Raw genomic sequence first — 138797 nt, forward strand, 5'->3', positions numbered from 1 at the left:
CTGTTGCAGTGTATGTAAATAACATCAGCTGACAGGAAGTAAACATGGACCCAAGCTGTTGCTTAGCAACGCAATTCCGTTGCAATTCCGTTGAAATCTACTAAAACGGAGCGTTTCAGACAGAGGGTTAATACAGGTATATTTAAGGAAGACAGTATGAGGAAAATAACGTTTTTTTTAAACATTACAGCATGTAAACATGTTCTAGTAGAAACACAAAATACAAGTACGAACCTGAAAATGAGCATGATATAGGACCTTTAATTACCACCAGTACCTGACCCTTTAAGTCAACATGTGAAGGCAGCATCTCATTAAGAAGTTGAACCTATCTTTTGTTAAGACAGTCATTTATTGAGGCACTTGACACAAGCCATGGAATGTTCAAATCAAATACAACATTTTTTAAGGTATTTTTCACATTCTTGCATCTGTAAACATGGTAAAGATAATACATTCTGACAGTTAATTCACATTTTACTGTTTTTCCCTCCCCGCCAACGGAGAGATAAATATCAACACCTCGCTCAGAGTAGTGCACAGTATACAACAGCTACAAAACAGCAGTGGAGCTAAATACAAAACCCCCCATTCAGCAAGAAAAGCAACATGCAGACGAGCTGTTCATGTGCTCTCGTTTTACCTGAACTGCATCTATTCAGTCATTTTCACATAGTGTGTGTAAGAGGTAAGAAGTAAATTGCGGATGAGGCATCTAAGTCTATTTAGCAGCACAAGAACACTTCGCTACTCCAGAAAACTGATCATTATTCAATAAATATATAAATACATTATCTATATTCTTTAGCAGGCATGTGCACAGGTCCAAAGTGTCCGTCTGCTTTGGCTCATCACTCTCCTTGATGTAAACATTAATGTATAATAACTTTTATTAACGCTTTCTTGGCAATCACAAAAATAATTCTTTTAATGTATAGTTTTTTTTTATCTTGTGGCCCTGAATGTCTGTGTACATGCCTGCTTTGTAGAAACATCTGAGGCCAAAACAAATTTAATATTTCAGGTGTGTGAAGGTGGATAAGGCTGCTGTTGGGCTACTTGTTTGTTAAGAAATACAGAATGAAGTTTGAATGTGAAGCTACACCTCAAGTTTCCAAAGCGCTTGGATGTTCGTATATATATATATACTGTATATATACCCTGTTGCTGCGCCTCACAAAAACTAAACATCCAACATAAACAGCTGGCTCAGCTGGTGCTCACATCAGTAAGGTTTAGTGTCAATAAGGCTGTAGTTAAAGGAATACTCCGCCGAAAAAACATATGTTTTGAGGGTCAAACACTTAACTGCCTGTTGGCTTGTAAGATGCATGTTTACATTACATACAAATTACTAACGGTGGGAGTTTTCTACCAGAAGTATGTCCCCGGATGTCCAAAGAACGCCTTGAAACAGCAAAAAACAAACACAATGTAAAAAAAAAAAATAAGTTAAAGGGTACATATCATGAAAAACTCACTTTTTCAGTGCTTGTGTACACACATTTGGGTATCTGGAATACCAACCAACCCAAAAACTGTGAATTAAGACAACCCAGTCAGTTTTTTGTGGGCTACCTGAAAACATGTGATTCAACAAGCCGTTCCGTTTGGCTCACCTTCCTATGTCACATGCAGGCTCATTAGCATATACCGCTCATCTGAGTATCCAACACGTTCTCATCACAACTTTGTCACACTCCTTTTAGGTTTAGGCAACAAAACCACTTAGTTAGGTTTAGGAAAAAACAACAAGGTTGGGCTAAAAATTACTACGTTTGTAAAGTGAAAGTGTCTAAAAATTATTTGACGTTGTGACACGAACAACAGTCTCCTGGATAAAAGCCTTGTGTCTGTTGGACCCATCCACCTCCGCTACCGTCCGCCCTTAGTGTGACTTTTCGCTCTTTAATCTACGTCACCACAGTCACTCCCGACACTCTTTCGCTGAGCGTTTACTGTTGCCACGGATGGGTTTACATTGTAGTTAACGGAAAGCCTGGTGCGTCTCATGCTGGTGCTAGAGGGTGCCTCGTGCGGTGGTATCACACGCCGACAGCCGTGACAAAGCGTCGGTATTTGACGCCCTGGGAATAAGAACGGGCTGGAGTATATCCAACCACAGCTTGAGAACTATCGTTGCAAAGATGCACCGTATTTTGCACACAAGCCAATCAGAGCAGACTGGGCTTCTTAAAGACACAGGTGCTAAAACGGAGGGTGAATACAGGTATATTCAGACAGACAATGTCAGAAAAATAATAACATTAAAGGGTGTAAACATGTTCTAGTAGAAACCTCAAATACAAGTAAGAACCTGAAAATGAGCACGATATGTCCCCTTTAAATGTATAAACAATAAAATACAAAAAACCTTTTACAGCTTTTTTTGGTGGCTGATGAAACATTTCTTCTCGTAAACAGCTGTGAAAAACACTATATTTAGCGATATTTTGGAGAAACTGTGATTGTCTTGAAAATATACTGAGCGTGGACGGTGAAAAAGAGGATTATACTGCAGCAGACATGAAACTGGGTCCTCTCAGGCCTACGGGGCAGCATGTGTTTGACGCTCTAAACATACAGCAGGTTTCCTTTAAGGAGTTAAAACTTACACAAGTTGATGCTCAGTCTAAACAGTCATCTCTAGAGTGTCCCAGATTGACTGTTTCGTGTCGTGTTGTTTGGTATTTATGTTGTATTTTGTGGCCTGGTGGTGAGAATGTGGCCACGTTTACACTGGGATTTTACCCCCTTTATGCTCCGTATGAGATCTTTTATCTCTGTCAGAACATGGGGGGAAATCTGCCTGCTCAGACAGACACAGAGTTAAAAAACCCTTTTTATTTTTTTATACCTCTGTAAATGTGTAAAAGCAGCCGATTAGCCCGTCCCGTTCTGTGGCGTGAGGCTCTCCCAGGGGCAGATGATCTCTTTGGCTCCCACTCCTCCTCGAGAGGCGGCCCTGCTCTCCTCCTCCTCGTCCTCAGACTCTATGGGGTAGATACGGCACTCTGGAGGAATATCCACTTTAATCTGGAAAAAACTGGGCAGGGTTGCAGGAAGGACTTAGTGAGACACACTCTGATATCCATATTCTGTTAAAATACATCAGCTCTACTCCATAATATTGGATTTGAAATGTAAAAATGACCTTAAAGTGCCAACTTCCAGCTTTAATGAGTGTTAACATTCACATTAGATAAACTGTGGGTCCTTTTTATACATACTCCCCCATTTTAAAGGAACAGTGTGTAGCATTTAGGGCGATCTATTGGCAGAAATTTAATATAATATTAATAAGTACATTTTAATTTGTGTATAATCACCTGAAAATAAGATTTGTTGTTTTTGTTAGCTTAGAATGAGACATTTATATCAACCGGGTCTCGCTCTCATACTGCAGATTTGTCAGCGCCCCTCGGCATCAGATACTGACGCACGGAGGCGCCCTTTAGCGACAGTATGTGACGTTAGCTTTCAACTAACTCCAATGTAAACCCACCTGCAGCGTTAATACTCACTTGCCAATCCGTCTGGGTGGAGCCTGACTAGGTTGATCCGGGCTGATCGGCTGAATGCGGCTACTCGTCCCGGCAGCTGAGTGGCATTTGGGCGACAAGCTGGCGAACATGGAGGCCGGGGGGCAGCCGCGCTTCAGCAGACGACGCAGGGACAGAGCCATGCGAGACCTGGGCACATTTCCACCCAGCGGCGCTCGAGCCGCCGGGTTCCCGTCGCCGTCTCCTTCGCCGGCATCCGCTCGCCGCTCGGAGGCCGAGGTGCTGTCCAAGGCCACGCTGATGGGGGACGGACACGCCGGGGTGTGGGCCAGGAAGGGGAGAGAGGGCGAGGTGTTGGCGATGGGGAAGTCGCTGATGCCAGAGTAGACGGCGAGGTGGGGGACGGGAGTGGTGAAGCGGCACAGCTGTGAGGTCAAAGGGCAACACACACAAGTCAGATACATGTGTGCATTTTGGAAGCAGACGTTCATTTAAAATGTTATACTTACTGAAATGCCACGAGGTTTAGGCTTCACCTAACTATTTTAGGACTACATGACAATGAAAGTACATGAAAACAGTGAATGAATGATGAACTCAAGACAAACAGATAAACATGAGGTGGTTTGTGGATGTTTTATTAACTCATGACTGATGACAAAGAAAATACAGAACACTGTATGAGTGAAGATGGACAGTACAACACGTGTATTATGAGAAACAACATGACAAACAGTTACAGCTTGTATGGACAGAAATGGAACAGATGGCTGGTTGTGTTATGCCCGTAGTCAGTTCTCAACGTGTCACAGACATGTGAGTAATTTAGTTTGTGTTTAAAGTCTCAGTTCACCCAATTCACAGACCTCTCATAGCGGTTTTATGTGACATTTTCCAGGTAAATACATTTAAAATGTGGTGGAAAAACACCCCGAAAGTCTCACATGTGCAGGGCTAGATAACATGACAGGTAAGTGGAGAAATGTTGGGTGAGCTGACCCTTTAAAATAGTCTCATATTAGTTAATGTGCATATTTAACACTGGCTTTAATACCATGTAACTAAATTGCAAAAGCATTTTCAGTATTGCACGTAACTTTTTAGTTAATAGTTAATAATATGACAGCGGTTTCAGGGTTCAATGTTAATGAGTTTCATTAATCAACTTGCCCAAATAAAATTTTTACTTGCCCCTATTCAAGTTGTTTTATTTATTAGCGGTTATCAAATAACAATCGGTACTGCACATGTGCAACTCACAACAAACATGAGAAGGAAGTGAGATGGCTCACTCCGTAGCTACTTCCATCATCAGTTCCATGTTTAATTATTTTTTACTACTTTGTGCATGGTTGCAAACCGGTTTCCCCTTTGGGGATTAATAAAGTTCATCCTATCCTACTTGCTTGCCCAATCGGGCAAGTGAGCTGCTAGATGTACTAGCATGAAGTGGCATTTTACTTGCCCTTGGCAATCCTTATAGTTGAGCCCTGGGTTTTCAGGGTCAGTGTTTGGATAATGTAGATCCATTTTTGTGGCATTTTGAGGCTGAAACAACCACCATCTAAGAGTTTCTCCACACTGAACGTCACATTGGGAATAGATCTGATCTGTGATTCTTTGACATTAGTCAGTGGATGTTTGAATATCATGAAACCCGCAGTTTTTCGCCTCTTATGGGGGCAACGGAAACAAGCTGAACACAACATATTATCATCCTTTGAAGTTGATATGATGAACTTGTTGGCAAGCAAGTTGCTTATTTACACATCCAGCAGACACGAAGCAACACTAGCTTTCATTTGGAGTTGTTTTTCTGAACGTAGCTCCAATATTCACTCTCCTTTTAGCTCTGTTTTTGGTCTCCACCAACTTAATATCTGGCTCTTTTACTGCTAAAAGCTCCATTATGTTCACCAGATAACTGCTAACTGTATCTGTCCACAGTTTGGTGCTGAGCTGGTAGTGTACAGGGGATTTTTAGTCGCCAAATACTACGCTATAAGAGCGATGAGAGTGAACCAAAACAGTAAAGTTGTGGGCTGTAAAACCAAAACAACGAGCTGAACTATAAAGCTCCCTGCAGTGAGGTTATAATTCCCCCTTCACATTAAACATTTGATCCATTGTTATCATAAAAATATTGATTATAGCAGCTTTAAACTTAAATTAAAATTGCATTAAAATGTAAACATTATCATAAAGAAATAACCTGCAGCGTCTATTTAAATGATTCCACTAAATAATTTTCACTAAAAACCCTGTTTGTGTTCATTTCTTAGTAGGACGAGGAGGAGGAGGAGGAGGGGGCGCCTCCTTGCCCTGCTTGCTGAGTTTGCTCATGACCTGTGTGATGTCGACGTTGGCTGCCATCTTGGCCTTCTGCTCCTGCTCCATCTGCCGGAGGATGATGGGGCTGAGGCTGGGCCGCCGCTTCTTTGCATTCTGCTCCAACTGGGCATCACTGGGAGGGAAAAAAGAGAGAGAGAGAGCAGCAAAGAGAAGAGGTGGGAGGGAAAGACGAGGTGAAAATTAAGTTCTGTAGAGTGATGGATGTGCTTGATTCATGAAGCTACAGGGACATTAATATCAGCCAGACAGATTGGAGACGTAAACTTTGCTTTTCCAGACCAATGTCACTCCTAAGTCATCCTTTGCAGTGAATATTCAATGCTTTCTTTTTCCTCATTTGACCCACTTGTTCTTTATCAGGCTGGTTGCGATGATCAAATCAAAAGACTGACTAGACAGAGATTTAAAGGGACTGTTTGCAACTTTTTAAGCGTATAAATGTACCGGGTCGGGACACATGCTCGCTCGCATGTGCGCGCTCGCGTGTTGCCGGCATCTCTCCTCCGCAGCCTGCTTGTCTTCACTCCACACTGCAGAAGAGTTAGTTTAGCTCTGAGAATATCTAGTGAATGTACAGTGGACGTTTGTGCAGAAATAAATGCTGCAGCTCCTCCAGACCAACAGAGGTTTCCCGTGTCTTGTGAAGTGACGGGGCTCCGCAGCGAGAAACGTTATCGTCTCCGACCGGGTGCCGGTGTCTCCCCTGTTCCCTCCGGCTGCGGTTGGAGACGGTAACGTTACTCGCTGCGAAGCCCCGCTGCCTTAGCCGGGGTTGAAGCGGCGGGGCTAAGGCAGGAAAAGCCAACACTAGGATCAGCATTGATTCATGGAGAGACCTTCGTCTGGTCAGCTAACATTACTGCCAAGCAGCTGAAATATAGAGTGATATTGTGGTTTTAGCTGACGTGTGTCGCCTCACTGTGTTGAGCGATGGTCGTTCAGGTGTATTTAGAGCGAGCACAAGCGCGAGCCCGACGCTGACTTTCGTCGACTTAACGGCCACAGGTGTTGCTGTTAACAAGCATTTCTGAAAGTTACAAATAGTCCCTTTAAGCTCAGCATCATCTGAAAACATGCAACTAATTAAATGTGTGAATTAAAAGCTGTCACTCACCTGAAACGGTGCTCATCAGGAGAGATGGCCTTCTTCACCGTATCCTTAAACACCGGGGATTTCTGGTACCGGCCGTACGAGTCCTGCAAAATACAGATAAACTCATCATGAATCGGTGCTTGTTTGATGATGGTGAGGATAGGCTTGTGGGAATTATAACGTCACCATTATTTTGTGTTTACAACCCCACCTCCTGGTGTGTTTACTGACCTTCTTCATGAGCATGTAGATGTGAGTTTGGGCTGGGTCCAGGACGTATCTGTGCGGGTGCTTCAGGCCCTTCACAGTGACTTCCATCGTCTTTCCGTCGATGTTGATCCACCGCGGTGCGCCGCGCGCCAGGAATGTCCTGTGATCAGGAAAGTGGAAGAAACAGACAGAAGTGCTGCACTTAAATACTAATTTGTGGTACTTTTACTTGACATGATTATGATCTTTTCATGCCACTCAAATATATTTCAGAGGGAAATGTTGTACTTTTTACTCCACTACAAATATCTGATGGCTATAGTTTAGAGCTGCAACGATTAATATTCAGTTATCAACTATTAAATTAATTAATTAAAGAAAAAACACCCCTAGTTTTTATCTATCGATCAGAAAGAATATTTAATAGATATTCTTTAAAAAACTAACAAAATATGCAAACTTATAAACATAAGTATGAAGTATTATTATTAAAGTATATCTATTAAATATTTTTCTGATCAATAGATAAAAACAATATCAACAATATATATAAAATGTCACATAATTTTATATATATTTTGTATCTATCGTTCAGAAAAAATATTTAAGATATACTTTAATTTTACATTTACATTTACATTTTTCGTCATTTTCTGACATTTTATAGACCAAACAACTAATCGATTAATCGAGAAAATAATCGACAGATTAATCGAAAATGAAAATAATAGTTAGTTGCAGCCTTAATCTAAATTGTAATAATATAAAACACAGAGAGCCAGCAAATATTTAGTATTGGTGCTTCATAAATTACTAAATTATTGATTTATTATCACTATCTCTATTCATTTTCTGTCAATGGACTAATTGATTAATAAAAAAAAAAAATGTTTTATGCATTAATATAAATTATGAGTAACATCCCTGGTGAGATTTTGAAAGAACAGTGCATGCAAATTGACAAATTGTCATTTTTCAAGCAATGATAATCAATTAATCGGGAAAATAATCGACAGATTAATCAATAATGAAACTAATTGTTAGTTGCAGCCCTACTATAGCTACTAGTTTGTCTACTAAAATGTCTTGTTTTGTCTGAATAACAATCCAAATCACAAAAATATTCAGGTTATGATGATATAAAACAGAGAAAGTCAGCAAATCCTCACATTGGAGAAACTGCTACCAGCGAATATTTGGCTTGATTCACTGAAATCATTAATCAACATCCATCAGAGAAGACTAATATATTCTACCCAGAGAATACATGAAGACATTACTTGTAGATGTGCTCAGCTTTCTCTCTCATCGTCGCAGCTTCACCCCACTTCAGATCTTCACAACCCTCCCAGAATGCCAAGTTCTCACCTTCAGGATAGAAAATAATAGAAACGGAAACTATTTTTAGCCTCCTCTAATGGCTGAAAAGGGAACATTGTACTCAGTAACACTTCTGCAATCAGTGCTGTGATCTAATTAAAATAACGAGCATCGTACCGCTGAACTCTTTCTTCAGGAAGAGTCTGAAATCATCTCGTCCTCGAGGGTCTGAGAGCAGCTCCGCGAAGCTGAACGTCCACCTCTCCACGCGCATCTTAGTTGGTATTTCCACACTGTTACACACACACACGAATAAAATGAACAAGTTATTCTAAATTATTCTCTGAATATAGATTATGCATATCGTCGTCAGCTGACTCACGTGGGCATGTTCAAGGTCCAGTACGTGATGTCATCGGTGACCCAGGGGTTGCTGGGAAGACACCCGGCGAGGAACGGGTCGTGGCTGTGATAGGTGGCGCTGTACTTCACCAACCTGCAAGAACAGGGAGAAAGATTTTATGGCTGCAACTAACGATTATTTTCATTGTTGATTAATCTGTTGATTATTTTCTCGATTAATCGATTAGTTAGTTGTTTGGTCTATAAAATGGATGTTGATTAATGATTTCGGTGAGTTTTCAAGCCAAATATTCTCTGGTAGCAGATTTTCCAATGTGAGGATTTGCTGACTTTCTCTGTTTTGTATCATCATAAACTGAATATTTTTGTGTTTTGGATTGTTATTCAGACAAAACAAGACATTTTAGAAGTTTTTTCACAATTTTTTTTTTTACATTTCGTAGACAAACTAGTAACTACAGTAGGGCTGCAACTAACAATTAGTTTCATTGTTGATTAATCTGTAGATTATTTTCCCGATTAATTGATTATTATTGCTTGAAAAATGACTTATCTCTCAATATGCATGCGCTGCTCCTTCAAAACCTCATCAGGGATGTTACTCATAATTTATATTAATGCATAAAACATTTTTTTTTGTAGTCCATTGACAGAAAATTAATAGAGATAGTGATAATAAATCAATAATTTAGTAATTTATGAAGCTCAAATACCAAATATTTGCTGGCTTTCTGTGTTTTATATTTTTATAATTTAGATTAAGGCTGCAACTAACTATTATTTTCATTTTTGATTAATCTGTTGATTATTTTCTCAGTTAATCGATTAGTTGTTTGGTCTATAAAATGTCAGAAAATGGTGAAAAATGTCGATCCGTGTTTCCCAAAGCACAAGATGACGTCCTCAAATGACTTGTTTTGGTGGTTGGTTGTGCTTAGCTCCACCAATGGGTGATGTCATACGTTCACTTCTTATATACAGTCTATGTGATAACAGGATAACAAGTCACTGAACCGGTCCTGCATTTGCCATCAGTCAGTGGAGATGCTATTTTGAGACACTTTATGATGTAACCAATCTAAAGTGACTGTTTGTCACAGATACAAGCAGACTGGGAATACGATGGACCAGCTTACGCGCCAATGGACACCGATGACTTCACTCTGGGCCTCATGATGGACTGCTGGGTGAAGATCATCTACAGGGAGGCAGAAGAGAGATGGCTGCTATAAAAATATGTCAGGAAAACAGATCTGTCTCTATGGATCAGTGATGGTTAACACAACTGTTAGTGGGGAAAAGTCATAGAAAGAGTGGACGATAAATTCTAACTCACGATTCTCTCGTAGAAGTCGGGTGTATTGGCCTGGGGAAGAAAACATATTAAATGTTACATTACAGATTACGTGTCATATCACAAAATAATCTACATCTAAATCTCCACAGACAAAGAGGGTTATTGTGGTTATTTGTTTGTGTACGTGTGTTTTCTAACCACCATTGTGAGGTTTGGACCCTTGAGACTGAGGACATTTTGGATCATCAAAGGGCTTTTTTGAGGATTAAGACTTGGTTTTGTGGCTAAAAGACTACTGCCTCGATTTAGCACTGCACTCCTATAACAATGACTACGCTTACATGCAATCTAATGTTCCACTATTATTCTGAATATGACAATATTCTGAATTTGATACGGGTCATGTAAACATCATATTCTGTTTGGATATTCTGAATTATTCCAAATGGAGCATTTTCCAATTAAAACATGTGGGATATGCTGATATTATTCAGGTTTTAGGAGCATTCTTTAGACATGAATACAGCACATTCAGAATATGCATCTCAATTGGGGTTTTCACATCAGTTTGAGACGCACGGCCTCTTGCCTGTTTACGTCTAGCTCTGTGCGTTGAACACAAACCAACTAGCCGACAGTTTGCAGAGATGCACGCCCAAAAGAAAAGCTCACATTTCTGGTCGAAAAGAGAAACACACCTACTTTTTAAACATTATGAAAGACTTGGATATCAACAGGTTTTTGGATATGCACAAATATCACAACGTTTTCAAGAAGGTGGTTGAAGGAATGAAAGAGGGAGGCTGTGTTTGCACGGTTGAATAAGTCCTCCACTGGTTACGTTACTCGCAGTATGAACGGCTGCATGGGAACAGGAATATTAGTGCCATTAACCATATAAACAGCTTAGTAGGGATATTGTCTATTTTGGAATAGATGCAAAAAACAGAATATTTTGTGCATGTAAATGTAGTCATTGTTAGATTCACGATGGACAGTTTTAAAAAAGTTCAACATTGATGCTGCAGAACTACATTACCCACAATGCAACTCTATTAGCCAATATAGCCTCTAGCCTCTAGGCTCAAGCACAGATGAGGAGCGGGCTCCAGAGGTCGTGTAAACTCTTTTCTTTCTAACCCCACACCTCCAGAATTATTTCATTTTCAAACTTGTCATCTTCAACCACAACCCCACGCTGACTCATCACATCTCATTTATCAAACTTCACACAGCTCCCTCTCTGGAGCTACTAAAAGGCTTTACGCAACCTTTTTCATACATGCAGCAGTTCTCCCTATAAGACCTGTAAACTGGTTTTGATGTGTGAAATGGTCAAGGTTAGAGAGAGGACGTAGGGAATGCATTGTGTCAAGTACAAACATGAGGGTTGTGTGTTTATGTGTGTGTAGGTGCTCATAACCAGTTTAAAAAGAGAGCCATGGGAAAGGCCTGCAGAAGAGAAGAGAAGAAAAAGAAAAGAGAAGTTAGTTTTAGTAAAAGAGAAGTGAAATGATTGAAACAGCAGACAGGGAAAGGGAAAGGGAAAGGGAAAGGGAAGCACCTGGCTCCATGCATTAAAGCCTCTTATTGAATATAAGCTGATTATGTTCATACAGGTCACACAGAGACTCACCTGTTACCTCGTCTTCGTTAGGATCTATTAGTCGATCCAGTCCGTAGTCCATGGCGCTCACTGTCCCTGGCTACACACACACACACACACACACACACACACATCAACAATTATTTCACAATGTGTGTTCACCAAAGGACCCATTAATTAAAGCAGATGGCTGTTTTATAATGCTAATCACAGGCTGTTTATGTGTCACACTTCTCTCAACCATCTCAGGCAACAAGAGGCCGGTCACGTGTAAAATGTGATTTTGTGGATTCACTGTTCGACATTAATGTGTTTGTTTCCAGCAGAAATGTATTGACTTGAAACCACATTTACCAGCAGGATAAATCTGTCCTTTGATTATATTATCTTAGATAGAAAACTGACTTTGACTTTAAGGACTAAAAGGATGAGTCAGTGTACAGTATGTCAAGACAAAAGAAAGTTATAGAAAGAAAAATAATGCATCTCAAGAAAAAGTGTAAACATTTTCTGCCAGAGGAAGATCTTTACAGATCGAAACGTTGCCTTAAAAGAGAAATAAACAGTTTATTTGGAGCTAGTGTGCAGACCTCCTTTGTGCCAAACATTTTCTGTGGAGGAAAAAGTGAAGCACTTAAAAGCAAGTTTCTGTAATATTTGGGGAAATACGCTTCTTCACTTTCTTGCTGAGCGTTAAATACGAAGATCGATACCACTCTCATGTCTGTATGTTTGTTACAGAGAAAGAGCCACAAGGTGATTATCCTATCTTAGCATAAAGACTTGAAGGGAGGGGAAACAGCTAGCCTCGTTGTCTGCCAAGTATTAAAAACAATACAAGAATTCACATACAACTATTTCTTTAAGTGTTCGCTCTATATTTAAAGTGGTGCTTCTGTTTTATTTGATGCTTCCTCCGGCTCTCTAAGCATTTCAAAATTAGACAATGTGACTCTTGAAAAACAACAACACAATCTTCCTCTTGAAACAAATGAAAGTTTAATTTTTAAGCAATAAAAAAGCATAATTTTTCAGGGTTTTGCTGCTACAGCTTTAATTGGTCTGGTATGACCAGTTAGCTTAAAGGAAGCACACTTTAGATAGATGTTGCTGTATAACTGATCAGGCTGTTCTCCGTTTGTAGCTATAACTACGAAAAAGTAATGCACTGTAATTTATATATATTCCACAAAATCAATTTGTATGTAATCCAAGTAATTGTGAAACAGGAAGTATTAAGAGCGGCGAACGTTGTGGGTCCAAAAACATCGGACTTCCGCCCAGGAGAACGTTGTTAGTACCCCGTGTGAAACCACAAGTCAACGTTGATTTATTTGTCACGTAACTTTCGTACTTAATTTACACCACTTCTGGAGTTATTTTAATCCAAACCTAACTAAGTAGTTTGTTGCCTAAACCTAACCAAGTTGTTTCCTGTGAAGACAGACATTTTCTTTGAAAAGACTGTGTGCTTGTAACGAGCTGAAATTGAGACGTGTTGCTGGACATTCATAAGAAAACGCACAAAAAATTAGGAATCATTTTTCGTAAGATATCATACGAGCTGTTGTAAGAGGATACGTTGAACTGATCAGCTGAGTCGGGTCACTGACTTTATGACTCTTCTCTACTTGTGCTTCTGTTATGTTTTCAGTAATTGTCACTTAATGTCTTGAACTTTTGCAGTTCAGCAAAAGTTGCATTTAAAAGTTAATTAAAAGGCTCGCTTTAAGTGCCCATTAAGTACAGTGCAAACAACAGACTACTCATGGCAGCTTCATTTTATTTTGCTTACAGTAGTAGAAACCAACAAGTACACCAGCTGAGCTGTTAATAGGCTCCAAGTCACACAATTTGACCTGAAATAATAAACATCTGGGCCTCGTGGGCAATTAAATCACCACAAACCCACTGATTCATGGTGAACCTTCAGTCTATCAGGGACCCTGGGAGGTGGGGAGGTTAGCCTCCAAGCCCGGTCAGTAAACAGTCTGAAACTCAAGACTCACAATGCCGCCCGCAAGCACGAGGTGCAAACCGCTGCGCCTCATTCTCCTACGCAGTGTGAAATATTAATCAGCGGTGCCCTTTTCCTCTGACTGGACATGATCACATAATGAGGCATCATGGGTAGAGATAATGAGATACCCCGGGAAGTATTGAGGTGGAGTGCAATTTATTTTCAGACGTCTCTGTCTGCTGGTTATCCACTGATATACATTAAGCTGTTTCCTGTGTGTGCATGATAGCTATCTGTGTGTGTGTGTGTGTGTGTGTGTGTGTGTGTGTGTTCTCACCGGAGGTCTGTGAACCACCCAGTACGCTCTCTCCTGGCAGTCAAACACCACACGGTCCGGTTTCTTCCGCTCCTTCGCAGCCCTAAAAGTCACACACAAACACGGAGCATCGTAACGTCATCTTGGCCTTACACCTGAGCGACGTCCTTGAGTTTCTCAAACACCTACCTGTACTGTTCTTTAGCCTGCATCACTATGAAATCCCATTTATGATTCATCCACTTGTGAAGACGGTTATAATGCTCCTGAGGACATAAAATAAACACCTCAGTAAACGCCGGGAGACAAAATGAATCACACTCATTTACCGTCTCGTTCTCACCTGCTCGTGCATCTCCAGGATTCCTTTCTTGCGTATGTTTCTCTTCGCCAGGTAGATTGCTTCAATAATGAAACAGGAAGTGTGAGTGTTGGTGACACAGGATGTGAGATAAAAAATGTGTACGACTCAAGTCACACTCACCATAATCTGTATCCTCAACAGGCCACTGCTGTGTGGGCCAGAAGTACGGCGTCTTGGAAGGACAAAAGTTACAAATGTTATTTGTGATTTATTTGTTACAGACCAGAAAATTTGCTCAGGAACCAAAAGCAAAACAATTTGAGGTTTTACATCAGAGAAAATAATAGTGACCAGCGAACACTTTTCTCTTTGTGTCTGCCTTTTTTCTCTCTATCCTCTGACGGTAAACAATTTTACAAGCAGAGCAGTTACGCAGAAATGTGCGTAAAGAAAATGTGATTTTAAAAGCTGGAATGACCTCAGTTCCTCAGTGAAGCTTCATTTAGCTCCCTAATTGTCAGGTCAATATGATTATAGCATAATTAAAGCCAGCAAATGTTGACTAACGTAGTAATATGTGTTTTCATCAGCATTCAGCTTTGATTGCCTCGGAGGAAAACACACATTGCATCAAAACTTCATTCCTTGCACCGAGTGGAAAAACTGCTCATGGATTAATATTAAATGTAGTAGAATAAAAATGATAAAGACACGTAATATAGCCTATTAATAATTTTACCAAAAAAGTTTATTTAACAATTTTAGAAAACTTATTGTATTTCATTGCAGGATGTCCAGTTTCTCAACAAAATGTGTATCCTTGCGGCCTAACAACACAACACACATGGAATTAATTTCCTTTCTTATAACACATTTGAAGTCTTTTGTCTTCTGTTTGCGGTCGTGTCTAGAAGGCAACCTTGCAAAAACATGCAAAAAACTCTCGTGAGACTCACTGCCCAACGACCTATCCTAACCTTAACTATTCAAGGTCAATGCCTGACCTTAACCATCTCGCAAGTGTCTCCCAAACTGCGGGTTACCGTCTAGAGACGACCATTTTCTACTTGTTGTTCAGTTCTTCACTGCCTTTGTTGGCACATTCCTATTTTGCACATTACCTCATAACTGTTGTGCATCCTCTTGTAAATGCACGATGCAAACAAAAATGGGGACCAACTCGGGAAAACATTGTTCGCTGTTTGTGGTTAAAAACTCCAAAAGGCACCTTTAAAGTCGCTTTAAAAATTTCTAAGGGAGGCAGCTTCCCTAAGTCTGAGGTTTAGAAACGTGGTGTGTTTACCTGGAAGCGATAGAGGGATGCATCTGGTTTGATCACTAAGCGTTTGTGGTCTTGTAGAGGGTAGATGTATCCTAACGCCACCAGCATAGAGCCGAAACTCCTCGCCTCTGGAGACAACAGACGGAGAGTCAGCTGACATACTTTATTATATTTTACAGTATGTAAATATATATGAATGGCATCAGCTCACCTTGTGCGTCTATTTGCAATCTGTCCGCTAACCACGCAATTATGTCTTCGCCTGAGGAGGAAAGATGGAAATGATGGAGGTCAGAGGTGACAGAATATTCACCACCATGTTAGAAAAGCAGCTCTGACAGCGAACATCAAGAAATGAGTGTTTGTGTGTGTCGAGAGGTAGGCGGCTTCTGAATGCCTAAAGACTCCGGATACAACGATGCTGACGCTGCTGTCAACAGCCTGTGAGTCTCTACGGGGGATGTGGAGGAGGAAGCACAGCAGGAGAGGAGAGGAGAGGAGAGGAGACGAGACGAGACGAGACGAGACAAGAGGAGAGGAGAGGACAAAAGGAGGGGAGAGGACAGAATGAGGGGAGAGGAAAAGAAAGGAAACGATGGAGTGAAAAGGATTGAGTGAGGAAAGAAAAAGTGAGGAAAAGAAAGGAAAGGAGAGATGAGGTGAGGTGAGGAGATAAGAGAAGGGGAGAGACAGGAAAGGGAAAGGAGTGGAGAGGAATGGGAAGGGAAGGAAAGGAAAGGAGGGGAGAAAAGAGGAGAGGAGAGACAAGAAAGAAAGGGAGATGAGAGAAAAGGAAAGGAGAAAAGAAGAGAAGAGGAAAGAAACTAAAAGGAAGGACAGAGTGATCAAGGAGAGGAAAGGAGAATAGAGGAGAGGAAAGAAAAGGAAAGGAGGGGAGATAAGAGAAGAGGAGGGACAGGAAAAGAAAGGAAAGGATGGAGTGAGGAAAGGAAAGGAGAGATGGGGTGAGGAGAGGCAAGGAGGAAAGGAGAGGAAAGAAGAAAAGAGGGGAGGATATGACAGGAAAGAAAAGGAGAGGAGAGGAATGGGAAGGAAATGAAGGAGGGGAGAAAGTAGGAGAGGAAATGCAGGGAAGGAAAGAGGATAGAAAGAAAGAAAAGGATATGAGAAAAGAAAAGAGGAAAGAAATGGAAAGGAGAGGAAGGACAGAGTGATCAAGGAGAGGAGAAAAGAGGAGAGGAATGGAAAGGAAAGGAAAGGAGAAAAGAGGAGAGGATATGAAAGGGAAGAAAGGGAGAGGAGAGGAATAAGAAGGAAAGGAAAGGAGGGGAGAAAGTAGGAGAAGAGATACACAAAAGGACAGAGAGAAGGAAAGGAAAGAGAAGAGGGGGAAAGAAAAGGAGAAAAGAGGAGAGACAGGAAAGAAAAGGAGATTTAAAAAGAGAGAATAAAGAAGAGAATCTGTTTGTTTGGTTTCATTCATTCAGCTTCAAAGATTCAAAGCTCACGAATGACGTACAAGTCTAGGTTTCCTCTCCTCCTCCTCCTCCTCCTCCTCCTCACTGTCTCTCTGTTGTTCTCTTGTTTCTGTCTCTGTTACTTGCTCTTTTCCTCTCACCCGCTCTATCATCATCCTCCTCCTCCTTCACCTCCTACTTTTTTCCCTCTCCCCGACTCGGAGACTGCGGGGGTTGTCATGGAGATTAAATCTGTAGCTCTCCAGTTTGAGCCCGGAGCTCTGGTATCCTCCAGTGAGACTATGCAGGCACAATCACTCAGCCAGACGCTGAACAACATGTGTGCTACTGCATGAGTGTGTATGAGAGTGTGTGTGTGTGTGTATATGTGTGTGAGAGGGTGTGTGTGTGTGTGTGTGTGTTTACCAGTGATGGCGTGTGGTATCGTTGTGATAACCAGTCTCTGAGGCTGCGACTTCACTCCTGTTTTGGGGTCCTGCATCTCCAGCAGCACCTTCTCCGCCTGCAGAGAAACATCATTAAGGGGGTGAGAGGAGGTTACCACGACAACTGATTGTGAGTTGCAGGGGTCACCATGCCAACAGGTTGCTTTGACAACATGTTTTATGGACGGGGAAATCAGGGCAGCACGTATCATTTATGGGTAAAAAAAGTATTTGTGGATGAAATAATTCACTGTAGGACATGGTGGTGGTAATTATCATCATGAACAACATCCCTGTTTTTCTGTTTAATAAAAGATTTGGAAAAAAATGGCATATAATTGCCTCTCATAGATTTGAAACCTCTGAGGCAAATAGTCCCTCTGGGATATTAAAGCTATCGACGCTTCTAATCAATACTTCCTATTAGGCAAATGCTGCATGATTTAGTGGCTCTCTCAGTGCTACTATTCTAAAAAAACTGCAATACAGTTGAGTCGCCTTAAAAGGTGCTATTGATGACATTCAGCCACTAGATGTCGTATTCTCCTTCCCCCCTTTCCACTGCATTTACTTCACAACAAGTCGTTGCCGGACACTTAACATCAATCTCAGCCATTTATCCGTTTTTTTCAACACTAAAAAAAGGAGCATACACTGTACGATTTTAGCCTGATTCTGGCCCGAATTTTGAGCCGCACGACTCATTTTAGAGTCGGACCGAATTTCAGCTTCGTCGGGCGTCGTTTGCCTTGCAGTGTACAGGGGGAACCGAGGACCGATTAACTCCTCCCGACCAGCTGTCGGACAGTCAGATGAATTTCTGATGTCAGAAATTTTGGTCGTCCGACTACAGGCTCTTGTACAGTTGATGCAGAACCAGGAGCCGATTCCCCAAAGTCAGCGCCTTTTTTCTGCTTTTCTTACAGTAATCAGAGCGTAGCTATCAAGATAACAATGTACAATAGATCTAGTAAAACGTAGTTTATCTCCAATTCTTTCTGCAAAATGGACAAGCCATACTGTCCACATCTAGCCTCCATATACACTGGCCTCTTTTTTTTTTTTAGACGTTCAAGCAGACAGGATGGCACAGATGATTGTTAGCGTTGTCACCCGTACAGACCTTTACTAGCAAACAAACTATACCTGCCTCGGAGCTTTCAAACAAGTCCTTATTGACAACTGTCAACAGCCAGAAGCCGTGTTTTTTTTCTATTTTACACGTACAGTATGAGCAAATAAATCGTAAGCTTTGGCTTTACATCGCAAACAATCTACTCGTACAGTAAGAGTAGGAGTTACACAACATTTCTAAAATCGTACAGTGTATGCCCAGCTTTACTGATGACCCAGAGATACCACGTGATACCATCATCATTTTGTTATTGGCTCACAAGCCTTGCTAGAAGTGGGAACCAAACGTCAAATACACAGAGATAAACATTCATTTTGGACCCGCCAAAACTTTTTTAAATGATTAATTCATTTTGGGGGGTTTTTTCCAGGAAAAGACGTATTTTTATTCAGCCTTTCTAAAGGCTCTGTAGATGTTTTTGTTTTGTTTTTTTAAATATTCGTTTGCATAAAAATGTTGTCAATAAGACGTTTAACGCTGCATTTAAACAAGGGGAGAGGTGAGATCAGAGGTTTGTTTCATGCCCTGATCGCTTGGCTTTTGTTTGGCTTGTGTGGGAGGCAGTGCGGTGAGTCACTGCCCTCTAAACAGTTATCATATCATCAGATCCCCAACAGTTCAGGTGTGAACTGGAAAGCAAGAAATCATGCAGTACATTAATTCAGTTTGTGTGAAAGTGTGTGTGAGAGAGAGGTAGAGAGAGAGCGAGAGAGGTGGAGAGTATGCAGCATGACTCCCGGGCCTGTTTGAAGTGGCTTTGTGCTTTGAAGTCATCCTGGAGAGGTTGTAAGCTCCAGGCTGAGCCGGACCAAAGTGGGCTTTCATGGAACAAAACACAAAAGTTCTCCTGGAAAAATGAGTTAGCATTCTCCTGGAGAGCAGCACATTGTGAGTGCTGCATGCATACAATAGAAAGATTTTCCTAACGTCTTAATTATTTCCTGCATAATTTTCCCTAATGCCAAAAGTTCAACTCCACTGTGATGAATTATCCAGCTCCTGAAGTGGATAAAAATGTGAAATGTGAGATGATGAATCGACTGTTCGGCGGTTGTTTGTCCAACACACAGTGCCTGGATTACTTCTCTCCAGCGGCTGGAAGCACTGATACTGATCCAGGCTTAATGCTTATTAAACTGAATGACCTTATCACAGTGAAAAGGTTGCAAGAAAACACAGTCTAACATTTAGTGTGACAGACAAACAGAGTGCCCACTGCAACAAAGATGACATTTGTTTGTTGTTTTGATGTCTTGTCATTTTGTTACATGTATTTCTGAATGATTGTCTTATGAAATTATTATTTTTTCTGCATGCATAATTGAAACATATCTGTTTTGTTGCATTCTGTAGTCCAAATGGTACCTGTGAGCTTTGGTAAATGGGGAAAAGGTTGCAAGAAAACACAGTCTAACATTTAGTGTGACAGACAGACAGAGTGCCCACTGAAACCAAGATGACATTTGTTTGTTGTTTTGATGAATGATTGTCTTATGAAATTATTATTTTTTTCTGCATGCATAATTGAAACATGTAATATTTGTTATCTGTTTGGTTGCATTTTGTAGTCCAAATGGTACCTGAGCTTTGTTACTTTGCAAAAACCTAACAAATGAACAAAGATGGCATTTGTTTGTTGTTTTGAGGTCTTGTCTTTCTGTTACATTTATTTCTGAATGATTGTCTTGTTAAAATTATAATTTTTCTGCATGCATAATTGAAACATGGCATATTTGTTATCTGTTTTGTTGCATTCTGTAGTCCAAATGCCACCTGTGAGCTTTATTGCTTTGCAAAAAAACTAATAAATCTATACACTCGAAGCATCTGAATTCCTCTGAGGACCTGCAGAGAATACAAATTAAATGCATTTTATAAGTGCAAATGCCAGGGTTTATCTGGGTACAGCAGCCCACTACAGCCCAAAGCATTGCGTTGGAGAACCTATCTATAGGTGCGTCTGCAGGTACAGTCTGCAAGCCTGTGCAGGGCTGTGATCATCATCAGTGATTGTTAAAAGGATAACCTACCTTCCTGAGGCAAGCCATCCGTGGTCGATACCTCTGTCCATGATCCCGGAGAGCGTTTCTAATGGTCATGGTGTCTAATGTTGTTCACACACGCATGCAATGCCACTGTCGCCTGTGAGCCCCTGTGTCGTGTGGGGATGCTTGAGGGGAAGTGAAATGATAGCCACTGATGCTGCATTCAAGTGCTCTCCATAAGCTTATGCATAGAAAGTGGGAAATTGCATAAACGCTATCATTTTTCGCATTAAAGTGATATTATTATTACATTTATTTTAACACACTTAGAGTATGTAATAAAAACGAACTACAGAAATGCAGAATATCAACCAATTGCATAAAATTATGAAACAAAGTCCCAAATAATACAAATTCAACACTTTAATCAACAAATATTAACAACTATTCTGTGTAGTCACCTGATAAATGCCCAAAAGACTCTACTCACTCACTACTAACAGAAAATCAAGGCTTTCCAGTCTGCATTTCCCCTTTTTATTGACCTTTTAAAGTGCGTTCAAGTACAAATTCTCATATTTCCAACAGCCTATAAAGGCAGCATAACTAAAGAGAGAGCGGGGGAATCAACCAATCAGAGCGCGGCATTTTCTATCAGTTATGGTCATTACCAAAGTGAAACAGCAGAGGGCGACATTACACCACCGGTGCTGTTATCAAAAGTTAACTCATAATATCATACATTATATCGTTAGTTAAACACAGTACGGAGCGTTTAAATGTAGTTTCACGTCCGTAAAAATTAGCGTTTTGATTATAAATCGTGATATGTGTCGTTTTGCGACCGTTAAAGCTGGTTTTTAACTGTAAATTCAAACTTCAACTGCCAATATTCAAACTTAAACTGCCATATGTCCACATAAACTTAGCAGAGGGCGACATTACACCACCGGGGAGCCGTTATCACTCAAAGTTAACGTTTTTACAAAGTTAACTCATAATATTATACATTATATTGTTAGTTAAACATAGTGCGGAGCGTTTAATGTAGTTTCACGTCCGTAAAAATTTGCGTTTTAATTATAAATCGTGATATACGTCGTTTCGTGACCGTTAGGCTGATTATTAACTGTAAATTCAAATTTAAACTGCCAATATTCAAACTTCAACTGCCATATTTCTACATAAACTTAGCAGAGGGCGACATTACACCACCAGCGGTGCCGTTATCAGTCAAGGTTAACGTTTTTTACAAAGTTAACTCATAATATTATACATTATATTGTTGGTTAAACACAGTACGGAGCGTTTACATGTAGTTTCACGTCCGTAAAAATGAGCGTTTTAATTATAAATCGTGATATATGTCGTTTCGCGACCGTTGAAGCTGATTATTAACTGTAAATTCAAACTTCAACTGCCGTATTTCTACATAAACTTCGTGTAATTGTATCTGTGTGTTTCAGGACATGTATACGGTAAAATGTTACAATTTTAAGAGTCAATAATAGATAAATAGCGACGCATAAAGTGAGTTAAGATTGATGGTAAACAGTCAGCAGCACTACTTCCTGAGTTTAGATAAGGCCTATAGAAGGAGGCTAGGACACGGGTCTTGGGGTGATGGGTATGACGCATGCGCAGTGTAACTCATTTTATTTCAAAATGACAGTATCCATAGTAACAGCAGAAAACATTAAAAACAAAGAGTTTTGCCAAACATAAAAGGACAACAGAAATGAAACAAAACTAACATAAAATAAAAAAAATAAAAACACAATTAAAAAAAGTAAATAAATAATAATAAAAAAAGACCATGCGAGAGTATGACAATAATTTCACTTAAAAACTTTAACGATATTGCATACATACATTGTTTTCATTGCTTTTTTGCTTTGTGAGGAAGAAATTGTTGACAGATATAATTCCATTTCTTTCATAAATACAAAGAAATTAGTTTTTTTTTATTGGTAAATTTACACAAAATGCATTACTGTCATTGTCACTGTAACCATAGCAACCAAATATAATATTTCTATAGTACAGTCCAAAAATCTGAGAAAATGTTAACAAGTATAAAATTATTGACATCTTTCCACAATTCACAAATTTTCCACAATTCACAAATTTACAGGACCAGAATAAATGAGAGCAAGTTTCAGGATGTGATTTGCAGAATGAACAATTTACATCTATATGTCACTCTTTAACTTTTGTAAGAAATGTTTCACTGGATAGAATCTGTGGATCAACTTAAATGACACCTGTTTTACCTTTATTTGTTAAAAGGAACTTTTGCGATAAGGACCAAACTTTCTTCCAGTCAATATCACTAAAAAAGTTACTCAAGTTGGGTCGTGTGTTACGATTGGCTCATATTTCATATACATAAATCCAATTTTGGAAAATCTAAACCTTCATTTTTTGTATTTGAACATGAAACCAAACAATACATTAAATTGATTCTCTCCTCCGAAAACAAAAAAAGCTATTAAGATGGTAACTTTATGCACCTCCTTTAATATATTTATCTAAATGTTTATTTTCCCTGGCTTTGTACTTGTAAGCTGTTTATCCACTTGCATCTGTTATTTTGTCTTGTTGGTCCTTTTACAGTTTTGCACATGTCTTTGTAAAGAGAAACCTGGATGACCAGTTTTTGAAATAAAGGCAATAAAAAAAAAAAGTGTAGGCCAGATTTTACTGCGCATGTGCAATGCCCCCGGCGATTTGACGTGTTGATGAGGCGTGTCCCATCCTCCTTCCCTAGGCCTTGAGTTTAGGGAAGGGGCTTGGTCCCGTGCTGATTATTGCCTGTAAATTCAAACTTTAACTGCCGTATTTCTACATAAACTTCGTGTAGTTGTATCTGTGTGTGTCAGGGTAAAATGTTACGCTTTTAAGAGTCAAAAAAGACATAAATAGCGACCTATAAAGTGAGTTAAGATTGATGGTAAACAGTCAGCAGCACTACTTCCTGAGTTTAGGCAAGGCCTATGGAAGGAGGCTAGGACACGGGTCTTGTGTCACGGGGTACCGCGCATGCGCAGTGTAACTCAAGCTGGGGTCTTTTTTTTTATTTTTTATTATTGCCTTTATTTCACAAACTGGTCATACAGGTTCAATTACAAAGACGTGCAAAACTGTAAAAGGATTTTTTTTAAACAGCTTACAAGTACAAAGCCAGGGAAAATAAACATTTAGATAAATATATTAAAGGAGGTGCATACATTCAAATACAAAAAATGAAGGTTTAGATTTACTAAATTTGGATTTATGTATATGAAATTTAGCTAAGAGAATAATCAGATTGATAATATAATGTTCTTTGATTTTACTGTTACCTTCATGGAAACCAAACAAAACCTTCTCTAGACATAGAATAAAATCAGGGTCAATATTATCAATAATGAATCTACTCAAGTCCTTCCACGATTGGCTCAATTTCATTGGGTCATTGAGAAAAAATCTATTAGTAGTACCCAAGGTCAGAACAAAACATGGTGAGACCGCTTTTAGCTGCTCAACTGTGGAACAAACTTCCAGATGAGATCCAAGATGCACCAACAATGGCCACTTTCAAATCTAGACTCAAGACCAAACTGTTCTCAGACGATTTTCTTAATTGATCAAATGCTGCACTTTACTGTCTTTTGATTGTTTTTATTATCCTTTTAATTTTTTTTCTTTTAACCTATACTTTTATATTCTTTTATTCGTTTTTATGTTTTATCTTGCTTTTATATATATATAAAGCACTTTGAATTGTCTTTGTGTATGAATGTGCTATATAAATAAACTTGCCTTGCCTTGCCTTCCAGATTCTACTGCGCATGTGCAATCCCCCTTAAAGAGATGACGTGTTGATGACGCGTGTCCCTACCTCCTTTTATAGGCCGTGAGTTTAAGGGAAGGGGCTTGGTCTCGTGCCCGCGCCCCCGCGAGAACGCGCATCAAAAATTAGCATCGATGAAGTTTGTGCGAACATGGCGGATTTCCTGCCGACCAGGTCCTTGCTCAAAGTTTGTCTGCCCGTCTGCCTGCTGAACAGCGGCGAGGTGGAGCAGCTCCGCAAGTCCAAGGAGATCGACCGATGTCTCAGCCGGGAGAAAACGTACGTGAAGCGACTGGTGAAGATCCTGCTGCTCGGAGCCGGAGAGAGCGGCAAGTCCACTTTCCTCAAACAGATGCGGATCATCCACGGCCAGGACTTCGACCAACGAGCCAGGGAGGACTTCAGAGCCACGATCTACAGCAATGTGATCAAAGGTAACCTCCAGTAACAACCAGGAGACGAGATAAAGACGACAGAAAGACGATAAAACATGTTAAAAAGTTCCCACATCTGTTTCAGCAGCACACATAAACAGTCTACATCTGCTGGCACACCCATATCACCAGGGTTCATCTGAAATATCACTGTTTTAACTCTTCACAGCCGTGTGGCTTTAATATATTTAACTTTTTAAGTTTGTTTCATAACCATACACTAGCTAGTAGTTTCAAATAGCCATCGGCATGTTTTAGTTGCTCAACAACTCACATAGGGATGTAGCTAATGGAGGGTAAACCCACCAGTGTGCTCTGTAAGGTGTTCCTGTTTTTCCACTCTTTGTATGTACAGGGAGTACTCTGCACTACTATACTATAGTATGTAGTGTAAACAAAACCTCCTTATAATGCAGTCAAATTAAGTAATACCTCTCTGACTGGCTTCAAATTGGAAGAATTTAATTTAATTTTTTTAAATAAATAAATATATATATATATATATTTTATATTTATATATGTATATATATAGATATACATATTTATATTTATATAATAATAATAATATATATTTATAATATATATATATTTTATATATATATATTATATAATATATATTATAAGCTTTATTTGCAAGATCAGGTGTTGCTGTGTGGTCAGTTATTATTACAGAAACATTTATAAATTAATTTAGATCATTGGAAAATCTGCACAAATATATGTGATATAGGTTGATCTTGTGCCTTAAAATAATCAAGTCAAATCAGATATGCAAACTTGGAAATGTAAGAATAAAGCATTATTAAATTTAATAAAAAATTGATCCATAGATAAAATAATATCTGGAAATATAATAACCAAAATAGTTCAACAGATTACTGTCTGTTGATTGATTAACTAATTAATGGACTAATCAGTCCAGCTATGCAGTTATCTGTATGTATATAAAAATATGTGTAGTCCTGTGTCTGTTATGCATACACTGACCTGTAAATAAGGAAAACGATTTTTTTCTATATTATATATTATATTTTTATATATATGCAAACTTGTAAACATAAGACTACATTATTATTATTATTATTATTATTAAATATAAATATATATGTCAAATATTTTTCTGATCAATAGATAAAAAATATCTTTAAAATGTCACATCATTTTCTCCAACATGCTTATTTTTTCGAACCAACAGTCCCAATCTCAAAGATATCTAATTCAGAGCGATTATCGATTAGTCGCCAACTATAATTAATTAATTAATCACCAACTGTTTAATAATCTATTAATCAGTAACTACAACAAATCTTTGCAGCTATACATTAATCTGTATGTATATAATCTGTATGCATGTGTAGTCCTGTGTCTCATCTAAATAAGGAATCATGTTTTTAAAAAACAACAATATACTATCTTGTAAACGCAAAAATGAAGTATTATTGTTAAAATATATATATATTTAAAAAAAAAAAAAAAAGCTGCAGCGATTAATCGATTAGCTGTCAACTACTAAATAAATCATCAACTATTTTGATAATCAATTAATCAGTTTGAGTAATTTTTTAAGAATGAAAAGTCTAAATTTCTCTGATTCCAGCTTCTTGAATGTGAATATTTTCTGGTTTCTTTCCTCCTCCATGACACTAAACTGAATATCTTTGAGTTGTGGACAAAACAAGTGAGGATGTCATCTTGGGCTTTGGGAAACACTGATCGGCATTTTATAGACTAAACAACTAATCGATTAATCGAGAAAATAATCAACAATAAAACTAATCGTTAGCCCTGCTGCTACATCACTCTAGTCAGACTAAACAGGTTTGTAGGACACCTGTTATTTTTGGTTGGCATGCAGTTCACCGGCTCTTCTGGTCTCTCTTCCACCTCAGGCCTGCTAGATTTTAACACAGCGGGCCTCTCTTACTGAGATAATCTCCACTTCCTCTCCAGGTGTACGTGTGCTGGTGGACGCCCGGGAGAAGCTGCACATCCCGTGGGGTGACCCGGACAACCAGAAGCACGGGGACAGCCTGATGGCGTTCGACACCCGGTCGGCTAAGATGGCCAGTGGGCTGCTGGAGACGTCCGTCTTCTTGCGGTACCTGTCTTCCATCAAAGCTCTGTGGGACGACTCGGGGATACAGAACGCGTATGATCGTCGTAGGGAGTTTCAGCTGGTACGTACACACACACTGAACGATAATGGTGGCCCTGTTTTTATACCTTATGCTGCTCTTATCCAGTAAGAGTTTTCTGGGCTTTTTCTAAAAGTCCGAGTGAGAGAGTTGAAGGGCGGGAGTGGAAATAGAAAGTGAAACTGTTTTTCTTTCTGAATTCATCCTCTCTTTCTTTCCTCTCTCCCTGTGATTCGAGCTCTGGTTCTCTCTCTCCGCTGAGCGGTCAGACATGTGATTGACTCAGCTTCCTGTTTACACCTCTCCCCGCTCCTTATGTCTTGGCTGTCAGCATGCATGTTTGACGTTTTACCCCAGAATACCAGCTGCGGTTGCCGGTACCTTCACGTGTCCTTACTGGGACCTTCCTGTGCTCTTAAAAATTTGCTTTGTTTTACTTTCACAACCTGCTGCGTGATATGTTTTAACTTTATGTGAGCTGTCAGGTCATGTGATGAACTCTCTTAACATTATCCAGCAGCTTGAGGACAGAATACAGGACACACTTCTCCAAGTTGCTTTCAGTAATGAGACACAAGCAGAAAATGTACATTTCCCTGTCGGTTGCATAAGGCTGAACTGAACTCTCAATGGCGTTTTGTTTTGTGCCTCACACACACTCGGCTCGTTGGTGTGAGCTGGTGTTGCAGACAGAAAAGGGGAATAAGAGTGATCGGAGCAGGAATGTTGATCTGTAGTTAAACAGCTTTATGCTTACAAACAGAGCTCTGGCTCTCCCGCTCGGCATTATTGGTGCACAAACACTAAGAATGTCACACCTCAAGTTACACAGTAACGAGGACAAACACACACATATATACATCCTGTGTGCATATAGGGCTGCAACTCACCATCGTTTTCTTATATTTTGGTGTATAAACTATCAGAAACACAGCACAAGTTGACATCTTCCTATTGGCTTTGTCAAACCAACAATAAAAATTAAAACAAAGATATTAAAGCTAATATAATCATCACATTTTAGAGGCTTGAACAATATTTTTTGGTAATTTTTGCTTAAAGAAAATGACAAATCATCTGCAAATTTTGGTCTATATACATGTTCTGGTCCTTCAAAACCTCATCAGGGATGTTACTGATGATTTATATTAGTACAGAAAATTATTTTTTCAGTAACAAATTAGTCCATTGACAGATATTAATAGAGATAGTGATAATAAATCAATAATTAAGTATATTTTATGAAGCACAAATACAAATATTTGATGGCTTTCTGTGTTTTATATCATTATAAATTAGATTAGGGCTGCATTTTAACGATTATTTTCATTTTCATTTTCAATTTATCTGTTGATTATTTTCTCAATTAAACGATTAGTTGTTTGGTTTATTGAATGTCAGAAATGTCGATCAGAGTTTCCCAAAGCCTAAGATGACGTCCTCAAATGTCTTGTTTTGTTCACAACTCAAAGATATGTAGTTTACCGTCATAGAGGAGTAAAGAAACCAGAAAATATTCACATTTAAGAAGTTAGAATCAGAGAATTTTGACCTTTTATTTCTTTAAAAAATTACTCAAACCGATTAATTGATTATCAAAATAGTTGGCAATTAATTTAATAGTTGACAACTAATCGATTTATAGATATTTTTTATATTTTTTTTATCTATTGATCAGAAAAAGATTTAATAGATATACTTTAATAATCATGCTTTGTTCTTACGTTTATAAGTTTACATATTTAAAAAAAAATTATATCTATTTAATATTATTTCTGATCGATAGATGAAAAAATCAAAAACATAAAAAAATTGTGACATTTTATAGATATTTTTGATATTTTTGGGTATTTTTTCTGATAAAAAATGTTTTGTTTTTTTAAGACATCACTTTGGGCTCCCGGATATTATGATGGAGATTTCCAAGTATTTTCTGACTTTTTACACGTCAAACAATTGAATGATTAACCAAAAATATAATCAGCAAATTAATCGAAGATAAAAAATAATCATTAGCTGTAGCCCTTCGTATCGTATAAAACCTTGACATTAAGTCTAAATGTGAATTTAGTGTAAAACCTGAGGGCATCATCTCTCCCGTTAAACACATCCAGTAAAACCTGAGTAGTTGGTAGCCTTATAAATTCTCTTGTTTGCGAGGACTAATTTGTTTTCCTGCCAGCAGATACAACCCACTGTGTTGTGACCAGGCCCCCTTTTTAAAGTATTTGCATCACAAATCACACATGCCCTGAGGCTCGCCTCTTAATCATCATTAAAGACACACTGAAACCACACATGGATCCTCTCGCTTTTGCATCGCACAAAGTTCACAGAGCTGCTCTGTAAAATCATTTCTCACTCGATTTTTGTTTTATACTTATGATAAGATCTTAAAACAGATAAAATGCCTAAATATGAAATGTCGTGTGTCTTCGATTCAAATGACACACTGACATTGTTATGTAATCTCATGTTTCAGTTTTGCTTTTACAGCACCCTCCTGTAAACTGCGGGCGTTGCTGTCATGTTTTATAACGAACAGAAAGAGCTCAGAGTGATTGCTCCTCGTGTTTCTCTTCTCCTTTTTTTATTATCGGACTGATTTTTGTTTTCGATTTCAAAACCGCCCATCCTCCTCAGATTTGAAGCCCGAAAGTTAGCTTCACAGAAAAAGTAGCTCTTCTTTCTTTTTGGCTTTAGCGTAGCACCACCACCACCATTCTACTCCTCCCTTGTGTAAGCTTAGCCTTGCACACACACATCTCACGTGCACACACACACACACAGGTTTTTCAGGTCAGGTTAGTTTTTAAAAGATCAAAAGGTTAACACAGAAGCTCACAGTGGAGCTGAACGGACGCTGCTGACATGCAGAAATACAACCTTAACAATCACTACTACTGATAACATTAGAATTTGATAGCAAGGGCGTTGGTTTACGGTGTCATTTAATGCAAAATGCATGCAAAACAAGCCCCTGTAAAGGCGTGGTGTGGTTATAGTAGAGATACCGTGGGTCACAGGGAAGATGGCCAGGGAGATCTGATTTTCTTTTTGCAGTCGGTTTCTGGTTTATGTTGAGTAGAGGACACACACAGATAAAGGAATGCTTGGCAGCCGCATGTCTGGGCTTGCACTAATTGCGCATGAACAGCGTCAGAAGAAAAAACACCCCTACCCACACACACACACACACACACACACACACACACACACACACACACACACACATACACACACATATATGCAGAGCAAGCCGCCACACTTCTGTATACATCAAAGACACACTTACTAACACGTGTCTACTGCAATACCAAATACTTTGCATCCTGCTTCAGCTACTCAGCAGACTCAGCGAACACACAGTTTTGGAAAACAAGCAGATTACCTGAGTGTGTGTGTGTGTCTGTCTGTGTGTGTGTGTGTGTGTGTGGCAGCTAAAGAGAGATTTTGTCCCACCTTTACAACACAACATGTATTCTGTTAAATGCAATGATATCAGTTAGTAAACTTTGCATGCAATCTGTGCTGTTTCTGATTTAAAAAAAAAAAAAAAAACTGTCTGAATGTGATAAATTGTGTAGCATTAACAGAAATCCCTCCTCTGTCCTGTCGCAGGGTGAGTCAGTGAAGTATTTCTTGGATAATCTGGATAAGCTTGGCGAGCCGGTAAGTTGTTTCTGCCTGCACCGATTGTTATAATCAGATGTGTGTACATGTTATAGTTAATATTGCAACACGTCTAGACCTTCTTAAAGTTAGCCGACGAGCAGCGGGGACGGTCGTTCGCCAAAGATGATGCTGACATTTTGGCGAAGAAGCTCCTTTTAGCTGGACCACTTTGACATGAAAATGTGACAGTATAGTAACTCCGTAGATGTTACACCAGGGTACCTGCAGCTCTGAGAAAGGCTTAAAAAGCTTTAAATTCAGTTTCCTCAAAAAAGGCCTAACAGGGCCCGACAGTAAGGGTTGCCATTGGCAACCATTTTCATAAATTGGCAACCAATTCTTGGCCTTTGGTTGCCATCAGTGACAACCACTTTTTAACATATAGTTAATCCTAGTTTATATATTGCTGTTACAGCCGGAACCAAAAAGCGCTGCACGGTAGCTGGTGTGTTTACTTGTGTGCGCTCATCTTTTAAGAACAGCAGATCCTTTTCTCTCCGCCTTACTCACCCAAATTATTAAAAACAAACAGATATTTTTAACAACATTGACATATATTTTAAATAAAACGTATAACGGAGCCGATCTTACTTTCATTCCTTACACCATTACCTTTATATTCTAGCATGACCCAGTTGATATAGCAGAAGTTTCCCTCAATGCAACCAGATATATAAACCAGTAATGAACTAATGATTTTTATGTTTTTATGGACCTTTCTGTTGATTTTGTTTTGTGCAGGATGAATAAAACTCTGCTTTTTCAAATATTTTAAAAAGTGTTTCCTTGTAATCTTATACTTAGCTGTGATTTATTTCCTCAGGTCTCATAAATGTGTCATCTCTGCACAGATCATAAACTCATTCAAACCCTTTTCTCTACCACCATTGAAAGCCTACATCACACGGGCCTGGTTTGAATGAAATATTGCCTGAAATTGGATGAAAACCACATAAGCTAAGATAATCCTTTATTAGTCCCACAGCAGGGAAATTTACAGGAGCAAAGGGGACAACAACAGACACATCAGTTAAACACAAAACGAGATATAATAATAAGTAAACAGTAAAAAACAAGATAGTATAAATAAAGTTTGCACAAAAGATTACCCAAAGACCTGAATTAATGTTTTGGTAAAGACACATCTCCTTATCATCGGGCTACTAATTCAATTCAAAACAAACTTTCTCTACTTTCAGCTGTAATGTGTGTTTGTTGTGTGTTTGTTGTGTGTTTGTTGTGTGTTTGTTGGTTTAGTTTTCTTCATCTACAACCTCTTCTTCTATACATATAGATATTCATTCATTGTGTTCCTCCGTCTCTCCTCCAGGAGTATCTTCCCACTCAGCAGGACATCCTGCTGGCTCGTAAACCCACCAAGGGCATCCACGAGTACGACTTTGAGATCAAGAACGTTCCCTTCAAGATGGTGGACGTGGGAGGGCAGCGGTCAGAGCGGAGGCGCTGGTTCGAGTGCTTCGACTCGGTCACCTCCATCCTCTTCCTCGTCTCCTCCTCCGAATACGACCAGGTGAAAACACATCGCTGTGCCCGACGCTGGCCACGGCCTCTCATTTTCTCTCATACACACACACACACTTGTGATAGGCTGATAAGTGGCTCATTAATCAGTTTGTTCTAGCAGATAATGTTTGGTGACTTTTTGATAAGTCGTCATTGCTGTGTCTATAGACGCACTACGTATTCTGTTGTGATTTATCTCACAGCGTGGGTAGATTGCCTCAAATAAAACTCTCTTATTCTGTGCACATGTGCAGGTTGTGCTCTATAAAACCATTAAAAAGGTTTTTTTTAATTTTACAGAAATAAATCTTGAAACGGCTCTTTTTTAATAAAAAGCTTTTTTAATCTATTTTGATTTACAAAGTATAAAAAAAAATTCCCATTGTTAATCACTTTATTTTCTATTGTGAATTAGAAAATAGTCGGTTTGGAACGAAATTCGTACAGTATGTGTATTCCTTCAACGAATACACATACTGTACACATACATATTTTATAAAAAAAGGACAGGATGGATGTACCATGCAGAATAATGCCGTGTTTCCACTGCTGCATGGTACAGCTCTGCTCGACTCAACTCTCTTTTGGTACCGGGGCCTTTTCTCTGTGCCATATTTCCACTGCTGATAGTCTCCCCTCAGTGTGGGCGGGAACTCTCAGCTGATCGCCATAGCAACGGCGTGTGAAACTGCCGTGACATCATCTTCAATGGGACACTCGCTGAATCATTTCAACGGCAACCAAACATAGGAACGTCTGCACTTCGCCAGTCGTACGGCGTAGTGTACGGCGTAGTGTACGGCGTAGTGTACGTAGTGTGTACGGTGTGGGTTTTTTGCGAGCTGCCGTTTTGTTTTTTTAAATCTGGGTTGCATTAATTAAAAATTACATTCACTATTGACGGTAGCTTGGCTATTTAAAAGCGACGGGTTTGTGCTGGATGTCCCGTGTCGCGTTAATGACGATTCTTTCTGACCAATCAGTTGTCTGCAGTGTTTTAACGCCACCTTCTAGTTCATCCTGAACTGAACTGGACTGCTTGGTGGAAACGCGTCACTAAATGCTGGGGCTCCATTCATTTCTGTCTGCAACTATGTTTGTTTTTATTACTACTTGAATTACATCTAGTACAATAACAGCAGTACTATTACTAGCAGTAGTAGTTGTACTTAACACCTGCGTTGTCCTTTAACAGGTGCTGATGGAGGACAGGCTGACCAACCGGCTGCGTGAATCGCTGGACATTTTCGAGACCATCGTCAACAACCGCGTCTTCGTCAACGTTTCGATCATCCTCTTCCTCAACAAGACGGACCTGCTGGAGGAGAAGGTGAAGAGCGTTCCGCTCAAGGACTACTTTCCCGAGTACACCGGGCAGGAGCACAACCTGCCGGACGTCCAGGCGTTCATGGTGGAGTGTTTCCGCGCCAAGCGACGCGACGCCACCCAGAAGCCCCTGTACCACCACTTCACCACGGCCATCAACACGGAGAACATCAGGCTGGTGTTCCGGGACGTCAAGGACACCATCCTCCACGACAACCTCAAACAGCTCATGCTCCAATGACCCCTGTCAACCTGTGAAAGTAGAGGACCTGAATGGGGACAAACCACCCCCTCGCTCCTGACGAGGACTTGGGAGAAACCAGCCTCAGAAGAATCCGATAGACGTTCTTCTTCAGCCGTTTTTATATTAGTTTTTACCCTCCTCTTTGAAGAGTTGACCTTCTTGTTAGTTCAGGGTTTGGTAGGGGGACGAGTCAGTAGGGCAGACTGTCTGTGGTTAGAAAGAACGACGAGTTTGGCGGTTTAGATGTTGGATAACATCTTCATCTTGAGACTCTCTCCTCTGGCCGGAGCGCTGCCTCACAGCACAAGACTCGCTGCGGCTTTTCGACTCAACAAGGTGCCAGCGCCTGGCTGTGGAAACCAGCAGAACTTTTTACAAACCAGGCACATGGTCTCTCTAAACCAGATACACAACTTACCAAGCAACAAAAACAGGAATGTTTCAACAACATGTAAGCAAAAGAGTCAAAATGCACCTAGATCAGCTGTGCCAGCATTGATTTAACAGTCTGTGTCCAAGCACTGAATTCATCATGTCCAGAATCACTCCATTATTTCAGTGCTGCTTTGTGAACGTGGTTTCTAAGCCCCTGTAGTTTGTAGAAGGGTTTGCCAACTTGCTGATGATCTGGAGGCTGCACAATTGTCCTTTTTTTTCTCATATTGCAGCACCATCATCAATTTTTCTTGGCCTCGAGATCAGCAGGTTGAAAGTGGGACAAGGACCAGTTCATTGATGGCGAAAGTGCTCCGAACAGTTCCATATTTGATGTTGGTTTAATGGCTCCAGCACTGGCACCTTGTCTGTGGGGGGAAAAAAATTGCTAGAAAAGGGCACAACCGCGAGACTGAACCTACAAAGCCTTTCCTTATATAATGTCTTATGTTGACCTAATCACTGTTTGAATCCTGCATTTGTGCCTCTATAGAATTAAAGCCAATGTTAGCTGCCTTCAACAAGTTCCCAATGCAAGTTGTCCTCTTTTGTTTTCGGTTGTTTTTAGAGGGCAAAAATTACCTTAAATGGCACATTTAGGCAGGTGTGCCGGCAAGTGAACATGCAGTCCACTGTTTTCTCAGGGTTGAATCAAAACCAGCGGTAATGCTGATGTTGTTGTTGTTGGTGAACTAACTGAATAATTTAATCTAAATCTGGGTGGCAGAGCGGTGAGACTGGGGCTACATCCACACTAATACGTTTTCATTTTGAAACGTGTAAATTATGAGTTGCGTTCAAACGATCCAGCGTTTTCGGAGACGTTTGAAAGCGCTGCTGAGCCCGTTTTAGTTTTAAAACTCCGGGGTTGTATCAGTCATGACTTGTCCTTTCCTAATTCGTCACACTCCTCATCACGTGAACCTTTTCTGGAAGAAAACAAATCAGCCTCGACCGCCAGCGGTTAATTTCAACATGGATAACGAGTTACAAGCGTTGCTGACCTTGTTGTCTTCGGTAGCAGCTGTTTTGCAGTTAAATCCTGCATTTTATAATGCTACTACTGGAGGAGGGAAGCTATTATTCGAGCGCTTTAGCATCAAATCACGTGTCTGGTGCTGCTTCCTGTTTACACCCGCACAGTGTACGTGAATGGTCATGTGATATGTGTTTTCAGGCGTGATAGTATGGACTGAAACAACCCTTAAAAAAATGCTCGTCTGGACGGAGAAAAAACGAAAACGTATTAGTGTGGATGTAGCCTCAGCCAGGCCTCAGTACAGTTAGCTGGGTGGTGTTTGGTACTGTATCCTCCTGGCTTTGACCCCTGAACGTTTACCCAGAATCCCCCTCTCTCTCTCTCTCTCTCTTTGTTTTCATCTCTGATTAGATGCCTTGTAAAGGGACAGACCTCTGCTGTTTGCCTGAATGATGAATGTTTGTTAATGGATGTACAGAGATGTGTTCTAGATTGTCTGAAAATACTGTAACCAACATTGTAATAGTAACTTAGCCGAGTTGTGACTCCGGGCGTCTCTGTTTATGTTTTACACGCCATATTGTCCTGTTTAGGAGTTCCCTTTTTAAAAGAAATATTTTGGATTTGTCGGGGAAAATATGTAGACGAAAAAAGCCACTAGAGTTGAATACTTTTGTAAGCAGCGACTGTATTCTGTAGGGGGGGGCAATCTTTGTTAGAGGACGACTTCCAGGCACTGTTTAAATCTGTGTTTCTCTGCCAAATCACCCCCATGCCTTCTCGGAAAACTGTTCACATCGACACACTCTCTAGTTTTTCTCCCAAAATAAAAGCTCCCGCGAGCTCCACTTTGCTTCCAGTTCTTGTACATACTGTAATCTGTTGCCATGTAAATAATATTCAGGTTTATCTCCGTATATGTAAATGGTTGTAGAAATGGAGTATTTTTTTTTCCTTCCATTCTGAATGTGTTTTCAAAAATCACTGCTTTTTCCAATGAAGATTACCTTTTTTGTTTTTTCTGATTTACATGTATTTTTGTGTAATTGTGTTTTCCATCACCTTCTTGAAATTCATTCCTGTGCCAAGTCTCATGCCACTCTAACCCCTATCAATAAAATACACTTTTCTAATGAAAGTAGACTCTTTTTTTGTTCTTGATGTTTACATATCACTAAGTGTATATTCAACTTCTTCTTCATGATCAACATTGGCCCAAAAGAGACATTTTGTGGATATACGAAGAGACAAAATGAACAACCAAATGTTGTATTTCTACATTAAATGTACAACTAAACATTCTTTGAAAAAATATAAGTGATATAAGATGACAGATACATTTTCAGGGTTCAAAATATGTTTTAAATTTACGTTATTTAAAAATACAAATGCATGTGAGGTGCCTGTTTTTGTATGTTTTGCACCATATCCTCTCACGTCTATACAAATCTACAGTATTTTCTTATGTATTTTATCATAAATACAAAGATATTCCTTCATAACTTCTTGGAGAGAACTCCTATAAGATTAAAAAAAGTCCTTACCTACTTGACACAAATACTAATTGAGTCATAAAACTTTAGGACAACTGTGCAACTTCATCTGCTGAAGAAAACCATGAGATTATGGCTGACATGCTCTTGTGAGGAAAAAGAGTTCGTATTCTGCCAAAAAAAACAGTTTTTTACTAATTAAATGTCTTATTCTGCCAACTAAAATCGTCAAAACTACTGTGGACAACTTAAATACCCATTTGACAGCAATATATAACTCTTCAGCGGGGATTTTGACCGACAACTGTAAAAAAAATAGAGGTTTGTTCGGGGGATTTACGCGAAACCGGAAGGACGTAGCAGAGAATCATCTCAATGTCGCTGACGCACCACACCCACTAAACACATCACTACACGATCATTCAGGTATTTAATTCACTCCCTGCTCTGTATCTTCACCGTTATAATCCCAGCTCTCATGAATATCAATTATATAGCAATAATTTAATCCTAATTTAGATATATATATATATATATATATATTTTTTTTAGCAATTTACACTCAGGCTCCTAGCTGGGTACCTAAAAGGGTCCTTCTCTGTAACATCAACAGTTAGGACCCTGATTACATGCACGATTAGTACCATGTGGAAATGTGTCTACTAAAAGTGTTTAAAGTGTTTTAAAGTGGATTATTGTGTACTAATGTGATATTTTATGTCACTTTATGATATTGTTTGACACTGTTTCCTGTTATAAGTTATCAGAACATGCTTCAATCTGCAAAATGAGCTCTGGTAAGTGTCACAATATTGTTTTATTATTCACCATAATGTTCCCTAATCACAACTAATATATAACTTGTGTTTGTGTTATTATTTTGTATTGGGACTTACTGCACTGCTGAGTGAATGAATACAGTAGAATCTGCAGTAGAGTACAGTAAGTACTTTTCCTTCAATGACAAGGTCAGCCCATAAAGACAAAATAAATGTGCACCATGCAAGAAATAATAGTTACTAGGTGCACTTTTAGTAAAATATTAGTTGATATTTATTAGTGTTTTACAATATCATGAGTTTTATACATAATTAGAGTTAAAAATAGTGAATTTTGATATATGATTTATTGTTTTATTTAAAGGTCCCATATTGTAAAAAGTGAGATTTTCAGGTCTTTTATATTATAAAGCAGGTTTAAGTGCTTTATAAATACTGTTAAACTATCAAAACGCTCAATATACGGAGAAATACACACAGCCCGTATTCAGAAATTGTGCGTTTGAAACAGGCCGTTAGGATTTCTGTCCATTTGTGATGTCACATATATACAATATTTAGACCATTTGACGGTTTTAAACATTCTAAATGTGTCCCAGTTTATTTCCTGTTGAAGTGTATGTGAATAACATCAGCTGACAGGAAGTAAACATGGACCCAAACTGTTGCCTAGCAACACAATTCCGTTGCAATTCCATTGAAATGCACTAAAACGGAGCGTTTCAGACAGAGGGTCAATTCAGGTATATTCAGGCAGACAGTACGAGAAAAATAATGTGTTTTTTTTAACATTACAGCATGTAAACGTGCTCTAATAGAAACACAAAATACAAGTATGAACCTTGAAAATGAGCATGAAATGGGACCTTGTAAAGCAAAATTGCTAAACATTTTTCTGGTTCCAGCGTCTCAAATGTGCAGTTTTGATGCCTTTGTGGGTTTTTTTTGTTGATTTTGTGCTTCAAATTATTTTTTTTTAAATAATATTGATTTATTATCACTATCTATATACATTTTCTGTCAAAGGACTAATTATCAAAAAAAAATTCTGCTCTAATATAAATTATGAGTAACAGCCCTGATGAGATTTTTAATATTGACCAAAAGTTGCAGACAATTTTTCAGCAACAATAATACAATTTTACAAGCAAAAATAACAAAACAAAAACACTTGTTCAAGCCTCAAGGAAACTCTGACTCTGTTGTATGGGAAAAGTAGGGCTGTCAATTGATTAAAATATTTAAATGTGATTAATCGCAAATTAAATCGCAAATTTTGTATCTGTTCAAAATGTACCTTAAAGGGAGATTTGTCAAGTATTTAATACTCTTATCAACATGGGAGTGGACAAATATGCTGCTTTATGCAAATGTACAATATATTTATTATTGGAAATCAATTAACACAAAACAATGACAAATATTGTCCAGAAACCCTCACAGGTACTGCATTTAACATAAAGAATATGCTCAAATCATAACATGGCAAACTGCAGCCCAACAGGCAACAACAGCTGTCAGTGTGTCAGTGTGCTGACTTGACTATGACTTGCCCCAAACTGCATGTGATTATCATAAAGTGGGCATGTCTGTAAAGGGGAGACTTGTGGGTACCCATAGAACCCATTTACATTCACATATCTGGAGGTCAGAGGTCAAGGGACCCCTTTGAAAATGGCCTTGAGAGTTTTTCCTCACCAAAATGTAGCGTAAATTTGGAGCGTTATTTAGCCTCATTTGGGACAAGCTAGTATGACATGGTTGGTACCAATGGATTCGTTAGGTTTTCTAGTTTCATATGATGACATCTAAACACAGAAGTGTACTGGTTTTAACTACACTCTGTCACTGTTTTCTCCCCACAGAGGTGTGCCCGTTCTGCGGGAAAACTTACAAAAGGTTGAAGAGTCACCTGCCACATTGCAAGGCAGCGGCGAGCTCCAAAACACCTCCAACCAAACACGATGTCACCGTGAATCAGACAATGTCGTCTTCTCAGCTGGCCGCAGCCTCGTCCGAACCAACAGCCACGCAGAAGGCGTCAATGATGGCAAAGTCAAAGAAGAGTAAAAAGATGGCTGAGGTGTCATTTGCACCACCGAATGCATCATCACCTTTGTCAGAGTCATCGTCTCTGAGTCCTGCATCACTTCCACCATCATCTAAGAAGAAGAAGAAACAGAAGCTGTCCGAGCAAATCAAGACAGCCAACGTTTCCCTCGCCTCCTCCTCATCGCTACCTCTGTCTCCCACCATCTCTAAGCCCAGAAAGCAGAGTCTCCGTGTTTTGATAGAAGCTGCAAATCAGGTTTCTAATAAAGGATCACTGGAGGGAGCCAGATCTGCCTCGTCGGAGGCCTTGCCTTCAGGTTCAGCTCCATTTGTGGCAGATCCTCTAAACTCCAGAACCACAGCTGAGACCAAAACTAATCCTGACAAAATAGACTCAATAAAAGACGACGCCCATCCTGCCGTTCTGTCCACCAAAACCAAAGCTGCCTCTAAAATGAAGGTGTCAAAGACGAAGAAGGCTGCACAATCACTTCAAGACACCTCTAGCTCTCCGGACTCTAGAGTAAATGAAAGTAGACGCCGTGTAAGAGACGATTTCTGGGTGGACAACGAGGGGGAAGTTGAGGATTTATCTGTGAATAAGATGCTTATGAAATCAGGAAGTGGTCACCAGGGCAGGATCACCCTCCAGGATGTCAAAGCCACGTTAGGCCGAGCTAACGCCGCCCGTCAGTCCGGCAGGCCGAGCATCCTGAGCCAGATTGAAACTACTGAGTATCTAAGCAGCAACATCAGTCCAGTTCTGCTCCCAGCGGGGTATAAAGGTGTTGATAGCTGCTTGGTAACAACTAAAACTGTGTCAGACCAGCTGCAATCATTTAAGAGAAAACAAGCATCTTTAATCCCCCTTCAGCAGCTTGAACTAACTTCCCCTGGAGCTCCCCTCCACCTCTCTGAGGTGAGCAAAGCCACATCCCCTCCACATAACACCCGCAGCATGACCGAGGGGCTCAAGATGACAGGACTCCTCGCCATATCACCGTCACTCACTAAGTTTTCCAGCCCTCTGCCGGCAGCGGGGGTGGGGACGTTGAGAGCTGATGACGGGTTGAAGTCGCAGCTCGAGGTCTGGAAACAAAACACGGCTGATAAAGGAGCTAAAGGTCAGTCTATGGCAGTAAAAAGTGGGCATCAAACCTCAAAACTACAGACTGAAACGTGTCTGAAGTGTCAAAAGCTGTTCAGATTTGTACGCATTTTTCTGATGGATCATGACAAATGGTAATTTAGACTACTTTATTTAGGCAAAGTTCTTGTTCATGTGAACATTTAAAGAAGGAATATCATGGTAAAACTCAACATCAATGCTTGTGCTCATACGTTTGGTATATGAGGTATCAGAAAACACGTGATTCAACAAGCCATTCAGATTTGGCTCCCCTTCCTATGTCACATGTAGAGCTGCAACGATTAATCCATTAATTGATAAGTTGTCAACTATTAAATTAATTGCCCAACTATTTTAATAATCGATTAATCAGACTGAGTCATTTTTTAAGAAATAAAGTCAAATTTCTCTGATTCCAGCTTCTTAAATGTGACTATTTTCTGGTTTCTTTACTCCTCTATGACAGTAAACTGAATATCTCATTATCTCAGGTCAGCATAGCCAGCGTGCTTTCCTGGCTATTCTGACCCACAATCCTCTGCGCGGTGGATATAAAATCTAAGGAGGGTGAAAAGAAGGAGATGTCACGCGTCATCAACGCGTCATATCTTTGAGGTACAACACATGCCCAGTAAAATCTGGTCTGCCGAAATTGAGCAACGCACGACAGCAGCTCCAGTCACACTGCACGTGTTATTCTCCACACCTCAAGACCCGCGTTCCAGCCTCTTTCAGTAGACCTTGATAAAAGCGAGAGGGTCAAAGTTCAAGGCACAGTGTTATGAAGAAGTAGTATGTCCCAATTGTGTGCATACCTTTGCAAAAGGTGCACCATATTTTTCTCACAAGCCAATCAGAGCAGACTGGGCTTCTTAAAGAGACAGGTGCTAAAACGGAGCCTTTCAGACAGAGGGTGAAGACAGGTATATTCAGACTGACATGTTTGTATTCCTCAAAGTGAGCTACTAGTGAAATGAAAGGATGTGTTTTGAGCGTGTATTTATCTTTGTCAGTGCATTGATTCTTTATTGTTGTCATGAATCGTAGGTGCTCTGACACAGCGGAGTCTTGGACAGGTGAGACTGAGGGAGCTACCTGAGTGGCTGGCCTGCAAAACCCCCGGCCACCCGAGAGATGTGGTGGACATGGTGCAAAGAGGTGAAAAACACACACATACAAATATATGTATCGTCAGAAAACACACCGGCTGCTGACTGTAGCTTCGTATTTAACGTGTATCAATCTTCTCATCTAACTCTCGGCAAGAAAGCAAATCAATAAGTCTTTAGTAATGTAGGAAGTTTAACGTGTTTTTCTCTCCTCTCCTGTGCTTCCATCAGGCTGGCGGTGGTATTACAGGAGGTACATCGACGTGAGGAAAGGTGGTGTAGGTGGACCAGGCATGTTGTTAGTGGGATACTGTGTGCTCAGCTACATCTGGAGTTACCCTCATATAAGTAAGTGATTTACTCTCAGAGCTGCTTTGTGTTATTATGTTATGTTATCTGCACAGAGTTTGGAGATAACTGAGCATGTCTGTGGCTGTTTGTTTGTTTTTCCAGAGCGTGATCGCTGGAGGAAGTACCACTAATGTCAAGCGTGACTCTGTATGAGGAAACAGCAGCTTTGGGTTCAGGACTTAAATGCATCTGTTCTTTTAATAATATATAATTAATCCAGATCAGTGCTTGAAGTGGGAAAATGAGTGCCAGTACTCCCCTTGTTCACATGTTGGCGTGTGTATTTATGTATTTATTATGATCATACTTGGGCTATGCATCTCCTATAGTAGGCCTATAATACTCCAATGATAATCCAACTGGAACATTATAGGGTTACGGTGGTGTGTTTAGTGTTAATATGTGTTATTTGTAGCCTATAGTCGGGTATCATTCAGGTTTTAGGAGTCAGGATGCACTTATATATTATGCAACAGGATAAAGAGACATATTCTGAATTTCTACAGTGAATAAAAGATACTAAGAGATATTAGGTTTGGGGTCCTCCCCCAAGAAAATTTCTGTTTTTGACTTGCATTTGACTTTTAACTTCGCAATCTTACATAATTTTGGACCATTATTATTACTATAGAGAACTACAAAAAAAGCTTAAAGACTTACCATAGTTGATTAATTCTTATATTATTTACACATATCACAGCCTTCGTCTGAACATTTAATTGTTCTGGAAATGTTTGCACTAAAAGAGCAGATTGAGAAAACTTTTAAATAATGTTTCAATATTTGTTCACAACTTAAAAAAAAGTTATGACATACAGTTCACTAATTATCTTACAAAAGGGAGGTGAAGGACGTATTATATTGATAAATTACAGCAGCATCTTTCAATCTTCCTCTCCCGTGCCGTGCCGTGACGTGTTGTGACGTGCGTCACCTCATCCAGATGCTCTCCACATTGTTTACACATTGTTTATGTTCATGGTGTGCCGCAAATACGCTGGTGCTGTGCCGTATGCTTATGAATCTTCCCAGAGAACCTGATATGGAGAGGGCAGAGTAGAGTACCGGCACGTCTCACAACTTGCCGGTACGCTAGAATAAGTCACGGTGCGCCAAGGAGTAAAATGTAGAAGTGCCGACATACTGGTGAGTACCGGCCCACTTCAAGCACTGATCCAGATCCAAACATTTCCGTAGGATTGATGTCTGAGAAGTTGATAGTGGTTTCTTGTCAACATGGTAGTTCTCCCCATTCATCCCCATTCAGGACAGACCTTTAATGTAAAGGGACACATTACTTGTGCCACCAGTTGGGTGGTTTATTTATGATGTATGTGGGAGACAAAAGACGAAACGACAAAGGCAAATTTGGATTTTTCAAACACAAAAGCACTATCAGGAGACTGGATCTAACCTCTCCTGTAGCATAACAATTTCTAATATATACGCTTCCAATGCATTGCAATTAGCGAGGCGGCAATCTGGATCTGTTGCTCCTGAAACATGAAGCATTTTGTATACATAAACTAAACACACTATCGCCACATGGACTGAATGAAGAACTAGACTGTTATTTAGTATTAATCCGATTTGTTGGAAATTATATTGTTGTTTTTTTGGTTTGTTCTTTTGGCTGGATTGATGTATTTTAATTTAATTTAACCACAAAATGGTGCCATAATGAGTGAAGCACACACAGGTGGCAAAGAAACGCAGGTGATGCACATGACGACCTGATAACCAGAGAAGTGATTGTCCAATAGGACGCCTTGTTGTGTTTGGAAGTGTATAAAAAGTGGTTTGTAGCCCAGCACTCTCGTTCGACCTCTGAAGACACATGTTGGGTTTTTTGGGAAGTAGAAACTGATGAAATGAATAAGCCTGTGTGCCGTCCACCTCCTTCAAACCAGATTTCAAAGGCTTATAGCACTAATTTGATGGGGTTAATGTGTTTCTTTATTTGATAGCGCTCCCTGCTGGTTAGTTTAGCATAAAGACTGGAAACAGCTACCCTAGCTCTGTGAAATGGTTCCACCTACCAGCGACTTTTTAAAGCACTTTATATCTTATTTGTTTAATCTGAAGTGAAAAAACATCAATTAGCCTTTGGCTTTTTAGACTCCAGTCTTTTATGCTCACTAGGCTGCAACTAGGGATGTTTTTGTTTAATTCACAACATCAAGCATGTGTTTATACTGTGACTGAAAAGTGACACCGAGGGGGTTTGACAAAGCGTCAGTATGTGATGAGTTGGGATGAGAACTTGTTGGCTCCTAATGGGGGGAGATTGATGCCACCTGGGTTAAAGAGGAACTAATTCCAGAGATCCTCCCTGATTGGCCACAGATAGCAGGTGACGGGATGTAAATGGTCTTTGGAAGGCAACAAACTGGTTGACCTGTTTCTCGGTCTACAGGGAGATGGAGGAAGGCCAGTGTTTTATGTACCGGAAGGTTTTTCCTCATTAATTGCACGGCTTATTGGGACACGGTCTTGAGCTATGGCGTATGATGACACGTGGAAAGTGTAACTGGAGCTGCTATTGGCTCAATTTTGGCGGTTCCAGACCAGATTTTGCTGTGCATGTGTTTGTACTCTGATGATGATGCGTGACATCTCCTTGAGTAATTTTCTCCAGAGAACCCTAAGCGATAAACCTAATTAAACGGGTTTGTTTTTCTTTTTTGTGGCCGGTCTGAATAAATGTTTTTCTGGAAAAACAGTGCCTGCATGCTGGTCCATTATCCCCACCACCACTACCACCCATCCTCAAGTACAACAGGGAAAATGTTCACAAGAGAACTACTAAACATTGATTTTTATTGGGATTATGTGGTCAACAGTGCCACTGTTTGTTTCTCAAGGTCTCCACTAGGTGTCATTGTTGTGTTGTGTTCTTAAAACCAAAAGGGCTTGGCAATCAAATGTTTGCTATGCAGAGTTTTCTTAGCTCCTTTGTGCTGAGGTATTGGTGCTGGGGTCCATGAGAGGATTAAAGGGAACCAGCAGATCTGTTTTAAACTTGATTAAAATCTTTCTTTCTGGCAGCCCAGATGTAGAAAAACATGAAAATCAAAACATCTCTACTTAAGTGTCCGTGAAGAGATCCTATCTGTGTAACAGAGGGTTACGAATCTGTTTTTCCTTTTGCAAATACTTCCTCTGTCACATGACGTTATTATTATGCATGCTCTGTCCGTCAGCGAACACTCACAGAATAGTAATGGAGAGACGCTGAAGGAGGTTCTCATCATCTGGACCGGACCAGTTTTCTTATTGTATTCAAAATGAATTTATTCTCCTCGCTGCCGTAGTTGAACACACATTAGCTACAAATGAAGAAATTACAGTATTTTTTGTGACCATTTTTTTCTTGACGCCGCTTCTCAGCCAACACAATAAAAAATAATTTCCATTTTCTCGTGTTTTTTTTTTTTACATTCTTCTTTTTTTTTTTTTATCTCCATACAAAAATTATAAATATTTTGTGTTTCACTTTTCATTTTTGTACAAAACAACAAACTATACAAATCAACAGTGAAAATGGAGCAGAGAAAAACATTTCTGAACTGAACACAGGGGGGGGAGAAAAAGCACAGTATGTTCCTACCAGGCCCTCAGACACTGATATGCATCCAGATAGTCTCACCAGCTCTGAACACGTCTCTACTTTGTGCAAGTCCAAAACCTTCTCATGGATATAATATGAGTGCTATCGAGGCACAACGTCTTGCAGCAACCACTCGAAGGAGCAAATGATAAATCTCACATGAGAGTTCTTGTCACTGGTAGATATAAGAGGTCTATAAGGGCTGAGGCAGAGATACAGGCGGGCTGCGACGGCCACTGGCACTCAAAACACACAAAAAAAAGACAGATGTGTCCTCTATCACCTCGTATAAAAGGCCTTCAGTCTGCTCCTGTAGCCGATTGGCAAGCATATTTCACAGACGTTTATAGGAGAGGTGACGCTATCCAGAATCAACCCCTAATGAGCATTTAACACATTTAACCTAAGCTTTGGTCCTGGCAGAAATCGCCCTTTCTTGCTTAAACTGTAGTGCATATTTCAGTCAAAAATGCCCTTCCGAAAACAGAAATGCATGACCAATATTTCAGATTAATTCTTTATCATGTTGAAATATCACAGTTAAGTTTTGGCTCTAAAAAGCTGAATGAAAACTCAACAATACTCGAGACAAAACCCAGAAAACAGTGTTGGGCACAGCCTCAGAGGAAACACTACAGAGCTGCTGTCGCCAGCACAAAGACATAAAGATCTGACGGTGATTCTGGACAAGGACACACTCTCTCCTATTCTGAGTTTTGGTTGCGCTGCTGAGAGAGAGAAAAAAGAGAGGAAATGTGCTTGAAAAGAAACACTGGAGAGAAGTGAGAAAAACATCCTGGGAGGGGGAGCGAGCAAACACTTGGGAATAAAGTCAAGAGTGTGTCAATCAAACAACCGAACTACATGAAAACAGTCACAGACCAGCGGGTGTGTGTGTAGAATAACACACGCACGCTGGTCGACATGGTCAAGGTAGTAAAGCATAGATAGCTGGATATGATCAATATATAATTATATGCAGAAGGCAGACCAACGTGCGTACAATCCATGACCCTCCAGGATCATTTGAACTCATGACGATACCGTCATCTTCACAAAGCCGGGGAACACATCACAACAAACAAAAAAGTCATCTTTTTTAATGTAATTTCTAAAAAAAAAAAAAAAAAATCTAAATAAAAAAACATACTGTAATATTATCTTCCTCAATCTGAGGACTCCCCCTCGACACAAACACACGTTGAAATGATAAAAAGTGGTTGAGTATTTTGTCCTGTGTCGGGGCTTGCATACCTTTAAGGTACAAAAAGAAAAATGCCAAAGAAAATGTGACTTGAGCACAAGAAACAAAGCATTGCTGAGTACAGTAACACTACTTACTATATGTGACTGGTTCTGACTGGTTTCTAGTGTGAGTTAAGAGGTTATCCTTGTTGCAGGCAGCTGAAAGCAGGCGAATAGATTTTGGTTCCAAATATATATTCACATTCAGTTTTAGCCTATAGCGTGCACTTGGATATCAACGAGAGCCACGTATTCATATAGTTCCTGAAATAAGCAACAGTACGTTTAGTGCAATTTGTCTTCTATGTGAATGTGTCTCTACTGAGCTCACCTCTAAGGAAACCTCTGAACCATGAATCTACTTTCACTATAGCGTGTAAATGGATATTGTTGAATAGAGCTCCTTCATGTAAACACTTCAAAAAATAAAAACCTAGAATTAGGCACAGAGTCGTCGTTTTCCTCCTCCTCCTCCTTGTCCCTGTTTTTCAGCATAGGTAACGGGGATAACCAACTGGCACAAGATATTAATGACGTGTGTGTGAAGAGAGGGACTCTTATATTCAAGCTGTTGAAATTGCAGACCTACCTACCTACCTACCTACCGCTTTAAATGAATGTTAAAGCAAACAAAACAAGAACATATACCATCTGTGAGAATATAGAGTGCTGAAAGGATGACGTATTTTTGTAGGACAACCAAGAAGTTAGCATCGCACTGGTTCCCTCGACAAAAAGCCAATGGGATTGTTCCATTATGTTTTGGATTATTGCAGAAAATAAACTGCGGCAAACAATCGTGTATGATAATTACCTGTTTTGTTCAGAAAGATAATCTCTATTTTATGATTGTTGAAGTGTGAATGCAATCGGCAGAAGTAAAAAGCTAACGTTAGGCTATAAACGAACACGACGAGGTTGTAAAGGCGGACGAGTTGGCGTGATGGCGTTTAGTAAAAATAAAAATGTCTTATTCGGCGTTCGGTTGTACTTGTGCTCCACCCTCTCGTGCCACTTGTGGTTGCAAAAACCAAAATGGCAACAGCCAAAATGACGAACTCGAGGCTTCAAAACCGTAGTCCACTATCCAATGGGTGACGTCACAGTGACTACGTCCACTTCTTATACACAGTCTATGGTTTGGCGTGATGGCGTTTAGTAACTGCCTTTTATAAGACGCTTTTTATAAGGCTTCAAAGTTTCACGAGTGGGGTATTTATCGATTGGTATATTAACGTTAAAATCAGCTTGTGTTAACCACAGACCTTATAGCAGGCATCTAACTAGTCAAAAATCCCATTGACTTGCAACCGAGGGAACCACAAGTGTTAAAATGCTGAATCATTTCCAGGTTTCAGGACTCATTCCTGTAGCACTCTACTGCATTGCACACATTCCCGGGTCTTTATAGGTAATTCTAAGTGCCTGCATTCACCTGGCACCTCGAACTCCTACGTCATGCCTCAAAACCCCTCCATAAAAACAAACCATAACAAACTAAATACATGCTACATGGCCGGAGATGGTATCACAAAGACCTAAAAGAAGAGTTAACCTCTCTTCACACATTACAACGGGGGAGTTTGACAAAAACCAAAAGGTCGAAACCAAAACATTAAGGATGATATCAGTCTTAACATTCCAGGATGCTGTTGACTGCCGCCTCTAGAGCAGAGTCTGTGTCGGCGTGAGGGGGTGAGGTGAGCTGAGGGGGGTACTGGGGCTGGACCGGGTGTGGAGACACCTGGCACTGCGTCTGTCCTCTTGACGTTGCTGCAAAAGGTGAGGCGTTACCTTGTGGGCAACTGTTGGCAGCATTGAGGCTGTTGTTGCTGGCGCTGCTGGGCCCGTAGTGTTGCTGGGATCGCTTCAGTTCCAGGACACTCTTGTTTTCTAAGAGTGGAGGTTGGAGTTTATCTGCTGCACCTGGTCCTGCAGCTCCACCCCCGCCCGGGTCTCCATACCCGGGCTGGGAGTCTGTCCTACACGGCGGCTCCGTGGAGCCCGTGTCTGACTGATTCAAGCTGCCGCTGGACGACGACTGAGAGGGGAAAGCATCTTGGAAAAGTTTGGATTTCATCCCGCAGCAGAAGTCTTCAAAGAAGGTGTCTATAAAAGAGAAGAAGAGTTAAATAAAACTGTGAGAAAACGATTTGCTTTACTCTTTACTCCCTTTATTTATTTAATTTTTTACCTGGATCCACTAGTGTCATGCGTTTGTCTTGTGTGAGGTTGCTGCGCTCCTCTTGGTTGAAGGTCCTGTCAATCATCACCATCTCTGACGACGGACTGGAGCGCTGCAGGGGAGGGAGAGGAAACCTGTTAGCCCTGTGCATGCCACAACATGAAACACATGTATCTGCTCATGTTTGTGCAGCCCAGTCGCACAGCAATTCGTGAAATACTCGTGAAATGATTCGTGTACATAGACATGAATTTCGCACTTTTTTCGTGATGGTCAGCATGAAATCAACCTGAATGTAATCCACGTTATCCTGAGCTGGGAAGTATAAAGAGTGAGAAACGCCGCGTAGGGAGGAGGTCGAGTGGACGGGTGGGTCAAAAAACACAGGACTTTACCCCAGGACACCAAGTTGTCGGTGTTTGTGTCCCGTGTGAAACTGGAAGTCAGCGTTGATTTATTTGTCACGTAACTTCCGTACTTAAGTTACGACACTTCCTGAGCTATTTTAAGCCAAACCGCGATATTTTCCTAAACCTAAATAAGTAGTTGTTGCCTAAACCTAACCAAGTTTATCTTTTCCTAAAGCTAACGAAGTAGTTTGCTGCCTAAACCTAACCAAGTCGATCTTATCCTCAACCTAACTTAAGTCGTCTTATTTTGAAAAGGCTGGAGCAGAAATTGACACGCGCATCACGCGTCGCTGGACATTCGTAGGAAAAAGCACGAAAAATAAGCTGTTGAAAGTCGTGCTGACCATCACAAAAAAAGGGGGAAATTCGTGTTTATGTACACGAATCAAATAGATTAAATCTCGTGACTATTTTATGAACTGCTGTGAGACTGTGTTGGTTTGTGCTTACCTCAGCTTCCACCAGTAGTAGCCGTCTGTATTTGTTTACCATGGAATGGGTCCTCATGAGCACTTGAGTTGCGACTACCTCAAATTCGTCATCCACTGTAAAAAGAAAGCACAAAACTCTATTTGAATACTTTAATTCTGCAAATACAATTTCACTTTTGCTGTATAGTTTCCTGCAGATTTATGTTAAAGCTAATAAATTTGAGGCTGTACCGTGTGAGAACTCCTCCTGGCTGGGCGGAGCGCCCTGGAACACGTGGTACGGGAGGAGTCTTTGCAGCGTATCGTCGATTGAATTGAATCGACGCTGATCTGTGATATGAACTCCACCGTGATCCTTCCTCAGCTGTTGTAAAAGCCTGTAGAAATGACATGGAAAAAGCTGAGTGGCATGTTTTACAAACATGAGACAACATTTGACATAAATACATTGGAAAAATATATCAAAATAATACACAAAAACTCACATTTCTCCTCTTGTAAGTGGCGGGAGGGCCGGTCTCTTCTGAGCACTGACCTATAAAGAGAAAGTGTACATAATAAAAGTTGTCATGCCACCGATATCCACCATATAGAGTGCTACAGGAAAGAGTCCTAAAACCCAGAAATGAGTTAGTATTTTAACGTTTTGTCGAGGGAACCAGGGCGATGCTAACTTCCTGGTTGGCCTACAAAAATGCGTCATCCCTGCAGCGCTCTATACTTGAGGGCAGAACAAATAGGGTGTATATGTAGTGGTATACCTGAGAGTTCAGCTTTGAATCTTGAGTCATGGTTGTCAGGCCTAAAAGAGATCAAACAAACAACAAGTCAGCATCATTAAGTGACAAACTACATTTAAATACGTTGACAAAAAACATGATCAGTGCTTGTTACCATGGATGCTGCTGAGCTGCACCTGTTTGAGGGCAGGTGATGAACAATTCTGCAAAATGAAAATGAAAAGTGAGTGAGTCAGTCAGATGATGGTTTTTCAGGGAAGAGAAAAACCAGTAAGTTGTGATTATACCTGTCTGTAGTCTTGTTCCTGCGTCACAGTACCAGCTAAAGGGGACAGAGAAGTGCAATTCTGAGTTTGAGTCACTAGAAGGCGCTGAACAGGGCTGGCCGACAGTTGGCCTTGACCGCCGATCCCCGCCGTCGCCGGGCCGACCAGAGTCAGCCGCCCGGGAGCGCACGAGGTCTGCACAGATGTGGGGTTCGCACAAGTCCATGTTTGAGTTGCACCCTGACTCCTGCTGACTACTCCCTGATTCAAAATTAGCTGGCCTCCAGGTGATGCGGTGAAGTTCTGCCCCGCAACAATCTGCACCGCGTTCTGACTGGTAATCAGGGCGTTCGAGTTGGGGTCGGCGGGGCCGTTGTGGATGGCGTTCGCCGGAGTGAGCGCCAACGAGCTGGGCAGCAGGTACTGACCGGGTGGCATGTTTGTCTGTTGCTGCTCCAGGGGCGGCTGCACTACGATGGAGCCGTTGGCCGTGTACTGACCCCCGGGAGACGCTGTGTTAGCGACGTTAGCTATGGTGGTGGGAGTGGACTGGAGACCCAGGCTGTAGACAGTCTGAGCCCCAGCTTGGAGGGGTTTAGGCTGGATCGGTCTGACAAGAGTCTGGGTCCCTCCCGGGCCTCTCTGGATGATGATGTTTTGAAGGGGGATGTTTTTGAACGGTAAGCCGACCTGCCCTTGGGTCGGGGCAAACACCTGCCCCCCCGCCGCGGCCCCCGCCGCTGCTACAGGCGCCCCCGGCCTCAACACGAGCTGAGGAGTTCTCTCCAAGCTGCTCAGCGTCATCACGCCGCCGCCCGCCCCGAACGAGCCCAACACCTGGATGTGCTGGGCGGAGCCGTTGGGCAGCTGGGACACCCCTTGCAGGAACTGTCCCGTAGGGAACGCAGCTGTCGCCGTGGTTACCATGCCCACGCCCCCTCCGTAACCCCCAGAGACCAGCTGGGAGGGGAAGGGGACGGGAGCCTGCACCAGAGTGGGAGCGGGCTGGGAGTCCAGCAAGGCCTCCTGGGCCAACGTCTGCTCCGTGATGTCGGCCTCCATGAGAGACTTCTGGAGGATGTCAAAGGGCTGGTCCTCCCCCCCGAGATCCACCCCTCCGGGGGAGTTCCCAGACCCCAATTCATCCTCGATGAAAGAGAGGCTGCTGGAGAGCTGGAGGCCTGCCCCTGTTGAATCGTCGCCGAATTCACCCATTGTAGACGAGCCATCCTTGAGGCCAGAGTTGGAGCCGGCCTGAATGAAGCATTTAGAGAGAGAATGAGCAGGAAGTGGGAAACTGTTTGCATGTGAACTGCATATCAGATAGCCTTCATTGTGGGTCTTTTTATAACCTTTACAAAGTGAACTATACCATAAACTTTTGAATAGATTATCTCCGTACAAAGTGAATCACAACATTGGTTTTGCTTCTCAAATTTGTTGCATCACAGGTAAACTCACCGTCTCACTAGAAAAGAAGGATCCGTCCGACCCATAAGCTGCATTTGTTACATCATCCTCCTCAATCTGCAGAGACAAAATAAGAGTTTAACAGGAGGATGCAGCGGATTCTTTTATTGCTTTTAAAGTGAAGTAACTATTCAGACAAACTTGGCAAGGAATGACAGTAAATACACTCTGAAAAGAGTCACTCACAGACTTGCTGGTGCTGCCATGGAGATAGTCATTCAATGCATCCACATCTCTGAAAAAGGGGGTGTACAGAAGAGATTTTTAACAAAACATACATTTCTTTTCACTTATTGTGCGGTTTTAAAAATGGCTTTACTGGCAAATACTGAATTATTAGCTTCACCTAATTCAACAAAAGATAAAAACATACATTTGCAGATACTTGTGGCTTTGATTTCTAGCAGTATTACCTACATAATTAAGCCAAATTTAAGGACAAATGTAAAAATGTGTGACCCCACTGGTGAAGACAAATGTCATAAAGTATTTGGCATGTCCGTAATGTAAAATACCAGTTTTAAAAAAGGGGTTTTTACCCTAAAATATCCAGAAGATGGCGATCATCCTCATCATCCATGACACCTACGGAGGGATATTGAGATAAAATGAATTAATTTAAAGGTCCCATATTATAAAAAAGTGAGATTTTCATGTTTTTTTATTATAAAGCAGGCTTAAGTCCTATATAAATACTGTGAAAGTATCGAAACAATCAATCCACAGGGGGATACACACAGCCCGTATTCAGAAACTCTGCATTTTAAAACAAGCTGTCAGGATTTCTGCCCATTTGTAATGTCACAAATATACAATATTTAGACCGTTTACACAGATTTAAACATTAACATTCTAAATGTGTCCTGGGTTATTTCCTGGTTGCAGTGCATGTGAATGTCATCAGCTGACAGGAAGTACACATGGACCCAAGCTGTTGCCTAGCAATGCAACTCTGTTGCAATTCCGTCAAAATGTGCTAAAACGTAGTGTTTCAGACAAGAGGGTAAATACAGGTATATTCAGGCCGACAGTATGAGGAAAATACAGTTTTTTTTTAACATTACAGCATGTAAACATGTTCTAGTAGAAACATAAAATATAAGTATGAACCTGAAAATGAGCATGATATGGGACCTTTAAGATTAGGTAATGACTACCCAGCCAACATTTGTATGTGGGGCCCATGTGGGTAGTAAATGGGCTGAAAAATGGGCCCTATATGGGATTGTCCATGGGTTCCATAATGACCCAATGTCAATTGCCCCCAGGATTACAATGGGTGTTATGTGGGGCCCAACTGGGCAACATACCCAAGACCCATCTTGGTCCCAGCTTTAAATTCTATGTGGGTACTACATGGGGACTACATGGGCTGACATGTGAGTTGTAAGAGGGTTTGTCAACAGTTTCCATGTTGGCCCCATGCACTTATTTCCCAGTAGTGACCCAACTAGGACCCACATAGGCAGCCCACATGGGACCAACTTAGTTGACCCAAGTGGACCCCAGATAAGATGCCCATTTTGGGCCCATACCCACTTGGTACCCAGGTACCCCCAGCATAACCCATGTGGGGCCCACATAACCACATTGGCTGGGTAGTAGCTTAATAATAAACCTCAATTGATCATGTTTTTATTCTAAGGCTTTGCATATGTATTATTATAATAGTAGTAAGGACATGTCACTCACAGATTTCCAGCCGGAAGCATGGATTCAGTCATTTAACACCCTTTGTTTCCCAGGCTGCAAGGGTGAGAAACTACATTTTAGTAGGCCTAATATTACTATAATTAAACATGTGAAATACAAAGGTGTGGGGAGTGTTTATAAAGTGAGGGGAGTGGAGAGGAAGAAGGGGACAGATGTGTTATATTCAGTGCTATAAGTATAAAGGGCAGGATGGCCTTCATCTCCCTCCTACAGATGTTTTTGTCTCTGACACACACACATAAACTCCCACCCATTATACCCTCCTCTATCTGTCCCACATTGGCTGCTGTGTTCACAGACTGAAAATGGCCATTAGAGTGTAAATAACTCCACCCTGCTCCATTTTATACCACGGTTGTTGTTTTGAGTTGTTCTACTTTGAGAAAGAGGTGCTGGCTTTATGTTGTGTCAGCCAGCAAAGGTATGCATGCAGCTCTATATGTTGGTTATATATATTATGGAAAAAAGGGACTAAATCAAACCCATATTTGATCACAGCAAAGTAGTAATGGGTTATGAGTGTTTTGGATATGTCAAGTTATTTTAATGTAATGGTTGCTTTTAAAAGCACATGGTGAGGGAATATAGTGTCAGAAAATCAAAATTCCTTTACTCATTAATCCAGCATTTTAATAAAATTGGTCTCTTCATCATAGGTTGTGTTGTACTGTGTTAAAGTAGTGGAGAAATGTTGCTGTGTTAAGTGGTAAAATGTTACAACTGCAATGGCACAAAATGGCTGTTACCATGCCATAGACTGTCTTTACAACACAGCCACGTTCAGCCGCCATCTTTGATTCAGGGAGAACAAAGAAACGACAGGGCGGTACTCTTTAAAACTGACTGTAATGTGACTTTTAAATGACAAGAAAGCTGCTAAAACGGTTAATATATCACAGAGTCATTTATTTAGTATCCACACCAAACTGGACGAGATTTGATCAGGTAGTGAGGCTCTTTTGTCCTTCACAAAGTGGACACAAGGCTATAAAATATGTGAGAGGAAGAAGCAATGGTCGACCTTTCCAAAACACAAAAAACGGAAACAAAACGATTAACACATTGACATTTTATTTCACCAAAATGTGGGCGGTTTGTATGTCAAAATAAATATATAACACCCCACTATTTTCTCTTAATAAATCCAATAGCAAAACAAGTTTAAAACTTAATCCCAACATACGTAGTCGAGTAACGTTAACTAACTGAAAAATCCAGCCGTTAGCTTCATTTTTGAATTTCAACAGTTGAGCTTAATTTTTGAAATTACAACCGTTAGCTTAATTTTTGAAATTCAACCGTTAGCGTCATTTATTTAAAAAGACGACACAACTGAAATGCGCTATGAAAACGACCAAAAAATGGCGTTTTAAGTAGCTTAAAAGCACTTAATTTGCACATTTATCGCCACTGGAATCAGGGTTGTCAAATCAAAGCCATATTTTCCGATAAATTTGAGCAATTTGTGTAGTTTAGAGCCTCCGAAATCCGCCCTAGCATGTAATGCTTCGACGCAGCCCCCGAAGCTAACGTTCGTCCCCCCGCTGTCCTGCTACTGGTGGTGCCCGTATGCTACCGTTGGTTCGGTTCAGTAAAGCCAGCTTAATGTACAGCTTGCTGATAGTTTTATGTCCAAAAATAGACTGAATCGACAGTAATCGCATTCAAGCAGCACAAAAAACGCCCGCCGTCGTCGTCCAGCCTTGTGGCTGCTCGTCGCTGACGTTGCTCTCTGTCTCTGTTGGGGAGGCTTTCATTTGTCCTCTATATGTGGCTCATCTGCCAGCATGAACAAACGTCACATTTTGTCTCCATATAACCGAACCGACGCGTTTCAATCGGGGGGTTCTGTCGCAGCAGTTGGGTCGCTTCTCCTCCGGTCCTCCGCGACATTTTGTTTTAACCGTAAACCCCGGCCTGTTCTGGTTAGCTAGCCGCCGCCGCATCGGTGTTTTGGTGGATTTCATCGAGAAAATGCCAGAGGACTATAAACCGTCGCCGCCATACATATTTATCCCGATTAAAGCACAACAGACTCAAAGAAGGCAAACCCTTTTACTCCTGTCTCACTCCTTCTTGAAACCCAATATCTCCATTTGGCAACTTTTAATTTGCTCCCCCCTCCTTCTCCTCCTCCTCCTTCTTCTCCTCTCTCTCCCACTCATATATATTTCTCTGCTCTCACTGTCCTCCTGCTCTGTTCTAGTCTCGGATAGATTTTTCTCTCCGCTCAAACTCTCTTCCCTCCCTGAAGGAAGGGAGGAAGGAGGTTGTGTGTGTTTTTTCCTTGAAATTTTTATCACAAAATTATAATACACTCAAAGGGGAAACTCACCGTCATGAAAAAGCAGTGCCTTGTCAACGGGGTTTCCTCGCCATCACCGCACGGGTTTGTTGGGGTAGTGCACAGAACAAGGCAACCCGAACCATCACCAGTCCACAGCGGCAGAGATACACATACCACTATTACATTATAATATAAATAGAAATAAAAAAACGACTAGTTATTTATATATTATATGAATTATAGTAACACGTTTCACCGCTCTAATGAATAGCGGATAAATGTTATTATAGACTTAATCATTACCAACGGTAGAGGGCGGGCCTCTGATGTGTTTATGCCACACCTTGACGTCGCTCAGGTATCACCAGAGGTACTCTATAGGACAGGGCTACCTGTATCTACCTGCACATGTTTTAATTCAATTATTGCTGTGTTTTCAAGATTCGTCTTAAATCCCACTCATTATTTATATATATAATACAAATATTATTAACAAAATATATACATAAATAAATAAAATATTATAAATAAATATGAAATGTGACATTATATAGTATTGTAATAAATAAAATGGCAGGTTTTAACAAGTATTATCAATATATATATATATATATATATATATATATAGTGGTAACTAGGTAGCACTGTCGTATAGTTATTGTATATGACAGTGCTACCTAGTTACTTATACATATTTTATAATCAAACATAATTAAAAGTTAATACAGTACTCAAATTATTGTTGTGTTTTCAAGATTTGCCTTAAATCCCACTCATTATTTATATATATATATATATATATATATATATATATATATATATATATAATACAAAGATTAACAAAATATATACATAAATAAATAAAATATTATATAATACATATATATTTATATATATGTATTATATATATATTTATATATAGAGGTAACTAGGTAGCACTGTTGTATAGTTACTGTATATGACAGTGCTACCTAGTTACCTACATATATTTTATACTCAGACATAATTCAAAGTTAATACAGTACTCAAATTATTGTTGTGTTTTCAAGATTTGCCTTAAATCCCACTCATTATTTATATATATATATATATATATATATATATATAATACAAAGATTAACAAAATATATACATAAATAAATAAAATATTATATAATACATATATATTTATATATATGTATTATATATATATTTATATATAGAGGTAACTAGGTAGCACTGTTGTATAGTTACTGTATATGACAGTGCTACCTAGTTACCTACATATATTTTATACTCAGACATAATTCAAAGTTAATACAGTACTCAAATTATTGTTGTGTTTTCAAGATTTGCCTTAAATCCCACTCATTATTTATATATATATATATAATAAAAATATAATTATATATATATGTATGTTTGTCCCTCTGATGCATCACACACTGTATATAAATAAAATATTATATTTAAATAGGAAATGTGTCTTTATGTTATACTGTAATAAATAAAATAGCAGGTTTTAAAAAGTATTATCAAAAGAGATAGAGCTTAAAAAGGTTACTGTTGCATGTCAAGGATAAAGGGATTTTTATTTATATTTATATATATATATTTGAATTATATTATACTATATTTGTGTATCTTCCTCTGATATGCCACCACACACTGTATATAAATTCAATAATATTATAAATAAATATGAAATGGGACATTATGTAATATTGTAATAAATAAAATAGAGCTTAAAAAGGTTACTGAGTGCATGTCAAGGATGAAGGGAAATGTTAATTGTATATTTTGCGGAAAATGTTCACAAAACCAGGAAAAATAGATAAAATAATAAAACAAAACTATAAATAGCCTATCACATAACACAAAATAGGTGTAAAAAGTTTGTGTAAAATCACGATAACAACAAAGACCAGTTTTTGCCTATGCAAAATAGAAATAGTAGCTACATGTTTTAAAATATTAATTACATACTGAGTATCTCACACTATCTAATTTATTATCACTTTATTGATCCCCGGGGGGGAAATAGGGGCGTTACAGTTACAGCTCTTGTATAAACATAAGAAATGTAAGAAGATGGAAATAAAGTAGTATGTAACATGTAAATTATGTACGTAATGCTACAATGTGTACATAATTCAACAATATAAACAAAATATATGTAAAGAAATATAACATTAAAAATAAGAAAATGCACAAATATTTGCATTAAGACGTGCAGATAAGCTGCTCCAAATCTTAGCTTCCACCCTCTCAAAAGATTTAGATCCAAACGAGCAATATCTATACATTTTGACTATGCTTAGTATTACATATAACACCCAATGCCTGGCCATGTATCCACATAAATAATCCTCCTATTGGCAATCTTGATGATTCAAAGTATTCTATATATTTTTTTTATTATTACAATTTGTATAGTCTGCAAACAGCCTTACTGATGGTTATAAAGAGTTGACAATGCATTTGATTGTACATTTATTTCTACTTACAGTAAAAAATAAGAAATGGAAATAAAAATAAAAATTTATGTTGAAATATTTTTGACAGGCACTTATCATATATCATATATATATATATATATATATATATATATATACGGATACGTCATGGCAGTAAATAATCTGGTCAATGATTGTAAATTAATATTAAAAATCAAACAAAACCTAAAATATATTTAGGTTTTAGTAACCTATCTCTACCCCACCAAAATAAAAATATTTTAATCAAAATGCATCAGATAATTTTATAAAAAGTTTAAAAAAAACACATTTATATTGAAATATTTATTATATATCAAAAATATTTTAATACAAAGGTTTTTTTTTATATCGCATTTATATTGAAATATTTTACACTTATCATATATATATGTATATATATTAAAAAACGTATATATATATATATCAAAAACATTTCGATATAAAGTTTTTTTTATTTTTTATAATATTTTATATATATATATATATATGATAAGTGTCCGTCAAAAATATTTCAATATAAATGTTTTTTTTATTTTTTATAATATTTTATATATATATATATATATGATAAGTGTCTGTCAAAAATATTTCAATATAAATGTTTTTTTGTTGTTTTTTTTGATAAAATTATCAGATGCATTTTGATTAAAATATTTTTTATTTTGGTGGGTGAAAAATAGGTTGCTAAAACCTAAATATATTTTAGGTTTTGTTTTGTTTTTTAATATTAATTTACAATCATTGACCGGATTATTTACTGCCGTGACGTATCAGAACCAGCAGGTGGCGGTGAGCAGCTTTAACTGTGGCTTCTTGATAGCCACGAAGAAGAAACCGTGACGTCACTTCCTTATCATCCTGACAGAGCAACAACATGGACGCTGTTGAGGTGAGTTTAGAAACCGGGTTTACCGGAGAAAGCGGCGCAGCAAAGATCACAGAGCGGCTCCAGAAGCGGCACCAGCTGAGAGCGGAGGACGCGGAGCGGAGGAAGGAGGCTAAAGAGAGCCAGACTGTCGAGGAGGAGAAGCTAGAGTTCTTCTCCAGCAGCTTCAACACAGAGAGGGCCTCCATCCAGGAGCTGCTGGACAGCTGCTCCGGAGCCACCAAGGCTGAGGTTACTCAACATCTGGAGGAGGCCACGGCCAAAACACTCCAGCTGCAGAAGTTCCTCAACGACAGCGTGTTGTTCCTGACCCAGTACGAGCTGAGACAAGCCCAGGCTGCTCTCCAGAAGCTCCAGACCTCCATCACTGAGATCAGAGAGGAGGCTCTGCCCAAGAAGAAGTTCACCTTCAGAGCTCGCACTAAAGCAGCAGATAATGTGACGTCATCAGACACACCTTCACCTGCAGGAGCATCAGATAAAGTGGTGACGTCATCAGACACACCTTCACCTGCAGGTGCTGGTAGCAGCAAGGTGGATGCTCCTGCAGAGCAGTGTGGCTTCTCCAACATGGACAATGTGTCTCTGACAAAGACATCTGAGGAGATCAACAAGCAAGACGTACTGCTGACTCACCTGACTAACTGCAAGGTCCGCCTGTTGGGGTCCCCCAGCACGCTGCACATGAAACACATCGACACCTGTGAGATCCTGTGCGGACCCGTGTCCAGTTCAGTGTTCGTGGATCAGTGTAGAAACAGCATCCTGGCCGTCCCCTGTCAGCAGCTGCGCACCCACAACACCACGGACACACAGGTGTACCTGCACGTCACCAGCCGGGCCATCGTAGAGGACTGTCGTGGAGTGAGCTTCGCCCCGTTCTCCTGGTCTTATCCCACCCTGGAGGACGACTTTGCTGTGTCTGGGTTAGACAAGGACCGGAACAACTGGAACCAGGTGGATGACTTCAACTGGCTCGCTGCGGACACACCTTCGCCGAACTGGACTGTCATTCCTGAAGCGGACCGGAAAACCAACTGGGACATCTAGAGTTAAACATTTAAAACCTTAAAGGTCCTGCATTGTAAAAAGTGTGATTTTCATGTCTAACACGTGTCTTATACGTCCTACAAACGACAAAGCAAAAATGTGTCCCCCTGTTGTTGGCAGATGTTATCTACTGATTGCGTTGCAGTGCTGCATCTCTATAGAGCTTGGGAAAAGGGCATTTTGTATGATGAGGTTAAAGCTGCACCATGATATTTAAATAAAATCCCATCAAATCACAGTGGGACTGTTTGTACAGAACAGCATCACATCTCAGCTGAGATGTGCATTCACTCTGGCCAAAATTAAACTCTTGTTCGGAGTATTGTAGGCTTATATTCTTCAGTTCACGCTCGGTGATCATTTGAAACTAAGGAGCAAAACTCTTAAAAAATAGCAGTGACAGACGACTTAACGCAGAGAAAGCTGGACTCCTACAATACATTTAATGCCTGTTTCGATGAGATATGTTTGCAGGATTTCTGGTAGAGCCCATCCAATATTTGTTTATTCTAGATATATCGGTTTGATCGTATATGTAAGCCTAAGTTTGTTTTTCAACTGTGAAATGTCCTGCACAAGTACAAATCTTGGTCACAAGTTTGATTCTTATCAAAATTGAATATTGTCTGACATATCAACACGTTCTCATTCCAACTTGTCACATACTGGCGCATTGTCAGACCCCTCGTTGTCACATTTGTCCTCTCAGTAATCACCTGCTTAATGTTGTGAATTAAATAAAACACGAACATCTGTCTCCTGGATGAAAGCCTTGTGTTTATTGGACCCGTCAACCATGTGTGTCTTTTCGTTTTTTAAACTACGTCACCGCACTCCCGGCGCACTTTATTGGAGCGTTTAGTGTTGCCCTGGATGGGTTTACATTGTAGTTAATGGAAAGCCTGGTGCGACGCATACCGACTCTAAAGAGTGCCTTGTGCGGCGGTATTGTACGCTGATGGCCGTGACAAAGTGTCGGTATTTGACGCCCTGGGAATGAGAACGGGCTCGTCATATACATTCTCATGTGCTAGTTTATTAGGTACACTTAATCAAAACTCATGAAGGATGTGATGGTAGTTTGACGGTGATTCAACTTTACGGTTGTTTTGGAGGCTACAGTTTGTGGGGTGGCTGTACTGACAGGTGTTTCTATTATTTTGTCCACCCCATTTATATAAAGGAATTTGCTGATTATGTTTTCGATTAATAGTTTGGTGTATAAAAATGTCAGAAAATGGCCCACGGTGACAGATATTTAGTTAACTATGATTGGTATTTTTTGCTTGAAAAATGACACTATAGATTATAATTATTAATCAAAATAGAAAGTAGATTAATCAACTAATTGTTTTGGCAGATTTTATTAACTCAAATATTCACATCAGTCTCAAAAAGTCCACTATTGGTCAGGCACTTATTTCTGGGTACTCCAGCTTTGTAAACCTCCTGCTGAGTCATTCTTACAGATTTCACCGTCAGAGGCAGAATTTTCTTGTCAAAAAAACTAATTTCGTTCTGACTGTAATAGAATATAAACGCCGTGGAGGGCAAACCATGCTGCTGACAGATAAGCCATTGTGGAAATTCACATAAAAGTAGACATTTTGTACCCAAAGTGTAGAAATTGTTCGGAGATTTGCGTGATCAAATAGTCCAGCTGACGTAAAACATATTAAAGTGAACAAGTAGATGTACTTACTCAATTAAAGGTCTATTAATGTCTGTCAGGAAACTGTTAAAAGAAGGAAATGTGAGTCATTGTAAGTGTTACGAAGCACCTTCAAATTGAAAAGTACTTTTCTGTTTCCTTTTGCCCAGATGTGTGTCTTAATGACCAAAAACCTGGAAACCTGTCGTATCATTAAAAAGGACCATTCAAGCCATTATAACGTAACAGCTTTAAAGCCCTCTCACACAGCGGTACTTCATTGTAGTGGATTTGGAGTTGAATAGAGGACAGATAATGAGCTCCGAGCTAAAATGATGTGTCTTTATGCTGCTGGCAACCACCGACCCTGAAAGGCACTTACTCACAGAAAGCAACTGAATCTAATCTGTTCTTTGTAAAAAAAGAAGAAGAAAAAAAGGAACTTTTGAATTATTGAAATTGAAATGAGACACAAATAAAAAGAGGCTTCCTGCTCATCAACATGTATTTGTTTTTAGTGTTTTCTATTGATGATGATTTTCTTTATTTTTCTGTCAAATACACAAACAATCAACACAAATTGATAGAGCTGCAACGATTAATCGATTAGTTATCAACTATTAAATTAATTGGCAACTATTTTGATAATCAATTTATTAACTTTTATAGGAGTAAGAAACTCAGATTACAGAATCATAAGGTACAGCATTTAAAACATCTGCAGCCAGATGTGTTTCCTTCCAAGTCTTTTAGAATCACTTTAAAGACATTCAGTGAGATCAGCTCTCCAAGATTCAGGTCATTTTGTAACTGATTCCAAGAAGACGGAGCAGCACACTTGAATGCCCTTTTTCACTATGGACTTTGGGGACAGTTAATAAGATTAAGTCCTGCGAGCGTAGATAGTAACTTCCCGTACTTCTTTGAAGGATGTAGATCCATAGGTAAGATGGAAGCAGACCAAAGAACAGACTTATAAATAAGAACACACCAGTGGTTCAGTCTAAGGCAGACCATCCTACCCGAGCATACAAAGAAGAATGATGTATTCCGGCTTTAAAATGAGTAATAAATCTCAGTGCTCCGTGGTAGACAGTCTCCAGCGTATGTAGACTTTGAGAGGATGCATGCATGTATATAGCAGACGATAAAGGTGGCAGGTGGATTTATTGGTTTGAGTAATTTTTTAACAAAAAAAAATCAAAATTCTCTGATTCCAGCTTCTTAAATGTGAATATTTTCTGGTTTCTTTACTCCTCTATGACAGTAAACTGAATTATATTTGAGTTGTGGACAAAACAAGACATTTGATTATATCATCTTGGACTTTGAGAAACACTGATAGACATTTTTTTTTTCATTTTATAGACCAAACAAACTAACCGATTAATCGAGAAAATATTCGACAGATTGATAGACAATGATAAAAATTGTTAAATTGTTGCAGCCCTACAAAAATTAAAAAATATAAAGCAGATCCAGAATGCACAACTTATTTAATCAGATTTTCATGTCTACAACAAACGGAGGATCTATTAACAGAAATCCTTCATATCTACATAAGGAGCGGGTCCTCTTCACGGAGTATGCCATGTTGCTCTGCCATGTTTCTACAGTAGCCCAGAACGGACAAACTAAACACTGGCTCTAGAGAGAGACTTTCACGTTTTTACGTTACCTGAAGGTCACCGTATAGTTCTCCAACTGTAACTTAACGTGAGCCGCAGAGCGTTAAACCGTGTTAAACCGTGTTAAACCGCCAGCCGCCGTGTGACTTCTGCTGCTCCACGCTTCAATACACTTAGGTACATTTATTAGTTTGCAAGATGACGTGTTCTAACAACTATCTTATGTGCATATTTATTGATGTGTGACCATGGCAACCCGGTCTCACGGGGAGGCTTATAAATAGTACGACATTACGCTGACATTATGCTGACATTGCGCGTGTCATGAGTACACATTTTTGCTTTGTCGTGTGTCATTTGTAGACTACGCCAACGCAACAAAACTACGGTAACGGCCGCAGTTAGGTTGAGGCAACAAAATCACTTTAGTTAAGTTTAGCAAAAAACATCATGGTTGAACTTAAAATAAGTATGTAAACTAAGTAAAATATGTACAGAAACAACGTAACATAAGAACAGAAAACACATCACAAACGTCGCTAATGTAACTTTCTAAACAAAACACTGGTCTCCTGGTTCAAAGTTGTGTATTTGTTGGAACGTCACTAGCTCAATAAAACCACGGTAACGTCTACAGTTAGGTTGAGGCAACAAAACCTTTAAGGTTTAGGAAAAACATCATGGTTGAGCTTAAAATAAGTACGGAAACTAAGTAAAGTACGTACGCAAAACACGTCACAAACATCACTAAAAAGCACTTCACAAACGTCACTAACGTAACGTACAAAACTGGGTCAAAGTTATGTGTTTGTTGGAACATCACTAGCTCTGAGCGTGGCATAATTATGTAGATGTGTTTACATTGGACTCTGAAGAGACTACATGACGTACAAATGACACGCCGAAAGCAAGAAAGACGTTCGTATTGCACGCTCAATGCGTTTGCATTATCGTGGCATTCATACGCCTTTTCGTGTGAATGTGCTGGTTTTATCCACCCGATGTGTCTCAGTTTTGTGTCGTTATAAATGTATTGTTCACGTATTCAGTCATACTAGAAGGCCTGGAAGCTCTTTTGTTTCTGTGAATGGGTTACGTGGGTTTACTTGAGTAGCGCAGCCTCTTTTATTAGCTCCCGTGTGAAGACATACGGTTTGTGTTGAACCTGTCGACCCCTACCCGTGAATGAGCATGTTCCATTATTAGCTCCACTTTCATGTCCACGGTCTTTCTCAGGCTCCTTCAGCTGACGCCATTAACAGCTCCTGGGTGTGTTCGATCGAGGCGACCAGTGACCACGTGAACGCTCAAACCAATTACGGCCCCTGGCAGCGGCTTACGATCAGGCTCATCTTGTGTAGAGGGATTTCTGCAAATTGGATCAGGCCGCTTACAAGGACTTAGCATGACGTACTGCAACTTTGAGTTTAATCATGAGGATCCTCGGCAATCCTCCACCTCTCCGGGAGAACGGGACATCACGATTAGCCTCACCTGTGTGTGTGTTAAGGAGGGAAAAACTGGGGGGGAAATAACGCCTTATGAAATTGAAAGTTTCTGTCACAATGGGAGAGGAGATAGCTTTGAAGAAATAACACTCCTGCGCTCTTCCCGGGTCTTCCTGGGTTCTTATTCTCTGCTGTTTTGCTGTGGGATGGATTACAGGCTGAGCTAGAGGAGACCCTGATCGCAAAGAGACCGAAACAGGATTCAAGAACGTCTTGGAGCTCCCGCCGTTATCATTTGACTTTCTTCTTCACGGACGCATCACACAGGTTGAACTATGGCTTTGATGTTGGTCAAGTTTGACCTGAAGAAGCGAGTAAAGCTCGCCCAGACGGTCTGGTTCATGTACTGGTTCGCCGTAATGGCCAGTGTCCTGGTTTTCACCATGGGCATGTTCTTTAAGATCGAGCTGCGAAAGCGCTCAGAACTCATGGACAACAACGAGAGCCACTTCCTGCCCAACCTGCTTATAATAATGGGTCTAATAGCCTGCGGCATCAACGCCTTCGGAGGCAAGATCTGCTACGACTCGCTGGACCCGTCCAAGTTTGTAAAGTGGAAGCCCATGTTGAAGAGCTTCCTGATGGTGTGCGTCGGGTTCAACGCCCTGCTGGTGGTGACGGCCCTGCTGTGCTTCGTGATGAGGATCCCGCTGCAGTTCACCCTGGCCGAGGGGCTGAAGAACGGCATGAAGTACTACAAGGACACGGACACGCCGGGGCGCTGCTACATGAAGAGGACCCTGGACCTGATGCAGATTGAGTTTCGTTGCTGCGGAAACAACAACTTTAGAGATTGGTTTGAGATTCAGTGGGTTAGCAACCGCTACCTGGACTTCAGCGCAAAGGGAGTCAAAGAGTAAGTGGCAAGGATTCAACACTAAATCATGATTACCTTTAAAAAGTTAGATATTAACGTGTAAGGCTCAAAGATGATGTCACTGAGCGTGTCAAGGTGGAGGTCGGTGAGGTGGGGTCCTTTAGGGGACGTCTCTACAAAGTTCAGTATAAGTGGATTTGAGGTGAAGGTTGGTCAGATCGGGTGCATTATTCACTTTCGTTCACTGAGGATTACCATCACAGAAATGGCGACAGCAACGGGGGCGTGGCATCGGCGAGGGCTGCGAGGGAGGAAGAGGTTACTAGGCAGTTTTATGGATAAAGTTGAGGAGGAGATTAGGAACAGAAAAAGATACACAAGGTCAAAGAGGCACGAGAGGGATTAAAAGTACATTGTTCCTGTTCAGTAAATATGTGGCCACTTTGTGACAAACACTGTCTCCTAAAAGTTACTTTCCGAATTTCATTTTGAGGTATTTTGTTGTGGAATATGTTTGTTTTTGACATGTCAGAAAAATGTGAGTCTAATGACAGTCTACGGAAATAAAAAAAAGGGTTTGGATGTGTCAAACAAACACAGGACTTTCACCCAGGAGACCGCTGTTTGTGTCCTGTGTGAAACCAAAAGTTTATTTGAATTTACATCCGTATCTTAAATAACGTGACAAACAGTAATTTTAAGACAAATCATCATTTTACTAAACCTAAGCAAGTAGTTTTGTTGCATTTTATTTGTTTTGTTTTATAATTTATAATGTTAACCACGGGTTTAAATTTTGACCCTAATCCGAGAGAAAGTACGTTTCCCTCGAAACGTAATTGAGAAAGCAGCATTTGTTTTAGCTACACAGATTGTTGGGCATTAAGTTCCAGTTACGTTTTGTGAGGACGATATCTGAAGAGGAACGTTTTCAGCGTTGACGTTTAATCTCAAGGATTACAGCGTTCACGTCCTTCAAGAATCAGTGTCCTGTCCAATCAGCAGGTGATCTGGCAGCACTCCAGGGACATTAATAAAACAATAAAACAATTTGTAGCTGGGATTTTAAAATCAGTATAAACACTGACAGATTACAATAATACTGGACAGTAACTTAGGGAGATAATTGGAAACTTGTGATGCCGTTACAGGACAGTAATGAAGGAAAAATACCTTTTAAAATGATCTTTGAAACTTTTGAAATGTGCAACGTTTTTCAAATCTTGATTTAAATATCTTTAAATATCAGTACAACCATTTTTCTAATTCATAATGCCGTGATTAGTATCCAGAACGTATCTATAATGTAGTCCTTTATGTTCTGAAGTATTGACCAAAGTGTTATCTGGGACATTATTTCGGGGTTATTCGGTGTTGACGTTTCTAGAAATCACTGATCCATATCTGATCTTCTCAGGTCTTACTGATCCAATCATACGTGTCTTTCCACCGACCTACTACCATCAATCACACTTGACAAGATTTGGGTCAAACCCTTTAAGTAAAATTAGTTTTCACTTTTTTTTTGTACTTGTGTGACGTGTAAGACCGTAAAATAGAGACGATCAATTAATTATAATCAGTGATGATTTTGCTGCATTACTCTGCAAACTGATCTACAGTTGATGATAATCTTGACTGATGGTTAGTGACAGTGTTGCTCCAGCTCTACAGGTGGTAAATAAAGAAATTGAGATAAGTTAAGATATACTTTATTGTCCAAGGGGAAATTTTAGTGCTGCACACAGCTGCAATCAGCTTAAAACAATACATAGCCAACAAGACATTAGTACACCAAATACACAGTAGAAAAACATGTCAAATATTGCACATACGCTGAGAAAAATATATATATAAATACATCGGCATTAAAAAACGAGAGAGAATCGTAAAAGACATAATGCATAAGACAAAAAATAAATAAATAAATTAACACAATTAAAGCAATATAAACCACTTCATCAGCTCTGAAATAATGATACCTGTGTGAAGCTTAAAATGTTTGATTTATGCTTAGCATTGCTTATTGTTGAGGAAAGATTGGGTGGTGTTGTATTGCATAATATTGGCCTCAAACACTTTATTATTAGCAGAATTTAGTTCAATTTAATTGCATTCAGTACCTGAAAAGATAAAATGCACCATGTTCTGCAACAATAAACATCATACCTTATTTTGGCAGAAGACAAGTCATAGCTGGTAATAGTTCAAGTACTTTTAGCCCACACATACTACCCATATAGTTCCGCCATAACGTGACTTTAACGTGACCCTTTGCTTCGTCCTCTCAGCCGCATTGGGAGCAACGTGGACGGCCAGTATCTGATGGACGGCGTCCCGTTCAGCTGCTGTAACCCCAGTTCGCCCCGACCCTGCATCCAGCTCCAGATGACCAACAACACGGCCCACTACAGCTACGACCACTACACGGAGGAGCTCAACGTGTGGAAGCGCGGCTGCCGCGACGCCATGCTGTCCTACTACGGAGGAATGATGAACACCATCGGAGCCCTGGTGCTGCTGGTCACCATGCTGGAGGTCAGGACACCAACACAAATATTCTACCTCACCGAAAAACTGTTTAGCAAAAAATATTATGTTTACTCGATCAAGCTCAATTTCCTAGCCGTGTTCGGGACTTTCTCATCCGCTGAGACAATACTGGTGCAATTTAATGGAGGTGGGGAAGTTAACCAAACATTTGCCAAATTAACCAGTTAGTCTTCACCTTTAAAGTCTTTTCTCTTGTAAAACTGAGAAATAGTGTTTGAAAACACTTCTGATAAAACATGAATCTCACATTTCTGTGAAGTTGTCCAAGTAAGTTTTCTAGTGTGGCGTCTTCTTCACCTCATCGTGGTGCGTCATTACTGGAAAACATCGGCTGTGATAACCCACAATTTGCAAAAACTGTCACAAGACTCGCTGCCTGACGACCTATCCTAACCTTAACCATCTCGCGAGCCATCTAGACACAACCGAAAACAACCACTGGTTCGTGACAGTTGATTAGAACCGCAGTCGTATTGTGTTTTTCCCCCCAACTGCCACAAGGAGCAACAATGAACCGATTCCACACTCAACAAACTTTAACACAAAGGTGATATTTATGCTTTATAACAGTATATTTGGGGATTTTACAAGAGAAAATACCTAAAGGATGAAGACTAACTAGTTGGTTTGGCAAAAGCATGTCTGGTTAACTCCCCCACCTCTGATAAAAAACACTTCCCTGAGCTTTTCTCTGGAACCATCCAGGACTGTTTCCAACACAGTGGGATAGACAATCTGGAGCGATTCTAGGGGAGCTCAGCCTCTAATGAGAATGAGATGTGTACAATCAAAGGTTTCGTTTCAACATTGATGGGAAAGCCTACTAAGTAGGGGTTCTCCTTCAGGAAATTTTGAACATCAAACACTTCATTTCCTCCATTCTGGGGGATTTTTATGCACCAATTTCTGCCTTTTCTGCATCAAGTTATGGTGGAGATGTCTTTATGTTTTTGAGGTCAAGGGACCCCTTTGAAAATCGCCATGCAAGTTTTCCCTCGCCAACATTTAGCCTAACTTTGGTGCGTTATTTATCCTCGTTCCTGACAAGCTAACATGACATGGTTAGCTTCATCTGATACCAATATCTTCACTCTACTAGCTTTAAAACTGACTTAAAGATATTAATGTTGGCTGGGATCGCCGGTAGTCCCGTGGGTCTCAGAGGGTTTGATAATTATTTTTTAGGGGTGCAAAGATGAAATTCAGGAGTGCTTGATCACCCCTAAAAAGAGTCTAATATCGCCGATGGGGCTAACCATCACTTTTTTTTTAATGAAATGTGACACATAAGAATACACTGCTTTTTTCCTGATATGCTTTTTACATAAAAAAAGGTCAATTACGTTGTTAAAATCATGCTTGATACTTCACTTCACAACATATATGTGCTGGAGGTTTCAAGTTTTCTCATCACTCTTGTGTAAATTACGTAATCGGTCCACGATTGGCTTCCAAACTATTTACGATGTCACAAAATCATCTCGTGCGTACACGCCTTAATCTCAGATTTAATGTGAGCTCGGAGAAAACATCCTTCTTGTGTGAAACGGCTGCACAGTGAAGCTCAGACACCCAAGTTAAATAATTGATTCAATCAGTTGTTCAGCTATTGTCCGATAACGTCTGGGAGGGCTTAGTAAAATAGTTCAGGAGTCAGGTGAGGACTTTGATGGCCTGGTAGCGAGAAGCGACGCGAAGAGCTTGTGTATAAACATGCAAAGCCTCGACCCAGTTGGCACGTCTGTCCTCCATCAGCTCCTTCCTTTCCATACTCCGCCCCCCGCCGTCATCGATGTACACTTCCAAAACAACTCTATCCTCTTGTCAGGTTACCCTACGCCACCTTTGGCAGGTACCTACCTGCAGCTTACGTGCTACTTTCTACCCAAACGGTAATCCTATGGCATCTCGCCCCTCCTAAACTTTCCCCTGAGTCTTCTCTGTCAACATCTGTTGTTGTTGTTGTTGTTGACTCTGAGCGCCATTACACACATAACAGTCCCAAACATCTACAGATTGGAGTCCTCGTTTCACCTCAGACAGTTCATAGCACCATTTATATTACATCTTTCCCAGAAGGCCAGCAGACAAACCGTCGCTCTAAAAACGTGGATTTAGGCCGACACGCTGGAAGCTGATCAGACGCACAGTCGGAGGAATCTCCGATTTAAGAGTAGTTATGCAAGCGTCTCTATGCCGACACAGATAGTGTCTCAGAGAGTAATGGGTTAATCTAAGAGAGGTGGAAAGGACAGACCCACTTCCTGGAGCTTGAACTCTCAATCTGATCTGAAGTCTTAAATTACTTCTTAACATTTCCAAATTACAGTCGACCCCTAGACTGTAGATTACTTCAAGAATAACAATATATATTTATTTTAATTTGTATACATCTGTATTTGTTCTACACACACAAACCACACTTACATTACACACTTTAACACATGCACAGAAACGTATGCAAATACATTATTACGTGTTTTTTATTAAAACAAGCATATACATTAAAACAAACAACTCATAACCTCTGTTTTCTTTGTCCTCATGTTGATTTTTTTTATTTTGTCATCTAATTTATGCCATATCGTTGCATTTTGTCACATTGCGCTAATATAAAAAACAGAAGAAAAAGCTGTTTAAAGGTGCTACTGATAACATTCAGCCACTAGATGTCGCATTCTCCCTCCCCGTTCCATTGCATTTACTTCACAACTAGTCGTTGCCAGGCACTTACCGTCAATCTCCATGTATCTGTTTTTTCAACACTAACTGATGACCCAGAGATACCACGTGATACCAACATCGTTTTGCTATTGGCTCACAAGCCTTGTTAGAAGTGAGAACCGAACGTCAGATATCTTCCTCAGAGATAAACAAAACATTCATTTTGGACCCGCCAAAAGTTTTTAAAAAATTAATTCACAATCATAATTGTTTTCTGGAAAAGCCATACTTTTATTAGGCACCTTTCTAAAGGCTGTGTAGATATATATTTTATATATTTTCTACATAAAAATGTTAGCAATAAAACCTTTAAAGGGTATTCAAAATAGGGCTGCAACTGCATCAATTAATCTTCTGATTATATTCCCGATTCATGGATTAATTGCTTGGTCTAGAAGCCTCCGAAAATATTGAAAAATGTCCATTACAATTCCCTTGTTTTGTCTTGTTTTGTCTTGTTTTGTCCGACCAACAGTCTAAAGATCAAAAATATTCACTTTACTATAATGTAAGACAATTAAAAGCTGCAAATTTGTCAGATTTTTACATTTGAGAAGCTGGAGCCAGAACATAATTGGCATTTTTTGCATGAAAAGTGACTTAAATGATTGATTATTGATTATCAAAATAGTTGCCAATTAACTTTCTGCAGATCGATTATCAGTCGATTAATTGTTGCAGCTTTTATTCAAAACTTTGATCAGTTATAATGATGATGATAAAACAGAATTAATCTACGCTAATCTTGTTGATAGTTCCTTGAGTCAAACAACATTTGATTAATTGAAATGCAGTTCAGTGCATTTGTCTGTATGAAGTTATCATCTGTTGCAATTAATTGAGTCCTATGACAACATAAACAGTTAATAATTTTCTGTTTTTATGTGGTATGATCATAAACATAGCTCTAAAACATGTTTTCAGTGATCGTCGTCATCAGAAGATGATTTCTGAAGGTTCAGGTTGATCTGATGTGTCTTCCTGTCTTCCTGCAGGTTGCCGTGACCATCGGCCTGCAGTACATCGACACCTCCCTGTCCACCCTGGCGAACCCGGAGGACCCGGAGAGCGAGAGCGAGGGCTGGGTCCTGGAGAAGACGGTGAAGGAGACGTTCACCGACATCATGGACAAAATGAAGGCCATGGGCAAAGGAGGCAAGGTGGAGGAGGGCGGCGAGGCAGGGGTCGCCACGGTGAGCTGAGCGAAACCGCTCTTGCATAAAAAACTGACATCACTCCCGCCACAAGAGGAGAGGAAGGGGACGTGTGAGATCACTACGTTTTTCTACCAACATTTATTATGTAGGCACACACACACACATATTTGGCTTTGAACTCCTTTTTAAAGGGACTCCGTTCAAATGGACTCCTTTCATAAATAATTATAAACTGTATATTCATACATAGAGAGAGAGAGATAATGTGTAGGATGTTATGGTTTTTCATTTCCCCCAACCAAACAAATCCATCTCAGGCTCCAATTTTTGCTCCACAGCGTACTTTTAAAGAGTTTTTTTTGGTTTCCAACACTCGGTGGGGTTTGCATCTTTTCAATATGATAACTCAAGTAAATGTGATATATATTGATAAATGTCAGATACTTTGTCTATAGTACTTTGGCTTGTAGCTGTATATAGACAAAGCAAACAAGTTAAAGAGGACCTATTATGCTTTTCTCGTTTTTTTGTGCATGTAAAAAAGGTTTGCAAAGTTATAAAGCCCAAAGTCCACGCCAAAGGGAGTTACTCTCCCCCACAGAAACACTGCTACTTGCTTGAACCATTTCTTCCGTAACGTGGTGATGTCACCAAGTAACACATTTGCGTAACGTATCGTTGGCACGCCCTCAAACAAAGCTAATTGAGAGCGGAGCTGGAGCGGAGTCCAAAGAGTTTGGTTCGGTTGACAAATCATCAAGAGTGGACCTGCTGACCAATCAGAGCAGACTTTTTCGGAGGGGGCGGGGCTCAAACAGAGCGTTTCAGCCAGAGGGTGAAAAAAGGTGACGCAGCACAGCCGGTATGAGGAAAAATAAAGCGTTTTTTGAACATTAAAGCATGTAAATATGTTCTAGTAGAAACCTAAAATACAAGTATGCACCTGAAAATAAGCATAATAGGTCCTCTTTAACTCCCCACACTCAGCTCTTTTTTTATACCCCAGTACACCTTTTATCCCGATAAACTCCTGAGATGGAGTAAAATTATGAATTGAATGAATCGCCATGAATTATGCATGAATGTTGTGAAGAGTGAGGCATGGGAACTGGGATGTGAGCCCTGTAGAGAGGCAGGGCCGACTCCAAACCTGTGGAGGACGACGGAAATTGGCAGCTAAATCTTGGCTCCTGACCCATGTACTGTAATCTCAGATCCTCTTTGGTGTTTTCCCTCTTGCATTCGGTATATCTGTATATTGACACACATGTATGTATATTCTAACAAACTGGATTGCCGTCTTTGTACATAGTGTAGAAATGATGACAAAATTGACCTTTTTTAACAAAAAAAAAATAATGTAATTAAGCTAAATATATTTATTTAAATCCATGTAAAGTTTTTTCCAATTGTATTTATTTTTTGGGGCTTTTGTGTTTCTGTGTAGAAAAAGAGATTATTGATGAATCGAATAAAGGATTTTAGAGATTTATTCGACGGTGAAATAAGGACGTTGTCTCGACCTTGATTCACACAAACCTGAGATCAAGCGGCGAGGCATGCTGTGAGTGCCGCAGGGTTCCTGATTAAGGCAACAGGATAAGAGCAATTATGGCATTACTGCTTTCACATGGACATCGGATGACTCTTCACATGTCCAATGACAGGAAGGAGGGGGGGTCTGATACACCAGATGCATTCAACAACAACATGTGTTTGTGACTTCTCTCAGTAAAATGTTCTCTGGAGTTTGATTTCAAGCACAAGCTGATATTTTTGTGTCTTAAATTAGCTCTAAAATGAGATTTAACTAAAGAGGATGCAAGTAACAACATCCTTTAACCCCTTCAGCTCATATAATATTGATAAATAGCAACTGGTAAGGTTGTAGAGTGTTTTCCATCCTCATATTCTGCACACATGAGGAGTCATGATATCAGAGCCAGTGTGGTTTAGTCGGAGCAGATGGGGGCTGTGAAGAGTCAGCAGGAACGGTAAAGAGGCCAACTCCACGGTATTTTTGTTGGACCAAAGCACATAACCAGCGCTGAGTAGATAAGAAGCCTAATCGGCTTTAGATTAGCATTGAGCCCCTCAGCCAGGTGAGCAGGTGATGTCCTGCTGCAGGACTCATGATGTCACGGAGACGGAGACACACAAAGATAGATGTAGAGAGACAAACAAGAGAAAGTCATGATCTGAGTGGGATGGAAAACACAAAAATAACACTTTATAATAACCATCAATTATAAATAATAAATTGATAGTTAAATCAACTTAGTTAATAGTTATTTTACTGTTTACAAACAAAGAAAATTATAATTAATAATGTGTGCTAATTAATAGTAATGCTATAATTTATGTTATTTTATCATTAATTTAGTTTTTAAATTATATATTGCATCATAGCTGATAGAAGACGATAACAATTACATTCTAATTATTATTAGTATAGTATTTATTATCAGTTTATTGTTGCACACATTATAACATTTTAAATATTAAGTATTTGTTAATTAAAACCAAATGGTTTGTAAACTTTTTAGAAATTGTTTGTAAAACATCTATAAACATTACATAGATAAAGTATTAACTATCTATAAAAGAAATGATAAATAAATAATGTTTATAGATGCTTTACAATGTATTTATTAACCATTTAACAAGTTATTATAATCATCAGTTGCATCTTTATAATAGACATCCAAATAATGTTTATTATTGTGTTTATTATTAACCAATAACAAAGTGTCACAGATATCTTTCTGTGTGATGCTTATAGATGTTTTACAAACATTTTTTAAAAATTATCCAAATAATACAACAAATACTTAATATATAAACCATATCACAACATCTGAACATCACCTGTGCACAGACTGATGCTAATAAAGTGAAGCGGAGCAAAGTTGGAGAGGTTTTCGTCGAGGCACGTTAAGGTGGAATCTTCAAATTTGGCCATTTGGGTACTACCTGTGCCATTTGACATTTTCTCAGGTAACTGTAAAACTCCTTTAATTTCATTTACATGTCACTAAAGGTATTGATTACATCTAAATACAACTGTGTTTGGCTTTGTTTTGAAAGGTCTGTATTGTAGGCCAGTGTCTTTAGGATTAGTGCAGTACCTCGATTCATCCACCAGGTGGAGACATATACCTTGTTTTCACATGGAAGGCCGAGGATAGGCTGTTCGATGCTGAAGGAAGGCAGAGTGCAAATGAATACAGACGACCCAGAGACATTGGAGTAGCCATTAGCAGCGCCGATATGCCCTCGAACACAACTTTTGATCACTAAACAGCAAAGGTAGGACATACTTTAAGGTTATGGCTGTATAAAGTGAAGTTTATTTTTTCTCTGCTGGTTCGGTGAGTTTTGTTGTGGAGTCTCAGCTTTCATGACATATCGTTTGTGCGGGTAGCATGAAGTAGCAAAATCGCTAGCACCACCATGTGCTCTAGCACCACTATGCACCACTATGCACCACTATGCACCACTATGCGCGCTAGCACCGTTAGGGTGTTTTTGCCTTGTGATCATTTAGCTACTTGGTGTTTCGTTTAGGTAAAAATGGTTATCATGAGATTTTTCTGTCCATTAAGTGCATGCATGATGAATATGTTGCTACATGTGTAACACCCTGGTTCAAGATTAACCAAAAGTAAAAGTAGGCCACTCATTATGCAGAATGATCCCTTTTAGAATAAGGTATATTTAATCACTGGATTATAATAATTGATGTATTAATGTGTACATCACTGTAATGTTGCAGCTGGTAAAGGTACTGGGTACCTTGTGAATAATACATCATCATTCATTTGTTGATTATATTTTATATTATTAATCTAAATCTGCAAAGTAACTTAAGTTATCAAATAAATGTAGTGGAGTAAAAAGCACAATATTCCCCTCTGAAATGTAGTGGAGTAGAAGTATAAAGTAGCAGAAAATGGAAATAATCAAGTAGAGTACTTAAGTAAATGAACTTAGTTACTTTCCACCACTAGTTTCAATGTCAGCTTGGTAGTCATGGCAGACACTTTTTATGTCCAAAACAGCCTCTAAACTATTATCAGAGCTACTTTTGTTTAATAGTAATACATCTGTAGAAGAAACTGCCTTTAAAATACATAATCAACCAACTGAAACCTTGCATCCGATGTTCTTTTCAGACAATTCTAACTCCCAAAAAGACTGCAGCTTCTCCCACAGAGTCAACATCTGTTAACTATCCCATAAGAGAAACAAACAACCCGGAGAGTCTTCTTTATTCTGCTGCTCTCTGTTGGTGATCACTGATCTTACATGTCGTCAGGTTTCCAGCTGATTCACTTTCTTTATTATTACAGTCGGATCTGATCTCACCGACTGTTTTGCTCATTGCTTTGCTTGCAGCCAACTTTTATACTAAACTTCTCCACAGATGTGATTAATCTGGCCCTTAAATGTCTTCCAAACTTCCTGTTTGTCATTGACAAATGTGCTGGCATGCATCAACACTTTGGGCCTCTCAAAAGCTTTCAGTGACATTAAAAGTCCACGAGAAGGCGTCTTTCCATCAGTGATAATGTAACAGGAGTGGCCTCCACACTGCTGGAAAAACTTGAAGGTGAGGAGAATGTATTAGTACTTCAGCTTGATGCAAATGAAAAAGAAACACATGAGACAATTGCAATGAAATCCCTTTAAATGTAATGATGTAAACACCTTAAAACGACCCATTTTGCTGACACTGATGATGAGAGTTCCTCACTTTCAGCAGCAGAATCCTCCCTCAAAACAGTTTGGAGAAAACAAAATGGATTCAGGCTGGAAATAAGTGTAATTTTCATCATTGATTGATTTGTTGATTACTTTTCTGATGAATCAATTCATTATTTAGCGTATAAAATGTCAGAAAAGAGTGAAAAAATTACAAAAGAATCTTCAGTTTGGCAGAACAAAACCAAAGATATTTGATTTATACTATTGCAAAACATGTGTAATGCAATGAAGATACTTTGATTTTGGCTGGCTGAAACATTATAAGACTGTAGCTAACAATTATTTTCACCATCAATTAGTCTGCTGATTATTGTCTTGATTAATCGATTAACTGTTTGGTATATAAAATATCAGAAAACTGTGAAAAATGTCCATTCCAGTTTCCCAGAATCCAAGGTGACATCTACAGATGTCTTCTTTTGTCGAACCATCACTCCCAAACTGTAAAATATTCAATTTAAAATGATATTAAACAAAACGTTGTTGCTTTTTAAGTGACTTAAACGGTTTATCAATTACCAAAAATCTTGCCGATTCATTTCATTAGAGCTCTAAAAATTACCATCACAAGTTTTCAGATTACTTGTTTTGTCCAAAACACTAAAATATTTAATTTATAGTGATTTAAGGCAGAGAAAAGCAGCAAATCTTCACATTTAAGAGAGAATATTTTGCATTTTTTGCATGATAAATGATTAATCGAATATAAAAATTGTCGATATGCTAATAGATTGTTGCAGCTCTAACTATGAACGTTATCAAAAATATTAAATTCACAATCACTTAAGACAGAGAAAAGCAGCAAAATCCTCAAATTGAAGAAGCTAAAACCAGAGAATATTTGACTTTTGTTTTTATTGATTAACGATTTAAACGATTAATTGATTATCAAAATTGTTGCCGATTCTTTTTCTGTCAGTCGACTTATCGTTACAGCTCTAAGAATAACCATCACAGGTTTTCAGATTACTTGTTTTATCCTTCAAACAGTCCAAAACACAAAAAAATATTTAATTTAAAAAAGAGAAAAGCAACAAATCCTCACATTTAAGAAGCTGGAACCAGAGAATATTTGTCATTTTTTGTATGATAAACAATTAATCAAATATCAAAACTGTCGATATACTAATAGATTACTGCAGCTCTAAATATGAACATTACCAAATATATGAAATTCACGATCATTTAAAGCAGCAAATCCTCACATTTAATAAGCTAAAATCAGAGAATATTTGGCTTTTTTTTGTTTGATTAATCGATTATCAAAATTGTTGCCGATTCATTTTCTATCAATCGACCAATCAGTACAGCTCTTAAAATGACCATAATCACAAGTTTTTAGTTTACTTGTTTTGTCCTTCAAACAGTCCAAAGCACAAAAAAATATTTTATTTATAATTATTTAAAACAGAGAAAACAACCCATCCTCACGTTTAAGAAGCTGGAACCAGAGAAAGATTGTCGTGTTTTTTTTGCATGATAAACAATTAATTGAATATTAAAATGGTTGCCGATTCATTTTTAGTCGATATACTAATAGAAATATTAAATTTACAATAATTTATAGCAGAGAAAAGTAGAAAATCCTCACGTTTAAGAAGCTAAAACAAGAGAATATTTGACATTTTTTGCTTGATAACCAACTTAAAGGATTAATCGATTAACAAAATTGCTGTCAATTAATTTATTTGTCAGTTGACAAATCAATTAAACAACTAATTGTTTCAGAATTAATTCACAGATACATGAATGGAGCAGAAATCGGTGATGCATTCAGAATGGGATGTGAGCTATTAATTATGCATAAAGGAACTGCAGTGATGGATATATAAATGCACCATTTGATTTATTAATGATTTAAAGTGAACATGTGAAGTGTGCTGTCTGTACATGTGCTCCTCTAATATTAACCGGGGTCACGGGTTTGACCTTGTCGTTTCAGCCAAAGGTCATGGACGGTACTACTACCGATCACATCTCACTCTACTTCACTATGGGCTGAATAAATATGGCAGACAGAAAGAAAAGCAGAGGCAGAGGAAGAGAGAGAGAGAGAGAGAGAGAGAGAGAGAGAGAGAGAGAGAGAGAGGCCCGTGACTGGTAGATGTGTGGCCTGCTCAGAGGGGCATTGTTGGAACTATGAGAGGACAATGCACTGCCCCCGCCCTGAATACTCGCCATACCAGCTGACCAGCCATTACCAACACTGCTGCTGCCCTGTTACAATCCCTGCTGCTCTCTCACACACACACACGCACACACACACACACACACACACATTTCATCCCACCCAGTCTCAATCATAAGTTTATTCGTACAAGGCAAACTCTGCGTCTAACAGAGGACAGAGCGGAGAGGAACCAGGTGGGAGGCCAGCGGCGCCTCACAAAAGGCTTAAGTCGAGGCATGCATGGGCACACATGTTGTCTCGCCTCTATGTGTGTGTGTGTGTGTGTGTGTGTGTGTGTTCACGTGTGTGTGATTTACAGCAAGTTAAGTTTAGCCACTAGCACCTATCTGTTCCTCGGGCAATACTCCCCACAGCCACCCAGAGAGCACCGACGCACACGTCACACCTTCTTATTATTTCAGGATCCGCGACAAAAAAGTCCTGAAAGAGGAGGAGGGCGTGAACGGGAGACGGGAGTTTCATGTGTGAGAGAGGTCTTTGGTGCAAGAAGTATTCAGGCCATTTACTGAAGTAAAAGTAGCAGTACAGCGTTTAAAAACTACTAAATCACTAGTACAAGTCATGCATTTTAAATCTAAAGTAAAAGTGGAGAAGTAGCATCAGCAAAATGTACTTAAAGTGTCAAAAGTAAAAGTTAATTAGTCAATAAACAGACTAAGATTCAACATTTTTCATGTGTGAGAGGTCTTTGGTGCAAGAAGTATTCAGGCCATTTACTTAAGTAAAAGTAAAAATACAGCATTTAAAAACTACTTCATCACTAGTACAAGTCATGCATTTTAAATCTAAAATAAATGTGCAAAAGTAGCATCAGCAAAATGCAATGAAAGTGTCAAAAGTAAAATTTGATTAGTCTATAAACAGACTAAGATTTAACATTTTAAAGAAAATTATGATAAATTTATAAAATATAAAGATTAAACCAGTGGTTCCCGACCTTTTAGGCCTGTGACCTCTAACAAAAAGGGTCTAGTTTAGGCCTCTTGTGACATTTCAAATGTTTGGAGGCCCCAATATTTCAGAATAAAAGCACAGATTAGCGCTCCCATTAGTCATATCACGACCCCTCAGATTTATCTGGTGACCCCCTGGAGGGGCCCTGACCCCTAGATTGAGAGACTAAACTACCTTATAAAGTAGTTCAAACTAGCTCCACATCGACCAGCAACAGTATGCTTCTTGTACTTTGATGCATCTGTATTAATAATCTAATAATTGAATATATGTCCATATATAAGTGACATTTTTCAACAGTACCAGTACTTTTACTTTTGATACTTCGGTATAATTTTAAGCAGGACATTGAGCGCAGGATTCTTGTATTTTTAAATTGTTGTATTAGTACTTTTACTTAAGTAGAGGATATTAAAACTTGCTCCATCCATCACTGATAATGGGTAGCCACTTGCTGTCCAATAAAAAAAATAAAAATAATAATAACAACAACAACTTTATTTATATAGCAACAAAGAGCTTAACATAAAAACAGAAATAATAATAATAATAATAATAATAATAATAATAATAATAATAGAAATAATAAATAATAATAAGAATAACTTTATTTATATAGCACTTATCAAAACAAAGTTACAAAATGCAGCAATAACAAAATAAAAGTATTAAAAGAGCAACATACAAATTAAAATGGCAAAAATGAATAAATAAATAAATAGATAAATAAATAAATAAAATAGAGTAAAAAATAGAATAAAAACTAGAATCAGGTGAAATCAGGGAAGACGGGGCAATAAAAGTTATTTAAAAGTCGTATTTCCTCTTGTAGTGGAGTAAAAAGTACAATATTTCCTTAGAGTAGAAGTATTGGCTAAAGTAACATAAAAAGGAAATACTCAAGTAAAGTACAAGTACTGATGGACAGTAACAGGTGTGCATACCTCTGTAGAGCTGTTATATTGTTATGCTGTGCGCGTGCGTGCTCAGAGAGAGAGAGAGAGAGAGAGGCGGGGGCTCGCGAGCACGCGCCTCCTCCTCCTCTCCTGTGACGGTGACGCGCGGCGCGCCCCCTTCAGCCCACTCGTGCTGCCTTGGTACTGTAACGTTAATCATATGATAGAGACCCGCAGAATACCGACACACCGCACCGGGAGCAACACCAAGCGGTAACAGCAGCAGCCGAGCCGGGGCGGAGGACACACCAGTTGATGCGAGACTGCTAGACTAGTTCAAGTTAAAAAAGACCCCAAAAAAGGAACTTTATTAAACTCTGGAGAGAGTCAAACACACACACACACACAGGGAGGGGAACCGTTGGAGAACCGTTGGAGAACCGTTGGAAGCAGCCGTTAACGTTAACTGTCGACTTAACGGCCGCTGAGATTTGAATTACTGACTACCAGAGAGCCGGTCAGAGGCTCAGGAAGCCCCCGGGGTTCGCATCGCTTGTTTGGGGCGTGAGTGTGTGAATTTTCGCCTCAAGTTTTATCAACTTGTCCAGCTACCGTTAGGTCATTTTTCTATCGACGCTTGAAGCAGTCATGGTCGGGGAGACAGAGGTGAAGGAGAGACCCAAGTCCAACCCGGACTACCTGATGCAGCTGATGAACGACAGGAAGGTGATGAGCTCTCTGCCCAACTTCAGCGGCATCTTCACGCATCTGGAGCGGCTGCTGGATGAAGGTAACACTGCCTCTGTCTGGGGGGTTTTATCCCCCCTATAAACAAGTTGACAGAGAATCTTTTACTTGGCTATAGACAAGTTAAATCTGATGGCTCATCATAACCATTATGACCGTTATATTGACTCATTTGAATTCCTCTCTGACTCCTGGGAAAAAACATGTTATCCCATCCAACACGATAATTTGTATTTATGTTGCTTTGCACTGAATCCCTCCTTAAAGCTGTGGTTGTAAATTCACAATAAAAGTGGGACTAGGTTAACTTAAGTCACATTTTTCATTTCTTGAGAGCAGCACACTAGGGCTGGGTATTGGCAAGAATCTGGCGATACGATATCACGATACAGTCCGTATCACGATATGTATCATGGTAAGTATCACGATGCATATCACGATACAGGATTTACGATTCAATATATTGCGATACTGTAAGCCAGGCGATATATATTGCGATTTTGCACATGAAATAAAGTAATAGTATTGGCAAGAATCTGGCGGTACCATACGTATCGCGATACGTACCGTGATACGTATCGCGATACGTACCGTGATACGTATCGCGATACGTACCGTGATACGTATCGCGGTACGTATCACAAAACAGGAGTTACATTCAATATATTGCGATTTTGCAACTGAAATAAAGTATTGACAGAATTAATCTTTGCATTTAAACTACTAATTAAATGAATTTGACTCACTTTATTGAGTCACTAACTGCTTGAATTCTCCCATCCAACACTGAGAGATGCCAATGATAAATTGTATTTATGTTGCTTTGCACTGAATTCTTCCATAAAGGTGTGGTTTTTAATTCACAATAAAAGTGTGAATAGGTTACCTTAAGTCACACTATCACTATCACTATCACACTATCACGGTATAGGAGTTACATTAGATATATTGCGATTTTGCAAATTAAATTAAGTATTGACTGAGTTAATCTTTGCATTTAAACTATTAATTAAAAAGTAATACAGTGATTTTTGAGATTCAATACTGTATCTCAAAACATAGTATCACAATTTTGACTCACTTTATTGAGTCACTAACTGCTTGAATTCCTTTCTCCCATCCAACACTGAAAGATGCCAATGATGAATTGTATTTATGTTGCTTTGCACTGAATTCCTCCGCTGTGGTTGTAAATCCACATGAAAGTGTAAATAGGTTACCTAAAGTCACATTTTTTTAATTTGCAGCACACTAGGGCTGTGTATTGGCAAGAATCTGGCGATACCATATCATGATACAGTACGTATCACAGTAGGTATCGTGATACGTACTGTATGGTGATATGGTATTGCCAGATTCTTGCCAATACACAGCCCTAGTGTGCTGCTCATACATATATTCAATATATTGATATACTTTACATCTGTTTGCAAATCAAATCAATTATTGACTGAGTTAATCTTTGCATGTAAACTATTAATTTAAAATCAATACAGTGTCTTAGAGAATCAATACTGTGTCACAAAACATAATATTTTTCTAGATATTTTCTTACACCCCTATTATTGACTCACTTTGTTGAGTCATTAACTGCTTGAATTCCTCCCTTGCTCATAAGAAACATATGTCACCCCATCCAACACTGAAAGATGCAAGATGAATCTGGCGATACCATATCACGATACGTATCACGATATGTATCACAATACATATCACGATACAGGAGTTGCATTCAATATATTGCGATACTGTAAGCCAGGCGATATATATTGCGATTTTGCAAATTAAATAAAGTATTGACTGAGTTAATCTTTGCATTTAAACTATTAATAAATAAATTTGACTTTATTGAGTCACTAACTGCTTGAATTCCTCTCTCCCATCCAACACTGAAAGATGCCAATGATAAATTGTATTTATGTTGCTTCCCACTGAATTCCTCCATACAGCTGTGGTTCTAAATTCACAATAAAAGTGTAAATAGGTTACCTTAAGTCACATTTTTTAATTTGCAGCACACTAGGGCTGTGTATTGGCAAGAATCTGGCGATACCATGATACGTACCACGATGCGTATCACGATACGTATCACGATACAGGAGTTACGATTCAATATATTGCGATACTGTAAGCCATGCGATATATATTTTGCCATTTTGCAAATGAAATAAAGTATTGACAGAATTAATCTTTGCATTTAAACTATACATTAAATTAATTTTACTCGCTTTATTGAGTCACTAACTGCTTGAATTCCTTTCTCCCATCCGACACTGAAAGATGCTAATGATAATTTGTATTTATGCTGCTTGGTTATAAATCCACAATAAAAGTGTGAATAAATTACTTTAAGTCACATTTTTTAATTTGTTGAGAGCAGCACACTAGGGTTGTGTATTGGCAAGAATCTGGCGATACAATACGTATCACGATACGGGAGTTACTATTCAATATATTGCAATACTGTAAGCCAGGCGATGATTTTTTTTCATAGTATAAAGAACATGCCACCAAATACATAGTTTACTTTTATCACAGTCCCTGTAACATCCAACATCATAGCACTACTTTGAGAGGGCGCATCTCTTTGCAAATTAAATAAATTATTGACTGAGTTAATCTTTGCATTGAAACTATTAATTAAAACTCAATACAGTGTTTTTGAGAATCAATACAGTATCACAAAACCGATTTCTTTCGATACACCCATAGACACCCATATTTTTGACTCACTTTATTGAGTCATTAACTGCTTGAATTCCTCCCTTGCTCATAGGAAACATATGTCACCCCATCCAGATCCAACACTGAAAGATGCTAATGATAACTTGTATTTATGATGCTTTCCATTGAATCCCTCCTTTCAGCTGTGGTTGTAAATTCACAATAAAAGTGTGAATAGGTTACCTTAAGTCACATTTTTAATTTGTGGGAGAGCAGCACACACACACACACACACACACACACACACACACATAGAGGAGCAGTTGGTGATGGGAACAAACAGACAGTTGTTAGTCTTTCCCAGTGACCTAATGCGCAGGCTTATGTGAATGCTGCAGCCCATCCCTGAGCAGGAACGAAAGCATGTCGCTGTGTAAAATATCCGATTTGAGGCCGCTGTCTGCGCGACTAATCAATGCACTTCACTTGTTGATATTGCAAGCAGAAGAAATAACAAAAGAATGGCATCACATTGTTGTAAAAAAAAGTGCTTTAAAAGTGGCATTTTAGTTTTTTAATATGTCCCCTTTTGTTTTGCTATCAAGGCGTGTTGTTGCTACTGTTGTTGCACATCAGGATCACCGAGGTCCCGACTTCGTGCTCCCTGACAAGTCTCATGACGCAGCAAGGTTGTTCTCATACCAGACGACCTCTACAGCCTTGACAAATAGGTCAACTTCACATCTCTAGCCGTGTTCACGTCGAGGACTGACAGCCGAGCACATTCATCCCTCACCCACGATAATGTGACACCCTCGGTTAGAATGAAAGGCATTGTGCCGTGTTCATTTTAAGCCTGGCTGTGTCTTCTGCCTGAGTAATGTGGACAAGGGCACAACACCCCAAAAAAGTTTGTGCAGGGTAATAAGAAAGACTGGCAGTCACACATACTGTCAGGGTGCATGTTTGTGGCATATTTGGAAACACTGCGGTCTATATATATAAACCAATGGCAGGTTGAAGTGTTAAGATAAGGCCTGCTACAGCTCCCCCCCTTTATCTGTATCTCTCGTTCTCTTCTTCGACCCTCTTGTTCTTCTTTCACTTCTCATTTTCCTCCCCGTTTTAACTAAAGTGTGACAAAAGCCCTGCTTGGCTGTGCAGATTTGTTTGTGTATGTGTGTGTTCGTAATTGTCACTTTTGGCCCGCAACAGGTCAGAATGGGTTATTAGAGGATCATCATTGTCCCTGTAGCCGTGTCTGTAATTATAGCGTCCTACTGTTATTATGGTCAGACTTATCACTCTCAGAGCAGGGAGACATGCCTGTCAGCCTGCTTAGGTCAGATGATATTTGTGCCTCGAGGCAGTTATTCTGCCGTGTGTGTGTGTGTGTGTGTGTGTGTGTGTGTGTGTGTGTGTGTGTGTGTGTGTGTGTGTGTGTGTGTGTGTGTGTGTGTGTGTGTGTGTGTGTGTGCGAGTTCAAGCCGGGTGTCTGTGTGTATGTGTTGCATATGTTTGTGTAGTGCAGTAGTCAGTTATTATTGTGCTAGCGTGTCATTACAAAGGCATCAGAGGCTTGCGTCGGTCATTGAGACAACACTAAACAAGCAGACAGACAGGCAGGCAAACATAGTCTTGTTGATATTGGTGCTTCTGCACCAAACTTAAGCCAAAAACTTGATCGTTTAAATCATTTTCAAGCTAACAATTGTGTGGTTGCAGCTTCTCCAGTGTAGGGATGCACCGTTCTGACTTTTTCAGTCCCGATACCGATAGCGATACCTGGGCTTTGGGTTTGAGTTTAATTAATAAGCTGCATGCCTCACTGTGTGGAAGTGACTGGGATCAGACTTTTATGTGTAAGGCAACATCAGGCTTGACTTAAACATTGCTTAACTAACTTTGCAAAACAAATAAATACATAGATATTAATTCACTGAATTGTTATTTATTATTAAAATAATAAATTGTACACCAACAACTTGGTAAAAAATCTTCAAAATTAACAGGAATTACAATTCAGGTGTAAACTTTTTTAATGCAGCAACAAATTGGTCAAAACTTAAACAGGAATAAAAATTCCAGTACATAATGTATATAGTATATAAACATAGAAGTGAATTGAATAGATCGGCCCCATTGTCACGATATCCGAGTCAGTATCAGTCTGATATCCGATCCGCTATCGGTATCGTTGCATCATAATAAACTGAACATCTTTGAGTTTTGGATTGTTGGTGAGATTAAAAAAGATTGAAGAAGTCAACAAGGACTCTGGGAAAATGTGATTTTTTGGCATTTTATAGACCAGAAGCTATATTGATTAATCGAGAAATGGCTAGTTGCAGCAGCCTATTGCTTTGTAAAAATTTCAATGGCTTGTCTTGTTGTTGGATGACTGCCCTGTACTCGAACTTCATCAACCCCGGTGGGTAGAGTAGGTCACTGTGACCCCCGCTGACATGTATGTTTTCCTTGTGTTATTTACAGAGTGAAGGGGGGGAAGCAGTGTGTGTGTGTGTGCGCGCTAAAACACTGTTGGAGAAAAAAATAGAAAGAGAGAAATTGTCAGTAATAGAGTAGGCCTGATTGCAAAGCATTCAGTGGTTAGATTCTACATTGTGGTGCAGAATGCTTGTGACTGTCTCCCTGCCTCCCTGTCTGTCTGACTGTCTGTCTGTCTGTCACACGTAGAGCCTCCTGTAATTCTGGTGACCGTGAGTCATCGTCTTAAGAAAACCGACGGCCTGAAGAAACGTGACACTTGTGGTTTGCTCATTGACACTTTTCACGTATGTCCTCAGTTAATTTTACTCAACTTGACACCTCTTTCTGTCTCCCAGAGATCGGCCGGGTACGCAAGGACATGTACAACGACACGGTGAACGGAGGCATGTTCAACGGGCGGGACATGGAGGAGCTCCCCGAAGGCGTCGGCCCCGTGGCTCAGCTGCAGGAGAAGCTCTACGTGCCCGTCAAAGAGTACCCCGACGTGAGTGGACAAATCCACGACCTTTGACCTTTTCAGAAGAGTTTCTGTTTACTTTAACAGGTCACTTTATCTCCTCTTAGTAACAGAGGGGCTGCCAGAGGGGTCAGTGAGGCTTTTAATCACAGCTTTACATTTTATCTAAAAGCTGATTTCATTCTGAGATCATCTCTGCTCACACCCAATGATGTAATCTAGACTTAAATAGATCAATATTGAACCCTGACTGGTGTTTCCAATAAGGTAAAAATTAATCATTTACAGTCATATTTTAAGATTTGTTAACTCAAAAGGGCTCACAAGACATGAGTTTACACCATAAATATTTATACGAGCATAAAAAAGGTGGATTAAGTCCCCGAATATCAAGTCAAGTGCATGGCAGCGAAGAGACCAGCACACCGCTGCTGCTCCCGCCAAGTACAGTTAAGCGCTTCAATATGAGTTGCGTTGATCCAGATTGAATGGCTCACATGATTTTCTCCACGCATCAGCTCGCCAATCACTGAATACAATGACAGGCTGTCCTCACTCACATGACAGGAGGCTAACAGGACACACACACACACTGGAAAACGGTTGAGATCAAGGTTAAATTTAGAGAGCAGTTCCTCTATCTGGATTCGTGTGTGTGTGTGTCGGTGAGAGTCTGGGGTCATTATCGTAGAGGGCTGGAGCGAATATGTTGCAACCAAAGTGAACATTAGGTTAAACTTCAGTGGAGTTAAAAAAGTAGGAAGAGGCTGGACAAATGTTATGAGAGACAAATGTTAAAGACCGAGGGATAGTGGCAAAAACACACACACACACACACACACAGAGGGGCAGCTGTCTAGTTAATCACTCAGTCTTAGTGACAGATAAGGTTAAGAGAACTGCGCTGTCCTGTTATGCCACCAGCACCAGCCAGCACCCATATAATGAGCTATTTTTGTCTCTCTTAGTAACACATCACAGATGCACACTCGCAGCACATGCAAATACACACACATTGTGAAAAGGCAGACTGTGATGTCTCTCTTCCTTCGGGCCTTTTTTTATCATCAATGTGTTGTTGTTTTTTTTGCTCTTTCGTGTAGTTTAACTTTGTAGGGAGGATCCTGGGCCCACGCGGACTGACGGCCAAACAGCTGGAGGCAGAGACCGGCTGCAAGATTATGGTGCGAGGAAAGGGCTCCATGAGAGACAAGAAGAAGGTATGCACACCGAGAGACACTCACAAAAACACACATGCTTTCATTGTGCAATAGAAATAATTTCTTTTCTTGCTGAGAGTTAGACATTTTTTTTTTTACCATTGATGCTAAATATGAAGCTACGATTAGCTTAGCTTAGCATAAAGACTGGGAACAGGCGCAAACTGCTAGCCTGGCTCTGTCCGAACTAGTGGGCAACATCCAGGTCTGAAAAGTGAAGCTAATGCAGAAGTGCCTTAAATTTGCATTCTTTCTAATAGCCAGCAGGGGGCGACTCCTCTGGTTGCAAAAAGAAGTCTGATTGTATAGAAGTCTATGAGAAAACGAGCCTACTTCTCACTTGATTTATTACCTCAGTAAACATTGTAAACATGAGTTTATGGTCTCAATCGCTAGTTTCAAGTCTTCTTCAATAAAACATGATGTTCATTTAGTAAATTATGGTCCCATTTAGAGTCAAATAGACCATAAAGCAGGGGATGCTTTAGGGCGTGGCTACCTTGTGAATGACAGGACGCTACCACGGCGTTGTCCGGTCTGGGAGTTGTCAGCGTTTTCGTCTTAGAACTTTAACCCCTTCACAGTGTGTTTTAAATTAATTATAACATTTTTGGTCGCCTAAACATGCCTTATTCAGCATCATAGCTTATTCAAAGTCATAGTATAGTATGTCTTAAAAAAGACAATCCTCAAAGTCTTGTCTTAACCGCGAGGTTAAAGAAATAATCCCACACATAACACCCATAACAGTTTTTGTGTAGATATAAACAAACGCGTTATATTATCAGTGAGCTTTAGAGTTAATAGTACGCAGATTTTATTGGCTCCAGACAGAGCCAGGCTAGTTGTTTCATCTTGTTTCCAGCCTTTATGCTAAACTAAGCTAAGCTAACTCTGCCTGTAGGTTCATATCTACTGTAAAGACATCATAGTGTCAATCTTTTCGGCTGATATACATGGAGCACGAACACGGTGTGACACGTCTGCCACGCGGCTTTTTTTTTTTTTTGTGTGTGGTTATGCGGCCCCAACGGGTTAAATTGACATAAAACTGTGTAAAAAAACAAGTGCAATCTGTTTAAAAAATTATTAAAATAAATACCTCATTGTAGGCAGACGCACTGTGACGCAGCAGAGCAACCTTGTGGGTGTTTTTACATACATTTTACATGATCCTGTAGTTAAAACGATCCAGTTAATTAATTCAGTACCAGTTTATCTAGTCTACACACGAGTCTGTGTAGCAGGTAAAAAAAAACGCACCGCCCCGCCTACGTGATGCGTGCCCCATGTTTTTCAGCTTTAACTATAAGCGTATTTCACACAATTTCATACGATTCCTTTAAACAGATTATTTACTTTGCCGAACATCTAGTCAGCCACTGTTTCCCATTCATTTTAGCACTTTCTAAAAAGTCAACTTGTGGAAACTTTAGTTAAGACAGTTCCTCCGTCACGCTGAATATTGTGTCTACTTTCATTACTGTCAAAGTCACATTCTCGATGTGCTTAAAATCAATCTCATTTTGAGATGCAATACCACTCAGCGATAACAAAACAATAAAAACGAGGACATGATGTTCAGATGCGATTGAGAGGACTTTCAGCAGACATGAATGGAAACCGGTAGCCGCCTGCGGGCTGAGACAGATGCAATCAGAAACGTAAAATAATTAGGATTTGCTTTGGAAAAGTGATGTGGAGTCTCCGTGACTGTTTTAACTCGTGGTCCTTTATACACAAAAAACATTTTTTTGCAAAGCATTTGACAGAATAAAAGATAAATAGATAGATAGATAGATAGACAGATAGATTTGTCTGGACTATCAATCTATCTATCTATCCATCTATCTATCTATCCGAGCCTTCTCTCAAAATGAGTTTTTGGTCGTCAGTTTTTCTGTCCTGGTGTTCGGTCCATCTGTTCCCCCTTCCTCTCCCCTGGTGTCTGCTGTTGGACGGAGTCGGCTCAAGCTTTCCAAACGGCAGGTGGAGCAAGTCCAGCATTCCTCCCCCTCCTCTCTCTCTCTCTCTTTTTCTCTCTCTCTCTCTCTCTCTAGAACATTCCCTACCCCGTACGCCCCTCAGAGATAGAGAGAGACACACACAGAGACAGAGAGGAAGGAAAACAGAGACACAGTGGGAGGCAACGGGGGAGAAGAGAGAAAGATGTTGACTTTTGGTGTTTTTCAAAATGATACATCTCACTTGACAAAACATCCACAGAGGATATAAGTTCCCAGCACGCAATACTGAGAGAGAAGACTTCACAATTTTCAGTTTTAACTGGGGCTGCAACTAGCAGTCATTTTCATTAGAAGAAGACTTATTGATTAACTGATAGTTCCGGCTATAAAATGTAAAGCTGTACTGAAAGGAATGGCTCGACATTTTGAAGAAATACATGTGTTTGCTTTCTTGTCGAGAGTTAGATGAGAATATCGATATTCTGTCTGTTCAATATGAAGCTGCAACCAGGAAGAGATGCTTAGCTTAGGTTAGCTTAGCATAAAGACTGGAAACAAGGGGAAACAGCTGGCCTGGATAGGAAGTCACTGTGCCAAGCCAAGAAACAGTTCCAGCACATAAAGGCGAGGTTATGCTCAAACAGAAGTAGTTAATTCGACGTGTTGTCCGACCACGATGGAAATGAAAAGTGTGTGCGTCGCCATCTTGTTTTTTTGCAACCAGAAATGACACGAAAGGGTGGAGCTAAGTATAACCAAACGCTGAATAAGACGTTTTCAGGCGACCAAAAATGTTAGAATTAACTTTCATGAACTGAAAATACGCTGTGAAAGGGTTAAAGACGAAAACACGGACAACTCCCAGACCGGACAACGCAGTGGAAGCAACCTGTCAATCACAAGGTAGCCACGCCCTAAAGCATCCCCTGCTTTATGGTCTATTTGACTCTAAACGGGACCATAATTTACTAAATGAACATCATTTATATTGAAGAAGACTTGAAACTAGCGATTGAGACCATAAACTCATGTTTACAATGTTTACTGAGGTAATAAACCAAGTGAGAAGTAGGGTCGTTTTCTCATAGACTTCTATACAATCAGACTTCTTTTTGCAACCAGAGGAGTCGCCCCTTGTGGAAGTGGTTTCGATCTTCTCATTTAACTCTCAGCAAGATAGTGCATAATGTCTAACTTTTCCTTTAAGCACAGCAGTGCTTTTAGCTACATGCTAACGGCAGCAATGACAATGCTGACATGCTTATGTTTGCGGGTAATGTTTAACATGGAAACCATCTTACTCTAGCGAGTTAGCATGCTTACGTTTACTAATTAGCACTAAACACAAAGTACAGCTGAGGCTGATGCCATTCGTTTTGCAGGTATTTAATCATAAATGAAAGTTTGACCTGATGATGGTGTTAGGGGAAAAGTTCAGGATCACCAGAGTTATGACAATTCATGCTCTGGCAACCATAAACAAAATTTCATGACAATCCATTCAAAATTTGCTGGGTTATTTCAGTCCGGACTGAAGCGGTGGAATGACCGACCAACCCACTGACCGACATCCTAGAGCCCCTAGGGTTATCACGTTTAAAAATAATAACTAATGCCTCTCACAAGTTCCCAGACACCAAACAGACGTTCTTCAAATTACTTAATTCGTCTGATGAACTTGAAAAAAATATATTACAATAATCTGCAACAGAGAAAAGAAGCTAATCCAGCTTGTGTTTGGGATTTTTTAGAACTACTTGAAACACAAAGTTATCCAAAACAGACATTTAAGAGTAACCACGTGCACCTGTTTTGTTATATGAACCAGCAACAGGGGCAATATTTGGTACTTTATGTACTAAATGATTATTCAGTCATACAGCAGACCAGCAATACGGCATCCAGACTAGGCTCTCATCACCACGCCCCCTTTTGAGGGAAAACAATCCCGTGTCCCTCATAGACGGTAACGGAGGGAACAGAAGAAGTTGAAACATGTCTCCAAACTACTTTAAACAAACCGGTAATAGTAATAACGCTATGCTGAAGAGTTGCTGTGTAGTTGGTTGCACCAACAATAAATCCAAAAATGCTGATTTGTTCCCCTGCCGTGTCCTAAAAAAGGTATAATAGAGGGGCTTTATGGCTCCAAGCTATAGTCCAGACCAGCATGGCGTCATCTCCGAGGCTGCGCTCCCTTCAGGGGGAAAGAAACTCACCGTCACAGGAGAGAAAATGACAAAAAGCTGTTGTGTAGTGGGATAACCAAGGCTTTCACACTGAGATTTGAGGCACTTAAGATCCATTAATATTCACTGTCAGTGTGGTAAATCACTAAATGATGCTGGCATGACTAGCTAACGTCAGGATGAGTGGGAGGCTGCTGCAGTAATAGAGTCATACATTAACATTATAGCAGCATCAGACTGTCGTCTCCAACTTAATCTCAGCCTATAGATCAAACAGTTGGCTGTTAACACGTTGGTTATTTACAGACAACACTTAGCCTAACGGGATTCAATCAAATATGTAGAGATGTCTGGATAAGCAATATCCGGCCACTGTGTTGGACGGGGGAAGACTGGAGGGACATGAAGGCGATCAACCTTCATTTATTAAGCTATCGCCAACACTCAGGTTCAGGCAAGGTCACAAAACAATTATTAGACATGTCTATAAAACAAACGTTTGTATAACGAGATGAATGTATACGAACTTGTCAGAATTACAATCCAAACATGTCAAATTGCATTGACGTCTATGGGATCTTTGGTTTTCTATCCCCCAAAAGGGGGCGCGGCCTTGACTTTTTTGCAGACTATCCGCATGTGCTGGTCGGATGTATAAATGCTATTATTGTTATTGAATCAACATCACAATATCTATGAATTGACTAATCTATTGAGGACTAAATTTGATAAAGTATCATTGAGAGATTAAGATAAAAACAATCATGTGATTTGGGGAGTGCCTTCAATGAAATGCAACACCAAACTTGTGTAACCAGCGAAGAGCAACTTGGTTTATTTCATGAGTTTGATAGCGCTTCTTCCAAAGCCACGACCTTGAGCCTTGAGCGTGTTTGTGTGCGTAGTTTGAGGTCGATCCAAAAAACCGAGCCAAGCTAGAAGAAAAGCAAAATCCTGTTCCCTCTGTGCCAGTAAGCGGACCGAGCCTGTGCGCTGCATACAAACGGAGCTTTTTTTACAATGTGTTTCAGGAGGAGATGAACCGAGGGAAGCCCAATTGGGAGCACCTCAGCGAGGACCTCCACGTCCTCATCACGGTGGAGGACACACACAACCGGGCCAAGATCAAACTCCAGCGGGCCATCAACGAGGTCAAGAAACTTCTGGTGCCAGCTGTGAGTATCTGTCCGAACCCCCTTCGGCGTCAGATATTATGGTCTGGATGGAGAGAACTGTGTGTGACTGGATGAGAGTTCACTGTGTTGGTATGCATGGAAGGGGGAAGGGGATTGTCAGTCCAAAAAACTGTGTGTTTGTGTCTTTTTTTTGTGTGTGTCTCTGTGTGTATGAGAGTGTATGTGTAAGGGGTTAGGGTAATTAGGGAACACGCATAAAGGGGTTTCCATGGTAACCCCGGGTTGTTTGAAAGGCTGAGGGAATGAATGGAGAGTCTGTTCACTTGTTCTCCCCACTCCATCACTCCTTTCACTCGTTCACAACTCACTTCATTCCCAACTACTGGCTACAGTATTCCTTTTTCTCCCTGTTTTTTTTTTGTTGTCCACACAAGAGGACATTTTGATTGCACTCCTCAACATTTCTCACATTCTCCGGCCCACCTACATCTCCCCCCCTCCTACGGACACACATGCACACATAAACCTGCACAAACGCAGCGACAAATAAGAAACACATATAGACACAAACATCCCGTTTGACACAAAAGCACATATTTTGAAAATCACAAGCCTCCTTCCTTTTTTTCCCCCTCTGCATTATTTACAACAATAGAAACAGACTGAAAAGACCAGCAGGGGGATTTCTATTGCAGCAATCAGCCATCACTTCCACTCCAGTCACAGCACGGTATCAGCCAACCTTAGAAGTTAAAGGATGTAAGACGTGTCTATAGGCAATCAGGAGCTGAACACCTGTTAATCTCTGTTTGTGAACGTGTGTGTGTGTAAGGGTAAGGTTAATGATATGTGTTAGTTTAACCCAGACGACCTTGCTTTCCGACTGTAAATCAGTCGAGCTTTTCACCGAGCTGTAACCGGAGCTCGGATGTTAAATATGTCCTGCGTGTGTTGGAGTGTGTATACAAAGTCTGGTAATGTTATTATTAGGGGTGTGAATCTTTTGGTATCTCACCATTCGATTCAAAATCCATTCTCGATTCAGTACAAAGGAGTGCTAATTTAAGGATGTACTCAAGTCCACTGTGCGCTAATAAAGGCGGTGTGGCAAATTGTTAGGGCTGTCCTTAGTTGACTAACACTTTTTTATCGTCTAATTGATTAGTTGATTTAATCGACAGATCTGTGAAGTTTCTCCACGAAGAGTCACACAAAAGCACCACTTCAAATCTTGTATTTTTCAGAGATGTGCGCAAAGTTCCTTGGAAATGCGTCATTCAGCATGAAAAAAAGTATAAAAAACAAGTAAAGAACTCTTAGTTGGCTAAGACCAAAACGACCGATTAGTCGACTAATCGATGTTGCATGAAAGCAAAGTAAAGTGTGTATAAAATTATGGAGTTTTATATTTGAAAAAGTTATATCAACTGACCGCAACTAAAGGTCTTTACACACCATGACGGATAAACGACAGAAAATGCAAAATGGTTTGGTGATGCCTTTATTCACGGTGCGAAAGCGCAGAAAAATCAACCTTAATGTCACTTTTTCGCCGCTTAATATTCACCTTCTGTGTGAAAGTACTCATGACAAAAACAGTTCGAAAAGATATATTAACATGAAAATGAGTCACACAAAAAAAAGGCCTTTAGACTAAAATTAACTTTTATTCATGCTAAACTTTCACAGATAAACACCTTTTACTAAAAGTTTTTAGTATTTCTCAATTCTCAGTGACTGCAAGAATAATAAATGCTGCCTGTTGTATGAATAAAATTGGTAGGCTTAGGTTAGCTGCCTTTTTATTTATCACAAACTAGCCAATTTCAAAGTACATTGTAAACAGAATAACACTGTAAAACTGGTATTTTTCAACAAATCACACAGTAAGGCATGGCACTAGAGCTGCAACGATTAATCCATTAGTTGTCAACTATTAAATTAATCGCCAACTATTTTCGTAATCGGTTTGAGTAATTTTTTTAATTCTCTGATTCCAGCTTCTTAAATGTGAATATTTTCTGGATTCTTTACTCTTCTATGACAGTCAACTGAATATCTTTGAGTTGTGAACAAAACAAGACATTTGAGGACGTCATCTTGGGCTTTGGGAAACACTGATTGACATTTTTCACCATTTTCTAATATTTTATAGACCAAACAACTAATCAATTGATCGAGAAAGACATTAATCAACAATGAAAGTATCATTAGTTGCAGCCCTTACTGACACAACTTTAACTTAGTGTGTAGGATTACTGTCCATCAGTAGCAATATATATACCTAAAAAAGTTTTCAAAAATCGATTTTTGAAACAAAACACAGACTTTTTCCCCTTGCATCATAATTAGTTTCAGTTCATACTGTAACATTTGCTGACTTTTTGAACCAGAATCCCACAAAAGTTAATTCATCCACTTGTCAGATGGCTGAATGGCGAGCTTCCTCCTCGCTAACTAAGCTGATTGTGCTGCTCTGCTCTGGTGTAGGCCGAGGGGGAGGACAACCTGAAGAAAATGCAGTTGATGGAGCTGGCCATTCTCAATGGGACCTACAGAGACGCCAATGTCAAGATGTGTAAGGATGACATCATAGTTTGCATGTGGAGGAGGGTTGGTGGGTGACAGAGGAGGGGCCTTGGTACAGGAGTCCACTGTATATATGAACAATGCCTCTGTTTCTCCTGTTAAATAGACTGTTTGTCTTCTTCCCTGTCTATTGTACGTGTGCTCGCGTGTGGGTGTGCGCATACTTGCGTTGTCGTATGTTCGTGTGCCGCACAGCCACCGCCGGCTTCCCTCTAGGCACACCTCAGGGGACTCGGATCATCACAGGCCCGACGCAAGTCCTGCCTCCCTCCATGCGCAACCAAGCCCCCGTCAACACGCCGACCCTCATGCCTCTGATTCGACAGATCCAGAGCTCCGCCCTCATGCAGGGAGGCAATCCGCACCCGGCGCTGGTGCAGCAAGGGCCCGAATCTGGAATCATCTACACGCCCTACGAGTATCCCTACACACTCACGCCCTCCATATTGGAATACCCGATTGACTCAACTGGAGTATTAGGTATTTGGACATCAAACGTTCATCGCTTCTTACAGAGTCAATGGATGTATTATGAGAACTGGATACTGGACTCCAATGAAGTTGCTCACCAATCGCATACGTCGAAAAACCTTAGTCTCTCCGTCCCCGACCGTTTGTCCCGTAGACGATCGTGTACAAAAACATCGCATTTCTAGACTCTAAGAAAGCAATATACAGACATTAAACCTTCATGGTCTAAAAATTCATAATACAAAGAGTCATAATTGGCCTTGTTTACAGTTTTATAGACATTTCATAATGGAAGTTTATGGGGAAAATGCTTTTTTGCGCCACAGTTAAGTTCTGCACTTGAACCAGGCATCTATGGAGGTGTGTTCAGACAGAAAACAAAGCAATTTTCATCCATTACTAACTGTTAGCTCACCAGGCTACAGCCACACATTGGCTTCTCTTGTTTATTTATTTCACTTTATAAATGATTTCTTTTATAAGAGAGACCTGGCTAACATGGCAGTATAGAGTAGTTAAGACAACACACACATATTTTACAAAGAATTATCACAAAATCATATCACCACAAGAATATCATGGCCAAAAGAATTCCCGATAACGACATTATCGCGATATCTATAGAAAATTTGAAAAAATAATAATAATGCTATCAGTGAAAGTCATCTTTAACTTTGTTTATTGTGCGTTTTGTCAAGTGTAAAATACAAGTGTAAGGAAGTGGAGAGAGAGTCTGTAACCATAACATCGTATTCACAGAAGTGCAGCCTGTGGCGAGCTGCCATGCAATCTCTATGAAAGGCTGCAGCGGCTCAGCAAGCTGCGTCCGTCTGATTCTGCGGCGAAGTACAGCCACAATAAAAGTTGGGAAAAGTTGAACTTTTAGTGGCAAAGTGCGGCCAGAGAATACCCGCAGCCAATCAGTAAACAGATCATGTGACTCCTGTGACATGTTGACCTATGTTACAAAGAATTTCTTCCCGCCTGAAACACATGTACACGCCTCCCCGCTGCAGAAAAATTTAATTAGATATGAGAGAAGAAGTGTGTATTTGTACTTGCAAAACATGACATGCATGGATGAACAAAACTGAGAAATTCCTTTAAAGGTGCAGTGTGTAACATTTTGGAGGATCTATTAGCAGAAATGGAATATAACATTCATAATGTTGATTCAAACATGATTCAGTTTTCATTAGTGTATAATCACCTGACACTAAGAAGCGTTGTGTTTTTGTTAGCTTAGAATGAGGCGTTTATATCTACATAGGGAGCGGGTCCTCTTCACAGAATCCACCATGTTGCTGCACGATGTTTCTACAGTAGTCCAGAATGGACAAACCAGACACTGGCTCTAGAGAGAGCCTTTCATGTTTTTACGTTACCTGAAGGCCACCGTAATTCTCCGACACGCTTGTGAAACTGTGGTAACGTGAGCCGCAGAGTGCTAAACCATGGTACCGCCAGCCGCCGTCTGACTTCCGTTGCTCCTAAAGTAGTGTTATTATGGTACTCGGTTTGTTGCAATCTGCAACCACACCAACAGATGTCGCCAAATCCTACACACTGTACCTATAAAGCCAAACCCGAGCAAAGCCCAAAGCTTTACGCGTTTTAACAGCCCGAACGCAACCAAAAAATCTGATATGTTCTGTTATTGTCGGGTTGGGAAACTCGCGGCCGCATGATGCAGTACCACGGTTTGCCACTGGGGGGCATATTGGTAGTCCAATCCAGCTCTTGTAATACATCCAGAGCACATATAGATAAATGCTGAAGCTAATTGTTGGGCTAACAGTCCCTTCTTCCTGTGTTTTTGCAGGTATGGCTTTCCCAACCAAAGGCTAAGCGATAGCAACCCTTCCTAGCACACACACGGACTGGCTTGCAGAGACCCCCCCCTCCCATCCTTTTCCCCTACATACTTGTCCCACAGAGCAAACACTCAAAGTTTGCTCATACTTTAGGATGACAGATTCCTCGACAGTCATTCTGTAGTCAAGTGTCCATTCCTGTTAATTTCCTCTTTGTATTAGCAGACTAGTGTTGTGGTGTGACAGCTACTTAACTCTTTTTAATAGTTCAGCTTCCGCTTGTAATTTTAACACATTTTTAGTGAACCCATAGATATTTTAGCGCCGCTGTTTGTGATTTAATATATGTCATTTTTAATCACAGAGCTATAGAGTGACTTTGCTTATCTACTAGTGAAGCTTAGTGAGACATTAGTGGTTTGGATTAATATTTTCTTTAGAGAACAGAAGACCACAAAACAACAAGAATTCTGTCTCTTTGATCTTTTTATTTTTATTTTTTCACCCTCAGCCTTTTGATGAACACTTTGTAAATTCCCGGTTTCACTGATGTTGGTGCCATGGGTGGACTGTTTGATGTCTTTCTGATGAGTAACCTTCTGTGTTCTGTTTTGGCGATGTCAATGGCTGTTAGCAGGTGCCATGACCACTAAGGTACGACGCCACGACAAGAGAATCCATCCTTACCAAAGGGTAGTGACCCCAGACAGAGGTTAGTTAGCTCACCAGCCACTTTATGTGTATGTATGTGTGTGTGTTTTTAGTGTGCGTGCATGCAGACCAGTGGACCAATTTCAGTTTACAAGTACGGCATGCCTTTATCAAATAAATGAGTGTATCAGGCGAAAGGGTCACACGCTGAAGCAGCTTCGGTGTAAAAATGGGAAACGGTATTTGTTGAAATAAGTGAGCAGATTGGGAGGAACCATTGTGAGGGGTGACAGCTGCAGCGGTTATCTTTGCTCGCCTGGTAGATAAAACTGGACGGCTTGCAGGCCGGGACCCTCTCAATTAGAATGGATCGCTCCGTTCATGTGACTCAGTTCCTTGTGACTCTGGATTCGGAGTCCTCTCTCAGAAACTTTTGTTGTTTTTATCTCCTCACTACTACTTTTTTGACCCTGTGGGAAGGTTTATTTATACCCAAATTCATTCCAGTAGATTTCCACAAATGTTTTTTTTTATTATTATTATTATTATATTATTAATTAAATCCTGTGTTGTGCCCAATGACTATATGACACTTAAAAGTAACAGTGATTGTCTTTTTATCTGAAGGTCATTCAATTCAACATGATCTTTGGTTCTTTACTACTAAAACACAGCGTGTGATAACTACTGAAGTCTGTGTTACAAGCTCTTTTGTATGAAAATACTGTTGTTTGTGGTCTTATCAGTCGCCCACTGGACTTTATCATTGGGGCTGTTTACATCTTTCATATATTTCCTAGCCAGAGTGGTGCTGTTACCATGTATTTAGCTGCAAAATAAATTTGTATATAGGGATTTTAAGTGCTTATATTGAAGCTTATGGAACAAGATCGCTTTGGAAATACTTGTAGTTTTTTTGTTTTGTTTTTTTTTAGTTTGTAAATTTTTATTTTTACGATATGCTTTTTATAGATGAAGTGTCTCCATGTAAACTTCAAAATATTCAAGGTGTGTAGCTACTACTGTTTTAGTCACCGCGAGAGGTGGCAATGAAGGCAGTGTTTTTTGCTCTGTCTATTTAAGATGAGGTGACCTTTCTCGATTCACAGGCCTCGTGACTGTTTTATGCAATAGAAATGGACTAGCTAGCTACAATATATGTGTGTGAGTGTATGTGTGCGTGCGTGTGTGTGTGAGCGGTGGTGCTCTTGTTGTACACGATGGACAAAAAACACTAAAAGGCAATAAAGATGACTATTGAAAAAAACATCTCTAAAGAAAACCAAAGCCTCTAAATTCTTGTAGTTAGTTTGTCTATTGTTAAATTGTTCCCTCTAAAAATCACCATCTTTTAACCTCTCATCGCTATCTCTTATGGTGCCTCTTTGCTTACTGTAGTTTCATTAGGTGCTCTTCTAATACTCCGTAGCACAATAGATCAAACCATAATCAATAATCACAACTGTTAATCATCCAGATCTTGTGCCTGCTGCTAAACAATAGCTCTACTTGTCAGTAAGCGAAAGTATTTCTGAGGCCCAGACACTTTTCTTTGGACATTAAAGGTCACTCTCTCACCCACATGAAACCATGCTGTCTCCCTCTCCTGTCCATGGTTTCACTGTCTTGTCTGTGCTAGACGTAGCCCAGCTAGCATGAGTAGTATCACTATAGCAGCGGTCACACGACAGGAGGGGCATCTCCTAAAGCTTAACACCTTCATGAGCCAAACGAGAGCATCGCTAACCGGCCATTCCTTGTGTCACCACCCGGTGGTTGATGTGAGTCCTTCTGAATGGTTATGCGGGGCTCATGAAGGTGTTCTTAATGTAGCGCCCCTCATGCTGTGCGACTGCCGTAGATCTGCCTTGTTGTCATCCTGACGCCACTAGCTGACACTAATCTCTCTTCTATCTTTTTTTCTTTTTATGTCCCCTTTTATGTGCCCTTTTTGTTTCCTTTCCACGTCTGTCCGTCTCTGTCTGTCTAACTCTAGCTGCCACGGCAACTAACCCATGACCCCTTGACCTTCTGACCTTTCCGCCCACTGATGACCCACCCATCTCTGCCCGCTGGCGTGCTCATTGGCCCACGGCCCCCGTCACTCCCCCAGCTCAGCCAACCAGACCAGCACATTGGGAACAACCCGGCTGCTTCTGTCTAACCGGCCAACCAGACGACAGCGATCACGGGGAATAAACCTCAGGACCCCGCCCACCACCAAGTCCTAACCTAAACTTTTACCAAACGTGCCTTCCTTCCAAAAAAAGTCCAAAGCCAGTCTGAGAATGTTTCATAACAAAACCCCCCAATCTGTTGATGCCATGCATAACCAGTAGACTTTACTGGTGAAGGGCTCCTAAACCGATCCCTGGTTGTGCCAAACTGTCCCTCTGAGCTGCCCTCAGCCCATGTGATGCAATAATAATGACTCTATTAATAACATGGTAACTGTACTGATATTTATGGTACTTATCCAGCACAGAAACCCTCCATAAAACACTAAAACTAAAAGAGATATGTTGATATTTTGAAGCATATTTCCTTATCGGGCACCTCTTAATCAAAGTGATAGTTTGGGTGTTTTGAAGTGGGGTTGTATGAGGTACGCCTCGAGGTTGGAGAAGCAGACAATTGTACCGGCACCAGGAGCAAAGCAATACAGTGCTGTGGACGGGGACGGCAGAAAAACATGTTTTAGAAACCTAACAGAAAGGCCCACCTAAAAAGATCGATATCAGTTTAAGTTTACGCTATATTTAGAGTATTTTCGCCGCTTTATCTCGCCGTCAGACAGACCTTTCCTTCTCCTTTCCGACAGGGAACTGAAAGGGAAACTTATCTATGCGCTCTCCAAACTTTCCGTTCAGTTCGCTGTCTGGAAATATTCTAAATATAGCGTACACTTCAACGGATATCAAATTTTTTTAGGGGGCTGAAATATGTTTTTCTGCCGTCCCCGTCCACAGCAGTATATTGCTTTGCTCCGGTGTCGGTACTCCTGTTTGTTTCTTCAAGCTTTGGGCGTGCCGACCGTCATCTACTGTAGGTAATACACCTACTGTGGATAAGTACCTCAAACAACCCGACTTCAAAACACTTGAACTATCACTTTACCTTTTCTACACGCTCTTCAAAGGGGGTTGCTTCTATTCTGGGCCGACATACATTAATTAATTTACACGTCATAATCGGTGTTAATATATTAACGCGCTTTCCCTTGAAATGTAACACCAATAGAGCTGCAGGAATGAGTCCTTTTTTGCACTTCCGGTTCCCTCGTCTCAAAGTCACTGTTTTTTTTGTAGAGTTGTTCCGATACCAGTATCGGAAATGTGTCCGATACTGCCCAAAATTCGGGATCGGGTATCGTTGAGTACGCCAGTATATGCACCGATCCGATGCCTAATTTATTAACCCAGGAAAAAATCAACTTCTTTAATCGGAAATCAATTCTTCTTCGCCGCTCCAAAACAGTAGCTTTCACTGTGCTGTCTCCCGGGATGTATCATGGCTGCCACTGGCAACTACTGTTTTAGAGCAGCGAAGAAGAACTGATTGCAGGTAGTTTATCACAGCTGTTAAAGGCAGGGTTGACGATGTTCTTCAGTCTACACTATTTGTTATATTGGTTGAAATGGTCTTTACACCCCGACAGCGATCCATTACTGATGAGCTCTGAAAAAGGACCGGTCTGTAGCTGCTGTAATCCTGTAAAAACGTCTACCAATCACTGCCTCGAGGTCCGCTTGGAAAGAACCAATCAGATGCCTCCCTGCCTCCCTGCACGTACTCTACTCTTGGCGTGCACCAGCCTGAACTCAAAGGGCGTCGCCGCCGCAAGTTTCCTGGAGAATGGAAGAGAAAACTCAGCCCTGCAGTAGCACTACCACGGTTACTTGTCATGAGGTAGCGTTGTTGAGTTGAGGTCCTCTCTCCGCTCTTTGTCTGTGAAGTAGTTACGATGCGGCGGTGCTCGTGCATGTGTGTGTGGAGGGGGGGGGGGGGCGTTGCCTTGGAAGGAGCCCCGAGGGGATGGGGGGGGTTTAGACGGAGCTCCTGAGGCGATGCTACTTTCATATTATGCTAGCTTTCCAACATCGTCGACCCTATCTTTAATGACAATAATAATAACTATATATTTTTTTATCACACTGGTATCGGATCGGTACTCAGTATCAGCCGATACCGCAATTTCAGCTATCGGAATCAGTATCAGGAAGGACAAATGGTATCGGAACATTTCTAGTTTTTTTTAATGGGTTTTTAGTTAGATGCCTGAAATCAGGTCTTTGGTCAACACAAACTGAAGAGATTTTAACGTTTTGTTCTACAATATATAATACGTCAGTAAATATCCCACTTGTGAACTTTTAAGCATTTACATTTCTTAAAAAAGGCGGTTCCTAACAACCTCGTTGTTTATACTGACGCTCATGCAACGTGGTGTAGTTAATTTATATACTAACATGGCGATTGCATTTACGCTTCAAAAATCATAAACGTTTGTTTGACACAGAGCTTATTTTCTGCAATAATCCAAAACCCAACGGAAAAATCCTATTGGCTTTTTGTCGAGGGAACCAGGGCGATGCTAACTTCCTGGTTGGCCTACAAAAATACGTCATCATCCCTGCAGCACTCTATGATGTGTTTAAAATGTCACTTTTGCCTCATTTCCTTTCAAAATGAGAGATTTCCATTTCTCCGTGACACATTTAAACGAGGAAAACGTTTTTAAAATGCAAACTGCCGAATCGTTTTCACCATAAAGCAACAGGTGCTCAGCGAGGGAAAAATAACACGCCGGAATCCAAAATGCCAAAGTATCTCTTGAGTTTTTCTTAATCGGTAAATCATCCCAACACTGAGTCAACATATGCAGCATAAATGCCAAGTCTGTACAGTCTCAGACACACACAGAGAGGGGAAGGTTGCACTTCTTTTGTCTAAACGGAGAGGACTTACACAACGATGCCTTTGCCTTTTTCACACTACAGTATTGTACGAGCTTGAACAACAGTGCCTTTATTTATTCGAGAGCGATGGAACAATGTTACACCTAAATCTTTTTACCACTACGTCGTGGGGTTTGTGCCCCAGCATGAGAAATTATGTCCTTTTGGGTTCATGCAGATTAATTGTCTTTACATGCATAACTCTTCTCAATTCAGATTTTTTAGTGCCAAAAAAACAAACTCATTTGAATTGGAAGTGCAATGCAGTATTGAAGCAGCAGCAGCTATGAAATGTTTATGTGAGGTTTCGGATACCTCCAAAGAACAGTGTTATATTTTATTGTTTGTTTGTTTTGTTTTGTTGGAGATGAAGTCGTCCATATCTATATTTCTGCATCCGCTTTTTCAGAAGGTGTGGTACAGTTACACATATACAAACCAACTGATGCCTTGACATAAAGAAAAGAAAAATATAATGGAGCCGTAACATCTGTAACAAGTTTATAATGTATTTTTATATTCTATTTTGTACGTGAAAATAACATTAAATGACCTTTTCAGATAAGAAGCCTTATTACGGAGAGTATAATTTGACGAATACAAACGATCCTTCATGTGTCATTATTAGTCCTGATATACTGGAGTGTATTAACTTGAGCCTTTTTGAGATCAACACTGCTTGCCCCTCTGTGCCTTTTGTGTACTATAAGTGTGACAATTAACAGTGTAGCACAACATTAATCTATTCTTCAGTGCCAAGTGTAGGTTACTAACTGTTACCACTTCTCCTGTGATCATTAACCACTTTAATGGTATCTTGTCTCTGCTTTTGATTCCTTTTTAAAAAAAAATACATGTGTGTCTAAAAAAAAATGAAATATGTTTAAGTATGAACTTTTAACTTGAGCAGGAATAACTCTTTGTACACTATTAAACTCATAGTTGTATAAAACTAACAAAAACTTTGTTGCTTTTTCTCTGTAGCACTTAATTATGCAAATCAGCTTCCTTTCTGCATACTAATCACCACCTTAGATACCGAAAGAGAGAGGGGGAAAGAAACCCAGGGGGAAAAAAAGGGCCACAACATGTTTTTCCCCACTTCTCCTTTTTTTTCCTGTGCTCTTTTCTCTCTGTTCTCTATCTGCTATTTAAGTAGACGTTGCACACATCGATGTGTGTAATAAGAGAGAACAAAACACACCCAGCTCACCATGGTTTCTCAGAGGCATGCACATGTATAACAGAGGAGAAGAAGAAGGAGGGGAGGGGGTCAGGTTTTGGAGATGGCTGGGGAATTAAAGGGAAATTGATTGTGCAAGCTCGCCCTCAAACATCTGCAGAGTAAATACACAGGATCACAGTGTGTCCCTGAAATCTGAAAACTCACCGCTAATAACCCACATGTGTTTTAATCCGGCTCTTTCTGTCTCTAAGGGTGCACTTATTAAAAATTAAAACATAAAGAGGGTTATTTTGACACTTGAAGTTCTCTTTAAAGGGGAACCACGCCCATTTTCAAAAGTCATACATGTTATTCCTATGGTCTTAAGAGTGCAAAAAATATTAGTAAACATGAACAACTCTCTCCCAAATCCCAAAACTAGAGGGCTAAAACTTAAACTTGCACTGTCATAAATGGGAGCCTGAATTTGTGAACCCAGTTTTTTTTGGGGATTGTATTAGACCATCACATGTATGATTTTTTTTAAATGGGCGTAGTTCCCCTTTAAACTTCACATTTAAGGTTTCACACGCCAGGAAAAAAGGATCACATGGCCACATACTTTAGCATTGCCCAATGCTAAAGTACGACAGAGTATTAGGGCCACATCGAGAGAGAGAAAATCTGCGATTTTCAGAATAGAGTCATAATATTACAACTTTTATTCTTGTAATATAATGACTTTATTTTCATTAAATTCCAACTTTTTTCTTGTAATATAATGACTTTATTTTCATTAAATTCCAACTTTTTTCTTGTAATATAATGACTTTATACTCAATATATTATGACTTTTATTCTTGGAATAGTATGACTTTATTCTCATAATATTACAACTTTTTGTCTTGAAATAGTATGACTTTATTCTCATTAAATTCTAACTTTTTTCTTGTAATATTATGACATTATTCTCATTAAATTACAACTTTTTTCTTGTAATATTATAACTTTATTCTTATAATATTGCAACTTTTTTTCTTGAAATAGTATGACTTTATTCTCATTAAATTATAACTTTTTTCTTGTAATATTATGACTTTATTCTCATTAAATTACGACTTTTTTCTTGTAATATTGTGACTTAATTCTCATAATATTATGACTTTTTTTCTTGAAATAGTATGACTTTATTTTCATAAAATTTCGACTAGAGGGCTAAAACTCAAACTTGTGATGTCATAGGGTATAAAGTCTTGAGCTGCTCCATACACAATGAATAGGAGACTCTGATTTGTTTTTTCTATTTTATACCTGTTTATACTCTATAGTTTTTTGGATTTGGGAGAGAGTTGTTCATGTTTACCGATACTTTTTTGTGGATTGTCTCACACCATAACATGTATGATGATGATTTTTTTGAGAATGGGCGTATCGTTCCCCTTTAAACTTCACATTTAAGGTTTCACACGGCAGGAAAGAAAGGATCACATGGGGTTTTCTCCGTGGTGAATGCAGCAGTGGGTGGCTCATTCGTCCTCTCGCTGCCCTTCCTGCCTTCATTGTGGAGTTGAGGGGTGATATTGAACTTCAGGCTTGGAATCCAGCCTGCAACCCCCCTGATCACAGAGAGAAACAGAGAGAGAGAGAGGACATAATGTGACCGCTCTCTGACAATCCTCTGGACAGGAAGAAGCAGATAGCAAGAGAAAGTTTGTGGATATAAAATGGGTGGGGGTGCATGTCTGTGGATGGGTGTGTACTCTTCTTTCTGTTTTTCCTGTTTTTTTTCTCCTCCTAGTCTGGTATGAAACAAGCATCTGGTAATGTATTCTGCAGTCAGCTCTTCGCCCATTGCCAACACTGGGGCCCAGAGCTCCCAGCGCTTACAATCAAAGTATAGTTGAGGGGTGGCGGGGGATATAAAGAGAGAGAGGAAAAAGATTTACATTACTATGTATGCACAGCATTCTCCACATAATGAACAGCTCTGCTTGGTAAATATTTGACGGGCGAGCGAGCGGCGGAATGATTTTTAGCTTGAAAGTCCCCATATAAGCTGCTCAGAAGTTGTATTTCAAACTCTCCCCTTGTCCTCTCTTCCCATGTAAATAAGGCCAACTCCCCCTAACTCCACACACCCCTCGGAGGCAGTTTAAAGACCCAACACTGTCTCCTTGTCTCCTTGACAACCAGCATACACTGGGGTCCTGTCGTGGCCTCTCTTGTCTTTTGTGTTTGGGAGCTCAGAGAGACAGAAAGAAAGAGAGAGAGCGACGGAGAGAGAGAGGAAGAGAGGAAATGAAGGATGAAAACAAGGCTGGAAAAAAAAAAGATAACAAAGATGACATCACAGCTATTTTATCCCACAAGTGAAAATTTGGTGTGTAGCCCAAATGATGATGATGATGATGATGGTGGTGATGATGATGATTAGCCCAGAGGCACAAAATGGGTGGCAGCTTAGCGGAGAGAGAGACGGAGAGAGAGACGGAGAGAGAGAGAGGCCCAGGGTCTGAATGGAGCATTGTGGGAAAGACAGTGGGCACACTGGGCAGTAACACAGAGAACACTAACTCACAGATCATGCCAGAGAGGCTGAAAACACCCACACTGGGCGACAATGGCAAACTTCATCGCTCCACTTGGCCCCGTCTGAATACACACACACAATGGCAGAATCCAAATAAGATGCTCTGTTATTCGGGAAATTCAACACACTAAATTCCTTCAGTGGCTCTGTCCCTTTGACCGGCAGCAGATGGCCGGGGACGCGCCGCATCAAAAATGTGCGTGTATATGTGTGCGTGCGTGTGTGGTCCTTCCTGTCTCCCCTGTTGCATCATGGGTGAGCACCCCCAGTAGGTTTGCAAAGGTGGGAAATCAGGCATGTAAAAGGCCTGACAGGTGTCATATTTATTTAACCCCAGCTCTACCTCTCGTACTTCAAGTGACAAATACCACAAATTTAACTAAATCAGTGGGTTAAATCCGGCCTGATTAGACTGAGGACTGAGGAGCACCAGAACCAACAGGTTTGACCCCTCTCTATAGCTGTTTTTACTATCAGCTCTCTGCTGCCTCCCTGTGTAGCTGATGAAGAACTCCACTATGTTTTTCTGACAATAAACAGCAACAGGTGAGCAGCAAAAAACTGAATTTTGGGGGTCAATTTTGTGCCTTTATTCCAGATAGAAAAGAGACAACTGAGAGATGTATCAAAGGTCCTCATATTAACAGATTAATGTGACTAATGAAATGTTATAATGACTATTTTCATAAAATTACGATTTTTTTTTTTTTTTTAATATAACGACTTTATTTTCATAATATTACGATTTCTTTTTTTTTTTTTTTTAATATGACTGTTTTCATAAAATTACGACTTTTTTTTTTTTTTAATATAATTAATTTTTTTCATATAATACAATTTTTTTCTTTTTTTAATATAATAACTTCATTTTTATAAAATTACAACTTTTTTTTTTTTTTAATATAATGACTTTATTTTCATAATATTACGATTTCTTTTTTTTTTTTTTAATATGACTATTTTCATGATATTACAATTTCTTTTTTTTTTTTTTTTTTTTATATATGACTATTTTCATAAAATTACGAATTTTTTTTGTATTTTTTTTAATATAATAACTATTTTTATAAAATTACGACTTTATTTTTTTTAATATAATGACTTTATTTTCATATTACGATTTCTTTTTTTTTTTTTTTTTTTTTTTAATATAATGACTTTATTTTTATAAAATTACAGAAAAAAATGTTTTAATATAATGACTTTATTTTCATAATATTACAACATTTTTTATTTTTATTTTTTAATATAATGACTTTATTTTCATAATATTACAACATCGTTTTTTTATTTTATTTTTTAATATAATGACTTTATTTTCATAATATTGACGTCTGACCGTTTGCCCTCCGGTTAAGAGGTGGAGGTGTCGTAAAGACGCAGGGCTTACACACGTTATCAAAACAGCTTTTTTCGCTTAACACATCACTTTTAAATAAATTATGTTTTAGAAAGCATTAATTAGATTAATTTAACATTTATCACACTATTGTCTGTTTTTCTTCTATTCATGGTAAGTTTTGTTGACGTGACGACAGCTCAGCGTCTCTTGCGTCACTTCTCGCTTTACGGCAGAGCGTGGTGCTGGAGGTCAGGAGCTTGAGGAGGCTAACATTAGTTCAGGACTCTGTAACTCTGTTTTCACTTCAAACCCACTCAGGATCACACAGACACATCAACAGGACGACGTGTGTTGCTGTCGGTGACTCTAACTGCTCGTCGTTGATCAGTTTGTCTTGTATTTTGAGTATTTATTGGGACTAGCAGCTCTCTGCTAACTGTTAGCCACATCAGCTCAGCTAGCAGCTCCAGTGTTTCACCAGGTGACTCCTCACCGTCGGTTCTTCTGCAGACATGGACAACTCACAGGGATCTGGAGGAGCAAAAGGAGGTTTTGGGAGTCTGTTTGGAGGAGGTGCACCTGAATACTCCAACACAGAGCTGGCTGGAGTTCCCTGTAAGATCTCACTGCTTTAGCTAGTTAGCTTTAGCTGCTAACAGCTGTTCTGTTAGCCTGCTTCATTAAACTTTAACTCTCTCTTAAATACAACTTTCTCTATATATGAATGTTAAACGTTGTTGTGATGTAATTTCAGTGACTGGAATGAGTCCTCTGTCCCCTTATCTCAACGTCGACCCTCGTTACCTGGTTCAGGTGAGCTAACAGCTAAAGTAGCATATTATTAGCTGGTGTTAAGTTAATGAATGTTGTTGTTGTGTTTTCTGACTGTAACAGTTATTAATGTTGTGTTTCAGGACACAGATGAGTTCATTCTGCCTACAGGCGCCAATAAAACAAGAGGGAGGTTTGAACTGGCTTTCTTTACCATTGGAGGATCCTGCATGACTGGTAAGAGACAAACACCTGTTTACACCACAGGGTCACATGACGTCATTAAATTGTACCTAAAACATACTTTTTTTAAATTTTGTTTCCTATAATTGTGAAATATTAAGTAAAAATGAGAGTACTATATATGTCAGAAGTATGCAGACACTGCTGTTTACTTTTATACATCATGTATAGACAGATAGTATAGATAGACTTTATTGCTTCTCCAAATAAAGTTACAGAACACACACAACACAACACACCAATAAAAAACACAAATATACAGTGTACAATAGTGCAATGGACAGGTAGTAGCATGTTATGATAATAATAAGAGGGCACATCTTATGAAATAAGAGTTCCCTAGTGCAGTCATTCTAAGTTAAATGCCTGTATGGCATAGGGAATAAAAGACTTCTTATACATGTTGACCCTTGGGACCCTAAATCAACGGCCAGATGGGAGGAGCTCAAACTCTGAGTGTAGTGGATATGAGGTATCTATAGTTATCTGTTTAGCCCTCCTGTGTACAGCACTGTCAAACATATTGCAAAGTTGTTTCTGTGACTTCTCTTGAGTTTGGTCCTGTGGTTTAAATGAGAGAAAATCTAAATTCTACAGCATAAAATGACGCTTAGATAATAATATAGTTCCAACTTTGTGGCAACAGAGTTGTTTGGTTTGGAATAACGGGAGGCCTGCAGAGAGTCTTTACCTCGACATCTGAAACCTTTACGATGAACTGGGAGCCAGACCTCATCACCCAACATCAGTGACAAGCCAACCTTAATAATGATGTTGTGGCTGAATGGGAGCTAATCCCTTCAGCCAGGTTGAAGCTTCTTGTTCAAACGTCTTGTGGAAAGCCTTCTCAGAAGAGAAGAGGCTGTTAACAGCAGCAGATTATGATCTTTGGAATGACATGTTTAACAATCACATTTTGATGTTTTCATTGTTTTCACCTAATGCCTCACTCAGTCTTTCTGCCTCTTTGTTTTGACTACAGGAGCTGCATTCGGAGCTTTAAATGGTCTCAGGGTGAGCCTGAAGGAGACTAGAGACATGGGATGGTCCAAACCTCGCAATGTACAGTGAGTATGGAGACACAGTTCAGTTTACCAGTAGTGTTATTCCTATTATTACACCTGGATCACTTGACCTGTCCTCTAAATGTTTGTTTTCTCTCCTCAGGATTCTCAACATGGTGACCAGACAGGGTGCTTCATGGGCCAACTCTCTGGGCTCAGTTGGTAAGACCATTATAATGTAACTGTCAAAGCTACTGTATATGTTTTTTCTTTTTGCTTCCTCTTATAAAACTCAGTGCCTTTTTCTTTGCCGTTGCAGCCTTGTTATATAGTGTTTTTGGCGTGGCGATAGAGAAGGCCAGAGGAGCAGAAGATGACATTAACACAGTGGCTGCTGGGACGCTAACTGGGATGCTCTTTAAATCAGCCAGTAAGTGTCTTTTCTGCTTGTTTATCTGCCTTTCATGTGTTTGTGTATCTCCATGTGTTATTGAGGTAAAATTACAGGTTTTCGCTATTTAGAGAGGTGAAAAATAGAGCCTGATTTAGAAAATACAGGAATTATAATGTAAGAAAAAACAGACTCACTTTTTTTATATGTATCCTTTATTTTTGCAGGTTGACCGTGTGATATATTTATATGATTACCTTATTTACATTTTTTTTTTATTATTGTTTTTCACTAAAAAAGATGTTCTAAAAAAAGATGTGTCCTATCTGTGATGCAATAAAAAAATTGTTTCTTAACTAAATGTAAGGTAAAGTGATAACAGTACGTCTTAGTGCCATTTTAAGAGTATTTTGATGATTATCAGGATAATATCGTGAATTGCAATTATTTTTGGCCAGGCTAATCGTGTCATGAAAATTTCACATTGTCCCCTCATATGTTTGATAACTATTGCAATTTGACCACCTCTATATTTTAATTTATCTTATAATATGTAAATACTCTCTATGCGTGTTGTGAAGTACAATTAATGTGCAGAAATTCATTGAAAAGCACCAATTTTTGGAGAGTCGATAAATTATCTTACACTAAATCTGTTGAGCTCCAACCATCTGTTACTTTGGGTGAATTAAAATAAGAATTATTTTTGATGCATGTTTATTTTATTAGCGTCACCACTCATTCTGTTACTGCTGTGTGTTTGCAGGTGGCCTAAAGGGTGTGGCCCGAGGAGGTCTGGCTGGTTTAGCCTTGTCTGGTGCCTACGCTCTCTACAGCAACTGGGACCACATCACCGGCTCCCCCTCTCCCTCCAGGCTGTATTAACTTCCTCCCACATACATCTACTTCTACACTTAGGGCCAAATATCTCTCCGGGACACCGCCTTTAACCACAGCGCTAAGAGGAATTAGACTCTGGTCAAATGCAGTGTGCTTTTCAGGGAATTGTGGGTCGGTCCCAATTTGCTGGTTCCCCTTCTGTAGCCACTTTCCTTTCCTGGAGCACTCTGGGGAATTAAAAGAAGATTGGACTAAATTCCTCTGGGAATCCAGATGACCGTCTTGTAACACCCCTCTCCTCATAATATCCTCCGTCACTGATGTGATCAGTAATGAGAAGACACCGTGGGGATGTTTTATAGAGGTGTGTTTGTTCTATCATTGTTTATGGGAGTCTTATTAGTCTTCTTTGATGCTAGTTTTGAAATCAATGAACCCATGATGTTTGGGTTAAATGAGCCAATTTGTAAGATGACATCTGGTGTGTGTGTGGTTCACCAGATGAATGTACTGATTCTGGACTGAAAGACTCTTCTGTAGTAGAAGAGCAAAGAGATTTTCATCTACGATCTACAGACAGAGCTTAGCCTTATCGGGTCAGCTCTACTCATATTTATTGAAGCGTATCTGCAGTGGTTTCTGTTTCACTGCAAGAAGAAATCACTGTAAAGCTGTTTGTGTCTCCATCAAATCCATTGTGTTGAAAAATATATTAAAAAAAATTGGAAATGTTGACAAAGATGTTGCTTTTAACCAATTTTATTGCGTAAATGTAGACTGAGTGTAAAAGGTTGTGAGTAGTGTATACTGTGCAGTGCTCTGCCACAGAGTAGTGCACAGTGTAGACTGTAATATGGTGTGTTAGAAAACAATTTCACATTCAGAACATGTATTTACATCTTGAAGTGGTTGTTGAATGTGAGACTTTTAGAAAAAAAACAGATTGTAGTCGTCTGCAGACGTCAGACATGAAACAGAGCTTATGTTTGCTGAGTCAGGCGGCCCACTTAGTGGAGGAAGAAGTCCCTGATGCGCGTTGCCTCGATCCAGGGGATGTAGGTGCGGGTGCGGGTGAAGACGCTGGGTTTGTTCTCCACGGTGCAGCCGATGGGGCCGAAGCTCACCACGCCGTGAACCTCCCAGCGGTCCTGGCCCTGCTGGCACAGCAGAGGACCACCAGAGTCACCCTGGGAGAGGAAGGAGGAGAGAGTTTATGGTAAGGACGTCCTTTTTTTCCCATAATAATTTATTTATTTATTTATTTATTTATTTAGGAAAGGGTCACCAGCGCCCCCCAGAAGGTGGCGCCCTATGCGACCGCCTTATGCCAGCTTTGCCCTCACCCATTGCCAGTTGCAAAGACGATAAAGAACAAAAAAAAAAAAAAGATAATAATAAATAAAGTACACATTGACATTAATATTTAATTATAGGATAAATCCCAAACTACAGATAAAATTAGCTGATAAACTTTATATCAGGACATCCTTTTTATTAAATAATTAATTCTCACTTCTACCTCCAACAGTTGCGTCTGTAAACCTCAGTCCTACCTGGCATGCAGCAGGCGGGCCCTCGGTGTCCCTGATCCCGGCACAGATCATAGAGTCTCGCACGCGGTCGCCCCAGAATTTCTTCTGCCGGCAGGTCTTGTGGTCAATGATGGGCAGGCGGGCTTGATTCAGGGCTTCTGCCAGAGACACATTCTCCTTCCCACCTGTTCAAGGACAATAATTTAGATTTAAACGAGCTGTGCTCGACCAAAGACATTCTTAATCGACTAACACACATATTTTGTCGACTTATCGATTAGTTGATCTATAAAACTGAATTTCTCCTCAAAGAATCACAAAAGCACCACTTTAAATCTTGCGTTTACCAGAGATGTGCTCATACGTTTCATGGAAATAAGTCATTCAGCATGAAAGAAGCATAAAAAAACGACTAATCGACTGAAGAAATCTCAGTCGACCGAGACCAAAATGACAGATTATTCGACTGAAGGAGGTTAGCCCTAAAACCTGCATTTAGATTTCTACTTCTCTTGACTTTTTATCCACGCTAGCGGAACGATAATCACTCTGGTCCAGACTGAAATATCACAACTGTTGAACAAGATGGCCACAACGTTTTGTACACGTTCATGCTCCCCAGAGGATGAATCCTATTGATTATTTTCCTATAACAGCTGGTTGATCATTGTCTTCCACTCACCCCGGGTGTCCCCCCAGCCTGTGACCCAGCAGTAGTGTCCCGGAGTGAGGCTGGTCTGCTTGCGCGGCAGGCAGGCGTAGCGGATGAAGTTCGAAGGGACGATATCCGTGGCGGCCTTAACCAGGGCGATGTCGTAGTCCAGCTCGCTGTGAGTCGGGTACCGGAAGTTCTCGTGCCGGTAGATTCTCTTCACGGGGAAAATCCTCTCTGCCGTCTCTGAGCGCCTCAGCTTGTGCTTCCCCAGGACGATCCTCCAGCTCCCAGCATCCTCAGCTTTACCCCTGAGAGGCCACACAAAAACAGTTAAAGCAAGACCTTTGTGGTTCTCATTGTGGGTTTTTTTCCCACAAAAAAATTATTCAAACAACTAAATCTGTGTTTCTTCTTCTGTGTTTATGGTTTCTTACTTCTGGAAGCAGTGAGCAGCAGTGAGGACCCAGTTCTTGTGGATGAGAGTTCCTCCGCAGACATGGATGTAATGTTTACTTCCCCTGGGACGAACCTACGAGAAACAACCAGACAGCTTCCTCAGTGATGTGAGATCACGCTTTATAATAAGGGCACAAATCATATTCTTACGTAATGCCTAACTAATGTCACTCGTAGTGATTTAACACATGACCTAATGCAGAATGAATCACAAATTCCTGTTGCTCACCATGCGATTAGCTCACACTCAATAGATCATCAATTAAGGAATATTAATTCACAGTAACTACATACATTAAAGGAATGGTGTGTAGCATTTCAGGAGCTCTATTAGCAGAAATGTATTATAGTATTCATAACTATGTTTTCATTAATCGTTGTTTTCGTCCGCTAAGAATGAGCCCTTCATATATATGTATGTATATATTTATTATTGGACACGATATAGCGACCGTTTTATAAAAATAACTTTTTTTAATCATATTTGCTCCAATCTCACCTACTGCTGCTTTAAGTGAAGCAATTACAACATAGCGCCATCTCCTGGAAGGTTCAATTTCTGTGGTTCAGTTTCATCAGAGTTGGCGGAAATTCATGCCGTCTCCTTTTTTCGGTAAAAAACTAAAGCTGAAATGAATTTAAATTAATTTCTTTTCTTTTTTTTACCCAGGCAATATTGTTTCAGTTTAGTTTTTATTTAGTGTCAGTTCACTAAAACTATTTTTCACTGTTTATTTTCGTTTTAGTTTCAGTTTTAGATTACTATAATAACCCTGGTCAATACAAAGTGAGAGTTACCTGCAGAGAGACCTGCCAGGGCCAAGAGTGAGGTCTGGCCTCGTTCCCAGACACGATCCTCTCCGCCATGTTGGGCTTGAAGTGAGCCATACCACAGTCCCTCGGCCAGTCTGAGAGGAGACAAGATGAAGCCCCAAAAAACAGACATCAGACATGTTAAAGTATGTTTTAACAGGAGCCTTGAAGGTGACGTGTTTCTGTGTTTCTTTGCCCTCACCCAAGTGGAGCAGCTTGTGCTGTGGCTGTCGTCCGGGGGTCAGTGTGTACGCATCTGCAGGCAGCGATGCCTTGCTCAACAGCAGCGGCAGCAGCAGAGACAGAAAGAGGAGCAGAGGAGGTCCAGGTACAGCCATCGTCAATCACAGAATCACCGGCCGGCACACATCCCACGCTATTTATACCAGGCAGCATGCAAATGTACATACACAAGTACAAATACAGTACACACACACACACACGTTACAGCGGAGACAATGAGCCGTGTCACAACAAAGCCCGAGCGCTGGATTGTTCTCCTGTAGCTGCGAGTTTCCACTGCAGCTGAGAAAAAAAGGGGATTTCGTGGAGTCCCATCAGCACTTTCACATACATAAACTGTAGTATGCTCACAGTACAGCAACATGCACGCAGCACAAAGGCGATACACTACCCTACACAAACATCACATCATGTCACGTGACCTACAACAGTGACATAGTGACCTTAACGTGACCTTTCTCTCTGATATACCAGATCTCCACTATAGTTCATCCTGTGTAAACATGACTCAGGACAAAAGATGTTGTTACCGGCGTGTTTACCTGCCTAAAGATGGACATTTATACTTGTTGAGTCAGATGAAGAGAGAAAAGACTTGAAGCTTATGTCAGATATATTGGTATCAGCTTAGACGTTGGCTGATAAATAACATAAAATTGCACAGAAAGTTTTGTTTCATCAGAGAGCACTGACAAGTTTGAGCATGACTCTGTGGATGGCAATGTTGTCCAACCACTTTCAGTTTTAGGTGAAATAACGTGGCAACTATTGAATGGATTGGCGCTGCGTTTTGCACAGACATTAATGATCCTCAGAGAATGACTCATAATGACTTTGGTGATCCCCTGACTTTCCCTCTATATCACCACCGGGACGTTAACATGTGTAGTTTTAAGTGAAATATCTCGACAACTTTTGGATGGATTGCCATGAAGTTAGTCACCGACCAGTGGGCAACCTCCAGGTCTGAAAAGTGAAGCCAACGCTGAAGTATCTTAAACTTGCATTCTCTCTAACAGCCAGCAGGGGGCGACTCCTCTGGTTGCAAAAATAAGTCTGATTGTATAAAAGTCTGAGAAAATGAGCCTACTTCTCACTTGATTTATTGCCTCAGTAAACATTGTAAACATGAGTTTATGGTCTCAATCTCTAGTTTCAAGTCTTCTTCAATACAGCATGATGTTCATTTAGTAAATTATGGTCCCATTTAGAGTCAAATAAACCATAAAGCAGGGGATGCTTTAGGACGTGGCTACCTTGTGATTGACAGGTCGCTACCACGGCGTTGTCCGGTCTGGGAGTTGTCCGTGTTTATGTCTTACAACTTTAACTCAGTCCATGAAAGTTAATTATAACCTTTTTGGTCCACTAAAAATGTATTATTTAGCTCCACCCACTCATGTCACTTCTGGTTGCAAAAAAACGAGATGGCTACGGCCAAAATGACGAACTGAGGCTTCAAATCCGTCCACAAACCAATGTGTGACGTCACAGTGACTACATCCACTTCTTATATACAGTCTGTGGTACAGACATTCAGGATGAATTGTAATAACTTTGGTGATCATGCGCCATCATCAGGTCAACATTTCAATGTGTCCAATAAAATGTTTTATGATGAAATATCTGCAAAACTAACAGTATTTCAATCGGCTTTAGGTGTACCTTGTGTTTAGTGCTAATGCATGCTAACATGGTAAACTAAGATGGTGAACTTGATCATTATACCTGCTACAAATCAACATGTTAAAATTATTACTGTGAGCATATTTGCTGACGTATGCTGACGTATGACTCTCTCTTGTTTTTCAACTTCAATCATTACAACTTCATTCAATATCAAGGTCACAATTGTTCAATAGAAAATATAACGTTATCACATTTTTCTAACTCTTAAATATCGATATCTGTATCAGCTTAAAAAATCCAGTACCGGTCAGGCTAGTCGGTTTTTACAAATAACAAAAAACATACTTTTATTAGCATATTTACAGTTGTCAGATGTTGACAGTTGTCAGTGGAACTACTCACTAAAGTATTTTATGGAAAATTTAAAGTGACAGCTGCACTGATTTGACCTGAAAGGGCAAATTAAACTATCTGCGTGGCTAGATACCACAAGAGGGCAGTGGAAAAAAACATCTACTGTATGTTTATGTAATTTGGGTGCATTGACCCTTTAAGACCAGAAAATAAGAATAAATAAACAGAAAGCAGCAGAGAACCTGTTGCCCGCTCTACACACATCTGTGAAAATATGACAACAATAACTGCAGTGGAAGCCGCTAGTGAGTTGAGCTTTTTTTCCCGTCGGTGAAAGAGAGAGAATGTGCCCGCTCATCTGAATGGCAGCGCCTGAATGGTCAAACCTCTCCACCGCCGTGGTTCATGCAACTCAACTTTGTGTATGTTTTTACCACAGTGAGTGAGAGAGTTGAGCGAGTGTGGGAAGAGAGGGAGAGAGAGTTTGGTGTGTTTTTGAGTTAGTGTTTATTCTCTAACAACATGTTTGAGCTGAGTCACCTCCTGTGTCATGATCTGTGTAAATATTTGAGAGTTAATCCTGATTTGTGCCTCTATATCACTTCCCACATTTGTCAGATCTTGGCTGGGATTTTTTTCTTATGTCCAGAAAAATAAATCGTCTCAGGTTCAAAGATTTATGACAAACAAAGACTCAAGAAACTTGTTACAAAAGTGTGCAAAAACAAATAGAAGTGGCAGAAGTATACAGGTCTTTTACTTCAGTACAAGTACAGAATTATTGTCAGCTAAATGTCCTTAAAGATTCATTATGCAGAACTGAGCCTTTAACCATGTTATATTAGTATAAATATTATGTGTAAACTGCATTTTACCAATGTCGTTGGCTGAGGTGGAGCTACTTTTAACTACTTTATATCCTGCTTGGTTGGTAACAGTGTATCATATCTTATAAACGGATTTGATGTTTTGTGTTTACAATCAAGCACAAGTAACTTTAATAATGTTGTGGATTAAAATGTACCGTATTTCCCTTTGAAATGTAGTAAAGTAGACGTACAAAGACATTGCAAGATATGTTTCATGTCACATTCATTAAATCACCAAATTTAAAGGATCCATATAAATAAATGTTAATTATGTTAGATTATGTTATGTGTTTATATATTTTTTAAAAGAAAAGATATCAGACATTTAAAAACGCTCAAATATAGATATCAGTATTTGCCTCAAAAGTCCAGAATTGGTCAGGCTCAAGAAAAGTACAAGTACTTCAAAACTGCAGTTATGATGATAATAATAAAAATAAATAAAATAATAATAATAATATTAAAAATAAGTAAATAAATAAATAAATAAATATTTTTCAACTGCTATCTAAAAACAAAAAGTTTTTTTTTTAGCAACAGAGATACAAAGATAAAATTCTACATGAATGGTGAATCCTTTACTGCCTTTTTAGAAATCTTTAAATTAAACAAATAAGATGTATCTGAAAAAAACATGCAGAGGAGGATGAATTGCTTTTTATGTTACGAATAGTGTCTACAGGTATTATTCCTGTCAGCCTTAAAAAAACCTCAACAATCAAGTAAGGGCAGCCTGTATGTACAGATACATATAATTTAACTCGGATGAAAATATCAACATTTTATTAACTCCTCTCTTCTCTCATCTGCACTATAGGACTGAACAGTAAGAGGACAACGTGTAGAGAGATTTTAGTAAGAAAATAGAGAAATTACAAGTAGAAATTACGCCCCTTCTTTTATTTTAAGCTTATTTTTTGGGCCTTGGGAGAGAGACAGGAAATGTGGGGAACGGTCTGGTCAGCCGGAAATAAAACTGGGGGCTCGCTGCTCAGACATTTGCGTCCTAACCACTCGGCTATCTGGTCACCTGAAATTACTCCATTTCTAAACAGCGGATCCTAATGAGTAGAGGAACACATTTTAGTAACACTTCATTTTACAGGTACACAAATTTAATTTCTATTTGAAATTTCTTTGGAATTACTGCCAAATTACCCCAATATTTACCTCAAAATCTGTCGAAAATTACTTTATTATAAACATAATTTAATAATTATATTCCGCTATTTCCCAATAGCTGGTAATTTATTTAATACATATCCAGGAAAAGAATACAAAGTTAATTTATATCCTTTATTTCCATGTCTGCTGATAAATAGAAAATAATAAGCAAATAACTTATTTGAAATTTCTTAAAAAACTACATTTGTGTAGACAATAAGTCTATTTTAACCATTATATGCTATTTTAGCATTAAATAATGATATAATAAAGTCATTTTCGATAATTTTTGAGGTAAATATTGTGGTAATTTTGCAGTAATTCCAAATAAATTTCAAATAGGTTACTTGCTAATTATCACCTAATTACCATGAAATTTGCAGACCTGTAAAATGAAGTCAATTTTCTAACATTTCATCTCCACCTTTTTACCAAACAACCAAAAGTTTCGACAACAGCAGGATAAAATGAACGTGAGAGCTGCTTCCCAGTGTCTCTTTGAGCTTCATTCAGAGTTTGTTATTGTGCAAACTGATCAGCTATGGGTAATCAATATAATTAGATTAGTCTCCAGGATCAGTCGTCTGCCTTCCTGGAGCCTCCACACCACCTCAGAGACCTGATCCCACTCCTCTTGCGGCTGTGTCCGCTCCCAGTGGAGGGTGATTTAGGATCGCTGGTGCCTTCCTCTCTGAGCACCTCGTCGTCTTCTCTAGCGTAAGCTGCCTCTGCTCTGCTTATTCTACGAACAGCTTCTACGGTTAACTCCTTTTTGCCTCCTCCCGCCTCCTCCGGCTCTCTCCTTGCTCCGTCTGGTGTCTCCTCGCTCTCGCCATCCGTACAAGCGGAGGTGATAATCATCACAGGTGGATGCAGTTCTGGGGTCATGGCCTTCACCACGCTCGATATGAGAGGAGGCTTCGGCGCTTTCTTCTTCTTCGACGTACGTTTTTTAGGTCGGGGGCTGTTCTGGATCTCCAGATGTTTCCGTATGGCTGTGCTCAGCTCCTCCGGGTCCAGCGACGCCCCGTGGACGTCCCACGTCATCCCGTCCTCGTCCCACTGCACCTGCTTCATGCTGCTCCTCCTCCCCACCGCGCCCCTCTCGATCTTCATCTTCAGACACGACCTCCTCCTTTCCAGATCGTGCGAGGACGCAGAGTCGTCGTCCCACGTAGGGTCGCCTTCTTGCCTCTCCTCCTCCTCCTCATCTTCGCTGCTCACTGGGAACATGCTGGAGGACGGGGACACCAGATTGGAGTTGGACCCCACTGAGGTCTTCAGGTTCAGTCTCGATCCAGGCGGCGAGCCCAAGAAGGAGTGGGAGCCCGTGTTGTACCTCTGGAGGCCCCACGTGGAGCCGTTGGGAGAGGTCGTCTGCACCGCGGCGTCCACCAGCTCCCGCTGTGAAGTCATTGTACCTTCCTCCCTGAACACCTCAGCCTTCGTGATGCCCTTTCTGGTGTTCAAGTTGCAGCTGCAGCAGCTACCCAATAGCGAGTCGCTCAAGGAAGAAACCAGGGGTGACCTCCAACCTCGGCCTTTCGGACCACTTTGGGCCGGCTGCCATGGCAGCTCAAGATGGCGAACTGAGGCTCCTCTTCCTGATTCTCCATCTGCGGGAGAATTAGGCTTCAGGTAGCTTAACCTTTCACTTCTCACACCTCCACCCTCCGATAACTGTGTGCCTCCAGGACTCTGCAGCTCTTCTGTCACGTCATCGACGAGGCATCCAGGATCTGACGACGCACCTCCTTCTGCTAAACTAATGGACGACGGGATCGGCGATGGGAATCTAAAAGAAAGCGAGTTAATTTCCAGGAAGCCCTCGTCCTCTGTGGTGGTGGGCTGGAGGAGAACGGGGGAGTTGGACGGCAAGGGTGAGGAGGTGTGAGGCTGCCGGGGTGACGGTAGTGGAGAGCGTAGGGTCGAGGATGCAAGTAAGTCTTCCAGCTGATGCATGCTCGACGTTAGCGTTGAAGTAGAAGAAGTTAAAGGATCGCCAGGTGGTAAAGTTGGTGTCTGCAGCGGAGAGATGAAGGGAGAGGGTGTGGTTGGTGGAGAAGGAGGTATGGACATGGGAGAGAAAGGGGTTTCCTGGTTGAGACTCGAGGGGCGGGAATTCCCACCTTTCCATACAACTGTGTCTGGAGTGCTGCTGCGGCTGTGCGTGCTGCCGCTCTGCCCGCTCCAGCGATGCATGTTGGTGATCCAGCGCTCGCTGAGGGCGGGACGGTCGTGCACGTCCACGTGTTGGGCTGCGAGCGGCGACTGGTGGCTGTTGGTGGTGGAGTTGGAGTGCTGCAACATGTGCGGCAGTTGCAGCTGCTGCAGCGTCACCGAGTTCTGCTCCGAGTGCGTGTTGGTGCTGGAGCTGCGTCTCAGGTTCAAGCGGGTCCAGGCCGGGTCCCGCTTGTGCGGCGGCCCCGTCGCCATGACCACATCCATGGAGCTCTTGGAGAGGGAGAAAATGGGCGCCTGGTCATCGCCGTCCTCCGGCGCCACGAGCCTCGCTTCACTGGAGTAAGAGGCCGACTGACTGACTGAATAATAGACTTTCTGGTAGCTCTCAGACACGGGGCGCCCGGGCCTCGCCATGGCAACAGCACCAACCTGCAAAGAAAGACATATCTTTGAGTGTTAAATAGCTTTTTCTCCGTAAACCTTCAATAACAGATATTTTTTGGCCACTTAAGGGAAACAAGTTGTGAACACAACATCAACACCTTTTAATTTTAGTGTATTTCCGACAGTAGATGGCGATCGTCACGCCTCCAGTTTGGAGAAACAGAGTAGCAGCAAAATGTACTTTAGACTCCTAATAGAAGGCTCACCTAAAAACAATCAATATCCGTTTAAGAGTAAGATATATTTAGAATACTTTCACCACTTTACCTTGTCGTCAGACAGCTACACAGTCTAGGTTTTCGATGGGGAACTGAAGCTGTTATCTATGCTCTCGCCAAAGCCACCAGACTCCATTGAAAAAAACAGTAATTTACTTCAAAGAACACAGGAGTTGCTGGTCTACCGCTGCCTCGATCAGTTCGTTTGCTTGTCACTGTGTGACTTTGGTTAGTACGGATTCACCAAAGTCACACAATAACACAAACAAACTAACCCATCGAGGCAGCGGTAGACCAGCAACCCAAGTGTTCAGCGAGGTAAAATTACAGTTTTTTTTCAATGGAGTCTGGTGGCTTTTGCAAGAGCGTAGATGGATACAGTTCTTCATCGGAAAAGGCTGTCAAATGGCAGGGTAAACCGGGAAAATATTCTACATATAGCGTACACATAAACTGATATTGATTTGTTTAGGTGAGCCTTTCTTTTAGGTGTCTAAACTATATTTTGCTGCTTCCCCCATCCACAGTAGTACATTGCTTTACTTCCGTGCGGTAACTCCTGTCTGCTTCTCCAAACTGGGGACGTGCCAACCATCCTCTACCTCACACAACCCCACTTCAAAACATCCAAACTAACCACTTAACCATTACAACTAAATCCCTAACCTTTACCCTTTCCTAAACCTAATCCTAACCTGAATTTTAAAAACCAAGTCTGAATCGTCACTCCGAAGGTCTAGAACTCAAATTGGTCCTCACAAAGATAGACGTTCAAGTGTACACACACAGACGCCCACACATTCACTGGCACTCCCCAGATTAGCCTTTAATGGGATTACACAATCCAGATTAATTGATTATTGAGACAAAATGCAGATTAATCGAGACAGTTTAAGAGAGCATTTGGCCTCCAGTTGACAGGAGAGACAAAGAGACAGAAGACAACAGGAATAGATGATAGAGATTATAAGAGATTACAATTAACTTGGTTATTTCTTATCTTCCAATAGCATGTTGTGCCTAATTTTATTTCCTCTTTGTAGTTATGCTTTTAAAAAAGACGATTATACCAGTTATTCAGCCCCTCACTTACTGAAAATCACTGCTACTTTGCCTGATTTAGTGGATTAAACATCCATATTTATGTTAAAACTAACCAAACTGTCAAATCCACCTCCGTCCCAAACTGACCTAGTAGTGTTTCGACCACTACTACCTTTAAAATGTGTCTGTATTGGAAGAATAAACACACAGATATGACTGTCCATGTGCACAAAAATACATTGCATGTCTGATAAAAGAGAAAAATAACATCTTACCTTTAAGTTCACACGTTGTTTTGCTCTCTGTCCTGCCTCACTACAGGTAGCACTAAATGGCGTCTCTCCTTCCTCGCCTCATTCACTTCTTCAGAAAGTCTCTCTTGTTTCCAGCCGCCCTCCGAGCCTCAAACACACACCTGATCTTCTCCTCTGTCTCTTCTCTCATAACTGGACCTCATGTGAAGTTGGCATCAGAGTAACAATGAGGATTTCTCTTTGTGAGTGTGTGATGTGCACATATGCGTGTAAGAGAAGAGCGGGCCATTGCTCTGCCTTTAGCTCTGAGGATTATCTGTCATCTCATTAGCTACCGGCCAATCTCTGAACAGCCTGATTCTGTGTGTGTGTGGTGAGTGGCTAATGAGCATTTTGATTCTGAGTTAAGATCAGATCAGTGGTCAGAGCCGCCATATTACATGTTTATTATTTAGTTACACGCGTCACATTTCATGGCAATCCATCCAACAGTTTGTGAGAGAGTTCAGTAAATGTTAACCTCATGGTGGCGCTAGAGGAAAAGTCAGAGGATCACCAAAGTTGGTAGGATTCATCCTCTTGGTACCATAGATATATGTACCAAATGTAATGGCAATTCTTCAAATAGTTGTCCAGATATTTTCAGTTTGGACCAAGGTCAGTGGCGCCAGCGTGGCTAAAAATTAAACGAAGTGAGAGACAAAAAAAAACTACAAGACTATATCACTGTTTTTAGCTAATTTAAAGTGATAGTTTGGGTGTTTTGAAGTGGGGTTGTATGAGGTACTTATCCATAATCAGTGTATTACCTACAGTAGATGACGGTCGGTACACCTCCAGTTTGGAGAAACAGACAGGAGTACCAGCACGGGAGCAAAGCAATGTACTGCTGTGGACAGGGACCAGCAGCAAAATGTATTTTAGTCACCTAAAAAAAATCAATATCAGTTTAAGTGTACGCTATATTTACAATATTTTCACTGCTTTATGTTGCCGTCAGACAGCCTTTTTAAACAGGGAACTGAAGCAGTTGTATCCATCATCTATGTTTTCGCTAAAAACTGTAATTTTACCTCGCAGAACACAGGAGATGCTGGTCTACTGCTGCCTCGATCTGTTAGTTAGTTTGCATTATCGTGTGACTTTGGTGAATCCAAACTAACCAAAAAGTCACACAATAACACAAACTAACAAATCGATCAAGGCATTAATAAAAGACAATTATTTTTTGTTTTACAAGTTTTCAGAAATGTTATGTTTAAATATACAAATGAGGCATTATCTAATGCTAACTTTTGGTGCCTCCAGATAACAACGTGACACGGTGGGAATCATCCAGCTGTGTCGTCCTCTCTCTGCTCCCCAGGGTCACATCCAGTGCACACTTCACACACACCTCACAGCTAAACAGGTCAACAACAAGAGACTCTCACATTAATGCTAAAACTGAGAAATAATCATGGCAGGTAAGCGGTAAATTGCAAACATTAGACGTCATTTTTTGACTTATTTTCCTTGTTGATGTGTTTGTTTGTTCAGACCAGGTGTTGCTGTTGGCTGTCGGTCTGTCTGTGGGTCTCCTGCTGCTGCTCGGTCTGATGGTGTCCTGTCTGTGGAGGAGGAGGATGAAGAGGAAGAAGAGTCAGAGTCAATACAAGGAGCTACTCTCCACAGTGCCTTCAATCCCAGCATGCTCTGCTCCGGTGATCCTGGTGTCGCAGAGCTCCTGGGCCACGTTAGTAAAACAACATGACCATAATGATTTTCTCTCACTTTTTATTACAGGACCTGTAGTCTTTAGTTTAGTTGATGTTTAAAATGCTGCAGAAGCCACAATTAATAACATTTTCCTGTCTCTGTTTGTGTGTGAAAGGCCCGGTGAGATCCCTTTCACTTTGCCTCCTCGCTTCACGACACAAAACCACGGTGACCTGAAGAATGAGGAGGAGAAAGAAGAGGAGGAGGAGATGAAGATGGAGGCCCGGAGGGACATACTGGCCCATCGTGGGTCGCTCTCAGTAACGAGTAGGTCATCACTGCCTTTATTTGACTGCATGTCTAGATGTTCCGTTGAGTTTTTAAAGTGTAATTCAGTCATTTGAAACCTAACTGCAAGTAAAATACTGGTATATATTGTTGTTATTGTCTCCATCAGGATGGTACCCGGTGGGGACGGTTCTGGCCGGTCTCTACTCGGTTCCTCCTCTGAACGAGGTGGTGGCGCCTCCTCCCGGCATGGCCACCCGCCTCTGCTTCTCTGTGGAGTACCGGCACAGCAGCGAGCAGCTCATGGTCTCCTTGCTCCGCCTCGCCAACCTCCCTCCACGTTTCCACGGCAACGTCACGCTGGTGGAGCTGAGGCTTCTCCCCGACGACCGGCGGCCCCGCCAGGCCAAGGCCCGGGGCACGGGGCCCGACCCAGAGTTCAACGACTGTTTCGTTTTCCAGGCGAGGACACTGAAGTTTTAAAGCTGGAGAAAGTGATGCAACCTGCAGAGACAAAAGACCAGTTCGTATCTCACACACTATCCTGTATGTTTCCCTCCACAGGTGTCAGGTGTGTGCGTGCCTCAGAGCACGCTGAGCGTGTGCGTGCTGAGTGTGGAGCAGGACGGCAAACGCCACGCGGTGGGCAGGGTGCTGTTTCCTCTGGAGGGCGAGCTCGGTCAGGCCGGCAGGGTGCTCTGGAGGGACCTGGAGACAGAGGACGACACACAGGTACCAGGAACTAAGAAAACAATCTTCTTCCTGTGCAGTGAGAACCACGTATCTCCAGATGTGTTGACGTTGAATGGTTGCGATAAACTGAACAATGAAATGTTCCTCTATGTGTTAAGAAAATCCTTCTTAAAGGTACAGTGTGTAGGATTTGGTGGCGGTACCACGATTTTGCACTCTGCAGCTCACGTTACCGCAGTTTCACAAGCTGGTCGGAGAACTACGGTGGCCTTCAGGTAACATAAACACGTGAAACTCTCTAGAGTCAGTGTTTGGTTTGTCCGTTCTGGGCTACGGTAGAAACATGGCTCCATGGAAAGGACCCGCTCCCTATGTAGATATAAACGGCTCATTCTAAGCTAACGAAAAAACACAACGATTCTTAGTTTCAGGTGATTATACACTAATGAAAACATACTAATAGATCCCTGAAATGTTACACACTGTTCCTTTAAGTAAGGTTTTGAATGCAGGACTTTTACTTGTAGTGGAGTATTTTTGGTGTTGTATTAGTACTTTTACTGAAGTAAAAGATCTGAATACTTCGTCCAGTTAAACACAGAAACACACAGGACGTCTGCATGTGCACTAAATTGGTCATGAAAGCTCATAATCATTGTAATCTGCCCATAGTGTTCAGAGCTGGGTGATGTGCAGATATCTCTCAGCTACAGTCCGTCTCTGCAGCGCCTCTCTGTGGCGGTTCTGAGGGCTCGAGGCCTCCAGCTGCTCACAGATGCAGGTATGAGGTGTTTCAGGTGGATGTGTGCGTCCATGTAAGCACTGTTCATCTGACATCTTCACAGGAGTAGCCTTGTAAATATTGGTAACAAGGTTTTCTGTGTGTTTCCCAGGTGTGTGTGTCCAGGTGAGCTTACAGATACACACTCAGGTGGTGAAGATGAAGCGCAGCTGTGTGGTGAAAAGTGGAAACGACCCCTACTTCGACCACAGGACGACCTTTAAACTGCGCTCGCAGCACCTGGACGAGGCCTGTCTGAGATTTGAGCTGCTGCAGCCAAACGACATCCGCTCAGGTAGAACTTAATGTTTGTGATATATCTTATGTCCTGCTGCATAAACATAAACTGTGTATTCAACTTTATCTTTATTGTTGTCCCTCCCAGAGCCTCCGGCGCTGCTGGGAGTGCTGGTGTTGGGTCCCTTCATGTACGCCAGGGGCCCGCAGCTGCAGCACTGGATGGACATGGTCAACACGCCACAGGAGCCGGTCGAACTGTGGCACGGACTGGGCAGGGCCACTTAACACACACATCACACACACACACACAATGTTTTTATACACAGCGTTTGACATAATAAAATCATCATTTGCAAAAGCCCAATTTGGGGATTTTACAAACAATAATAACATTAACTTGAATTATTGTTTTTTTTTTTTGTTTTTTTTATTCTGAATCCTTAACACACACACACACACACACACACACGCACACGAACACACACACACACACACACACACACACACACACACACACACACACACTATTAACATTAACAACACATTATATCTAAAAGTCATCACCTCTAATCTAGATCCTGATTCTTCATCATACGTGAACCTTTCTCCAGCTCAGAATATCTTTCTTTCTTATTCCCTAATCACAGAAAGAATATATATGATCACATGTGGGAAGAAAACTACCGTCTCGACCTTTAATGTAGCTGTGCGTCCTAATTAATACCCTTCATCTAGAGAAGAGTTGATATATGTTTTTGTACAAACAACCTCAATTTAAGTTTCTTGCAGCTGGGAATTAGAAGATAATTTACATTATACATATTTGTAACATGTCACAGTATCATACAAATATGAGTAAAAAATGTAGAGGGAATGTAGGCGGAATAAATTGACACGGTGAGATGATCTAGCTTTTTCTCTTTCTTATACAAATACCTTTATATTACATCCTTTGGGTTTATCATTTTTAAACTGAGCACCAACTAAATCAAAGTTTTCTGTTTGTGAACAAAGCGTCAATAAAAATATGTTTAAAATAGCATTAAATAAGACAGTAGATTGGGTAAGAAACTGGCAATGCCAGTGGGGAAAAATAAATAAAATTGATTATAAGAAAACAAATGCAGACAGTAAAAGCATGGTTTTAATTTGATAGCCTCTACAGGGTTACAGCTTATTTTGTTCTTTTATTTAATTTCGTTATGCGTGTGTGTCTATATGCAGCGGTGGAATGTAACTTAGTACATTTACTCTGAAGTACTGTACTAAGTACAATTTTACTTTTAAATGTACTTGAGTATTTCAATTTTATGCTACGTTATACTTCTACTCCACTACATTTCACAGTCAAATATTGTACTTTGTACTCCACTACATTTATCTGACAGCTGTGTTTTCAGGTCAAGATTTAACATGTAAAACACATGATCAGTTTAAAAAATATTATTCATTTTTAATAAATAAATAAAAATATAGATTTTAATTATATTTGTATTTATATTTATTTTATATATTTATTATATTTATTTATATTTAATTATAAATTAAACTACATAACAGTATAATAAGTAGTTAAAGTAGTTGACAATATTAAAATGTGACTTACATAAATGCACCAGTAATAATATTACAGTAATATGAGTGGGGTCATTTTGCATATAAGGAGTACTTTTTTTTTTCTTTCAATATTATATTAATTGTTTTTTTTTGTTCATTTTGAACAGAACAAACATTCACAAACTTCCCCAATAATAACATTCTCGGTGCAAATAAACTTAACAAACCTAATATTAGTATAAAATAAGCCAGTATAGATACAAGAAAAACATATTATATACAAAAAAAAATGAAAAGAATATACACCAGTAAAAAAAAATGTAATTAAAAAGAATAAAATAAGTATAAGGAGTACTTTTACTTTTTATTTTAATACTAATACTTTAGTTTTTATTGAGTAAGATTTTGAATGCAGGACTGTTACTTGTAATGGAGTATTTTTATATTGTATTATTATTTCTACTTGAGTAAAAGATCTCAATGCTTCTTTATCTAAATATGATAAATTTATTATTATTTATTTATTTACTATTATTTATTTTATAATAATATAATTTAATGAGGAGAAGCAGTTCTCTATGTTGTCCAGCAGGGGGCGCCCTCCACCTGTATGTCTGTCTGCGCATGTGTGAACCACTGTGTTGACCCGGAAGTGAAAGAGGAGTGAACATGTGGAGCTAAACAGCTGAAGCTCTCAGTCACATCTCGTTGGTTTAAATCAGGTTTTAACATCATGAAGATCAATGAGAACACTTTATTGGAGGGAACCAGAGTCGTGTTGGTTCCTTACAATGCAGAGCACGTGCCCAGGTAACTGTTACCTTTATACACCTTTATATACCTGTATACACCTTCTATCTGCTCATCTCCTTCATTAATGGTCCTCTGCTGATGCCTTGTGTTGTTATTTTACCTTCAGGTTTAAATATGGCTGATTTTTTGTTTTGATTTGAGTTCTAAGTATATGTTTCTGATGGTTCATTTTATTATAAGAGGCTGAAGTTAATTTATATTTTTATATATTGTATTATTTATATTTAATTTAGCGTTCTATGCTACTTTATACTTCTACTCCACTACAATTTGGAAGTAAATATTGTATTTTTTACTCCACTATATTTATTTTACAGCTTTAGTTTCTTTGCAGATTTAGATTATTAATACACAATATAAATCAACTAATTAATTTTAATTTTATGTTTTTATTATTTTTTTTAATTATAGGTTAAGCTACCCAGTAGTATGTAAAGTATTTAAAATTAGCCCCAGCCACCCGCAGTAATATATATTATTCTGAAATGAGCCATTCTGCATAATGAGTACTTTTATTTTATTTTATACTTTAAGCTAATACTTTTGTGCTTTTACTTGAAGCAGAGTATTTTTACACTGTATTGTAGTATTGCTACTTTTGCTTAAGTAAAAGAGCTGAGTCCATCTTCCACCACTGGATTAGTGTCTTTATTGTTTTGTAAACGTGTCTGACAACTAACTTCAGCACCGTCTCTGTTTTATATGCTTTTATGTTTCAGGTATCACGAGTGGATGAAGTCTCCTGAGCTGCAGCTGCTGACCGCCTCAGAGCCGCTGACCCTGGAACAGGAGTACGAGATGCAGAAGAGCTGGAGGGAAGATGATGACAGTAAGCGGTCATCTTCTGCCTGCAATGTGCACACAGAAAAATAACACTTTCTGTCTTTTTAAATGCTCTAGTTCCCAACCTGGGGTCCCAACCACCACTAGGGGTCGCCAAAGCTTCACAGGGGGTCGTGAGGCCTTCTCGATTTAAACAACTTTTAAATAAATATACAGTTGGCCTATATCTCAGCATTTCATTCATTTCTGTGAAGAAAACTAAATTAAATTGTTTATATTTTTAATTAAGATAAAACAAGGTGAAGACCTGAACACAAGCTATATTCACAGTCTTCCCTGCTAAACAGCTTCATCCTGCATTAGAAAAGTACGCAGTTAAAACAACCACAGAGCTAATAGAACAATGGCCAAGCGTCAGGGAGAAGAAAAACACTCAATTTGTCGAAAAAGAAGCATATTAATTATGAATGATTGTTAAAAATTAATAAAAATACAGAGAATTGTATTAAAAGTCCCTAAAAAATACCAGGAAAACTCATCTCTGATTCAAAAGTCATCCAAATTTTAAATTTTACACAAACTTCCTGCAGTTATTGTGTTCACTATTTGCGTTAATTATATAGTTTATCAGTTGTTTTGGACTGATATTGTTAAGCATTGAATATAATATGAAATATCCATAAAATGTGTCACTTACTCACTGGTCTAAAGAGCCGACGTTATCGCTACAGATCAGTCAACATGTATTATTGTTATTCTTTTGCTCATAGCTTTTGTAAATAACCTGTAATTGTTGGATATGATATGGAAATAATAAATATAATATGATAAATACATATTATATATTATAAATAATAGATTCACAAGGAAAATATTTCTACCTTTTATTTAAAGAATTCATTAATATATATTTTTTTAATTCTGTCTTTCAAGAGTGCACGTTCATCATCTTGGACAAGCAGCGATGGGCGGACAGCAGTGTAGAAGATGAGCAGTGCATGGTGGGAGATGTCAACTTGTTCCTGACTGACCCCTCAGACCCGTCCCTGGCTGAGCTGGAGGTCATGATAGCAGGTGACGCCCAACATGAAAGGCTTATCAATCAACCTGTGCTTTGGTTTTTACATGTTAACCATGTCCTTGGATTTGTCTCTCTATTTCAACGCTACAGTAGTCGTATGTTTCATCACCTGATACTTCTTGTTTTGAACAGAGCCCAGTCACAGAGGCAAGGGCATCGGGAAAGAGGTGACACGCATGATGATGAGCTACGGTGAGCAGCTTATACGATCTGTCAGAAGGCTCGTTAACGAGTGAAATTTACTAAACATGTAAACATGTTACTTACTGCAGGTTAACAGGAAGTTAAAGCCACTGTGTAGACTTTGGCAATTTTTCTATTTTTCAGCAATTCAAATAGTTCTTGTGTTGTGCTCATTATTATGGAATTACAGTGCCATTAAAAAAAGATAAATGTGGAGCTATCAGAGGAATTAATAAAATAATAAGTAAATAAATACATTCAGAGAAATAAATACATGTGGAAATATAAAATAATTATAAAATTTTAATTTATTTTCACATTTATTTTTGTTTTATTTCTGTATATATATATATATATATATTTTATTTTTTTTATATATATATATATATATATATATATATAATTTCTGCATAAAAATTATTTTGATATACTTTTAATATTTTATTTTTTATATTAAATTAAATTAATATAATATCATTTATTTATTTTTATCCCTGTTCTTTTCCATGTTGCTTTTGCTGTTCAGTGACAGGAAGTAACACATAAACCAACTTCCAACAGAATTGTTATGAATTTTCAGCAAACAAAAACTTTTGTGGAATAATTTAAAATATGTTATAATCACATACAAATTCTACACACAGTGGCTTTGACATAGTTTGAGGTTTTAATTCACGTATGGCAGAGAAGTGCTGCTGCTGCAATGACCTATAAGTCACTAAACTTTCATGCATGTTTCACTTCAGACTGCAGACAGCACTGTGGAGTAAATTAAGCAAATTATGAATATGAATTTTGGTGATGTTGTCTTCCACCAGGAGTCACCAAACTCGGGGTCAAACAGTTTGAAACGAAGATTGGGCTGGACAACAAGGCCAGCATCGCCATGTTCAAGAAACTCCACTTCAAGGAGGTGAGAAGATCGCATGATGTCATTGTGTGTGAAGGCCTCAAAATATGATCTGACTCTTGCTACTCTGAGCTGAGACTCCATATGGAGCAGAAACATTCACTTTTAGTTTGTAGCGTCTGTCTTCCGACTATTGATAACACGGTGTTGATGCACGATAATGAACTGATGGGTTTTATTTTTATAAAAAAGCAAAACGACGGTGTAATCAAATTAATGTTATCAGTGCGTGCCTGAACACCGTGTAACCGACTACCGCGGCAAGCTTACTGACCGTCGTCCTCGTGTCTGTTGCAGGTGTCGGTGTGTAAGGTGTTCAAAGAGGTGACCCTCGAGATGACTGTTGACGAGTCCGTTCGGACGAAGCTGCTGGACGACACGGCCGACATGAAGGAGAGAGACTACAGACACACATGCAGCAACAGACAGGAACTGGTTTCGCAGTGACGTGCTGAGCTGCATCCTGAAGACTTCCAGCTGTGAAGGAGATCATTCTGCAGGGAAAATCTGAGATGGAAACTGGTGTGTGCTTTAACCTTTTTAGATATTTACACACCTGCAGAGGTGGGAGGTTCATTTACTCAAGTAGCTTTGAGGTTACAGGTTGTTACAGGTTATGTAAACATTTACAGTTTGGGATGTATTGTACTTTTCCACTGCTACATTTCAGAGTGAACTATTGTACTTTTTACGTTAATATTAGGACTGTCAATCGATTAAAATATTTAATCGTGATTAATCACATTTTTTTTATCTATTAAAAATGTACCTTAAAGGGACTGTTTGTAACTTTGTAAGACACATGCGCATTTGCGTGTAGCCGCTGTACCCTCCTCCTCTGCCTGCTCGCCTTCACTCAGACAGCGCGCACCATTCTCGATCAGCTCGCTCCACCTCTAGACGTGAACGCGCGCTCACTCCACACTGCAGAAGAGTTAGTTTAGCTCTGAGAATATCTAGTGAATGCACAGGGGACGTTTGTGCAGAAATAAATGCTGCAGCTCCTCCAGACCAACAGAGCTTTCCCGTGTCTTGTGAAGTGACGGAGCTGTGCAGAGAGTTACGTTGTCTTCTCGTTACCGACCGGGTGCCGGTGTCTCCTCTGCTCTCTCCGGCTGCGGGCGGAGAGAGCAGGGAGACACGCTGCAGAGCCCCGCTGCCTCAGCCTGCACTTAGGCAGGAAAAGCCAACACTAGGATCAGATCTAAATCATGTTCATGTAGAGACCTTCGTCTGGTCAGCTAACATTACTGCCAAGCAGCTGAAATATAGAGTGATATTGTGCTTTTAGCTGATGTGTGTCGCCTCACTGTTTTGAGCGATGCTCGTTCAGGTATATTTAGAGCGAGCAAGCGCGAGCCCGACGCTGACTTTCGTTGATTTCACGGCCACAGGTGTTGCTGTTAACAAGCATTTCTGAAAGTTACAAATAGTCCCTTTAAATGGAGATTTGTCAAGTATTTAATATTATTATCAACATGGGAGTGGTAGTAGTATGCAAATGTATGTATATATTTATTATTGGAAATCAATTAACAACACAAAACAATGACCGATATTGTCCAGAAACCCTCACAGGTACTGCATTTAGCATAAAAACAATATGCTCAAATCATAACATGGCAAACTGCAGCACAACAGGCAACAACAGCTGTCAGTGTGTCAGTGTGCTGACTTGACTATGACTTGCCCCAAACTGCATGTGATTATCATAAAGTGGGCATGTCTGTAAAGGGGAGACTCGTGGGTACCCATAGAACCCATTTACATTCAGAGGTCAGAGGTCAAGGGACCCCTTTGAAAATGGCCATGCCAGTTTTTCCTCGCCAAAATTTAACGTAAGTGTGGAGCGTTATTTAATCTCCTTCGTGACAAGCTAGTATGACATGGTTGGTATCGATGGATTCCTTTAGGTTTAGGTCTAGTTTCATATGTCAGTATCGTCACTCTATCTTAAAAACTTGCGTTAAAACGAATTTGTGTTAACACGTTATCGCGTTAACTTTGACTGCCCTGATTTTACTTTTCCAACGCTACATTTCAGAGGGAAATATTGTACTTTTTTACTTCTACTTCAATTGAAGCGTTATTGACGTTTCAGAGCCGTTCGTCAATGTCTGTTATCAACGTTGTCAATACCACCTCGCATTGTGGGATATTTTTGAGGCCGTAGTGTCCAGTGTTTGCAAACTGTACTATTTCTGGTGAAATAGTATGCAATGTCACGTGCTATTTGTTTCATACTAAGGTTTCAGACATACTAAAATATCTCATACTGTTTTAGCGTATTAAATAGCATGTTAGTGTGCAATTTCGAACGCGACCAGTGTCTTGTCTTTCTTTCTTACTTCTTTTCTTCCTTTTCCTCTTTCCAGTTTCTGTCTCTTTCATTCCTCCGGACATGAAACTCTGCTCTTCTTGTTAATCAGCACTTTTTTCTTTGTATATAGCAGCACATTTTACTGCTTATACTTGTTTACTTTTAATTGAGTAAAAATTCTCACTGTAAAACTTCTACTTGTGGAGTATGTTTCTGTTTTTGTGTTGCCACTATTTCTGAATGCGTCTTCCAGCACTGTACACATTAAAGAAACAAGATATAACGTGTTAATTAAGGAGATTTAAAGGTGCTGGCGGGTTGTTAAGAGTGATATCGATCTTCTCATCTAACTCCCCTAAACAAAGTAAATACCTGCTAGTTTAACTATTTCTTTTAATTTGAAAAGCACACACACTTCTTCTTCTTCCACTTCCTCTTGTGCACTACCACACTAAAAGCCCACAAACACCCAACAGTTTTAATGGCCTGCAGTTTTTAAAGTATCCAGACTAAACTGCTTTTCTCTAAAGCATTTGTAGCTGAGAGAGAGAAATAAAAGATTAAGGATAGAAATGTCTGGTGTTTTTTTCATGTTTCTAGTGGAAGTGGTAAATTATATTTGACTTGTGCATCCAATTGAATTCTCATCAATTGAAAACACAAAATGGTTTATGATTTAGTTTGTGGAAACCGTTTAAAGATCCTGATACAACAGTGACCACAGGCGCTTGTTTTGTAGCACCGTTGCATATAAAACTGAACTGTAAGATTAAAAGTATGTATAGCTGAAGGTCAAGTTAGTACCTCTTTACATTTGGTTTAATACAATTTAGGCTAATTCTGACTATTTGGTAGTAAACTTCAAACCGTTACCTTTCAGAAGAGACCAGGATCACGACTTTATTCAAAAGGCTTGGAGAACTATAACCATTTAATTTAAAGTATGTCTGTTTTTTGTGCACAAATTAACAGGGTACTTATAATTTAAGTGCAGAATAAATGATGTAGGAAAGCGTAGCGTTTCCATTTTCTGGTGCACAACCGGTAACGACTGAGGCCTAATCGAAGTGAAAAACATCTCTTACATTACGACAAACATATTTGTTTCAGTTTCCTCCTCTAATTGCTGCATTAGTCTGCTCCGTTTCTCATAATTTTGACGTTCAAAACCGGAAAAACTGCAGGAGTTTTATCGAACAGCTTTCATCTCGCACCACAAAATGACCCCAAATGTGAAATGGAAGCATATAATTCTAATTTATCTATTTCCTCTTGTTCCAGTCAAGTCAATTCAATGTTTTTGACATCAAGAGAGAGAGAGATATTTATTTGGAGCATGTAGTTTTGAAAATCCAGACGAGTGAATTAGTAGCGTTGATGATTCACTGTGCTATAATATGAGGCTTTAGAGGGAGACTGCAGATGATACTCAGGGCTGGAAAAAACCTCTGCTCAGCATTTTTAATAACATTTTTATGATATACTAGACATTTTTGTGACGTTTCTTATGGCATACTATAATTTGACTTTTTTTTATGACTTTTTTCGACATACTATGCCATGATTTTTTTTTTACATACTATTTGATTTTTTTTAACTTTTTTCCCATATACTATATTATTACTTTAAAAAAAAAAAATCCACATACTATGACTTTTATGATTTTTTTTTTTACATACTGTGCAATGACCTTTTTTCGACGGACTTTAAACACTTTTTTGACATAATATACTTTGACTTAATTCACATACTATACTATGACTTTTCTGACATACTAAAAAAAAAATATATATATATATATATTTTATAGTATGGTGTATCATAAAAAATGTCATAGTACATTATGCCATAAAAAATCAAAAAAATTAATACACCAATAAAAATCCTAAAAATATCATAGTATTGTATGTCATAAAGATGTCAGAAAAAAATGTCATAGTACGTCATAAGAAATGTCACAAAAATGTCATAGTACACCAATGTGTCATGACAGAAATCATGAAAAAGTCATATTGTAGTATGTCCAAAACTATTCCACAAAAAATATAGTATATTATGCCGTAAAAAAGTAATAAAAATGGCATAGTATATTATTCTATAAAAAGTCATAGAAAAATGTGCCACTATACGTCATTGTATAGTATGCCAATAAAAAACAGAAAAAT

At 39.8% G+C, this 138797-nt stretch overlaps 11 protein-coding genes across 22 annotated transcripts; 8 read left to right on the top strand and 3 right to left on the bottom strand.

The window, feature by feature from the left end:
- Positions 1–1838: 1838 nt before the first annotated feature.
- On the bottom strand, positions 1839–22144 carry LOC141758598 (regulator of G-protein signaling 9-like). 3 transcript variants are annotated; one of them, XM_074620176.1, is made up of 19 exons: positions 20636–22144; positions 17451–17547; positions 15818–15868; positions 15628–15734; positions 14505–14556; positions 14364–14422; positions 14210–14286; positions 14042–14123; positions 11782–11844; positions 10178–10207; positions 9978–10039; positions 8861–8974; positions 8656–8771; positions 8439–8526; positions 7180–7318; positions 6970–7052; positions 5850–5967; positions 3525–3928; positions 1839–3046 (listed from the first exon to the last, which is right to left on the bottom strand). In XM_074620176.1, the coding sequence occupies exons 1-19, from the start codon at positions 20702–20704 to the stop codon at positions 2884–2886; spliced, it is 1974 nt and encodes a 657-aa protein (XP_074476277.1). In that variant the 5' UTR covers positions 20705–22144; the 3' UTR covers positions 1839–2883. The 3 variants fall into 3 exon arrangements, with proteins under 3 accessions (XP_074476277.1, XP_074476280.1, XP_074476279.1); XM_074620178.1 differs by lacking the exons at positions 1839–3046; positions 3525–3928 and having other exon boundaries at positions 4126–5967; positions 20636–22132; XM_074620179.1 differs by lacking the exons at positions 14210–14286; positions 14364–14422; positions 14505–14556; ... (2 more) ...; positions 17451–17547; positions 20636–22144 and having other exon boundaries at positions 11775–11844; positions 14042–14073.
- A 2350-nt stretch (positions 22145–24494) lies between these two features.
- On the top strand, positions 24495–36315 carry LOC141758600 (guanine nucleotide-binding protein subunit alpha-13-like). Its single transcript, XM_074620181.1, has 5 exons — positions 24495–24859; positions 26810–27036; positions 30616–30666; positions 32000–32200; positions 33389–36315. The coding sequence occupies exons 1-5, from the start codon at positions 24577–24579 to the stop codon at positions 33758–33760; spliced, it is 1134 nt and encodes a 377-aa protein (XP_074476282.1). The 5' UTR covers positions 24495–24576; the 3' UTR covers positions 33761–36315.
- A 937-nt stretch (positions 36316–37252) lies between these two features.
- On the top strand, positions 37253–45505 carry LOC141758599 (uncharacterized). Its single transcript, XM_074620180.1, has 5 exons — positions 37253–37467; positions 39315–40625; positions 41678–41788; positions 41971–42087; positions 42193–45505. The coding sequence occupies exons 1-5, from the start codon at positions 37398–37400 to the stop codon at positions 42219–42221; spliced, it is 1638 nt and encodes a 545-aa protein (XP_074476281.1). The 5' UTR covers positions 37253–37397; the 3' UTR covers positions 42222–45505.
- Positions 42382–56592, bottom strand: bicral (BICRA like chromatin remodeling complex associated protein). Of its 4 annotated transcripts, none has more exons than XM_074620172.1 (13): positions 56496–56592; positions 54140–54193; positions 52987–53032; positions 52634–52682; positions 52439–52504; positions 50999–52231; positions 50866–50914; positions 50733–50773; positions 50457–50506; positions 50203–50348; positions 49991–50085; positions 49140–49242; positions 42382–49054 (listed from the first exon to the last, which is right to left on the bottom strand). In XM_074620172.1, the coding sequence occupies exons 3-13, from the start codon at positions 53025–53027 to the stop codon at positions 48579–48581; spliced, it is 2349 nt and encodes a 782-aa protein (XP_074476273.1). In that variant the 5' UTR covers positions 53028–53032; positions 54140–54193; positions 56496–56592; the 3' UTR covers positions 42382–48578. The 4 variants fall into 4 exon arrangements, with proteins under 4 accessions (XP_074476273.1, XP_074476275.1, XP_074476276.1 ...); XM_074620174.1 differs by lacking the exon at positions 56496–56592 and adding an exon at positions 54907–56477; XM_074620175.1 differs by lacking the exon at positions 54140–54193 and having other exon boundaries at positions 56496–56574.
- Positions 54444–61629, top strand: tbcc (tubulin folding cofactor C). 2 transcript variants are annotated; one of them, XM_074620183.1, is made up of 2 exons: positions 54444–54581; positions 59699–61629. In XM_074620183.1, the coding sequence occupies exon 2, from the start codon at positions 59799–59801 to the stop codon at positions 60858–60860; it is 1062 nt and encodes a 353-aa protein (XP_074476284.1). In that variant the 5' UTR covers positions 54444–54581; positions 59699–59798; the 3' UTR covers positions 60861–61629. The 2 variants fall into 2 exon arrangements, with proteins under 2 accessions (XP_074476284.1, XP_074476283.1); XM_074620182.1 differs by having other exon boundaries at positions 54462–54581; positions 59790–61629.
- Positions 61630–64743: 3114 nt separating this feature from the next.
- On the top strand, positions 64744–74639 carry prph2a (peripherin 2a (retinal degeneration, slow)). The gene is made up of 3 exons (XM_074620184.1): positions 64744–66503; positions 68756–69002; positions 72737–74639. The coding sequence occupies exons 1-3, from the start codon at positions 65923–65925 to the stop codon at positions 72941–72943; spliced, it is 1035 nt and encodes a 344-aa protein (XP_074476285.1). The 5' UTR covers positions 64744–65922; the 3' UTR covers positions 72944–74639.
- Positions 74640–81910: 7271 nt separating this feature from the next.
- On the top strand, positions 81911–105645 carry qki2 (QKI, KH domain containing, RNA binding 2). Of its 6 annotated transcripts, none has more exons than XM_074621071.1 (9): positions 81911–82496; positions 87964–88112; positions 89189–89305; positions 94493–94636; positions 97088–97175; positions 97382–97666; positions 99456–99479; positions 100106–100183; positions 102119–105645. In XM_074621071.1, exons 1-9 carry the CDS (start codon positions 82355–82357, stop codon positions 102139–102141), a joined length of 1050 nt encoding a protein of 349 aa, XP_074477172.1. In that variant the 5' UTR covers positions 81911–82354; the 3' UTR covers positions 102142–105645. The 6 variants fall into 6 exon arrangements, 5 of the variants coding, with proteins under 5 accessions (XP_074477172.1, XP_074477173.1, XP_074477174.1 ...); XM_074621072.1 differs by having other exon boundaries at positions 100109–100183; XM_074621073.1 differs by lacking the exon at positions 99456–99479.
- Positions 105646–110344: 4699 nt separating this feature from the next.
- On the top strand, positions 110345–114165 carry timm23a (translocase of inner mitochondrial membrane 23 homolog a (yeast)). The gene is made up of 7 exons (XM_074619948.1): positions 110345–110792; positions 110932–110990; positions 111092–111185; positions 112174–112258; positions 112359–112417; positions 112515–112625; positions 113353–114165. Exons 1-7 carry the CDS (start codon positions 110690–110692, stop codon positions 113469–113471), a joined length of 630 nt encoding a protein of 209 aa, XP_074476049.1. The 5' UTR covers positions 110345–110689; the 3' UTR covers positions 113472–114165.
- Positions 114166–114196: 31 nt separating this feature from the next.
- On the bottom strand, positions 114197–117220 carry LOC141758477 (elastase-1). Its single transcript, XM_074619947.1, has 6 exons — positions 117085–117220; positions 116868–116977; positions 116048–116142; positions 115641–115921; positions 114980–115143; positions 114197–114613 (listed from the first exon to the last, which is right to left on the bottom strand). The coding sequence occupies exons 1-6, from the start codon at positions 117218–117220 to the stop codon at positions 114434–114436; spliced, it is 966 nt and encodes a 321-aa protein (XP_074476048.1). The 3' UTR covers positions 114197–114433.
- A 9226-nt stretch (positions 117221–126446) lies between these two features.
- On the top strand, positions 126447–129375 carry syt15 (synaptotagmin XV). The gene is made up of 7 exons (XM_074620070.1): positions 126447–126751; positions 126825–127020; positions 127159–127310; positions 127441–128003; positions 128637–128745; positions 128858–129040; positions 129131–129375. Exons 1-4 carry the CDS (start codon positions 126745–126747, stop codon positions 127752–127754), a joined length of 669 nt encoding a protein of 222 aa, XP_074476171.1. The 5' UTR covers positions 126447–126744; the 3' UTR covers positions 127755–128003; positions 128637–128745; positions 128858–129040; positions 129131–129375.
- A 1802-nt stretch (positions 129376–131177) lies between these two features.
- nat9 (N-acetyltransferase 9) lies at positions 131178–136829 on the top strand. Its single transcript, XM_074619328.1, has 6 exons — positions 131178–131352; positions 132075–132184; positions 133072–133212; positions 133352–133411; positions 134221–134315; positions 134610–136829. The coding sequence occupies exons 1-6, from the start codon at positions 131276–131278 to the stop codon at positions 134757–134759; spliced, it is 633 nt and encodes a 210-aa protein (XP_074475429.1). The 5' UTR covers positions 131178–131275; the 3' UTR covers positions 134760–136829.
- The last annotated feature ends 1968 nt before the right edge of the window (positions 136830–138797 follow it).

Source organism: Sebastes fasciatus, chromosome 20 (genome assembly GCF_043250625.1).
Source record: "Sebastes fasciatus isolate fSebFas1 chromosome 20, fSebFas1.pri, whole genome shotgun sequence".
NCBI classification, from domain to species: Eukaryota; Metazoa; Chordata; class Actinopteri; order Perciformes; family Sebastidae; genus Sebastes; species Sebastes fasciatus.

Bases quoted from the DNA above. Each gene is read 5' to 3' on its own strand.
- LOC141758598 (XM_074620176.1), bottom strand. From the start codon at position 20,704: ATGACCATTAGAAACGCTCTCCGGGATCATGGACAGAGGTATCGACCA. The intron at 10,040-10,177 runs GTGAGTTAGAAT...GCCTCCCTGTAG, and splicing joins CCGACTTCTACGAGAGAATC to ATGATCTTCACCCAGCAGTC. The intron at 7,053-7,179 runs GTCAGTAAACAC...TGTATTTTGCAG, and splicing joins TCTACATGCTCATGAAGAAG to GACTCGTACGGCCGGTACCA.
- LOC141758600 (XM_074620181.1), top strand. From the start codon at position 24,577: ATGGCGGATTTCCTGCCGACCAGGTCCTTGCTCAAAGTTTGTCTGCCC. The intron at 27,037-30,615 runs GTACGTACACAC...GTCCTGTCGCAG, and splicing joins GTCGTAGGGAGTTTCAGCTG to GGTGAGTCAGTGAAGTATTT. The intron at 30,667-31,999 runs GTAAGTTGTTTC...TCTCTCCTCCAG, and splicing joins TGGATAAGCTTGGCGAGCCG to GAGTATCTTCCCACTCAGCA.
- LOC141758599 (XM_074620180.1), top strand. From the start codon at position 37,398: ATGATATTGTTTGACACTGTTTCCTGTTATAAGTTATCAGAACATGCT. The intron at 40,626-41,677 runs GTCAGTCTATGG...CATGAATCGTAG, and splicing joins GGCTGATAAAGGAGCTAAAG to GTGCTCTGACACAGCGGAGT. The intron at 41,789-41,970 runs GTGAAAAACACA...TGCTTCCATCAG, and splicing joins GGTGGACATGGTGCAAAGAG to GCTGGCGGTGGTATTACAGG.
- bicral (XM_074620172.1), bottom strand. From the start codon at position 53,027: ATGGATGATGAGGATGATCGCCATCTTCTGGATATTTTAGG. The intron at 52,683-52,986 runs GTAAAAACCCCT...CCCCTTTTTCAG, and splicing joins CATCTTCTGGATATTTTAGG to AGATGTGGATGCATTGAATG. The intron at 50,349-50,456 runs GTGAGTTTTTGT...TCATTTCTACAG, and splicing joins CCACTTACAAGAGGAGAAAT to GCTTTTACAACAGCTGAGGA.
- tbcc (XM_074620182.1), top strand. From the start codon at position 54,561: ATGTTGTGTCAGCCAGCAAAG. The intron at 54,582-59,789 runs GTATGCATGCAG...TCATCCTGACAG, and splicing joins TGTTGTGTCAGCCAGCAAAG to AGCAACAACATGGACGCTGT.
- prph2a (XM_074620184.1), top strand. From the start codon at position 65,923: ATGGCTTTGATGTTGGTCAAGTTTGACCTGAAGAAGCGAGTAAAGCTC. The intron at 66,504-68,755 runs GTAAGTGGCAAG...TCGTCCTCTCAG, and splicing joins AGCGCAAAGGGAGTCAAAGA to CCGCATTGGGAGCAACGTGG. The intron at 69,003-72,736 runs GTCAGGACACCA...GTCTTCCTGCAG, and splicing joins TGCTGGTCACCATGCTGGAG to GTTGCCGTGACCATCGGCCT.
- qki2 (XM_074621071.1), top strand. From the start codon at position 82,355: ATGGTCGGGGAGACAGAGGTGAAGGAGAGACCCAAGTCCAACCCGGAC. The intron at 89,306-94,492 runs GTATGCACACCG...AATGTGTTTCAG, and splicing joins CCATGAGAGACAAGAAGAAG to GAGGAGATGAACCGAGGGAA. The intron at 97,176-97,381 runs GTAAGGATGACA...TGTGCCGCACAG, and splicing joins AGACGCCAATGTCAAGATGT to CCACCGCCGGCTTCCCTCTA.
- timm23a (XM_074619948.1), top strand. From the start codon at position 110,690: ATGGACAACTCACAGGGATCTGGAGGAGCAAAAGGAGGTTTTGGGAGT. The intron at 110,991-111,091 runs GTGAGCTAACAG...GTTGTGTTTCAG, and splicing joins ACCCTCGTTACCTGGTTCAG to GACACAGATGAGTTCATTCT. The intron at 112,259-112,358 runs GTGAGTATGGAG...TTCTCTCCTCAG, and splicing joins TCCAAACCTCGCAATGTACA to GATTCTCAACATGGTGACCA.
- LOC141758477 (XM_074619947.1), bottom strand. From the start codon at position 117,220: ATGGCTGTACCTGGACCTCCTCTGCTCCTCTTTCTGTCTCTGCTGCTG. The intron at 116,978-117,084 runs GTGAGGGCAAAG...GTCTCCTCTCAG, and splicing joins GCACAAGCTGCTCCACTTGG to ACTGGCCGAGGGACTGTGGT. The intron at 115,144-115,640 runs GTGAGTGGAAGA...GTCCTTGAACAG, and splicing joins AGGCTGGGGGGACACCCGGG to GTGGGAAGGAGAATGTGTCT.
- syt15 (XM_074620070.1), top strand. The intron at 127,021-127,158 runs GTTAGTAAAACA...TGTGTGTGAAAG, and splicing joins TCGCAGAGCTCCTGGGCCAC to GCCCGGTGAGATCCCTTTCA. The intron at 127,311-127,440 runs GTAGGTCATCAC...TGTCTCCATCAG, and splicing joins TGGGTCGCTCTCAGTAACGA to GATGGTACCCGGTGGGGACG.
- nat9 (XM_074619328.1), top strand. From the start codon at position 131,276: ATGAAGATCAATGAGAACACTTTATTGGAGGGAACCAGAGTCGTGTTG. The intron at 133,213-133,351 runs GTGACGCCCAAC...TGTTTTGAACAG, and splicing joins GCTGGAGGTCATGATAGCAG to AGCCCAGTCACAGAGGCAAG. The intron at 134,316-134,609 runs GTGAGAAGATCG...TGTCTGTTGCAG, and splicing joins AGAAACTCCACTTCAAGGAG to GTGTCGGTGTGTAAGGTGTT.